At 43.6% G+C, this 124,525-nt stretch overlaps 1 protein-coding gene across 1 annotated transcript; it reads right to left on the bottom strand.

The window, feature by feature from the left end:
• Nucleotides 1-6,936: 6,936 nt before the first annotated feature.
• On the bottom strand, nt 6,937-82,550 carry MICAL2 (microtubule associated monooxygenase, calponin and LIM domain containing 2). The gene is made up of 35 exons (XM_088525847.1): nt 82,197-82,550; nt 72,339-72,546; nt 71,627-71,743; nt 70,331-70,432; nt 68,386-68,541; nt 67,373-67,473; nt 65,721-65,978; nt 64,846-64,961; nt 63,567-63,693; nt 63,253-63,343; nt 63,011-63,158; nt 61,595-61,794; nt 61,359-61,471; nt 58,292-58,363; nt 57,558-57,707; nt 56,912-57,019; nt 55,259-55,477; nt 54,936-55,037; nt 54,163-54,297; nt 50,334-50,435; nt 49,828-49,902; nt 48,498-48,684; nt 47,608-47,696; nt 46,815-46,914; nt 31,796-31,988; nt 28,048-28,202; nt 25,697-25,771; nt 23,229-23,326; nt 20,340-21,684; nt 15,919-16,013; nt 13,997-14,089; nt 12,702-12,795; nt 9,869-9,968; nt 7,981-8,054; nt 6,937-7,294 (listed from the first exon to the last, which is right to left on the bottom strand). Exons 1-35 carry the CDS (start codon nt 82,458-82,460, stop codon nt 7,110-7,112), a joined length of 5,847 nt encoding a protein of 1,948 aa, XP_088381973.1. The 5' UTR covers nt 82,461-82,550; the 3' UTR covers nt 6,937-7,109.
• Between the last annotated feature and the right edge of the window lie 41,975 nt (nt 82,551-124,525).

Raw genomic sequence — 124,525 nt, 5'->3', positions numbered from 1 at the left:
ACCCATACTTCATGCAAATATCTAGCTATCCATTAGCCATAACAAGAGAAATGAAATTACCATGAGGGTATTTCTAAATCAGCTAATAATTGTTGTTTTTACAAGCCAGTAACAATGGTTATCTGATGAGGGATAGACACCAATGAGTATTTGTTGTGTGCAGCTAGCATATGCCCTAGAGAACAATTTTATTCACCCATACCTCCATCATTCAAAAGCAGGAATGAACCCAAGGCAGTGAGAGAATCCCATGTTGCCTTTGCTTTGCTCTCTGCCTTCCTAGCACTGATGGTGCTTGAGTTTGTCTGCAGAATCTTCACAATTTTACACATTACTCCATTAGGAAGTGCTGTTCATGCACTGTATGGATTAGGATACAAATAGTTTTGAACATTTTTTTAAAATAATGAAAGATCATTTCAAAATAAAGCAAAATAATCATGTCAAATCCTTTCTATACAAACATGCGAATCAGCAACATTTATAACTAGAGTAATGACACAACTTTGGACCCAAATGACTATGCACAGATGTCAATGTAGGATTTTGTGGGCATAGCAGAGGAGAAAGTATTTTAGCAAACACAAGACTGCTTGCTTTTCTGCCATTAACGCTTGTATAAAAGGCAAAAAGAAAAAGGCAGGTATTTCAGACAGTAATGCGCACCGGGCTATACAGTATGGGAAAAACACAACTCAGTATGCATTTGCCAGGTCACACATCAAATAACTTAAAAGTCCTAATATCTTTTCTCAATACTGTTTCGTACTTTTTTTTATATATACTCAGCATATGTAAATTGGACATCAAATTTACTATTACTTATTTAATAGCCTCATGAGCCATGGGTAAGGATTTAACATCACAATAAATGTACAAGTGTTGATAAATTTAGTGGAGTTTTTTTGTTTGGTTAGGTTTTTGCTGTTTTACAATTAATAACTGAATTCTTTCATGATCATGCTCTGTGATCGTGTGCACCAGACAGCAGGTTGCCATTCAGGCATTCACTGCATCTGGCATCTAGAAATCTGGAGCAGACGATCAGAGCTCCCACCATGCTCCTTGTCAGCACTTTGTTCCTACAGATGATCCACCAGTAGCTCAAATTAATTGTATCCTGATCACATACATACTTTTGCCAGGCAATAAAAGAAGGCTAAATCTGTATACTTCAAATGCATTCTTACTCACCTTCATATCTGTTCGTACATGCCTGTTTTTTATTTGTTTTACTACAGAACTCAGAGTGATCATGAATAGAATATTACTTCCTGAATGAGGTGGAAGAGAGAATACACAATATATCGGTCATGGTCTAGGCTAATAAAAATGAGCATTGCAGCAGCTGAAAGACTTCCATATACTTAGAATCTGAGATAGCTGACTCACGGGAGAGAGGTCAGCACTGATGTTGTATTTGGTTTTCATAGTGTTTCTTCTGTTATTACAAAAGTTTAAGCCAAACTGATTAAGGGCATACAATAAATTATCCATTCTTCTTGATCTGGATCTCAGCATTTTTCTCCTAAATACATCTCTGCTCCAGCATTTTGATCCTTTGGCCATTTAAACAGTAACAGCAGAATTTTCAAAAATACTGCTATTGCTGTAATTGCATAGAGAAGACTCTTCACTGACTTCGGAAAGAACAGAATTAGACCAAAGACTGTCTATGCTTTATATTTTCCCAAATGCTTGCAATCAACCATCTTCTGACCTGCCAATTCTGTGTAGTTATCTGCTGAACATCCCTATCCCTGAGACTAATAATTACCAGCACATTGAAAGAGGATACATACAGAAGAAGGAATTTCCTCACAGACTACTTTGTGGCTGTTGGATATTTTCTGTTTGTTTGTTAGTGATTCAAAAAGAGACTTAAGATTTAGGACACTGGCAAAAAAGAGCTTTAATACTCTTTTTCCCTTTTCCACATCCCACAGCCAGAAGTTCAGCAATAAGCAATGAAGGCAAGCACAAAGCTCCTTCCCTCCCCAAAACTTGCTTTTAAGGCACTGGCCACTCATGCTCCCTCAAGCCTTCCTCTGCTTTCTCTTGTCAGATGCAGAAGCACCAGCCCCAGTTCTTTTCCCGAGAGCACCCAAAAATCTTACTGGGTACCACCTCTCACAGGACCTTGTTGCGAGTATCCATGAAAGTTTCAATGGAAAAAAAGTAGTTTTGAAATTTTTCATTGAGGTAAGAACATCAACATAGCTTTTACTGCTTATGGTAATACGTCTGCCAATCATTTATAAATATTAGGCAGGTTTACATTAATTTACATCCGCATTTGTTGAAATGGTTTTAGAAAAACCAGGATCATGAATTTTTCTTAAGCTTTTGCATTTGCAAGAAACACCCTCTCTTGTCTGTAGCTTTGTGCATTTGCACTTACGTGACTGTTCAGGCAAGCGCCTTGCAGACTCACAGCACCATGAAAGCTCTTGAATTAGAATGAGCAGACAAAAACATGAGAAAAAGAGACGCTGATCATAAGTGTTAGGCAAACAGATTTAGATGAAATCCCGTGAATACGTTGCTCATCACAAGGTTCCAGTTTCAGGTGATACCATGATTATCATGGAGACTGCAGTGACATGCGAACATAGGAAACCCACCATGCCACACTATGCAATCACCATGATCCTTCAGAAATTCAGCAGATGGCTTGAGATTTTAACAGTAGTAAGGTCTTAAAAGATAGACAGAATCTCCAGTCTGCTAAGCCTCATCCTGCTACATGCTTAAACAGGAAAATAAAAATAAATAGATATATCTTTTGGGAAGGAAACTGCTACACTAAAATCAAATTCAGTTGAAATCACATATGCTGCCTGCATTAGGTTTGAAAACTGTTTTCAGGACATAATCCCGTTAAATTTGTTGTCTTTGCCCGGAAAAAAAAAATAGGCAAACAGTCTTAAAATCAGTGAGGCATTTTGTTACCTTGGGGGCAAATGGATTGATCATAAGATGCATGAAGGGTTACAAAATCCTTTTCTTCAATTTCCTGTCCAATTGACTTTCTTTATAGCCATAATCTTTTGGAGGGAGTCAGAGAGGGGAGGGGAGACTCAGTAAACTCATAAAGACCCATTTCTACCTATACCATGCTGCTGGACCAGCCTAGGCAGCCAGCTGCTGACCAGCTGGCTCTGAAGTCAGGGCTGCAAAGCTTTACACACAGGTACTTGTAAAAGTTTGACATATTGCTTCCAATAACCAGGTGGTGGGCGATTCCTCTGCAGTCTTGGGAACTTACATTATCAGCAGAACTGCTATGCACTTGTCCTGCAGAAGGACAAGGACATGACAGTAGAAGACAAACCTCAGCTCAAAAGTCACAAATTCCTCGGACCTTAGAAGAGCAGTTGCCATCCATCTCTCATCCAAAGAGGAAGCGAGCATCCATCCTTTCACAATCACGGCACAGGGGGCAACGTAAGCCCAAATCTCACTTGTCTCTCTTCTTTCAGTACATTGTCTCACTCTGCAAGTCTGTCCCCACTGGTAGAAAACAACAGAGTAAGAGATAGCCTAATAGAAGTAAAGTTGGTGGAACGTGAAAATTAGCAATTAAAGTTTTGCTCACCAATTCTTTATCTCTGCAGTGGCCCTTTTCCTTCAACTCAAAGAGTTGTTAGTTTGCATGTCATGTTTAAGGAATTTAGATGGTGAATTCCTATGTCAGAAATCAAAGGAAGCTGTTGATCTCACGGGACTTGCATTTCCTTGTTAAAGGTCAAGTTGAATACTGTCTAGTGAGAGAGCACCAGTATTTCCAAGACATTAAGTGCAAAGTAAGGGTGTAATTTAATTACCAGTAAATGAATTAAGAAAACGGAATATTCATCACTTACAGTTTTCCTAGACATGCATTACTGGAGGTAAGAAATTATTAAGGACATGACTGAGGGATTTCAGAGAGTGGGATACACTTTTATTTCTTCATATACAAAACTGCTCACATCTAGTCAGTTTAGACACAGCCAATACGTTGTAGCACATCATATTTTAACCATCAATAACAGTGCCAAGGATTTTAAAATAGTATCAAGGATTTTAAAATCAACAAATCCCCTATAAGTTAGTGAGTCAATTTACAAAAAAAAAAAAAAAAGAAAGAAAGAAAAAGAAAAAGAAAAAGAAAAAAAAAAGAACAGCAAGAATACTCATAATCATATGTATTTGCTTTAATGTATTTCTAATACCAGCCAGTCATATTAAATTGAGCTGTGAGCAGCACCCACAGCTTTGCTTTCTTTTTCCCTCCTCCTCTACTCTGACAATGTGCAAAAATCCTCTTTTAATTGCCTAGAGTTTATTCTTCTGCTAAATCACCTGCACAGTTCATCTGGGAGTACATTAGTATCAGTCAAGGCAACAGTAGGCAGGTAGAATTTTCCATGCAAGTGTCCAGACACACACACAAGACCTGCAACTTTGGGTGAAGCGTGTGTTATTACCACATATCATACAAAAAAAAGTAACTTTTTAAACAGATAATGTTCTGGGAGCGCATCAAACAGTGATGACCCTCAGTTGCTGTTGCCTCCCAGAGACTGAAACCTTCAGAGCTAAAAGGAAAGTATCTGCTCACACCTCTTTACCATTTAGTTTTACAGTAGAGCAGGGATCTGCAGGAAATTGAAATCTCAGGCCAGTAGCTCTCAGTCATGTCACATCCCTGCATCACCCTTCCTTCTCCTCCTTCTCTTTAAAGGCCATGAAAATTCACTAAGATGAAGGGACTTTTTTTTTCTTTTTTTTTTTTAATTGAAAAGCTCAACTGAAAAAAAAAAGAAAAAAAAAACTTTTCTGATATAGCTGGAGGTGACTGTGCTGAATTCCCCTTCTGTGCAAAGCACTGAGAGAAAAAGGTTTGCTTACAAATTGAAAAATGACCTTGAAAGCATTATGATTCTCTGCTTCCTATGGCAGAATGACAAATATTCTAGTATGATTTTACTGGATTACATGAGTCTTCTGGCACAGTGATAAAATCCAGAAAATTTCTTCATAACACTAGAAATGCCAACAGATTTCAGAGAAAATTAGAATGTGTATTGCTGTCTTGTCTGCTCCTACTTTTTGTCAGTTTTAATAGAGCCAATTTAAAAATCAATCACTGCAATCCATCTCAATAAAAATGTAGTCTAACGATCAAGTATGCATAAGAATGACAGAAAAAGATGGCAGAGGGTAACTCCGGAAACCATTCAGGAATTCTGCTGTGTCTTTCCACTATGAAAAGAGACAAGTCTACATGCTATGCCATAAGGGTATTCCTTCAGGTTTATAGTAAATTGAGACTACTGCTTAAACTTTAACTTATACTTTGCTCCCAATTACTTACTGGATTGATAAAACTACTCTATGAGGCACAGCTTTACCTCTACATACCTGTTAGAAGTACATTTTTGCTTATCAAAATCAGAAACAACACCCAAAATATAAAATACTACCAGGCACTTATTCCCTTTAAACAGTCTAATAAATAAATATAAATACATAAATATTGCAGAACAACATCTTGCAGAACAGTATCTGCCTTTCACCGATAGAGGTATCTTATTTATCTGTGCACAATTGCAAATTTTTGTCTATAGCTTTAAAATAATCAGTTTCTTACAATACATGAGAAACTTAAGTTCATTCATAGACTTCTATGACAGGATCCAGTGTGTCTGTTACCCTACAAGTAGTCACCAAGAGGTTTTAGCTTTAAGCTTTTGTAAGACCTCTTCTAGCGTTGGCTGTACCATAGGCACCTGCAGCAAATAAGCACCATTCATGAAGCAATGAGAACATCAAATCTTCTCAGTTCAAAGCATGAGGTAAAATAACAGTCAAAAAGAAACAGTCTTCCAGTCTCCTTCCCCTCTTAAAAAAAAAAAAAAAGTGTACATTCAGTTGGCATCACTACCAACCTTAAATTACAAAATTATCTCAGAGTTAAGAAAGCACTTAAATGTGCCGACTAATAAGGAGAATTGGAGAACTGTTGCACATCTGCTATGCCAATGGCTATAAGCGCATGTAGGACTCATGTAGGTAGGAGATGCTTCCTTTAAGTAAAAAAAAAAAAAAAAAAAAAAAAAAAAAAAAAGACGTACATGTCTCAAGCAGAGATATAAATACAGTTTAAATATAGTCACACCATTTTCTATCAAACGTTGGCATTAGGAAACTCAGTGTTTTAGCCATGCTTTTGTGAAATTAGTGTCCAGGCAATCTGTAACTGCTACACCACTCATGGTACTACCAAGCATGCTAATTATAAGGCATAGCCTATAAATACTAATCACTTCTGGACTGCTATTTTTAAAACATTATTCAGTATATTTTAGGAATTACCTTAACTTCTTTTTTTTTTTAATAGCTTTTAACAGCTTTTTAAGACTAGTCGCCTCTTTGATATTCCCTTATTTTACAAAATTCAGGAATTTAATATTGCATTATCTTCTTGTTCAAAAATATACAGTGCACTGAAACTTAAAAATACCTAGAAAAATAGTTTCTGACATTGCATCTGCAATAGTTTTAATCATTACTTATAACATATTTATTAGTCAAAAGATCCTTCCTCCACCAGAAATAGAAACTAACCTTATTTTTATGCAAGATGTTTGCTTTCTGACCTTTAAATAGTTCACTGTGGCTCAGCTGTGCCAAAATATTACCAAAACCACATACGGATTCAGATAAACAGATGGAAAACAAAACCATTGCAAAAATGTTAAATCATGTCACCGTTTTTCTAGGGAACTCCATTCTCAGGATTAAATCAAAATTCCAAGAAAACAGAACTCCTATTTCACTTTCCCAGAACATGATGCCCACCAGACGAGTGAATTCAATCCCATTCTTTAGGCTTGCAATCCTTTAAGTTGATAGTGAGGTATGGATATTCACGGCTGGAACTTCTCTGCGAGACTAGACTCACTCCAGTAGGAGCAAAGAAACTACTTAGAAGCTTTCAATAACAAAATAGCCTGTTTTCCAAATAAACTGATTTTAAATTTGAATTCCTTCATTTTTCAGAATACTTTATCTCCATGATTATGAATATTGCAAAACTCAATTTATTTGCATGTGGCTGTTTAAATCCTGCTCAGCTGATATCCCCTAGATAACATAAAGCTTTCAAAGTGCTGGTCTTCGGCTTTTTCTTTCACTCTCTGTTCCTCCAAGGTAGACACAAGTTTGTCCCGTTGTTCAACTACTTTCATCATCTCAGTAAAAATTTCATCCTCCTCATTCAGATCCATCTCATCTTTAAGGTCGTCTAAGAGATCACAAAACAAGAGGTTAAAATCCAGATCACTATGTTGTTATGCTTTGCATTTTAACTGCTGGGACATGGCTTGAAATAATGCTATATTTAACAACAAATATAGTCAATAGCAGTCAAGCATTTTTTTTTTAATGATGCAGTTCGGAGATAACTTCTCCTGCACTAGGGACATTTAATATTGACCATTAAATACCCCTAAGGTTTGTAGTAGATCATTTAGCAGAACTTATACTGTGGAAGAGATGGGAAGAACACTACTTATTTATAAAAATATGTATAAATGCTCCTTAAAGATTACAGTATAATTGCAAAGCTATATTGCAGATAGCAATTACTACATTAGGATGTAACATGCAACTTGACAGCATTTAAGCTGTATTTAAATGATTTAGTTTGGAAAAGGTGACATGCCCAACAATGAAGCATAGAATTTGTAAGAAGATTAACGCGTTTGTCAGGAAAAGCATTGAAAATTACAATCATTTACAATCTGCAAGCTTGGAAGCCAACTATGTTGGTGTATTCAAGCAGCCTTTCCTCCTCACACGTCCCTGGCTGTGCTGGGCACACAGGAGAGCAGGGCAGGAGCCACCTCCACCAGGCAGGTCCTCTGCTCGTCACCAGCTGTGGGGCCAGGGGCTGCTGGTGACAAGAGCATCCTGGCCTGTCCTGCTTACCATTAACAGCCATTTTCTCCCTCAGCTTCTGCTCCAGCCTGCTCTGGTGGTCCTCCAGTTCGAGTTCTTGGGCTCTAAGTACAACCAAAAGCACATTGATGGGTAAGCTGGCGTCAGGACCGAAAGGGATGTAGCCACAACTCACGACTCTGCCTTGTGTTTAACAGCCACTGCTGCCCTTGCTATAGTAATTTTAAACACACACTTTAATTTATTTAAAATTGATGATGATAACATACCAAAGGTAGCCAAAACTTTCAAAATTTGATTGTAAAAAAGTCTAACCTGTTAGACATCCAAAAATTTTTAGAAATGCAAGGTAGTAATCCTCTGTGATTGATAAACTGAATCTTGGATCTGCCGTCCTTTTCCTTAAAACTGGTGTTTTATACCTTCTGCTGATTAATACTGCTGCTTTATTACCATGAAGCTCTGTCTTTCTTAGCATTTTCTCTGCTCTACAAAGAGTTCTTCTCTCACAAGATTAGCATTTGAGAATTGGCTGCTATTAACCTAAAATAATATGGAAAATAGGTGACAATATCCTCCCTCATTTATTGCTACCATCCCCACTACTACTATTACTATTTTCACTACTGTCATTTCTACTAGAGATATTTATACATAGATATAAATATTATTATGGCCAGAGTATGCGTATTTCGTATATCCAGCATCTTCTCCTTGCAATCGGTCGCAGCTAAAAGCTTAATCTGGGCCAGCATTCCCACCGCCACACCAGAAGTACCAGTGCCACCTTCTGCCAAACCTGTCAGCCAAACCTCCCTCTGACACCACAACACACAAGGCTTTCGTGCAGCTGTGCTTTGTTAGTTGCACCAAAAATGTGACTCCGAACCATGCACTACCACAAACAAAGTGTCCTGCTAGGCCCTCTGCACAGGAGCGGTTCTTCCGGCAAGGGAATTATCACCTGTGAGCACATACAGAAAATAACATTTTTCCAAAACAGTCCTGTATTGCTAACAGCAGCTTGGTTTTGCTCTTTTACCTTCTTTTCAGGCAGCATTAGCAGGCAGCACTGCTGCCCCAAAGCCCAAGACAATCTGAGGAGAAAGGAAAGATTTGTCCCCCAGCAGCAGCCGCAGCAGCTGGGAGGAATCAGCAGATTTCCTAACAGTTGGTGGCTCCTCTGCACACCGCATGGGGCCATTTGCTGTGCAGCACAGGAACGACAAATGTGGCCTAGGATAGAGTGAAATCCTGGACCCCTGTAGCTCCCACCACCATCCCACACAGCCACAGAAATAGTCTGTGTGGAGAAAACAGCTGGAAGTCACCTACACTTATCTTTTGAGTAGGAGGTGAACTGAGGGAGGTACAGCCAACGCCATCAGCTGCAAAAAGTGGCATCCGAGACAGATTTTATTTGCTTGGTGTGTCACCTCTATCATCTCTGTAGTGAATCCCTCCTTCCTCCCATAAGGATCCCCTAGATCTTTCCTCCCATAAAAATAGAAATAAAACTGTCAGGCTAATTTTCTTCTACAGAAGATGATGCTCAACTGTTCATTAGACCACGCTAGGGCAAGGCAGAATGCCCATAAGCAATAGTGATTCACAGCATCTTAAAGAACTGAAATAGTTGAACCACCATGAAAGGGAAGGACGTGCAAGGGTCAACTGAAAACCCCTGTTCAGAAGAGTTTGTAGATATTTTACCACAGGACCCAGCAAGGAGAAAAGCAAAAGCATGAGTTCTCCATGTGCTAGTTTGTTCTGCAGCATAAAGTGGCAACATAGCTCAGTAACAGGAAGGACATGTATCAGGAGGAAAACCTCATTGCTTCAGATCAGTGCAAGCACATTTTCCCCTCTTCCCTTCACATCTTTACTGCTACTGCTACTAATCCTCATCCTTACTTACATAATCAAGAGTTCAGATTCATAACGCATCAGCTTGTTCTTCTCCAGAACCAGCTCAAACCATTCATGCAGCATCTGAGTTTCATCCTGGGAGCCTGAATCTGTAAAATGTAAGAGGTAAATGTGCATTACTGCATCTCCTCCCCTTTACTTAGCAGCAAAGTAACTGCTGTAGTTACTTTAAATGATGCTAATTTGTAAGGCTAGGTGAGCCCTAGGTAGATTTCCTTGCTCTGGGTTATTTATATCAATATTGGCCTGCATAACATTCCCACCACAGTTTGGCTGAGTGCTATAGTTCATTGTAGTTGAAGAGATATTAGATTTTAAGCTGCGGACAAGTATTCTCCTCCCCACACCTGTAAAACACTTTTGTTTTGGTCTCTTTTCTTCCCCCCTTCAGGTAGTCTTCTAGTCTTCTGTCTGTTTTTAAAGGACACTCTTACTTTCTCCTTGGTAAGGCACATTTTTTTTGTTGCTCCTGGGCTCCAGCAGTTGAATTATGAACATAAAAGGCTATCCCATTTACACAGCCAGACTTCAAGATGTACAGGCTGGCAAGTGTCAACTTAGTCCCTTCTCCCAGCGGGCACCACATGCACAATCAAATCCCCCACAAATTCCCATTCATTTGCCAACCGGCCTTTAAATCTGTGTCGGCCTCGACTGGCTGCAAAGGCTGCAGCCCAGGAAGATCTATCGTTATTGGGAGTTTTTCGGAGCCCTGGGAGGTGAGGGCGTCGCTGTGCTAGGTGCCACCGTGCAGACAGGCAACAAAAGGTGGCCTCTCTCCCAGAGAGCTTGCAGCCCCGCTCTGCTTTGCTGCCGAGGAGGGAGATTCTCAGCATCAAAGAAACAAAGCAGCAAAGCCTTCACAGCTCCTACTCCCTCGTAATTTTAGTCAACTGAGCAGTTAAGCTAATTTCAGTAGAAAATGTATTTTTAAAAATCTTCATTTTTGCTTTTTGTTGCAGGCAGAAGAGCTCTATAAACCTCCACAAATGTCAATGGAAAACAAAACTGCAGAACATTGATGATTATTTGGTATTTAGAACTAGAATAAAGGAAATAAGAGGCATGAAAAATTATTCATAGGACTGATATCATTTCCTTTTTTCTTTTTTTCTTTTTTTTTTTTTTAAATACATGAATTGTCACTACAATTAGAAGACCATCAAAGCCTCATTTTGCTCATCAGTCTTCATGGCAGTTGTTTCACACCCACGCATGTTCTCTCCTAATTCAGTTCAGGAGCTAATGAATAACTCCCACTAACAAAGGAGCCATTCATTCCCTGCTTACATAATTATTAGAGGAGAGTTGCGTAAATGTCACTGAAGACTAGTGTTTGCAGGCCTGTCTCTAAATTTGGTTATTCACAACCTTTGCAGCTCAATATTATTGCTGAACTGTGATCGCTTTCTAATTACCTTAATAATACCTATTAAATCACTTGAATTACATAAGCACAGACCTCCTTAAATACAACTTAACCTAATAAGTACTGGTCATTCATTAAACAATAATGGCCATTTTTTCAAAAAAGGCTGAATGGAATATTAAGCTCTCCGATTCCTGCATCATTACACATATGTTGTCACAAGCAACAAAGCACTTGCATTTTGATGCCTGCTTTGGGAGACCTGGGGCTTCATGCTTTCGCACCATATGTTATTGAGCCACAGTAACAGCCCACACTGCAGGATCTGTCCTATTTGTAACTGGCCACCTACGCACAAACAATCAACAGGAGAAAAAAATAGTAATTTCACCTTAATGAGGGCAATTCAATTACTAATGATGGGAAGAGAATGAGAAGCATCAATCTCTTGGCAGACAGCCTTCTTTAGGAAATGATTGTCAAAACAGCAGAAACAAGAGGTGGCTCTAGGCCATTTATCCCGGTATTCGGCATCTATCCCAAGAGTTAGCAGCCTCTTGACCCTCCATATTTTTGGCATTTAAAAAAGCCCTACATCCTTTTGCAGATCACCAGTAATGGAGAAAAAGCTAACACTCCAAATCCTGAATGCCTTCTAAGGAGGCTTTTTAAAGAGAGTAAAGTAGGTGTCATTTCATAACTTGCTGTTTTTCATTAAGAAAAAAAAAACAGTCTTTTAAAAAACATTTGAAATAAGTTAGCACTGTGTAAAAAACGGTTAATATTAGGAGAAACACACAAGTTCCTATTGCTTTTAATTTGGCCCAATACTATTGCCAAAGTACTTAGCTCAGTGTTAGAACTGTGGTGATAAATGGTCAAAAAGATATGGTATTTAAAAAAACAGCATTGCAGTGCCTTTGCCAGGTTACCTAGCTAAGAGGACGCCATCCAAAACACTCCGAGGTTTTCAGCACCGTGTAGCTGCCCCCAGGCGAGGGGAAATGGATCCTCTGCCTGAGGCCAGAGGGCTCCCTGCTCGTCTCCTACCCCAAGGGCCTACCCCGGGTCCGTGGGGCTACGCGGCTGCGATCGTGTTAGTGACATCTCTCACTCTGGACAAGTCATTAAGGACTCTGTTACCAGGCCCGGGTGGCTGGCTGCATAACAAGGCACAGCGCCTAGAAACTTCACTGATGCCCTGCAGAAGATGAAAATAAACTTGGGATGGGATTAAGAAGCAAAAACTGGAGGGGAAAATAGATTCAGGTTTAGAATCAAGTTGAATAATTCCAAATCTGTGATAATCAACGCAAAACTATAGCACACAGCTTAAAGGTGCTTGAGCTGTAGTTTTGCATTGAAGTTTATTTCTACCTCAATCGCTAAAACCCCTTTATATTTAGAAGTTATTTTGTTTTTTAAGCAAAAACAAGCGCTCTGCATCATTTACCTGATTCTCCTCTTAGTTTTCTCTCCAGTTTAACGCCAAAAATCTCTAGAGCTCTTTGTCTTTCTTCCAGTTCTTCCAGCTGGCGTTGGATTGCCTGCAAAATTATGACATGAAAGCTACAGACACAGCTTAAAAATTCAGAGACAAAGGATGGTGGCAGTGGTTAAAGAAACAGCTTGAACAGGTCTCTGAGGATGCATGGGATTTTCAAATTCATTAAGTGTATTAGGCACCTAAAGCAATTTAATAATTCCGCTAGGTATCCATCTGTAATTTTATACAGATAAATATCTTGGGTACTACAGACCTTAGTTTTCCCTTGTATCATGGAAATCATAATGTTTCCACAGCTCCCAGAGTGAGGAAGGTAAATACCCATTCAGAGTCTACCTTCCAAGATGCTACGTGGATAAAGCTCACCTAGATACTGAAGATTTACACTAAAAAGCTTTGCTAGCCACTTTGTTGTCCTTGGGGCTTTTGCTGTTTTTGCTTTTACACCTCACATAAGCTTTTGATACAAGAAGGAAAGGGACTAATAACTAAAAAGTGACAATTTAGTGGTACTACATAAAGGACTTTTGCATCAACTGACCCATTCCCTTCAAAACAGACAAAGATTTTTCTGAGGTCCATATGGATAACGGGTATAGACACCTTTAAGGATCGAATTGCCAAAGGCAAGAACCCAGCAGCTTCAGTTTCAGGCCACATTAGGTAGCAAACCAAAGACTCAGGAGCAGCATCACAGACAAAAAATGGGGAAGTTTGGACTTAAATATTATTTCTATACAGCAGTAAGCTCAGGGGGACATGTACATAGCTAATTTTACCTTGAGATCATTTACACGTCTTGGATCAAAACTGTAACATAGTTGTTCTTAATTTGAATTAAATTAGCTATTTTTTCCAAGAGTTTTTCCCTTCTGTCATTGATTAAACAGCAAAGGTTAGATATTTGTGTTTCCTAAGATCCACTATGGTTCAAACACAAAATTCGTCTCCTTTCACATTTTGCAAAGATGGAGAGATGTCTACAAAATTAGGGATTTTGGTTTTAAATCAGAAAAACACCTTGTTAATCTTCCTGCAACACACTTACGTGTGCAAAATATGCAAAAGTGCGTGGCCCCATCCCACACACCATACTGATGGTGACGTTTCGGGTGGATTTCAGCACAAAAATCAGGTTGCCCAGGTGCAGAGCAGGGGTTGGTGTTAGTCCCCATATGGGGGGGACCCCTCTCTGCTAGTCCCTCTGGGAGGGAAATGGGACATTGCAAACCACACATCACCTGTGCTTTATGAAGCCTCTTCAGCTCCTCTTGTTTAATCAACTGCTTTGTCTCCTTCTCCAGCTTCCTTCTCCTTCTACGACTCCTCCCTGCCTAGAAGAGTGAAGGCAATCACAGCACAATGAGGCCATTATACATTTCTGTCAGCCTTTCACCGCGTGCCTGAGAGGCACCTCTGCAGAGCACCTGGGCACCCCTGCTCAGAGCAAGAGCGGCTGCTGCAGTGCTGAGGGCCGCCCTCCACAGAGGGACATTCCCATGCGTTTGCCTGCGGCCACTCGGAAGCATTGCAAGGCAAGAGCCTAAGTGAGCAGGAATTCTCCATAAGACAACTGACTTGGAGGGCAGGCTACATACAGGAGGCCCATACGTACTGTTTGTGCAGGCATCACATGGAAACAGACAGTAAAACATTCAGTTTGTAGCAAGAATAATTTCCTCGATGCTTAAAACAGGTACTGCATGTAAAAATGGACTTTCCAAAGCTTTAGTTGGTTTGATCCTGAGCTAATGTTCCTTGTCTGCCCAAGAGCTGCTCTGTGGCACTCGCTGAAGGGGCCAGGCAGCTGGGCAAAGGCAGTGCTCGCTCGGGCTCGCGGCTGGCCCTGCTCGCTGGCACTGCGTCCAGGCTCCGGCTTTCCCCCTTACGAGGGGGCACAACACACAAGCAGAGTGGAAGATCAAAAAACAAGTAAACCAGCCAGGAAGCTCCTCGCTACCCGGGAGCTGGCCAGCCCTTCTGCCAGCACCCCCTCAGTACCTGCCCCTTGCTGGCCCTGGTGCTCACTCAGTTGTCACAAGTTGCTCCTATTCTTGCTTTCTGCTTTCCATATTATAATTAATTCACCAATTATTATTTTGTTATATATTGTCTTCCCTGTAACACTGTTCCAATTAACAAAAACACCTTGTAATTTGTTCTTTTGAAACGTTTGTTTCTGCGCTTAACATCTCAACATTGACCACCAATTTCTTCCCTCTACTTGCAAACCAATAGCATCACAAGCAGTTACTTTCTTCAAGCCTTTATTTGCAGGGAATCGCAAGGAAGGAAACTTCAAACAAACAAACAAGGTGCAGCACTAATGCTCCCTGCTCTGAACCCCTTTCCTTCAAAGCAAAAACTAAAGCCCACCCACAACACCCTACAAGTATGAAAAAGCTCAATGACTGTTGCTCTCATTTCTGCCAACAAGTTTTCCACAGCGCAGCAGTGTCCCCAGCTCTGCCCTGGAGGGCCTTTGCAATGACCGTCTGTCCATTCGTCCGTCCATCCGTCCCTCCCTGAGGCCACACTCCGCATGCAGAGTGGCCGGGCGCTTTGGCTCCTTGGGGCAGCACAGCTTGGTTTGCACCCCAAGTCCCATCTCACTCTGTGAAGCCCCCAAAGCAGAGAGGAGCATCACGACTGCAGCAGTGCCTGAAGCTGCTGGCGGTCGCAGCGAGGGAGCCCAGCCTGGCCGCAACTCCACAGCTCGTGCACTGGCGCCGATGAGGGGAAACACAGGGTGTGCCAGGCAATCTGCCTGCAATGCCTCTCAAATGGAGCTGTATTTCCCCAAGGGAAATCTGCATCTGTTTGGTTTAATTTTTTCAATGGTTTGTTTGTTGGGCTACATATTAAAACCACTTAAGAATGCAGCTTCAAAGTGGTTTCAGTAAAACATATCTATTTTTCAAATTAAGACCTTCTCTGTCAACGTTGGCGTTACCTGGGAGAATTAAAGATCCTAAGAGGAAAAAGAAATTTTGATGTATAGCTGTCATAGAGTTCTAACATCATTTTCTGTCCACAAGTTATCTCTGCTGAGCAAACGTTCCAATCCTCACTTTGAGAAATTGCTGTGCGTTAAATTCAGATCAAATTCACACGATGAATCTTAAATACAGTCCAGTCAAGGAAGTATCAAAGTAAAGGTTACCTTGTGTGTTAATGAAACCTTGGATTCAAATTCATCATCAGAGGAAGAGGAAGAACACTCAGCAGCTTGTCTTCTGACAGGCAGGTGTTCAGAGCCTAAAATGCAAGAATAAATAGTTGGTGAAGAAGAAAATATTTCTCTTCAGCTTGTATAGACACTTTGCACATGCCTCAAGCGCTAATCAGCAGCACCTAGAGCAATTTGGAAATTTGGATGATTGTATTAATTAAATTTTTGGTCACTATCAAGCACTCTGCCTGTTTGTATTTGATTTTTTTAGGCATTATGCACAAATCAATTAAGTCCCTAAGCTACATGTATGCAACATGCATTCAGTATTCATTAAAATGCATATCTCAAGTTAGCCATATTACCTAAATGATTGTATAAGGCTCACTATACAGTGTAATTGAATGCAAAAAGTCTGAGCCAGCTCTTAAACAAATTACCCTTATGTGGCTTGTAGCATCTGGCACCCATTTTTACTACATGACATCTGCTCAGTGTAAAATAGTTGGCGTCAGAATGTCTGGTCATATAAAAAAATCACAAATGTAATCAGAAGCAAATGGACTAAGAGAACAAGGTTTTATCACACAGCCTCATGCAACATAAATATTTCATTAATTATGTCTAAACAAACGTCACTTATTTTTCTGCTTTAGGAATATTATCACATCATTGAACTGTTGATTAAAATGCCATAATAAGTCAGGAAAATCCATATATCACAACAATGCACTCCATAAGGAAAGCCCAAAAGCTGTCTTTGGAAGAAGCATGTTTTCAGAATTACAAATTAAATTACATTTAATTGCAGCAATTTTATCATGCCTGTTTTTCCAACATCTTGTTTCAACTGGGTGTAAATATTTGAATTTCTTCTTAATTTGTCTAATTCATAGCCACATTCTCTTTATTTAAGAAAATAAAACTGCTCTTGGAACATCTGTCTCTACACTTCAACCTGCTACAGTGTTAATGATTAACATCTGGGCAACATCTTGGAAATGTACATTTTTAAGGCTATCAGTGCCACTTCTCTTACTATCTGCTAGGTAGCAGCTGGCTTTCTACACGCAAGCTGTGTGCAGATTAAAATCCCTTCCTACTGTCTCACTGTAAATGTTCATTCTTTCAGGTTCTCAATCCTGAAATAGGGCTTCTGTCTGAAAGCATAATTTAAAAACTAGGATCCATGGAATAATCAGTGAGAGCAAATCCAGGCATTTTGAGGTGGAACTCCTGATCTTCCTTACCAACATGGATTTTAGGAACAGCAAGTCCTCTCCCTCCCCAAAGCTGCAAGCTCGCGGGGCTGGCAGCCGCAGACGCCTCCAGGGTCCCCACAGGTGCCGGAGGTGGCAGATTCCTGGGGGACTCGGGGCCACATTCCTGCCTTTGAGGGCTTAACTCACCCAGCTCACCCAACCTGTGCCGCTGTCGCGCTGCCAGGGAAACCCAGCGCCCCGGCACATGCCGGCAAGCCCAACAGGATGCCCTGGAGCACTGGCGGCACAATCATTACACGCTCCCTTTCTTCCCCAGCCATGGGAATAAACGACTGCTTCCCTCCATCCTCCTCGTGCGGCGGCATCAATAATTTAAGATGTGTTACAAGACGCAGGGGAAAGGAGTCTGCTACAACACAGGAGCACCTGCCTCCTTCCCGGGGCCTGTGACGGGGCTGCTCACCTTCCTGCAACGGAGGGAAGGCCACTGACCTCCCAGAAGACCTCAGGCAAGGGACACCTGAAAAGCAAGTCAATGTCTTTGCATGAACTGGATTCACGACATCAACACGCGCCTGCCAGGGAGCACCAGGTACTGGCATCCTGCTCCATGGAGAAAAGACAGCTGGATGGCTCAGAGCAGCTCAGCCACGGCTGCAGGATGGCCGGTCCCTGCCTGCCCACAGCAAGGCCCTTCAGAGGGTCCATTCCCACCTGCAATGTTCCCGGGAAGCAGCAGCACCGGGAGCCACTCGGGGATGCTGTGTGTGGTGGCTCTGGCTGCGTGTGCCGACAAGTACACGGGATTTCTAGCGCCCTTAACCACATGGAAATTTCACAGCACTGACACCACTGAAATCTTCACCAATCCCTTCTGACTCTTCTACTTTATACTGCAGCTACCAGAAGCTTGGGTGAGGGCCCTTCCCAGCACACCCAATTTACCACTGTCATATCACAGGGAAGTGAGCAGCAATCCATGGAATCGAGTAGGACAGTACCACGCACTGTGTTTCTATGCACAGAGGTGTAGGAAACACCCAGTTCTTTACACTGGGACCTGGTGTCCTCATGCACATATGTTAAAAGATGCAAGATAAATTACATCTATATAATTAAAACTTGTACCTTTGGCCAGTTCCTTCCACCTTGGTTAGCTAAGGTAGGTCTCAAAGACTCTCTCCTTCAGCAGAAGGGTTGGGGGAAAGCCCCCGTGGAATTTGGGTAGTAATGGAAGGCACGCATGAATCTAAAATGTCAGCAAGTAATCCCTTTTTTAATCTGAAACTGCAAAATCCATCAAACAGAGTTCATAACATGACTTTGGTTCTTATCAGCTGAACTGGCAGTTGTTCTTAATTAAATAAGCCAAGTAAACAAAATACAGCCACAACTCCCACTTGCCTCAAAAGGTCCTGAACCTGCTGCTGGACAGTTAAGAGCCTGAGAAACAGTATAAGCTGCAATATGCTCTGCTGTTGTGCAAAGAGCAGGTTTAAGTATTTTTACAATTCTCATCCAATCCAAGAGACTTTGAGGGTGTTTTCATGCTTTACATGCTCTGTCAGTGAAACAAATATTTCTTCCAGCTCTTCATGACTACCGAGAAGCAAAGTCTGAGTCACCAGAATCTGCCAATAAACAATTACCTTATTGGGCTCCCCTGTCTGCAAGTTAAAGTAAACTATATCCTGGATGTACATTTGCATCTCATTAAAAACCCACCCTGAAACTGGTTACCACATATACACATAAGTAGAACAGAAGAAACACTCAGCTGACCAGAACTTCTCAGACAGACTTCCTTAGTTCTCTTTTTGTTGTTTTCCTTCTCCCCCTTCTTGCCCTCCATGGTATTAATAAATTTTTGTACCTAAAAGTGACCTTAAACATTTTCCATTTTACTAGGAATGCAGCATATCATTTGTTGTAATATATTTATTTAAAAGCAAGTCATCTTTGCTTAGTTGATGTGTAATGAGTTGTTATAGACTCAAAAAAGCATCCCATCCGAGTCCACACTATGAGAAGGGTAGCACCTCTCTTTCACTTCAGTGCAGTCATTAGCATCCTCGAAATCAACAGGGACTCCTATTTTTGTCAGTTGTTAGAAAGAGGATGCTCCAAAATGCTGATTCAAAATTTCAGAATAGAGTGGGAGCTATTCTGTTGATTTCAATGAGCTTCAGATCAAGTCCCATACAGAGTGAGGTGACTTTCCCCACTGTGTGGGGTACTCCTTAAGGAAAAAGGATATTAAAAAAAAAAAAAAAAGGAGCTGGCAGTTTAACATAAACTTTTCCATGGCTTCACATTTTCTCTGCTCCTTGTACATACATTATTTTACACACAGATTGTTATTTTAATGCTGCAGGTTGGGTTACAATTTAATAAGGTAACTCACAAATGGGTGCACCCCAAAATTCAATAGCTTATTGAGTGAATTACTGTGACTTTGTACAGTGGGGTGATGGAAAGATGGATGAGGTAGAAACACAGGTGGGTATAGCTCTCATACTCATATTTTATACCTGGATCTTTGCTGCACTTTATTCTTTCCAAGTCCACGCTCAGATTACACAGATCATTCTGTCTGATACTAAATATTTTTTAATATTTTAGTATCTTGTCTGATACTAATATTTTTTTAATATTAATCTTGCTTTTGCAAATAAACATGAAAATGGATGCCTTTTAACCACTGCTCAAAGCAACAGACTCACAAATCGGTCAGAATAGGTTAACAAGGTAATATCTCCTCTCAGAATAGAAGTACAAGGGGACATTAACGACACTTCCAAGCCCCTGCGCGCGTGCTGGCAGTGCGATCCCTAGGGCAGCACACAGAGATGAAGACACACCTGCTAAGAAAGCAGGTGCACAGAACAAAGCCTGCTGTTACTGCAGCTGTATTGCTGCAGTATCTGAGCTGGCTAACGTAAGGGCTACCTAACACACTTAACACTATGCTGAATTTTCCAGGGCTAGTCCTCATACTTGCCTGCTTTGCTCTCCCTTTCACAATACACTCCATGTCACAGCAGCAATCATTCCTGTTGTTAAGTTTTTCTATGTAAAGGGTAACTATAAATTAAAGATAAACCAGAAATGGATTTGAATGATAACACATGTACTATTTAAATATTAAGTACTATTACCTGAAAAAAATAGTTCTACTCAGGTCCTCACCTGTGGAAGAATAGCTTAGCCTGTCTCCTGGAGAGCGGTCCTTAGTGAAAGCCAGAGATGACATGAAGGAACTCCTTTCCCTTTCATTAATTTTACTTCTCAACCTGTCAAAAAACATCGCAAGAGTATTCTTCTGGGCAGAATCATCCAGGCTGTCTTTGGAGGGGTTCTTTTTGTGTTCTGGGGGTGAAACAGGGAGGCATGTTTCATCACAAACAAATAGGTTATCCATAGGAGCCCGTGGAGGAATCTCTTTAAAAGTAAACTTTTCTAGAAGTCCTGGGACATCCTCCATCCTAGGAGTGCAAGGTGACTTCTGAGGTTTACCAGCCATCATGGAAGGCATGCTATGAGGACTGTAGACTGGAAAAGCTGCCTTCTGGGTGCCATCCTGTGGAGATATCTCTTCAGAGACAACAGAAGAATTAGATGGATTTAGGCTCTTGTTTCCTAAGTATTCTGCTGCCTGCTTGCCTAGTTTAAGCTCCTGTGGCTGCGTGTTACTAGCTCTATTATTGTTCAGCTGGCTCAGGGAATGGCCACGGGTATTAGGGAAGCTGAAGAAAGTCTGTTCTACTGAGGCTTTGGCTTTGCTGTCCGAGTTCTGCTTCAGCCCTTCGGCAGGGGAGCTCAGGGGATCTAAAAGGGACCTCTTTATGGCGCTGGCAATCAGCCGCAGCGGCGATCTTGGCTGGCCAGCCATGCGCTCTTTGGCACCCTTGGGGTCACCTGGCAAAGCCGGTGGCAGGGCACTGTTCTCCGGTAAGAGAGGCACGGGACAACCAGGTGGTTTGAAGACATCTTTTCTCCCAGCAACATCCTTCTCCTCTGAGTTCTCCATCGCTCTTCTGGGTTGATTCTCTGGAGTGGCCCCACTTAAGTCTGCCCTGTTTGAATCACATAATGTGGGCTGCAGTTCTGTGCAGAGTGTCAGTCTCCTACTTATCCTCCTTTTTGCCTCCTTTAATTCCTGCTCATGTTTTTCTTTTAGGCGTCTTGTGTTTTTCTCTTTCTCTTCCAAATCTGCAGATGACAGCACTTTTGTCTTCCTATTGAGATCTTCTCGTTCAGAGGTATCTTCCCATTTTTTCTCATTCCAGCCCTGAGCAGTGTGTTTCCCAGTGTCACCATCTCTACCTTCAGGCTCAGAAGAATTAGCAGCCAGTACCCCATTCCCAGGTGGTACTAGCAAAGAATCACTCTTGTTGCCCTGAAACCGGCAATGAGGCACATAGAAGTGGACATCCCCAGGCAGCTCTCTGGCTTCTTCTCTTCTTGGAAACACCGGGCTGCAGGGATTGAAATGTCGTCTTGTAACTTCTGGAGGTTTCTTGTAAGAAGTCAACTGTCAAGTGCATGGAAAAAATGACGCTTTTAGCGATAGAAAACAATAGCTCACTACCATTTCATAGAATATTTCAATCTTATTTTCAATTTTAACACTGATATAATGCAATATTTTATATATAATAGGTAGACACATACATAGGTAAATGATAATACAATAAGAAGGAAAGCCTTTCTCCCTAACGCGCTGCCATTTCTGCAGGAGGGGAGACTTAATGCTACTGGAAATTTAGCAGTCTAAAAATGTAGTTCATACTAAGAGCACATCAGATCTTTATGAATGGTCTCTAGCATTTTCCTTGGAAAGAAATGGTCCTCTCTACAGCAAAACAAACAAAAGCAGATCTACTCCCTTCTTCTGTGTGCACTTCAGCTACATCATGTTAGTGTTTACAGCAAGCTCAAGAGGCCATAGATCCATATCCATATTCAATAAGTCTCCAGATTGCTTTTATAGTATTGCATGCCTACATAGTGCAGGTAGGAATGACTGAAGTGACCTAGAAGTGGGTAAAATGCAAGGTAGTAATTTCAAACAATCAATTCAATTATTTTTTGGCAAAGATTTAAATTTATCCTTCTAGGTATCGAAATCTTCAGTGAAGACAGCACTAAGAATAAATAAAGTAAAAACAATTACTCCTTATTTCGCAGTTTTATTTGACAACTAAAATTAACATTGGCCAGGCCCTCGAATAAATCTTGAGAAGCACCAACAAGCAAATAAACACTCTCTTAATCCTCTCTCTTCAGACTTAGGAAAAGACCATTAGACACTGCTGGGACAGGAGCTGCAAGGTGGAGAGTGATCTTTCTTCGGCACGGCACGAGCACGCAGCTTTGTCACGTGCTGCTCTCACGGGACGGTGGCTTCCTGGACCCATTGTCCTGCACCGGATTTTGAACCGGGACCACAGACATGGAAGACTTGATTTTCTTTTATGATGCGGACCCCGAGGTAAAGCAATTTTCATCATGTTTAACCTGAGGGTGAGGACAACAGCTGAGGATGTGGGCTGGTCCCTGCTCTGCTTGGCTCCGAGTCAGAGGGATGAACCTCGGCCCACTCAGGACTATCAGTGCACAACTCCTGCCTGCAGTGCGGTGCTTAGAGCGGGCCCAATCCTCCTCACATTAAAATAATTAATTAAACAATGAAATAGCAAATACAAAGGCAAGCCAAAATGCTGGAGTAAGTGGAGGGTGCTCCTGATATGTGGGAGATCTGGAGTCAAAGGCCTGCTCCGAATTACATAGGTAAATAAGTCCTCTGCCCTGTGAGTGCTCAACATGGGACACCAACGTCTATGGGTCATAACGGCCTAAACCCCGCCAGGGCCCTGCGTCCACATTTGCTCCAGCCAACTCTGCGCAGCTCTTGGCTTACCCCGGCTTGCCAATTGCTCCTGAAGGTCCGAGCAAGCTGCCTACTGTGAGACCAAAGCGATTGGAAAGAGCAGAGGGAGGATGCTTAGACGACCTGCTGAGAGTAGGTCCTATGCAACTGCTACATCTGTTTGGCTCTACAATTTTCCTTCATACCTGCGTTTGGGAGTGATCCTCTCCGAGAACACTTTGACAGCCAGCTGAGCTATCCTTCACATGCAGCCCATTTTTCTTGCTAGACAGTAGAGGGAAATCTGCCAAAGACAGACAAATTTTACCATTTCATTCATATTATTTTTGCCTTAAGGAAAGCTTGCAGCTTGCGAGTGAGAGCAAAAAGAAGTCATCTGGCTACAGCTTCGCCCTGAGGAGCTTAACTGAAGCAAGGGAGCTTATATGCTCACTTGCATGTGCATGCATACTGTACAAAATATATGTTATTTCCAGAGGCGAGCTGGTATTTTTTTATTTTTTAATTAATTTATTTGTGGATGAAAAAAGTAAAGCAGCTCTAGAGTTTCAGGAAGCTAGCTGAAAACTCAGTCCTCTTTTGATCTCTGAAAGTACCTTAAGAGCAGAGGCACTCAAAATAATGAGCTACTTTTGAAGCTTTGGTTACTTCTGAGAAATGAAGACAGACAGATGACTCATGGAAACATTGTCCACCAGAATGAGAAAGAAATGAGAAATAACCATCTATGGGCAGTAAGGCCAGAATTAATCTTACAGCCTCCGCTATAAGCCAGGCTAACAAATAGCAGGCTGAGGGCTCTTATACAATCAAGCAAGTTAGTTAATCGCTGAAGGCCTTGAACAAAACTAGTACAGACAAACTTAAACATGCAGCAAGAAAGAGTAGGTAGGTAACTTGCACCTGAATGGAGTCAGCAGAGCTGCTAACATCCATGTGCGTGTGAACCTAACAGAATACATCATCTTTGAACAAAGCAAAAATATTCCTGCACCAAGACATTAGCATGCCAACCTTTAATGTGGCAAGTACATTTATAGCTGAATTAACTCTAAGACACAATTATTATTTCTAAAATCCCACAAGGTTCACAATGTAAACTCCAGTTCTTCTATATGGAGATTAAAAGCCACGTAAGAGTAAAAAACATACGCCAGGGAGAAAGCATGTGAGGGTGCTGGGAACAGGAAAAGTGACCTACAGTTCTTGCATGTGAACTTCAGAAAAAGGAAGGAAAAGAGTCCAAGTTTCCTTTTACTTTACTATCTCACCTGTAAATTATCAACATAATAAATTTTGTCAAGATTAAGTCAAAAACTGGGGAATGTGATGAACTGGAATTCATCACATAGGATAAAACTGAGTCCCACCAAACACCACTGGGACATGCATTAGTAAGAAACCTGGCCTGCATGTGCAGCATCACTTAGTTCAAAGTCACACTTTGTTGTCTTGCAGAGAAGTACACTGATTTATTCTCACCAAAACTCTAAATCCATATTTACAGCTTCATGCATTCAAAAACACGTTTTTGTTTTTTTTTTTTCTTAATTCCTTAGGGTATTATTGAAATCTTCAGGGCACAAAAAAGTATGTGATGACCAACAATTAACAATTTAAACATATAAACTTCTCTACTCCTGACAGAGGTGACTGAAGGTTTTGAAGAGTAATATCTTCCTCTAAATCTTTCAGCCAATGACACCAATTTCCTGGCTTGATATCTAGTGCTATTTCTGAAACATATGTGTTTAGGAAAATAAGTCTGAAATGGAGACAAATTTTTCTTCAGTGACTGATAATCATATGAATTCTTGTAACCAAATATTAAGTGAGTTATATATAGAAACGAAGCATTACAGAGTTCTTAGAGTTCCTCTCAGAAAGCAAAAAATGCCTTTATCCTGCTCCCAACATCTGCTGTCAGTACTTTGCACCTCATTTTAACAGTGGGTTTGCGGTTCTGATGGATTCATGCAGTCTCTGACTTCCCTCTCAAAGATCTTTAGCTCCCTCTAGAGATCTTTGGGAGCACATGGGAGGTTTTAAGAAAACGAAGGGAAAGAAAAATTGGCAAACATTTACCCATGTAAAACACTTGCTGAGAATAAGCTGATAATGAGTGGAAAATAAGAGTTATCCCCATCTTCTCTTCTTTCCTCTCTTATCAAGGCAAGATAATAACTTTAAGGCTCTGCTGAAAACATGGCACGATGTTTAAACCCAGGCTGGAAAGCATCTGGCCACGCTCAGAGGGGGCCCCGAGCCTGACATGCAGCAACAGCGACTTTTTGGAGGCATCTCTGCAGCTGCCACCGCGCGCCCAGCAGCCCACGGAGGCATGAACAGTCACCCCAAACAACGAGCTGGGGGAATAGGTGACATGGTAAATATTAAACATGGGCATACGGATAACCCTATTCAGCATAATGACAGGAAACAACCAGGGTAGAATCACGCAAGATGAGAATTTGCTCTTTTCAGGAAAAGAGAATGGAAAAAAGTAATTGTTGCATTTTAGATCTCCATTTCCTCTTCTAATGACTCAACTATACAAAGCTTGGAAAGAAAGAGAGGAAATAGTCATCTGAGAGAAAGGAAAATAGGACATGGTGCAAACAGAAGATACAACTGCTTCTCAGGCTTTACTCACTCATTTGGATTTTTTTTCTCCAATTCTGATACTTGCTTAATGCAGAGGAGTGAAAACTGTTGGCTCTCTGAAGTGCTGAACAGAAACACAAAAGAAACACAAAAATATTTTGCTAAAATAGCAAAACTAACCAAGCAAACATTGTCGTCCCCATTTGCCCTCCCTCCCAAAAAAAAGAGCAAATTTGCCTTTGCATAACAGTGAGGAAACGCTGGACATCGGGTTGCAATAGCACCACGGGAAACATCTCTGTGCCCGATGGAGCTGCAGATGTGTCTGCTTGGGCAGTGCCAGCCCCTGCAAAGGAGACCACCCTGGCCAGATTCCCACCATATCTGCGATGTCCCCTGGAAAGAAAGTCCTATGGGGGCACAGACCTAAAGAAGTACTAAGACTACATAAAACTTCTGTCTTAATTCTCTGCCTCTCATTCACCTCAATAGTCATACACTGCCAGAGCCTCTACTATCAGATGAGAAAACCAGGATAACAGGATTTGTTCAATTAATTTATTTCTCTATGCAAAACTTTGATTTCCCCTTCAAGTGTCACTTGACATAATGACAGTACATTGACAATTGTGGTGATTTAACCACGAGATGGCAACACTCATCAGCAAGTGCCAGCCACAGCGTTCGGAAAGCCCTAGAGAATGAAAGCCTGAGGTCAGGGCAAGGAATCATCTTGCCTGACACTCTGCTTAAAAATAACTTCTATCGAAACACTTCTGTCACAGGAGCCCTTTTGCCCGTTTGCGTCATGGCTATTGTGGTCGGGTTTCCTCACGCCTCTGCACTGCCACCATGAAAAGGCCGGCAGCAGAATCCAGGAGGATACATTTTTTTTTGGTTTTGCTCATGTGCTTTTAAAAATAAAGCAATCCTTCCCGTGCTCCAGCCCCTGTTCAGGTAGGCACATTACAGTAGAGATACCCAAAAGAGTTAATGTAATTCTTCTCACTTATCCCCCGAAGGACATCGCCTCTTTTCTTAGGTAAACCAATAAGAGGTCAAAGGGCAGGAGATAGACGGACAGCAGAATGGGCAAGCAGAGGAGAAAAAAGTAGTTGGAGACACTATTATGTGGCTATGGGAGGATGCAGAGCTACGAGACCAGGCGTGGAGAAGAACAAGGTGACTTCAGCATCTGGGAGCAGGATTAACACACAGCTATAGAAGAAAAAGAATAAAATTATTCAGCCACCCCATGGGGTCACATGCTGCTGGGCAGACTTTGTGAGGTCTGTTGTCCTTTTTACACTAAACAAGGCCTCTTTATTCAAAGAGTAACTTAAACCAGTGCATGAAATTCCCTCTTTTCTGTCTGGATTAAAAATGCATATACAGATGTGGGGGCGATGGGTGGGAACTGGGAAGAGATGAACATTGGTGGCTTTTTTCTTTCAGCAAAATAATTTTTCAGAGCTCTCATGCGACTAAGACCCAGCCTGGCAGAAAGCACCTTGCACAGGGGAAAAAACAGGCCAGCTCTGTTGCCTTTCAGCAACTTCTCAGCATTGCTCAAAACTCAGGGCAAGGCAGTTGGTGTGAAAACAAATCAAAGGACGTGGCCATTTCACATAGCAAAAGACAACTGTGCCAGAGCCTGGCAAAGCTCTGAAGGAGCTTTATGAAACACTGGATTCACAGCTCCACAACACCACTGTGCAGTGGCAAAGCTTTGCAAGCGCTCCTCAGCTCTGTGTGTGGCACATCTTGCAGAGCTGGTCTGTCGAGCTCCAGCAAGGAGTCCCTATTGGGAGGCAGCTTATTCCGGAGCCCCTCGCTGCCTCTCCACTGGTTATAGCCTTTCCTGTGCATAGGAAAATTTCCAGCTGCTATTGATCTAAATATAAGTTGAACTGAGCAGAGCTCTCCAGGGCCTCCCAAAATTACTCTTGCTTAGGCAACACTGCGCATTCCACACAGGCTGCCAATGATGTCCAAAAGCTTTATCAGCAGGAAAATATCCCTCACACCACTGCAAGTTAAGCGTAGGGCAGGACTGCACCAGATAACCCGGTGTAACCAAACGCTGCCTGTTTCAGGGCAGTCACGCGGTGCAGATACTGGCCTGGGGGGCGGGTGGAGGGGACAACATGTTTCTTAGAAACAACCGCTCAGCAGGGCCTCGAAGCAAGCATCTTTTCAGAGCATTTTAATACAATCAGACCCACAGGAGTCCAGTGCTTAGGACACAAGTGGTTAGTAAAGACATGAGTAAGGAACCTGCCCAGGACATGTCCCAAGAGTGAAGGCCAATAACAGTGGCAGCAGCCTCCGTGCGGAAACATCCCTTGAAACACCAACTTGGGGGTACAGCAGAGCACCCCGTGCCGGGGGGTTGTTTACCATCAGCAACCACGGACATCTTGCGGCTCTCCTCTGCTGCGGCCGAGGCGCCGGCCAGTGCAGCCTCCCTCCACACAGGGCTCGCGGGGGCCGGCGACCCGTCGCCCACCTCCGAGCTCGACCAGTCGCCGCTGACATCAGGCTCCAGCTCAGAACTGCAAAAGACAAAGAAAGGGACAGACAGACATGAGGGTGCTGGCCGAGCAGCACGCAGCGCGTCAGCATCTGCTCATCTCTCACATGGAGAACGGCACCAGTGGCTGTGACACGCAGAAGAGGCTGTGCCACTAGACCCTGGGCCCTCATTTCAGTTCTCTATTTTGCTACCAGACTGCAATTTGTTGCAGATGCCACACACACCTGAGATCTGTATTCCCACAAGATTTTTGCTAACCTAATTTAGCTCCTGAAATGAAACTGCCAGTAAGAGAGACTTGGTTTGAGTTATAGCCTGGTACCCTGTCAGCATGGACAAGCTCACCTTCCTGCAGCACTATATCAATATGAAGAAAGGGAAATACAGGCACCTGCAGAGCAGTAGGCAGCCTAGAAGCAAGGCACAACTGTTGGCATTCTGTTCTTTCCACACTTTTTCTGCTTACATGCAATAAGGAATGAGCCGGAAGACCGGGCGATTGATAAATGCAGATTGATGCCAAGAAAAAACATCCTAAATTGAAAGACCAAGGTTCCCGTTTTCATTCCCCTGTAAAGCACACAAGGTAACTTTCCAGCTGTGCTTGGCCCTGTGCACTCCTCAGCCACAGCCCTCAGCCCATTTCTGGGCACTTCAGGTCAGGAAGGACATGGATAAGGAGAGAACCCAGAGGAAAATCCTGTGAATGGCCTAGGAAACAGCACTCAGGAAGAAGGAAAAAAAAAAAAAAAAAAAAAGGGCAGGAAAAAATTGTAGACCTTAGTCTAGAGGCGAGAAAACCAAAGGAAGATATATAAAGAGTCTTCAAACATGCAAATGGTACCTATTAAAAACAAAAACCACACACAGCTACACGCACAAGCTGTTCTAATTTCAGCAAGGCAATCTTTTTTAAACAGCAGGGATAGCAGAGTACCACAACTGACCAGAGAGAGTTTGGAACCTCCTTTTTTAAATATAATTAAAAATACACTGAACAAACACCCATCCAGAGTGACATACACACTGTGGTCTTGCCACTGGGCAAAAAAATAGCCTTTTGAGGCTGATTATAGTCTTTTCATCAATAATAATGGGTTTTCTTTCATCTCTGGAGAAGCATGTACTTCCAGGCCTCCCAATGCAACTACATGCCCTCTGTCATAAATAAGAACGCCACCATCTGACTCAGCTTATTTTTAATGCAAACAATAATGCTAACCTAATGCATAGATTTACTGGAGTGATTAATGGCTCTGCCTTCAAAAAGAGAAGCTTATGCAGGGAGCAGTCCTATTGGCGTGACAGAAGGAAACTCTTTCATGTTTAAATAATGCTGCCTTCCAGAGAGTAAAGATTTATTATAGCAGCCGTAAGATACAAACCTATGGAGACAGAGGAAGAAGTGCTCAAACAAAGGCCTTGGCTGGGAACCCTGGCCACAAGAGCCACTCATATAAGATCACTCCACTTGGTTCATACTGGCTAAGAGGTTTCTGACGCATTAATTTTGCGCCTAGACAAGGTGCCGCCTGCCTGCATCCCTGCAACCCTTGCCCAGGTCAGATACTGCCTGTAGACAGCTTAAAGCCAGCTCAGGGATGCCAGTGCTGTAGCCCAGCTTGACCCTGGCCAAGGTAGCACTGCTGGAGATCTGGGGATTAGCAAAGTCCCTAGTAACAAGGAGGGAAACGCAGCTTCTGTACCTCAGCAGACTGGTTCTGCAGGGCCTTAAATTTCACCACTTACACCTACTCTCGGATGTCTTTCAAACTATGCTCTTCAGGGTTTGGGGAAGTTGGAAAAACATCTGAACATTCCCCACTCTCCTCCCTCTCTCTGTAAGAGAGAGGAACAACCATTTCTGGAGCTTTGTGGCTCTGAGACGTCAGACCCAAAGTGCAACCCTCAGCTTCAACCCTGCCATTTCCAATACCCCTCAGCACCAGCACAGGAAGAGTGGGAGATTGGCAAGACTTGACCCTTCTTTTTTTTTTTAACCTGAGCACCTGGTCCGATTCCAGAGAGAGTTTGGATTCGTTAAATGAACAAAGGGCAAGAAACTATTTATGTATATATACGTCTTTATATATACATACATATACATATATATATATGTATATATAAAAGGCTTTGATAGCTGAGATCATTTGTGGCTTATGAGATACCACACTGAGGCTGGGCAGAGTGCCACCCAAAAGAACCAGAAATGCCATTGATTGATCTATTTCTATTTTAAAGAACAAAAAGTTTATTTCCCTTGGCTGACATGTCCTACAGCGCGAGGTTTGTCCTCTGATTTTGGCCTATGAGGTGCTCATTACTCATAACCACCTCAAGCTTGAGCTAACCCACTGCTTTACCTCGCTGGTCATTTTTCCTGTCTCCCGGAGCGTGCCCCAGGCAGGCAGGGAATGCCATTCATCACTTGCTACAGCATTTGCCCCCTTTTTTTAGGGGGTGGCTGGCTCGCAGGAGCCCACGCCGCAGCGGGAGGTGACCTCAGCGGAGCTGGCGCGAGCCGTCCCAATGACAGCTGCAACGTCCCCGCTGCTCGGCGGCTCCTGGATGCCAACCAGAGACCTCTCTCTAGCCTGGAGCTGAGCCGACAGATCAGAGGGATTTGCTGGCCTGCTGGGGAGGCACCAAGAGCCTCCGGGCACCAGTGCGGGCTGCAAACACAGGCAGGCGCTGCAGCAAGGGCAGCAAACGGGTACAAAACCTCTCACGGAGCTCTCCGTCCCCTCGCGGCAGAGAAACCCTGCAGCAGATTTGGCCAATCCCTTGCAGAACACCCAGGTCCATGGGAAGGAGCACAGAGGTGACTTAAAGGGACTGCAAGGTACAGCAAAAAATGACATTTCTGAAGGCATTACTCTCAACAAGCGACATGCAACACCATGAACAGATGCTTGAACTACTTCAAGAATTGCAATGAGCAATTAGCTCACAAATAGCTCCGTGTTTGCAACAGTTGGTTGCATTTTTATTTTGTTTTGGGGTTTGTCTATTTTCTTTTAGTTCTCGTTAAGAACTCCTCTGTTTGGAAGTTATCAGTCCAACCTTTTTCAAAAGATGAATGGACTCCTACAGAAACTTGCCCAGAAAGCCAATATATTCTAATTTGTACACAGAAATCAGACTTCTTCACTAGTCTAATGTCTTTGGAATGGGAATACCACTAAATGTCCAGAAACACAACCAGGGTACAGAGCAGTTCACCAATATCCCGGACAGAGATAGCCACGTCACAGGCTGTGTCTTTGGCCAACACATCCACCACCCTAACCTCAAAGCTGTCTTTTATTTCATTTATTTTTTAACAAATAGCTGAACTTGGGCTGCTCAGGGTAATGTTTTTCTGACTCAGGCCGCTGTGTGGGATGTGAATGTTTGAATATTTCCTGCAAAGTGAGTCATATGTCTGGTGGGATTTATGGCTACAGTACAGAATAATTGTTTTTCTGAGTTTTCCTTCTTTCCTTTTTTTTTCTTTTTTCCCCTCTTCCACTTGGAAGCATATTTTGTTTTATACTTTGGTATATTCTCAGTTAATATTCCAGCGAAAGCTGATTTTTTTTTTTAAGTAGACTTATCTGCACGTGAACGTACCTGCTGGCGTCGCTGGTCACCATGACTCGGATGGCGAGAAGGTTGTAGTCAGCCATCTCTTCCTCGGGGATGACCCTCACGGGGGCCCAGTCGGGGCAGGGGGCCGCAAGCCAGCCCCGCACGCCGCGGCGCCTGGCCGCGTTCTTGGCCTTCTTGGGGGAGGTGGGCTCCTCCGACGCCTGCCCGCACCAGCCTGGAAAATGCACAAAGGCGACAGATTACATGGCATTAACGCGAGCCCAAGCTATGGAGGCTGTGGAAAGAAAACAGACACAGCGTGTGGGAGTCCAGAGGCCCTATCAGGCCGCTCAGGAGGTCCTTGCTGCCTCGGGCATGAGGCCACTGCAACGTTATGGGCGGCCTGAGCTCGCCCAAGGCGGTGTCGCTGGCTTTGCTTAGCGGGACGGCCACCGCACGCGACTGCTCATGGCAGCGCAGGGCCCCGCGCAAGCGGCACATGGAACCGCTTGCGGTCTCTCCTCAGGCCCTTGCTGTGAGCAGATGGACCCAGCTTGTCTGGTGCCTCAAACATCAGCCTTTCGTTGAGCTCTTGCATTATTTTTGCATGTTTATGGCAAAATACAAGCACTCAGCTGGGAAAAGGAGGAACAGGGCTGCCGTTGTGCTCCAGGTCCCCGGGCTTTGCCCTCGGTGGGAGCAGCAACAAATGAAGCCCAGGAGCCCTAGCACATGCTGGGCTATGCAGATCAAAGCGGAGCGAGGCCATCGCCTCCCGAATTACACCCTTAACTTTCTATGGATTGGCAGCCTCCTCCATCCATAACCTGCCTGCACAAGCCAAATACCAACGTCCCCATGCAGCCTCTTCCATCACGCTGCAGCAACAGGGACACACACACGGATGAACCACCGTGGCCCTGCCTGGCTCACCTCCCACCAGCCAGGGCTTTGGCTGTATACAAATGAACACTGCTGCTTCTAAAAAAGTAAAAATAAGATACAGACTTGGGATATGCCTGCCAATGCAAACCATCTACGAAACATCTATTCAGCAAACTCCTCTTGAACCTGCAACTCCTCTGTGCGCTGCAGGAATTCACACATTGCCCCACTCCTGCGTTGCAAGCGTTTCTACCTTAAACCTTCAGTACTTGCATGGGTTGAGTACAGAAAATCAAACCCTCCAAGAACAAGCATGATCCAAGCAGACACACACACCAGTAGCGTGTGCCCTCCTATCTGCCCAGAAATCGAAAATTGCTATTCTTACTGCGCGTCCCCTTCTTCCAGTTACTTTTTGTGCTAAAGTCCTATCCATATTAAGGAGAAATGTTTTACAAATCTAACTCTTGTTTTGAGCAGATTAAGTTCCCTTGCTTGCCCTCACAGGCTGCATAAAATGGTTTAGCAGTGATTTTTACAGTAGTGTTATTGACTTCCCATTTCCAAAGCAACAAACATCTCACGCTTCTCAAAGGGCTGTGCTGAGCCCAGCTTTGTCAGGCTCCATAAAATCAATATATTTTCATGGCTTGAGAAGTCTGAGTGCTTTGCTGCTGGTGAGAGATTATTTTTAATTCTTCTGCTTCTACAGACAAGAAATCAAACAGGAAAAAGGAGAGGCTCATGGCTTTAAAAAAAAAAGATGCTCCCAGATAAAAATATGCCCTGAGAGCCCATCTCTCCCAGAGAGGCTCAGATCACAGGGAGGTTTTCCCCATCCCCTTCCACTGCAGACATCCCTCTTATGGGCAACAAAACTGGGGTGAAATCTGCACAGGAGCAACACCCTGGTCCTCAGGGTTGGCACAGATCTGCTCCCACCACTCTCCAGATACAGAGTAAAAGGTAGTGTATGGTAAACCAACTCGCTAACATACAAGCCTTTCACAGCACAAGGTAACTGGCTCTTTAAAAGACTATTTATGTGAAAATCAGAGCAAACAAAACCAAGCAAAAAAGTGTGTAAAATGTGTGTAAACTCCGTACACGTGACTGCAGCAGGCAAAACTCAAGATTACTACCAGGGGCCAAGGGGAGACTTGTGCTACAGCACCATCAGTGCTATTTGCTTTTACGCTCCATATGTATTTTCATCCCCTGACCCCTATATTAATGGATTTTTCCCACACTCAGTGACAGGAAAGGGGAGAAAACATTTTTATGACTAACAGAGATGCAGCTGTAAAGCATAAAAAGCCACAGAGGAACAGACAAAATACCTAACGTGATTGCCAGGGCCGATTCTGAATATGAACAGATTTCATGTTTTTGCAATAGCCTTGGCACATGCAGCTTTTAAATCATTGCAGACAGAGGAAGCACAGGGCTGGAGGAAGAGCTCAGGATGCCCTCTGGGCCACGCTATGTCTCAGGCACATCAGCTTTAGGAAAAGACTTGCCTTTTTTTTTTTTTTCTTTCCTTTTTTAACAAAAAAAGTAAGAGGTATCTTGGGTCTCTCTCTGTTCAGATCAAATCCTGCACACAGAAGTTGACTTTGAGGAATCTGTTCAACGGCTGAGCCCTTTCTGAACCACAGACACTTTCATTTGCAGCTAAACTAACCAAGTTGGAGAATAGCATCCTACGCCAGGAAGCAGAAACACTCCTGCCTAATTTATTTAGCCAATATTTGCACTGTGACACCCGATTTGACATGTGTCTCCCCCGCCGGCAGGGCGCAACGCGGCACAGCCGCGCACTTGGGCCTCTCAACAGCGAGACGCGCCAATGCCAAAGGGGCGCAGAGGGAGGGTGCTGCCGGGGCACCCACTTCGACGCTACCTGTAAGCAGGGCAGCAGCTCAAACAGAAGGCTGGATATTGCCCAGACGTGCAGTCCTGCTGTTAGGTATTACCTGCACTTCCATCACTAGGCAAACAAGTGTCATCAGCTGTCAGCCGGTGCCTGCCTGAGCTGCTGCTGCTCTTAAGAGAATAACTAAAAGCAGAGAGATGAAAGTGACGTGAAATATATAAAAAAAAGATACATAAAAATAAATTGAAAGCCCTGACTTTGCAAAATAAAGCAAGAAGGGCTGCCTGAACCAAATTCTCCTGAACGAGCCCAGAGACCGAGAACCTGCCCAGAGGTGAAGCACACACGCATGCTTCCAGAGAGCCATAAGGAGCCCCTTTCCACCTCGCCAGCTGGGAAGAGCTTTAAGACTCATGGCTGACAATATATTGCAGAGGATCAACAAGGACCCACACCACCACAGTGCCCAGGGGCAGATTCCTGGCGAGACACGAGCACAGCGATGCTGAGGAACATGACACCGGCTGCCCAGGCGTCTTGCTCCCGCGCAGAAACTCTGCTCTGACGTGAACCCTTGGACACCTCAGGTGTCAGAGCCATGCCTGGCTGCACCTCCTATCATCGTATTCACTTCTTTGCTAGAGGACAGGAGAACGGCCTTCTTGCTGCTCACCAAAGGGGAAGGGGCATGCGGACGGAGCCAGGCATCCGTCCGGGATGACGCGGGCAGGCTGTGACGTCGCAGGGACCTCCGCGCCCAGCTGGCGCTCTCACTCCTGGGTCAAGCTTCCTCTTCAGGACAGGGAGATTTGCTATGAGAAGCTGAGGGACTGACTCAGAGGAACTGAACCGAAGATAAACAGACACAATGCGAAAGCTAGAGAGGCATCCGGTTTCTGCAAGGGAGAAGGGCACAGCCCCCTGCTTCCTGCCAAAACTGGTGCGGTGCCACTGACCCACGCGAGGCAGCACCAGACACTATCGAGGAGAACAGAGTCGTCAGGAAGCAGGCACTCAAAATAGCACTCGCTCACAATCTTAACGACTTCCAACACACACTCACTCCCAGAGTCCCAGTGTCTTATGTTTCAGGGAGCCGAAGACCTCTGGCTGCAAGCACGCACTCTGCGCAGCCACAGCTTGGACTTGAGTCCTCACTAATCCTTTGCCAAGACGTTTAAATAATTCACCCACGAGGATACGGCCACGCTGAGCAGCGGAAAGGCGTTAATCTTATGGTAGCAGTCAGCAAACCAAATCTGCTATGAGAGCAGGACTCGGCAGACAGGCAGCACGCGCCAGCAGTATCCAGCAACACACTGCAGCCAGTTACAGTGAAAACACCCTAATGATTGACTTGTCTTAGTGTATTTTAGGTGGCCACTTCCTAAATCAGTCAACACAAGTGGGCCAAGGAGCTGACAGGCTAATTCCCAAATCCTCCCGCGTCCTTTGATCGTGGACTCAATCCTCTAGGCTGTACTTGGAAGCGAGCAGCAGGCGTGCTAGAGCCTGCATAACCGGGTATTTATTTTGCTTTATGGACTACATTTACACAACAGGAACTTACTGTCCAAAAACTCGGTGAGAAGATTAAGAGAATTTAGGCTTTCCATTCCTCAAATTACTGTTAATCTCACCGTCTTAGTAACTGGAAGGAACTGAGTGTGCCTGAAAATGGTACGTGATCTACTGATCCTGTGTGGGGACCGTCCTTTGAGGAACGCACCACCTGGGGAGAGCTTATTCCCCTGGGTACCAGTGCCTAGAGCTGCCAGGGGCAGAACCAAGGTTTCTTCCCACTTCAGATATGCTCAGGAGATTTGGGCTAATCTCTGCAGTACATTTCCCTGAACAAAAGCAAGTTACTTCAGTGGAATTTTCCAAAGGAGCTGGACACCCAAATCTTATCAAATTCAGGAAAACCCTCATTTTAACCCTGTGCTGTCTATGTTCACAACAGCACTGCTTACACTCCCTCCTTCCCTGGGTGGCCAGAAGAAATGGCCACTTGCAGCTTTAGGAAGCAGTCCGTGACACCGAGTCACAGTTGGAAAATACAACACAGCGAGCCCAATTCTCTACCATAGAAAAGATTTCACAGAGCATTTTATGATGCAGATCAATGCTCAAAATATTGTGATATTCACTTCAGCAGTCATAATTCTGAAATGCAGAACAGTTGTGCTGGGGCTCTGTGTCCTGGAAGGAGTGTCGCTTTTCAGGCACAAGCTCTATGGGCTGTTTCTTCAACACCAAGCGTCTCTAGTCTAAATCTTCCTCATCAGAGTCCTCAATTGACTCACATCGAGAGTAAATAACATGGCTTTATTTTCTTTTAAAGTGGTGGAGTTTAGCTGCTCTCAAGTTAATTAAACAAAAAGTAATATAGCCAGTGATTTAAACAGAACAATTCTGTATTCATCTGACTCTCCCACTCAAACATGATGAAAACTTTGTATAAACAATTTCTCCTTTGTCTGTATCTAAAACCACTAGAGTATCATTGCACAGGGAGAGAAACAACTGTTTTTCTTACAGTCAAGGGATTTAGCAGAAACATGCTGCAGCACAGAAGCATTCCTGAAGCCTGAACTGCAGCGCTCAGAGCTGGAGCGGAGCTCACCCATGGGTCAGGGGTGCTCCAAACCCCTCAGTGCACAACCCTGGCCACAGCAGCCCATGCAGACTCCTTCACAGAGCCAAATCTCTTTCTAGAAGAAAGCACTTTTATTCCCCAGTAAGTGCTATCCCGAGTTTTCTCTCCTCCAGCAGCTGAGTGGGCAGCAGGATGCAGGGGCACGCGCACAGAGAAGCCAGGAAGACCCCAAACTCCCCGAGCGTGCAGGTGGCGAGGCAAGGCAGCGCGCTGGACCCAGCGTCTGAGGCCAGCACCCCGGCTTTCCGAAGGCCACCGCCTGCGCTAGCAGGGGACGGACTGCGCAGCATTGCAGCGCTGCGGCGTAGCGGGAGCCGCGCGGGACGGGCACTTGGGTAGTTTCTAGCTGATGAGCAAGCTGGAGACACAAGCTGCAGTTTGCTCACTGCTCAGCAGAACAGCAGTCTCTGATCAGGAGGGCACTGGCTCCTTTCAGAGGCGCCTGCGCACACAAGCCCAGCAACTTTTCTGCAGGAGTTTCTCCACAGAGCTCTTCCTTTACGCCTCTGGAGACACCATCTCTGGCTAAGCCCTGCAGAATGTCCTCACTTGCAAGGTAGCTTTCCACGAGCAGAAAGCAGGCGAATGAGGCTCTGCTCAATGAGACTGCTGAAACTATGCTTCTGTCAATGACAGGCTTAGAAAGATTTAAAAGCTTACAGAACTATATCCAGTCATGCCTTAGCCATGGCCTAAAAACAGTTTTTGCCTTTTTATTATTTTTAACAGCATGCTTGGTCTGTAAGGCCTCGCAAGTTGCGGAGTGCCTGCAGCTCTCCCACTCCAGCTTAGCTGTCTGGAAGGTGACGTTTAAGAGCTGTTTACCACCTCCCGTGACTAATTAATTGCTAAGCAAAGCCTGACAAGCAAGCAAGCAAGCGCTCTGTACCAATGAAAAGCATATAAACACACCAGGACGTCCCTGCTCCTCAGCACGGAGGTTTTACAGGCACTGCAACCTTGCTCAGCAAGGGAAAGGTGCTGAGCTACATCAGGTGTCTCATGGCCATGCGCAGGCCAGCCCCAAGAGTCACACGCCGAAACCTCACGCAAGAGCGAGGCCTGTGCGTGTTTCGGCCGTGCCTGTGCTGCTGCGAGCCTCGCTGCTCAGGGGTCACCGAGGTGGGCGCAGCGAGGTTGCCACTGGGACCTGGTGCAGGGACGAGGAGGGCTGGGGCACCAGGGGGCATTTCTTGCTCCTCCAGACAGATGGGAGAGCTGGGTGCCTGCAGCTGCTCTGCGAATGCTGGGCAAAACCAGTCGGCGACACCCGTTGGGGTTTGGGCCCAGAAAGTCCCCAAGCGAGGCGGTGCCAGCTGCCACAGCCACCACCTCGGCCCAAGCCTGCCCTGCAACAAGCAACCCAAAGGTTGACGCGTGACCCCAGCCTCCCCGTCACCCGATTTTAAGCCATAAGAAGGGAACTCATTTTCAAGCAAAGTACCGACAGGCTTTACGTCTCCCCCACGCTTGGCAGACAGCTGGAGAGGGCGTAAGGAATTGCCCAGCCCCAAACCAGGGCTCCGGGATTTGCTGCAGCGGCTCCCCGGGCCGGGCGCTTCACCTTCCACGACTCGTTTAAGCGGGAGCTGCACTTACCCGGGCCCGCACGACACTAACATGGAAGGGCTTCCGAGCCCTGGGGTGAAGGGCACCATGGCAACTTCTGAAGCCAGGCACAAAAGACAACGAGGGAAGTTGAAGCTGGCAAAGCAATGCAGAGCTCAAAGCACACAACTTCGGATTGCATCCAGGATGATGCACATTGACACATGCTTGCAAATAAGCACAAATTAAGACAGTGATGAAGGCAAAAGCAACTCAGGGAAAAAGCATCAGGTACAAGGAGATTATCTATTTACCGAAGATGGCTTCTCAGAGGAAAACTCTATGACGGCATATAATTTCTATAATTTTAGAACAAACGTATTTTATCAGAGCAATCTGTGTTAGTCTGGTATATTAATGTGCATAATAATTGCAAATTCAGCGTGCAGCTGCCATGGCTTAAGTCCTTGGAGTGATCAGCAGTTTAGTGCCTGTCAAAATAATATTTTTTTTGCACACAGAGCCAAAGCAACAAAACCTTAAAACAAAAACATGAATTAATACCAGCAGAACAAACACTGAAGCAGCAAATTCAAGAGTACTTTGCTATAGTAACATGCAAATTTCTTTGTAATTTCACATAGCAAAAGAACATATCAGAAATTCCAGCCATTGGAAATGGGTTTGGAGCCCACCACCTGAGGAGATGAGATCAAAGCCTCTGTTCTATTTATGTTAGCACAGTTCATGAAGAAAAGGCCTGAGGGAATATTTACATGACTAATATGTATTCTTGGACCAAGCATTAATACATAACGTTTTCTGATCTTCAACAACATGGTCTTTCATACAAAAAAAAAATCAAATTATCTGCAATAAAATCATGTGCAATCTTCAAAATCATGCTTTTGAACACATAAATATTAATGCAGAAATTGGGTGAATTTCAGAACTCACTCTTTTGATTGGAATGTGAGGAATGAGCAAGCCAGAAGTGAATTAAAGCCAATTAGAGTAACTAATTGCCGAAATGTTGTGGGAAAACACAGACCATAGCCCAACCATAGAGGTTGGAAAACACAGAGAATCAACTTTCACTAGTATTTTCTTGCTGTAGCAATTTTGAAAAGAAACAGAGGAACAAAAATTATTCTTCTTGGTAGACTTAATGAAAGGCTGACATTTGATTTCAAGTGATTTCAAGAAGTCTAGTCTGCATTATTTTTTCAAATCAAAGATGCTTAGAAATCACAGAATGCTTAAGGTTGGAAGGGACCTCTAGAGGTCATCCATCTAGTCCAACCCCCCTGCACACGCAGGGTCACCTAGAGCACGTGGCACAGGACTGCGTCCAAGCGGGTTTTGAAGATCTCCAGAGAAGGAGACTCCGCAACCTCTCTGGGCAGCCTGTTCCAGGGCTCTGTCACCCTCACTGTTAAGAAATGGCAAATTCTTTTTCATTACAAAGCCTTAGCATATTATAATGAAGGAAGGTTACCTTTAAATATTCCTATCATGCATGATTTTCCTTAAGAGATACCAAGGCAGGTAATACTGTATTAAGAATTAAAATTTAGATTGGCTTTTCACCCCCCAACCCCGTAAAAAAAAAAAAAAAAAAAAAAAAAAAAAAAAAAAAAAACAGCACCACAGAACTGTGCACATACTTCCAGTGCCAATGGCTGTAGTGGGAATGGACAAAGTGGAACCAGCTGAGAAAGGAAGAGAACAACTCCAGTGCCTACTGGACAGAGCAAACAACAACTGTGCCATGCTCGAGCTATAAAGACACCTATAACAGCAAGCAGGTTCTGAACTTAAAAAAAGTATCAGCTTTTTTTTTTTTTTTTTTTTTTTTTCTTTTCTTGCAGTGAAAAGACAGTAGCATCACCTGCTTCAAAGTCACATGTTTTTTGGAGAGTCCTAGCCAAGGGCCAGCTCTAGCTTGGTTTCAAGCCAACCTTTCAAGCAAGCCCCACTGTCCCTCCTAACAGTACGGAGCGATAACGTGTTTTCACTTTGTCTAAGTGTTTCTATGTGAGTGCGATGCCGGAGACCATTCCTGAGGGATGCAGGACCCCAAGTCAAGTCTGTTAAATTCACAGAGATCTCAACCCACTGTCCTCTCCTAGCAGCACTGCTGGGAACAAGGCACTTGCACAGTATCCCAGCTTGTCTACTGGAGTTTCAGGGTAAAGGTTATTTACTACCAAGTACCTACCCTTCTTTCAACAGGATCCAATACAGATTTGATTTTTTGGACCTTATGCACCAGCAGAAGAAATCTAGATTCTAAAATTAGTCCCAGCTAAGCTATTCCGTTGATCCTGTAGCAGGAATAAATAGAAGTTTGGGAGATAAAATGAATATTTGATCCATCTCCAAACTTTACTGCCAAACAAATCATCACCTTGTGGGGACACAAAGACCTCTTCTGATGTTTGCACACCATGGCCAGTTTAAAACAGTCAAGCAGAGATGGCAAAAATCAGCATGCTCTGAAACTGTAAGTAGGGCAGAGAATAAATTTAGTTTTATCCACATGACTTTGTCCACCATAATTTAGAAACTGCCAAGTATGATTTTAAATGTTATTTGCTGCTCTGTTTTCATTATGCAAATCATCTCCTCCAGGGACATCAAGTTTTCTACTAGGGATAGTGGCTTATTTTTGGCAGGAAGAATGGAAAAGTTCATAGACAGAGACAAAGTTGCTAAATAACAACAAATTTTACTAACAACACTTAAAAAAATTCTATCATTCAAGCAACTCTAGAGAGGCTCAGTTTGAATTAACTAAAAGAACAACAAAAAACCCACTCCACAATCTTTCCTGTATTTAATGGGGACTATTCTGAAGAGGATTTGTTTTTTTCCTTGAAACACAAAGAAAGATATTATAGCTTAAGAACTACAGAATGAGAAGAGAGAATAAAGAGGAGGTAGCATTAGGAAAGCTGCTTTGAAGAACTTGCTGTTTAAAAGAACCACAACACCAGCTTTAAAAACATTAATGAAAACAAAACAAAAACATGACAAAGGAAAGCAAAATAAGCAAACAACCACCACCATTATTTGATAACAAGTCAACATTATCCATGGTGTCCAAGGATATCTGGAGCTTGCACAGACAGCACTCTGGAGGCAGCAGCAGTGATAAAGGTTTGCCCACAAAAATCACCTTTTTTTCCTGAACACAATGCAAGACCCCAAACACATTTAACATTGTACAACTATCACGACATTTGTTAGTATGTAAAATAAAAACAAAAGGTAACAGAAGTTAAAGAGAAGAGGTTAAGTACCCCTTGTGTATGCAATGTAAGCAACCACTGAGCTCATCAGCACCAACTTATTTCTCCCAGGAAGAATAAATCCCAGCACCAGACACCTCCTGATCCAAGTCGGATGAGATAACTCAGGCAGCATCCAAGGGTCAAGGACCCAAAAGCCTTTTCAAAACACACACGAGAGTAACACCACAGGGAAGCTCACTGGGCCTCCGGGTTAGCCCCAGCAAAGATACCACGGCAGCATCCACCAGAAGAGGAATTTGTGAAATGAGTGCAAAGTGACTGCTATCAAGCTTCTGTCTTCAGGATATATAATTTAAAAGGAAGAGATGAAACAAGGAGACTTATAAAGAACTACATTTATTTTCGTTTACAGCAAATACCATAAATAAAGCTAAAACAATTTTCACTGTGTGCAAAATACAGAATTTCCATGTGAAAATTTAAATACAGAATTAAAAACTATTTAAAAGTATTCGATTAAGATTATAAAATAGGATGAAAACAGAAGTTTTAGGAGGAGGACAGAATCCTCTCTGGCCAGGAAGAACAAAGAAGACTCTGCAACAGAGGGTAAAGAAAAAAAAAAAAAAAAAAAGAAGAAAACAAACATGGCAACGGAAAGTGATTGAAATGGCAGACCTGTATGTCACAGCCATCATCTCACAGCATGCTGAGCATCATGTCAAAACACCCAGCCCCAAAATGTAGAGAAAGTCGTGTCCTAGCCATCTGTGCGGGAAGCAATGCTTGCTTAAAATACAGATGGGTTCCTGCCCATGGGCAAAGCCATTTCACCCACACAAATAAATACTATTGCTTTGGTCACACAGACATCCAGGTCAGCGCAATGGCTGACTCAGGTGCGTGGAGCAGGCAGAGCAGCAGCAGATGCTGGTCACCTCCTGGGAATCGAGGCTCAGGGCCATTCCCAAAGGCCCTTCCCTCTGGAAGGGACCCTCCACAGGGACTGCCGTGACACGACCATCTCAGCCCAAACCGCCTGATGTTCACCAGCCGGACTGAGCCCTTCGTTCTTGTTTGGGTTCATTTCCCCTTTTAGATTGTCAGCATGTGATTACACATCACTGGAATTTATATATAAAAATATATATAAAATAATCTCTCAAATCTTTCATGGAGAGTATTGGCAAAGGCTCATGCAGAAAGACAAAATCATTAATCAAAGAGCCAAATGGGGTCTAGTAAGAGCCAATATTAGTTAACAAAACACTTCAAACCCAAACACACTCTGGTTATATAAACTTGGCATTTTAATATTAAGAAACTAAAAATAGCATGCACATCTATTTCTGTTAAGCCTGCCTAATACATTACTTGAGGTGGAAGACTGGTACGTGCATTGCATTGGCTGCTTTTTTGAAAGGTACAGCTTTGCTGCATGCTTTTTCATTATGAGAGCAAGGAGCACTCAGGAAGCCCCATGCTCCTCAAACACTGCGGAGCTCAGTGGCTATTTGAGCTCAGCAGAAGTAGGTGCTCATGCCAACCAGGAGAGCCAGCTGGTCTATTGCAAATCCTTGTTTCAAAGCTTCAAAGGAAGTAAGGCATTTCTGATGAGAATCAATACCCTAAGCTACCTTAAAGGCACAAGGAAGCACATGCACAGACACAGAAGAGAGGAAACACATTTCTACAGAGAGCTAAGACAACAGCTTTGCTACATCCTTAACTCAGCGCATCACAGGTTAAGCGATCATGCTCAAGTCTCATCCACTAATATACCAGACACACACAGTTTGCTCCAAAACAGTCTTAAAACCCTACAATTAAACACTGTCAAACAAGTGTTAGTCATAAGAGCAGGGCACTGGCAAGCAGAGGAATCACCTGGGCGGAGAGAGGTGTCAGCCAGTGAGCGGGCGCAGCGCCGGAACGAGCGTCCGGACTAAGGGCAGTGCGGCAGGTCGACACAGGAGAGGGCAGAAGAGAAGAACAGAACTTAGCTTGGATATAGAGGAAGCCATCAGAAAGGTTAACATAGGCAGAAAGAAGAACTGGCCAAAACGAAACCACCCTTGTCATTAAATCACGAACATGGGCAAATAGGTATTCTTCTTACTAGCAGAGCTTTATGATGAAGAGACTTAAAAACAATAAAAATCTACCAATTACATTGATACCAGTAAACAACCTTCCAAGCAAAACCATTTGCAAAACCCCAGGGGAATAGATACCACAATTAAGGTTTGGAAAACGTTTTAGCTGTGCAAGTGTTTTTCCTGAATTCTGTTGTGGAAGTATTTTTTTTTTTTAATATATAAATCTATATAAAGCCAATATCACATTTAGTTTTTACTTTCTACTAGTAGGATTCATTTGCTTTAAGTTCACAGACTAACACAGATTACCAAGTTTCTTGCTACTTTACCACTTTTTGCAAGTTCGCCTTTTTGCTCACTCTATTGAAAAGCAGATAATTCCTGACAGTGAACAGCAGGAGTAAATGTTCTGAAAGACTGTGCTGTTGACAAACTGTAAAGTTGGTACTGTAAACTGTAAAATTTTACCACTTCAGTTTGATGTGTTGCAAGACTAACATGGTAAATTACAATGCAGATTCTTTCCTTTTTACAGTGAAACAATTACTGTCATTAGCAAATAAAAAGTACACAGTGTTCCAAAGTACAATTTTAAAAATTGCTCTAAAAACAGATATATTCCTTTGCATATATACAGATGCTTACCATGTTACTGTAATGGCCATTGTGCCCTGTCAAAATACTTAGCAAGGTTTTGCTAAATTACACATTTGAGCATTAACAGCAATTTATTTCAAACAAATACTATATTATACCTAAACAATTTTCTTAAACCATTTGCTCAAGTTCTGTGTAAATACTTAGCAATGTACATAATATTTCCCCTCCCCTTCAGAAAAGGTGGCCCTCTAAAATGTGAAAAACTTTATCTTCATAACTTAAATAATTGAAGACAAATTATCTAGAGGAAAAATCCTATTTCTGTAATTTCTTTTAAACAGAAAACATATTTCTCATATTTCTTTTTAATACCTAACAAATAAGACCACTTCAAATGGCCTTTTCCCATGCTATGTTAAATTGAAACAACCACATGGCTTTCCGCAGCGTGGTCATTTAAGATCACTGGTACGTGACCCTCAGCTTTGGTATTACCTGAATGCAACATTATTTCTTGTTACTTCATGGTCTTCATGCTAGAAATAAGTGCTACAGAGGCTTACCTTTTTAGGGTATACATATCATCATATCTATGTATTCACCTTTTTTTGTGGTTAACTTGTGAATGTAAACACGTAGGTACTGAGGAGTCAGAGCGTGCTTACGTCACTGCTCCACTAGGCTGAGAGAAAACCATCCCACTTGGGATGGTGCTGGGGTCTCCTTGCTGTTTAATAGCCCTACACTCGCCCCTCACGCCTTCTGCCTAAGGTAGGCCCTGATGAGAGACACCCACAAGAAAACTACTTAGCAGCTGCTCAGGATAGTTCAAGTTAATCTTTCTGCTTTACACACTGAAATGAATGAAAGACCAAACTAAGAAGTAAACTCATTCGAATATATTTGTACATTTTTGCTGTTTGTTCTACATATATATATATTTTTAAGAATTCTGAATGCAGAAAGATCAGGGCGCATGCAGCGGCACACACAGCAGTGATTTTAGTCAGATACGAAACTGAATAGTGTCCCCTAAAACTTGATACTCATCAGCCACCTTAGTGAGGAAGCTTTGACTTGAGGAAAAGGTGATACCTAGTTACACTACCAGTTTCTCTGACTTAAAATTTCAATCAAGCCTTCACTCCACTTTGCTCTTTAAATTTATTTTGAAACTTCATATAAATTAGTAGTACAAATTATACCCACTGTTGACAAAGGGCATTACACGTAAGAAATTTTAAAGGCATGACTAGGAGCAATATCAATTATGTTTTTTTGTTCCTTCTTTCTTTCTTAAACATATTCATGCAAGATATATACCTCATAACCCAGAGCAAAGATGAAAGCAAGAGAATAAAGGAATGCGCCATATTCAGGTTTCAAAACCCAGTCATTAGTCATAAATATATTTCCTAGATGTCTGAAAGAACACACATTCTTTCTGGTCTTACATTAAAAAAAAAGAAAAGAAAAAAAAGGGAAGGGTTTAAAACGTAAACCCTTCAAAATGGCCTGATCATAATTGGGACAAAAAAAAAAAAAAAAAAAAAAAACACAACTATAAAACATCCTTCATTGATCTCCAAGTTCCGGAAATGTGTCTGGACACTGCCCTTCATGTGCTTTAACATACAGTACATTTTATATTGAAGACTTTGACAGCATCTAGTTTATACCAGAAGGAATCCTTCATTCTTTTAAGTTACACAATCAACCGCAAAAAAAAACCAAAAAAAACAAAACAAAAAAAAAGTTGAACAAAACAAAAATACACTCTCTCAAGAAAAAGCAAGGCTGTCAATTTTGAAAATCTGAAAGGCACAATGGAGCAAGGCACACAGAAGAACTCAAACCCTAAAGATTTTTTTCGCCCACTCAAGCACATTTTCAAGTGATAGCTCTGCTTCCCGGTACATGTGAGCAAGTACCTCTAGAAGAGCGCAGAGGAATGGCACACCGAGGCTCAAGAGTTCGTACAAATAAGTATAGTTATATGCATTGTCCCTGAAATGGAGGTTGGTAGCGTGCAGAAAACCATGCATCCAGTTAGACAGGCGTCTGGGAATGTCAAGCAGATCCCGTGTCACCCGAAGGGGCCAACCTAGCGCCCCCCTAAAGAAGGAAGGCAGGATACCTGGGGACCTGTCCTCGGGACTGCTAGCGGTAGCTAAAGTGCTTCCTGGCGCCGGCTCTGTGGCTTTGCGGTCCTCTTTCTTCCAGGCTTCTGTTGCCTCCTTATATAAAGCATAAAAATAAATAAACATACTTGGAGAGGAAAGGGGGGGTACAGGGAAATTGCACTTTCTGTTACCATTTTCAAGTTATACGTGACCCAACTCCAGCATAATGATACAATTCTCTATTGATACCATTCATGTGATAGAAAGAGCATGCATTACAAAATGCTGAAGTTGCTATTTACTCTTAAGTTGGACACCCAGATATTAGACTATAACACTTTTGTTTCGCTGCCTAAATATTTCCGTATACATGCTGGAGACAGATGAATAATATATACATATATTCATTTTACTACATTATAAAATAGGATTAAAGCAAGTTGGAGGAAAAAAAAAACAATGATGACAGCACCTAAGCAATTGGGACAGGATATGTTGAAAAGAGAGCTTAGAAATCTACTTTCTGCGACAGCTTTTAAAACAAAATAAAATAAAATAAAAAAACAACAATCAGGTTAATTTTCATTTCTGACTGATGTCAAGTTGCACTTGACTTTCCAGATAAAAAGCTCCTTTTCATTGAAAAACAGATTACAAATATGCCAAATTCCCAAAGTTAATAATTTTTTTTTAAATATTGCTTTTGCTACTTTTGCACATTTAGTAGAAAACCACAGAAGCACTGCACCATGACCCAGATGAAGCTTGCTCTGCATTTACTGCATCAGATATATAACCAATATTTACCTTTCCCAGGACCTGTAACGTAGCTCTTCTCTTTCTGTGTTTATTACTGATTTTGCAGTGTGTAAAATGAGGTTTACAGTAAAATTTGCCTATAAGGAAAAAGTAAATAAGACAATAATGTTTGAAACTTAATGAATAGCAAAAAAACAAGGCTCTAAAATACCAAGTCAAAAAGCAAGCCAGGATATTAACCTGAAATGAAAAATGTTATTAAATAATCAGTTAAAAAAAAATTCCAAAGAAGATTCTTCGGATTGCAGAAGAGCCATATTTGGCCTTGCATATTTGATTCTTTCATAGAAAGTCATGTTAACAAGTCAGTTCTATTGAAAATGGAAGAGAATTTTGGAACAATTTAACAGTGAACCCACTAAAATTTTAAGAAATCAATAACAAAAACCTCCCACAACACAGGTTCTAAATGGAATGAAGATACCACAATTTGAACCCCAATTTCTACAGAAATTGTACTGAAATAAATTGTATTGCTGCTTAGGAAACACCTATTGTATTGCTGCTTAGGAAACACTATGGCCTTCAACATCTGAGCCACAATATCTCAAATAGCCCATATTTTCCCTATTTCTCTGTATCTGCCACTGCCCCAGCTCATTCTTAAACTGACCGCTGAAAAAAGTGACTTACAGGTGAGAATAATTCAGTTAAGTTGGCAGTGAAAGAAAAATCACCTTCCTCCTCTACCCCCTCTGAACTGTGATCAGTCACACCATATTTTGGCTGTTCAACTCATTTTCCACCCCTGATTTCTTCCTTTAAAGTTCCGCTCAGTCATAACTAGGCTCTTTTGAAAGACCTGTCCTTTTTACCACTTTCATTAAAAGTATCTTTATTCAACGCTTTGAAACACCCTCAAAGAGTTCCCACATTACCTTCTTCAACATCAAAGGCGTAAATTCCTAGGCGGAGTGTTGTAGAGCATATTTCGCACTTAAAGCACTCCCTGTGAAAGAAGTGGCCTTCTGCACTCAGCCGCTCCATAACGTAGACCCGTTTTTTGCAGAAATAGCATATGTCACTCCCCCCTATAGACTGAGGGAATTCTTTTCGCAGAGACCCCTGTTAAAAGATAAAAATAGAGATGCGCATGAAACTATCACCCGATTCGCAGATATAAATTAAGCATTCGGCTGCCTTGGCTGCTTGCCAGGCCCCTCACCACTTCACACAAGTTAAGAGGCAGCCAGCTCTTCAGTGCTCAACTGCTGCACTGCTGTAGGTTTGCACAGAAATTCATAAATCAGGTGCTCTGAGGGTTTTAAGGTGCAGGTTTTCACCTGTGAGTTATGGACACTTGGTGTTTATGCAGGTAGGTGAGTAGCATCTGCCCAAAACACCCGTTTGTCACCTCAGACTCGGCTGCTCCAGGCACCCCCACCCAGTGGGTGCTGGTGCCACGTTTTCCCCCGCAGGGCACGGGCAGGCCTTGCCAGCCCCGGACAAGAGACACGTGTGGAGCTAAATACGCACACTCAAACCAGCTCAGGCCACCAGCACCCCCGAGGAGATCCACCCTCGTGCTTTCAGGGTCAGGAATCAAAACTGGCAGCGGGAGAGGAGGCTGGTGCCTGAGGCACTGCTTACGAGTGGCTGCCGATGCACTTCCCCTCTCAGCCACATTCCTGGGCGACTCAAGCCTTGCTTTGGGTGGGTTTAAAAATCAGTTTTGCTCCTATCCTGCTGGACTTCGCTTTTCCTGTTTGAGGCAGGCCCGAGGGCGCCGCTCTGCATCACTGCGCTCCACCTGGTCAGAGGTCAGTGCAGACGCGTGTCCTGTCGCTACCGCCGCTGCCCCTGTTGTTACCCACACGCGCACGGGCGCTCCTGATCCCGGCCTGCTCTGTGCCTGCTCTGAGCAGCACACAGACCCTCAACGTACCAGCAAGCAAAGGTGGAGGAACAATTTAATGTTAAACTAACATTAAATTACAGCTGCCGCTGTAACACTCTTGTGTTTGAAAGTGTGAATACTAGCGCAAGGCTGCCACGAGGGCACCTATCCTGCCGCGACGCATCGCCTCAGAGAACGAGCCATGGGAGCATTTCCAAACAAGCAACCATGCAAGTGCACAAACATCAAGAAAATCCCGTGTTAATGGAACAGGTCAGATAGACAGTGAAGCTGAAGCAACTGGAGGTTAGTGTTGGCTGTCCAGCAAGACTCCACAGCCCAGCACAGCCCCTCGCTCGCCTTGCTGGTACCTGACAGCTCTGAGCAGAAGACGAAGGAGAGTGGGAAACAGGGCAAGACCGCGGAGCTCTGTCCAACGACCGGCTCTGAATTCAACACAGAATATTGCCAGAGTTTAGAGACAGCTCCCTTCAAAGTCAAGCACAGTGATTCACTTGAATGTCAAAATAAATGCATAAATAGGTACTAAATAAAACTTTCTCTAGAAGTCCAATTAATAACTATCTTTCTTTTACCTAGTGCACCAGTAATTACATTTAATAAAAACATCCTAAAGCTAACTCATACAAACAAGTAATAAAAAAATATACAAATAGAAGACCTGGTGAGCAATGTTTCCAACATATCCACGCATCAGCATGTTTTGACAATTTGCACCTGATCTTTTAATAAGAGTTGGCCTAGCACCTTTCATCATGCCTACAGTGTTCCACAACCCAGGCCTTGAGCTGGGATGACAGTCAGGAACAGGGCTCTTTTAAGTCAAGTTATTGCTTCTTTGTGGGTTTAGCCTTACCCGTTCAAGGGGGGGAAGCTTGGGCCTGTGATCATTCATATACAGATCGACAAGAACTTCAGCCACAGCTCCAATTGCACGTGACACCTTTCCTACAGTCGTCTAACCAGAAATGAGAGAAGATGAAGAATTGAAGCAAGAGCTTTAGTTATTTTTGAAAAAAGAATTGAATGAGAAAGGAACAACAACAACAAAAAAGAAAACATGCAAATGAATGCAAAGGGCAGCAGAGCATAAGCAAGTTCATGCATAATCAGCATGGCCCAGCTGGTGGCCACACAAGGAAAGGCCTCCTCACACTTGGACACTTCTTCTGGAGGATGATGGGGAAATAGCAGTTGGGAGCAAACGCAGCTCAAACAGCAAAACGTCTCAAGACGTGTCCGCAGAAGGCACCGAACAGCTGAGCAGGGAGGTACTGACAGCACATGAAGCAGTCCGTATGAGATCCTTAAACAGGCAACTTGCTTGCAATGGCTATCAAGATGGGATCATTGTGATAGACTAAAAATACATATTTTTTTTTCCACTGGATTTTTGAAGCCTGGGTTATATTTCAGAAAATGGGCAGAAAAAGGCAAAATGTAACATCTACCCCCCAAACCATAGCATTTTATAGCACATTCTAGGAAAATGCCCTAAAAGTCCCATAAGGACTTGTTTTGTTAATGTTCTAGTAGGAGTCACTCTTCTCTTAACAGTGCCTCACCTCAAGAGTAGGGAACACCTGAGAAACTCTGCTCAAGACGGGAACACGCTTCCCTTACCTGCTTCACCAGTGTCAGTGTCAGACTATTTCTAACTAAACTAATGAGAGGGGCCTGCAAGGAGATTCCTTGGGCTGTGGCTCCAAACTCATGGGGGACAGCGCACAGGCTACCTCGGCCAGCCCTCCTGGGGTGGCCAGGTCACCAGAGCATCATCATCATCATTGTCACTTACACCAACACTCAGCCCAAACTGCAGCAGATATAAAACAATAGAGCATCTCTCAAAACGATCACCTGCTGCCACAGGATAGACCCTCACCATTTCCAATCAAGAGCGTTTGGTTTGCTCTGCCACAGTGCAGAAGTTACTAGCACTTTCAGTGCCTCAGTGCTGACGTGCACAGCAGCAGGGACACCTTTCCAGGACACATGAGCTAATGGTCTCTAGTTCTCTGTTCATTGAAAAAAGGTTGCAAAGGCTTCAGAGAAATATGGCAAGATTTGCTACCCTTAAAGTTTACTGTGGTGATTTTGATTTTATAGCCAAAATAAGATCTCACAACCTCTCTGGCAACCCAAAGGGCTGCAAAAGTAATGCTGGTACAGCCAGACACGAGGCCAGCACTTTCTCCTTCCAGCCTAGAGAAACCGTGATCTCACATCTTGCACCCCATCAGTCCCTAACAGTGGCCAAATTTTAAGCCCCAAGCTTCCTAATGCAAGGATTTTTCCACTGCCACTACCCAACTCCTGTCAATTGAAGAGTTTTTAAATATCAGAAAGTCATTCTGAAGAAAGACGAAAAATATAAAGGCAATGGCATTTATGACATTTTAAAGAAATTTAAAGCATAGTGATAATGTACAGTAGCTATTTTTCCTTAAAAATACTGACATATAAAAATATTTTTGCTAATAAAAAAGTTCAAGTTAAAGAACTTGGGAACATGTCCAGGACCTTACAGCTCCAAGCATGTTTTCAGTGTTATCCTATAATTAAATTAGCCTTTAATATTCAAAGATGTAAAATATGCATACTAAGATGAAAAAGGCCATTCAAAGGACAATTTTCTGTACTGCTTGGTTTTATTTAATATAAATTATTTAATATAAGACTATTAAAATGTCTTTCAACATCTGCACAACTTATTGGATAAAAAGAACAAAGTAAACTCACAACTGTATACTATAATGCCATCCTCAATTGTACATTTATATTAGAATCCAATAGCAGAGTGAGATTAGTTGCTCCTAAAAGAAAACCGAGTCCCCTCGTATTATTTAAGGTTACAGAAGCCCGATTTCTCCTCCCTAAATTCTGCACCTGGGAATATGCTGAGCAACGTTAGGCTGCATACTGCTTATTGCCCCATAAGCTCCTAAGTTCAGGAGAATGTTGCAAGTCAGCTGAAGCAGGAAGTTTACCTTGAACTAGTCACACGCTGAAGCAATCACTTAAGCAACTGGTGCTTAAAGTGCAAGTATCTGAAGCTCAGGAAAAGTATCACTGAGCTTGAACTACACCTTGCAATTCGCCCCAGCAATCAGGCTTGCTTGATTTCTGTTCTCCACCCATTAGAGCAATCTGTGTCAACATCAAGCAGTCAAAACAAGAAAACTGCATGCTTACATATACGCTTACAATATTATTAAAGGGAAGCGTTCTTGTAACAAATGTAAATGCACATTCCATGTGAAAGCAAAAGGAATTTCAACTTAACTTAGCTGCCAAAAGCTTTCTGGCTACTCTCATTTCCTAATGGACAACTACCAACACAACAACTGTTGCTCCTGACCAGCAGAGCAGGTAGAAAGCAGAAGACTTGAGGACTAACTGGATCTCCTTTTAGAGGATCTGAGTAATAAGGATGCATGGAGCTGCACATGTAGGATGTCCTTCTGCTGGCTCACCCATCCCAAAACTCTGCTTTTGTTACAAAGCCTAGACTTGCATAATGATACCTGCCAGAAGAAAGACCACAAATGCTAATTCTGAGTCCTATAAACCCACCCTTAAAATAACAGGAACGCAGGCAATAACCTGCACATAAGAACAAGTTGAACACAGAGAGGTTAAAAAAAAATACTGTTAAATTAGCATACACAGTATTTGAAAGGGTGTACCTGAGATATTATTAAACATTATTTACATAGTGCTGTATTGTTTTAGTAAGTGCCTTACAGAGTATGCAACTACTTCCACACACTGAAAAGTGTGAAGTGGTAAAAAGAAGAGACAAAACTCTCATGTGAGTGAACAACAGGCAGTAATATTTTCTAAACCATTTTGTAAACCTAAAGCCTGGCACAGGCAATACCTCCTGAGTGACAAAAAGTGATAGGTGAATTCAGATGAAATTGCAGGGGACTGGGAGTTATCGCAGCGCCTGCCAGGCTCACGGTGCCCTCCAAGGGCTTTGGAGCTGGTGTCTTCCCAGGGAACGAGAGGGGATGGGAGGCTTTCCCACCACCCATGCCAGACCCCAGGATGCCTTGAGTGCTCCAGGGCAGCTCTGCACCTACCCGCACGGCTACTGCTGAGGCTGCATGCCCAACTCCCTGCCACGGGGCTGAAAAGTCTAAAAAGATCTGATATTTTTCTTATATTTTTCAATGAAGAACATTTTTTCCCCCTACTCATACAACCATAACATGTCTCCTCTTTTTAAAATAATCACCATCATCCAGCTGCTTTCCTTCAGGCTAGGCTGATACTCCTAGGAAAACCAAGATAAATACTGCTCAAGCCCAACCAACCAACCCCATATGATCCAGTTTGCTACACAGTGTTAAGCACCTCATCCTCCAAGGCCTGTCCAGGGTATTATCTAAAAACAAAGCATTTAAAAAGTAGCAGTCATGCAAAATTAACAGGATTTTTGCTCAGCTTCTGAAAGATACTTGCTCTGCTCTTCAGCTGTCTACCTAAATTATTTTAACGATTATTTTCCTCTTACAAACATGCAGAAGTAACAGGGCAGGGAAAAGAGCAAGCTTTCACTCTTAGGCAAAAGACAGACTATGCAACAACCCCTCTGTGTGAAGGCAGCAGTAAGCCATCCCTCAAGAAGCATTAGCACAAATTTGGGTTTTACAGGAGTAACCCGTGACTAAGAATACCTGTTTGGAAGGAGCAGCGCGGGGAGCTGAACCGACAGGTGATGGAGAAGAGGCAGCAGATGAGTCGTGAGGAGGAGGAAGGCAAGGGGGAGCTGGGGGCTGAGTGTGGCATAGGCCTTTACTAGATAGCTTATTCTGTGTAGAGCAGAAACAGAGAAGAGTATCCAAGAGAGAAGGACATTAGCAGAGGTTAGGAAGATATTTTTAAACTTATGCATGGAAAAAAAAGTCAGGAAGATAGCATCTGCCCAATTCTGCTGTGTATTCCGGCAGAGTGAGAAGCCCGGCAAAACAGTGGCAGCAAGCAACCATCATACTTGGTTCTCTCATCAAAACTACTTCCTGGGAAGAACAGAGCAAAACTCTAACCACTGAATTGTACTTGATGGGGAGCTACTGCTCCCCAATTCATGGGAAATTCTGAGAGCTCCCAGCAGATGTGTAAGCACAAGACCTGATTTTCCATACCACATTTCTCTTATGTTGATTCTGACTATCTTGATGATTGTGCAAGACCTCAATCCAATTTTGCAATGGTATTTAAACAAAATGCTACCAGTTGCACTGGAATCTGAACCACTTATCAGATCCACTCAGGATGAAAAGAAATTTAAATACAGAAATGCCTCACCCCACCCCTTCAAAGTATTATATATACATATTTATTTATATATATGTTATATAAATAACCACACATGCATATATATATATACACACACATACACACATATAGTCTAACTAACATTTCTGGAGCTGCAAAACTTAATATTCACCTTTGGGAACTCCATGCATCCAAACATTGAAGCAAGATGTGCTGCCTTCTCTTTAATGTTCTTTTTATGGAATTCCCTATTTGCTATGGTCTGAGCCCTTTTCTGCAGTGACAGGCAGGAAAGGAAAAGCAAGAAAAGAAAAAGAGAGGAGAGTTTAGTTAAGTCACATATATTGTCAGAACACAACAAGAATGTAGAAAGACATACTTGTATCAATATAACCTAAAATCAGGAGAGAAAAAGCCAGCATGTCCAGGGAAAACACAGCATACCGACTAATAAATGCACTTAACAGACAGAAAGAAAAAGAAATTGCTTGTCACCTGTTTCATTTTTTCCTCCAGGTGCTGAAGACGCTCAAGCACTCCAGAAAGTACAAATGCAGCAGAACTGGCAGACGTGAGAGTTTCAGAGTTTTCTGAAAGACTGCGCTGGATTTCTGCTTTTCCTACAGTCTTTGCTCTCCTGGCCGTTTGCTCAGGACCACTGCAAGACTGTTTGGGTTCCCTGACCTCGCCTTCAGGCCTAGCTACCACCTGAAACTGGGAAACATGAAGTGAAGAAGCCTGCCTTTGGCGCTCTCATGCAGCACACAGCTTTTAAGGGTGCTTGTTAAGGCGTAGCACAGCCATGCACACAGTGAGCAACGAAACCTTGCGGCACTCTCTGCATTACGCTGCCTGCCCTGCATCCCATGCCCATGTCCATGCACTGAAATGTGTTAGTGCTGCACCACTACTGCGGGTCTTGCCATCCTTCTACACGTTACTCTCTGTTTTTATGAAAAAGATGCAAAATCTCGCCAGGGAAAAAGGACATGACATCATCTCCCTTTCTAGGACTTTTAGTAAATTACATTGTCACAGCCTGCCTTAAAGTAAGGAATCAAACTATATATATATAAAAAAAAACAGTAGCCTACTCTTCCCTAAGTCAAGCTATAATGTACTTCAGATGTAAAGCACTTACTGAGCAATTTGGAGTAAGGCTCTGAATTTGCACTAGCATATAAAGTGACATTTGAAGTACAAGAAACAACAGGCTCATTGCAGCTTTGTTAAATTCAGTTTTTAAAATAAAAAGACCAGCTGGAAAGTCCAAAGTCTTTTAATTCATTGCAATTGACCATCTTGAGTAAAGACCTTAATTTTCCAAATTTCTAAAATTTAAAAATATTCTGTCAATCAACATATGGTGTGCTGCTGATACAATGTAATACACATCTTCCTTCAATAGCTCATCACCAGATTATGAATTTTTTTCAGCCAGTCTGCAGATCTCCACATTTAATTCAGATCTCATTTTGCTACAGATTATACTTAATATATCACTATACGGTATTCACTTCCTTTTGAAATTAAAATATAAAGTGAATACCAATATCACTCTTAATTTCTCTCTTAATATTTCTAAGATATTAGAAAATTTTGCCCTGTGTATGTGACACTGGAAATAGCTTCCAGCAGGGATTTTCTCTACAAATTCCATTTAAAGATATAGAAAGTCTGGGCATCAATCCCAGCTTTTGATTGCTCAAGGCTTTATCTTACACATCTTTGTCAGTTTTCTTGGGTTGAAAACTCCCTTTCCTTTATCATTACAACAGCTCAAAGTGCTGAGTACATGCTTGGGCTCTTTTCATGTACTGCAGTGATTTTCTTGGATACAAGATGTAGATACACAACAATGTCCATACAGTCTGAAATCTGGGCACAATGACACCAAAATCCAAAGCCATGTGTTTTTAGTGCATGTTACATGCAGTTACTAATTCTTGCAGATGATCTTCTCATCTAGTCAGGGAAGCACAAATGACCTCAAGCTTCAGTGTAATTTTCACTAATGCTAAATAGAGCTGTTAGGTATGCAAATTACATATAATTTTATGTATTTTGTAGTTAAGCAACAACATGGAGTTTCCAGCAGTTAGAGAAACAGAAATCAGGTTATCAAGAACAACCCTGATGAATTCCTACCTGCCTTTTCGGTTGCGGTGGAAGAAGACTCGGATCCTTAGCTTTAGCAAAGCGAGGATTAGCAGCAAGGCCAGGAGAAGATAGTGGGGCTGGACTACCTACTAGCTCCTTGTAAAGCATTTTTCAAGTTTCAAAGACAGAGTGGAGGAGGGAGAAAAGAAAAAAGAACAAGACGACAGTAAACAGGACTTCCAAGATCCTTCTCAGAAGACAGAAACTAGAGTTGCTTACAAAGACAGGTTACTACAGACCTTACCACCTTAGTGCCTTTACAGTATGGGGGCAGGAGGGCAGGTGGAAGTACTTCTGCACTACCACAAGAAAACAATTTAGGTTTTGAAAACCAACAAAACAGGCAAGAAACCTACAGAGAGACCTACCAGAGTGTTCCAGAGACTACTATTTTGCTATGCTTTACTAATATACAGTATATAAATAAGCAATGGGCAATCTATATCCTGGCTGGTCACATTTGTTCCCTAGGCACTGAGAGGAATACATTTCATTTGTGTAAAGTACAGGAAGAAGAAAAAAAACCCCTATTTCAGACACATTACGAATCCATTTTTCCCCTCTGAAATCTTCATGATCACAGGGTGGGACTGCAGTTCTAGTTTCAAACATGATATGTTCTTTTATAACCCACCTGTCTCCGAAAAATTGTACTTGGAGCATTTTCTTCAAACTTTGCCAAGAGCTGTGTTGCCATTGATTTAACTTTATTCTGGTTGGCGCCTTCTCTACCATCACTTGGTTCTTTCCCAGAATTTGACCCTTGGCTTGAAATACCTGAAGCCTGTAAGGAACCAGAAGACTGTTTTTCTCATGCTTGTACATGACACTGATGAAGACACAGACAGAGAGATAATAACATCCTTACCAGCAAAAAAGGAAAGGAAGTCTACAATTTCCTGTTTAAAATAAGACAGTTCAGTGTACAAGAGTCACTAAATTCGCTTTGTTCCCAGAGCACAGTGAGAAAGGGAATACAAACTGGTACTTGGTGACTCCCCAGTTTATCACCAGTAACTCAGAGAGAAGGAGCAGGAAGCAAGCAGCAATGCAAATCTTCTCAAAACTCTTTAAGCAAAAACTTCTTTAAATGACTGAGTTGGGAAAAGGAACAAACAAACCAACTCACAATGCATCAGATGTTATTGGGTCAGAAAAAAGCCCCAAAACCAGAGCAACTTGGGTAACAGCCTCTTGCCCACCAACTGCCTGAAGGCAATTTAGTTATTTTTCAGTATACATCATGGTAAAAATCAGGATTTTAAGACGGTAGATATTTGTACCCCCACCTCCCCCCACCATCCCATGAGGCCAGGCCTGGATGCTCAGCTGGGAGCCAGGGCTGCGCCAGCACTGCCAGGTACCCACCTCCTCGAAGGCACCGAAAAGCCCTTTCCGACGTCTTTTGTTAGTCTCATTTTCTTCTGCTTTCCTTTCGACCTGAAAGCAAAGCACGTGGATTACTGCCATGGCTGCTCCCTGCACCCAGCTGCATCCCTCCACACCGGTGACTCTCACAAGCAGGTGAACATGGCCTGGCCGAGCACTGAGCAACGTGAGCAGAAGGTCCATGGGCCGAGGGGCTCCCTCCTGGCCCTACCTAACAACAACAGTCAACCTCAACAACAACAAAAATCCCAACACCGACAAAAATCAATCAATTAATAGTCACTCTCACGCTCTTGCCTCCCCATTTCTTTCTGCCTAGGTATCTGCACACCCATCCGTCATGGAGATGGATCCACTTTGGAGCAGTTATCTTCCTCACAGGTTTGTTTCCCTGATCATGTTCATCCCCCTGACTGTGGATTTACATAGTACTTAAGCACATAAATTCTGTGTTTCGTGTTCAAGCAATACATGTACTTAATTATTTTACTGAAGGAGATATCATACAGCGCTCAGTCTGCACAAAGTTTCAAAACAGTCAATACTTAAAATTTTGTATCATTTCTTACTACATTCAGTTTTAAAGAGCTGGCACAATTTAGGAAAAAATGACATATATACTACATGAAATATGTAGTTATGACTTGGAGAGCTTTTTGGCCTGATATGTGTCATGGTAGGTTATATTTCTGAACAGCAAACTACATCCCAGTCATTTGCACTTGCTCATGCTGCAACTCAGTGATTGCACAGCCAGTTTAACACAAAAAATAGGATAAAGAGAGATCAAAGAATACAGGCTTCCTTTTTACATGTTCACTGTTTATTATAAATCATTGCGCAGTGAATGGAAGCAATCCCAAACAACTTCTGGGCAAATCCCAAATGGATCAGATGCTGATATGCTGATCACTTGGTGTGCTTTGGTGCGTGGCCTTTCAAGCAGCAGCAGCTCTCCCTAACTCAGCTCAACATTACTTGTAATCGTGAAGCTCCTGAGCATGAACAAACAACATAACAGTACAACATATTCCGTATAATACCCTGTACCACATAAAAGCAGAGGTTGATGGAGTGAATAAAGCCCTCACACAGAGGGCTTTAATTACCTGGCTTACAGAGAAGGGAAAGGCAAAGCCGTGCAATTGCCCAGCGAAGCGCCAAGCAAGAGGGCAGGCCCTCGTGCCAGAGCACCACACGACTTGGCAATGCAAAGCTCTCCTCACTACTAACAGTCCAGCAGTCTCTTTACTTCTGTGAATAACTCAGGGAAAACAACAACACTGGAACCACAAAAAATATATATATCCTAAGAAAGTCACCACAAGAAAAAGCGATGTTTACTTTGCCTACCTGGTTTCTCACTGCTTGGTTAGCAGGGAAACCTGTCCCTTTGGTTTGCACAAATATAGGTGGCAAGGAGAAGTTATTTCCTAACAAAGACCTCTGAGGTTACTGAGCAACTGACTCCACAGGATTTGAAAGTGTGTTTATGAAAGGAAATTATTCAAGACATAAGTCAGTGAAAAAGACCTGGACATTCTAGAGTAGTTTTTCAGAGGACTAAAAAAAAAAAAAAGTTATATATATAAGTTGTATATGATCCACAAATAACTAAAGTACACATTTTATATATATATTTTATATACATATATATATATACACACAAACACACTCACTCAAAAACTTAGAAAATAAGAGAGAAATTTAAAAAGCAATGTATTAAAACAGTGAAAACTGTAGTACGTAGACATACTCCCAATTTTATATACTCCCAAGGACACTAAAGTTAAAAAGGAGTGGGAAATGTGTACTTTTGCAAGAGTTTGCATTGGCAAATACTGCATAAGGAAGTAATAAAGTTAAGTACAAAGGAGGTCTGTTTAAATAAAAAAAAAGTGGGGGGGAGACGACTGCAGAATCATCATGGTTGCTCTGCAGTTTCAGGCTAGCACAAGAAACTCAGACATTAAACAGCTTTGGATTAAGTTGTTTTTCAGAGAACACAGAAATGAACAATTTGGTGGCCAAGTACACGGTGCTGTAGAGCTGCAGCAGCTGGATTGGTGCTGCTGACCTTGAGCCAGTTCTTACACACACTCCCCACTTAGAATGAAGTCAAAATGAGGGGAGGCATCACTGTGAAAGCAAAGTCCTGAAGAGGACCAAGTTAGTGAATAGGCAGCCGCAGGGTTTCTACATCCACGGAGGGCTTGAAGGTTCCCCCTCAAAACTGACTATCAATAACCAGAGTGCTGAGAACATCCACTAACTGTCAAAATTTCAGCTTTAGTTAAATAAATAAACAATAAAAAGCCACCACATCTCCCGCCCTCCTCCCCCCCCCCCCCAATAATAACCCTTCCAGAGCTCAAGTAACTATTTGAACGGATATATAATATCTTGGCTAAAGGTGTATCTCAAGAAATATAAAACTACACTACTATTTTTCTTAAAGACATCAATAACCATGCTTAGAAGAATTCCTTTCCCACATCTTCCTGAAAATCTCTAAAACAATGTCTAGCATTGTGCAAAATCTCTTCAAAACACCTGCTGGAAAGTTTTCAAAAAGCAAAGATAAAAAGAAAATATGAGTATTGGAGCCAAGCTCTGGATTGTTTCAAGTTAAAAAATATAACTTATAAACAAACTAAATGAAACACTCACCCTTACATTTATTTACGTTAAGAAGGATTGACATGGAGAATGAATGCAAATGCTACCCAACTAAACCCAAATTCTCACTGGGATTATGGATTTTTCATTTATGAGGAATGCTTAATTGGGAGTATTATTAATGTTTCACTGATTAGAGAGCGACAATGTTTCAGATTTAGTTTTACAAAAGCGGGTGCCTATAACGCTTTGTTTAGGGGGGAGTCTTGATTTATTTGCTTTACTATTTTTTAATATGCTCAGAAATATCTTTCTATGGGACTTTTAAGATTTGAATATATAAAATATTTCCTTTTAAGCCTGAAGGCTTCTTTTTGCCTTTTAAAAAGAGGGAGGTTTATAGGACAACCCTTCCCTCACAACTTACCTTTGGTACTCGTTTTCTTGGTAAGGTTAAATTGATGTAATTATTGAAGATCAGGCTTGATGATTTTGCTGAACAAAGGTCATTACTCTCTCCATTTTGCTTGTCCCCAGCATCTGTTCCGAAGAGGAGACTGCTTAGCATATATGTACAGTTTTTTTTTTTTTCCTCCCTCCAAGAAAACCCTGGTCTCAAACCACGTTTCCCCACAGCCCCGGAGGTGCCCGGGCTCGGCTTACCCACGGCCCGCAGCGGTGCCCCTCTGAACAGCTCATAGAACTTGGAGAGGTAGAGGACCATGCTGAGCTTGTCGGGCTCGGCGGCGGAGCCCACCTCCTCCCCCGTGGTGACCGGGGGGATGCCAAACTCCCGCTCGGCCACGTCGAACGCCAGCTGGTTGTTTTGGACGACGTCCTCCTCCTTCAGGGCGTCGAAGTCGCTATGGGGACAAGGAGCTGGCATCAGTGGGGTTTGCTCTGAAAAGCCATCAGAGCTGCCAAGAGCACCTTTAGGAATCAAGAGTGCTATGCACATACACTATGGCCTCTCTACACTGTTACATATGTCCTCTAAACAAGGTGCTCCTGTCTGCCCATGGCTGGATTTAACTGCACACTAAAAACACACATCACACACATCAGCAACCACATTATCTCATCTATTTTCTATGGGACTTGCTCTACAATTTCACTGTTTTGAACAACTTCCAAAATGTGTCATTAAAATAAACACCTAAACAAATAACTAAGCTCTGGACAGGGCAGTTCCCTTCTCAAAAGAAGCATTAGCTCATGAACCCCAAAGAATTTACTCCCCTCACCACTACCCGCCATTGAAGTGCCAGGCTCCCTTCAGTAGTGATATTCCCAAATCCCGAGGGGACATTTGAGAAGGGGGAGCCCGGAGGTGGTGCTTCCCACGGCCCCAGCCTGTGCTCAGTCCTACTCAACACACTGGGACCAGCGAGGCTTCAACCGGCTGCGTCCTCCACCTGTCCCATCCAATACATGAAGCCAAAAATACAAGCACAATACTAGGAAAACTGCAGGAGGTCTGTTAACTCAGGAACATAAATCTCTCTCAGCTTTCTAAAAAGAGCTGTGCCTAAGAGAAATGCTTTCCACACACAGCAGGGATTGCTTTGCTTTCTCCTCGCGCTGTTCTTACAGTCACCAAACCATCCATAATTTCCATTTTTTAAAAACTAACTTGAAGCAAAAAGTATCTTATTCCTTCCTCAGGCAGTGCTGCACAAACAAGTGTCTTGGGTGTCAGCCTTGTGTTTTTCCAACCTATCATACCCCATAAAAAAACTCAAATACTCCTTTCCCTTATCCACAGCAAGGCAAGCGTGACAGCAATTCCTCCATTCCCAATCCTGGGGGTGGCTGGTCCATGCAGGAAGACAGGAACTGCATCCACGGCAGTGTGGAGACCGTCAGAGGGGCCTCCCCTCCACAGAGCTCACCCAACAGGCCCCCACAACCCATCGGCATAAGAGGGCACTGCACGGTCCCGCACACATCTCGTGCAAGGCTGCCCCTTCCCCTAGCACCCTCCTCCCGCCGCAGGGTCCACCTACGCTGGCAACAGGGTGCACCCCCTTGCAAAAGCAGAAGGCACCCTGCACCCCAGAGTCTGCCCCCGCCACCTACATGAGGTCAGGCCTGAAGCGATGGATGATAGCGCACAGCGCCAGGCCGCTCTTCCAGGAGGTAGTGAGGTCCGTGACGTTCACGTTGCGGTACCCTTCCGTCTGCTTCTGACACCACGTCAAAAGCTTGTTAGGTCGCGTATCTGACTCTGCAGTCACGTAGAGAGCAAACACTTCAGTCAGGTTTTGTGTGCTCAAAAAGCTCCCAATATTAAGTGGCAGCAGACATGAGACATCACATACCTCGTCTGGACAGATTCACCGATCTTCTAATGGAGCTTACTCTTTCAAGAGGGCATTGTTGTAACTCATTAGTAACATATAAGTGTCTCACCTACAAGAAAGAGCAATTTGCACCAAAACATTAAAATTAATTGCAGAAAAATAAAAGTCTTTCTAGACTGACTTTATCAACAATTGGATCTAAACCAATGAGGCTCCTGAAGACTTTGTTCATGTGCTATTTCTACCTGTGGTCGTGTTTCTCCTGGACAACAGCAAACAGAACAACAACAACAGGTACCATCCTTTCCTAAGCAAGCCTCTTAAGTACTGACCTGGTGAGGTCGAACACAGCTTGAGTTCAAGTTCGGGTATCTCGTTCCTGGGTCGATGGTATACTGCTCAAAGTTCTTGGTAATGTTCTCAGGGGTAGTTTGCGGCAAGAGTCGATAAATGCTCTCCCTAGCAGAGAAAAAAAGAGGCAAGAGATATCAATTACGAAATATTGTTTAGAAAATGATTATTTAATTTTTGCCTGTCACTTTTATCTTGATTCTACCAGGACAAGTATTATGCATTAACGCACATTGCATCCGCATATTGCATCTCACTCAGCAATAGGAAGATACCAGATAGAAAATGGATAACAAAGACATTTAACAGTGATGCCCACATTTTCCTGAGGCAGGAAGTGAGCAAGAAGAAAAAAAAAAAAAAAAGAGAGAGATTACATCATGCAAAATCATCTGGTTTTGCTTTAACCTCCACCCAAGGAGTACTCCTTTACCACATAACAGCACTAAACCCCGTCAATCTGCAATTCCCATAACCACTACGGCCTTTTTTATGATGCTGTTCAATTTTCCACTTGGGTCTGTGCTGCGTTTGAGTCATCCCACAAGCTCCTATCTTAAGGCTCCTCAGAGCACTGTATTTAGCAGCGCTCTTACTCACGTTACCGCAACCACGACTGCTCCCGCTGGCCCCTACAGCGGCCGGCCGGCCGGCACGGAGCAGGGCAAGTGTCAAGGCAAAGTCAGCGGGCCCGGCCACCCGACTGCTGCCTCGCCAGAGCTGCTGGCCGTGCTCTGACCAGAGACACACAGCACACGGAAACCTGCAATTCAGCAGGACAGCAAATCCTCTTTGCACACACTTACCATGCCGGGGCTTATAAGCTGAAATACAGTGCTAAAATCACAGATATCAGCTAGTCAGATATTAAAATATTTGTTTACACTTTTCAGTGAAAATCTCTATTTTTTAAAAATAAATGTAAGTGCTGAAAAGATCAGAGGGTCACTCTTTAGACACAAGGTATCTTGGTGTTTTTCTGAGGCTCACAGCTAGCACTAGCAGTAGTGATTTAAACCCAGGCTGTGCACGTGGCTGGATCTCTGTGTCACAGCACCAGGGCAGAGGGAGCAATGGGCTGCAGGTCGTCATTGTCAGAAGTTGCTCAGTATCCTACAGGAAAGGATACTTACTTAACTTCAACCCACCAGTATCGCAGAGGAGCAGAGTATTTTTGCTATTGACATCTTGCACCATCTCCTACCAGCAGTGCAATTCTGAAAACACTGAAAACAAAGGGGAAAACCAAGCAGCACTCACCGTTCAGCAAGGATTTCTAGCGGGGGTTTTCCCTGAGCCCAGCTCCTCACCATCCACGCGGTGTCGAAAGCAGCAAGGAAGCCTCTCGCGCAGCCAGTGCCCATTGGCCAGAATGGCTGTAAGTAGTATTTACATTGTAATTACTTGTTATTTCTTCAGAACTTATTACAAAAGTGATTTGCAATGCGCACTTGGAGTTGAAGATTCCACAGCAACTTGGAAAAGTTGTCCAGAAAAAGTTCAAATACAACATTGCTAACTCTTGCAATGTTTAGAGTGCTTTCTCCAAGTCTTATGTAATGAAGAAAAAAATGTAGTGACTTTTTTTTAGTTTCGTTTTTAAAATTTCTACATTAAAAATGTATCTAGCTTTCAAGTAAAGTACTGGGAAATCAGCTGAGAGCGTAAAAACCTCTGTGTGTAGGTGGGGGGAGAGATGACTATTTTCATCTGTTAATTTTGATTTGGACTGGTCCTTTCAAACACTTTAGGCTGTCAACACAAATAAAAAAGTATACTAGCTGTAACACACACTTTCCACAAAGAGAACATATTAAGGCAGAAGGACTGGAATGAAAGTCTGGACAAAGCTTTTGTTTCCGATTGAAGTCAAGAGAGCTATGCCAGGCACCCAGGCTGAGGACACACAGCTCAGTTTTCAGGCAGAAACACAACCTGCATAAAGCAAAACAGAACTCAGCCGCTGCCTGCCAGCTAAGCATTAATTTCTGACATCAACTAGGGCATAAAACAATCTATTTTAATGAAGGTGCCATTGTTTCAGGATATGTAACTGAAGACCAAGTTTGGTTTTGGCGGGTAGATAGAATGGCTGGATTAAAAAGGAGCTATTTGAAAGATTTTCCTAGATATACCTCAAGCAAACTATCTCCAACAAGTGCCACCAGGAGCTGGTGTCGGTGCCTCTCTCTCACCAGCGCCGCATTTTCAGATGCATACATGGAAGTAAAATCAAACATTGCTACATCTGGTTGCCCATAGTGATTAATTGCAAAATCCAAGGAAGGCAGCTGGTAATTCGTTGCAAAGTCAGCAGCTTCTCTGGCATAGGACAGCAAATTGCTCTGGTTCACGTTTTCCCCGCACAGGAGCAACTCAGTGTCGACACAGTCCTGCAAGGAGAGGAACGTGCAGGGTGAGTCCTGCACGGCAGCAGCGTAGCAGCAACACAGCAAACATCCCACGGCACCAAGACCCAAGGGAGATCTGCTGTCTCCCCAGGAAAGCTGCTGACACGTAAACACAGTTATTGTGCCACCCCAAACCGGAACGATCTGCATGGACATTAAACTAACAGCCTGGCTTGCAACAGAAGATGATAACAGCCTGGCTCCATGTTATTTTCATCACTTGACTTCCCTCCCATCAAGAGATATCATCGTTATCGCTGCAGCACACCGCACTCCTGGGAGCAGAACCACGGGCACGCGCCCACCGCAGCACACGCGAGGCTCAGCCCCACGATTGGACTCGGCGCCTCTGCAGCAAAACTTGGACCACGGAAGCTCTTCTGGTGCTCTGCTTTGGGTTGCCTTTTTTAGCCAGTGTGGTGAAGTACCTTTCCTGGATGGGTCACCCAACTTAAGACCCAAGATTATTAATACAGCAGTTTCTATTTAAGGCTTAATCACAGATGATCGCAGGGATGAGGCCACAAGAGCTGCTATTAGCACAGCTGCCTTTAGACGGGTCGCCCTGCGCACCGAGACACAAGCCCGTGAGGGGATGTCCCCGCAGTGGCAGAGGGTCTGTGCCCACTGCTGCCCATCTCCTCCCCAGGGCACCCCGAGAGGCCTCGGCATTGGGGCCGGCACACCAAGCCGAGGAGCTTTCCGAGAGCTCACCATGAGCACTTCCCTTGGGAAGTTGTACCCGGCTATTTTGGCACTTTCAAGTTAAAAGAAAAGATCTTTTCTAGGTCTCCAGGGAGAGAAATTTAAACAGTGCCAGAATACTTTCTAGAAATGAAAAGACACAAAGCCCACATATTAAAGATGAAAAAGAAATGAATGTCTTTTAAAGGGTCTCAAACATTCCTGAGTACTTTTAAAAATTTATGCCATCATGTTTACAACATTCTTCTATCATGTTTCAACCACTTTGGAGAATTCAGAATTTTACCCTGGGGGAGATTTTAATACTTCCTTATTTGCCTGATGAAACTGGACCTAGATGTGCTAGATCAACCTTTCAAAAAATGAGGCTTTTATTTTGTGGTGTGATGACAACAGCGTGCAATTCCCGAGTGAGACAAAATCACTTTTCAGCCAGTTTCAGAACTGACGAGTTTCGGAAGTATCATTTTCAGCTCCCCTCAGGAACTTTGTGCTGTCTGGAGGCGTTGCAGAGAAGTCAGAGTAAGATCCAAGTGATCCGAGCTTTAACAAAGCCATGCAGCAAGTCTGTAAACACCTTCTGTACCATGGAACTAGACTTTTATGCAGATGCGCACATTTACTTGGTGCCAAGCAAATAAAATAAGTTTTTGTCCAGCATTTTTACCTACATTAATAATTACTCCTTTGTCCAAAAGGCTCTGCTTTTTTGCTGTCATCACAAAATAGTGAGTGCTATCTTTGTAGTAAACAATGTTCTCCAGGTCAATTCCTAAAAAAGAGATAATACATTTCTTATGATGCACAGAACACTTTTGGTGTCATTTACTAACAGTACCAGATTGATTCCCACAAGTGTTTCCCTGTCTTGGGCTATATGAGATATATTCACTTTTCCTAGGTAAGATGAGGTCAATGGACAAAATGCTACAAGACAAAAACAAAACAGGAGAGTGGCCCTACCCCACAGAAGATGTCACTAGATAATTTAAAGCTATTTAGCGTCCCACTAAGGAACAGTCACTTAGACTGCAGCATTAGCAATCTTCCTACAAGCAGGAAAGAGGAGCCAGCGGAAAAAATATGTTTTTCAGGTTGATAAAGCTCCAACATTGGGTCTAACCAGGAATTCTGCTACTTCTGTAATAAAACATCTCCTGTAAATGAACAGAATTGCTTGTACTGACAATGGATGCAACTGAAATCCCTTTTCATAGATTTAATTCACCATTTATATTTTAATACATGTGGCAAATTCCTGTCCATTTCTTTTCAGTTTTATCAGACTCATGCATCAAAAAGCAAGAATAAACTCCTCCCAGGAGGACAAAGCCTTTTTTATATGGTTTAAGCCATCTAATATGTGAACAGACACAAACAAAACAAACCATGTCATAAGGGAAATATCTGGGCACTGAAAATGTCCTAAAGTTGTTGGATATATCAGGCATTTTTACATTTTAAAAAGATGTAAACATTAAAACAAGCTATGATGTGGCAATGTGCAGTCTAAAAGAAACTTCTACTGTACCACACACATCTCCCTCTGCAAGATTCTGAAATCAGTAGCATTTTAGTACTTGAAAAAAATGATTTAATTTGAGGTTAGTAGGAATGGCAGGGTGGCCTGGCAGATAAAGAGTTGGTCTCTGATTTGGTTGTGGAAAAAGTGAGATCCACCTACCTGTTTCCTCTTTTAGGTCCTGGAAGAACTTCTGATTGAAGATGAAAGCGACACCACTGATTTCTTCTACCTTGGCCTCTGCGGTCGTATTTCTGTTTATAAAATTGGCAGTAATAGCTATAGCCAGCTTTCCACGAAACTCCTTCCTTCTAAAACCTGGTAAGCAAAGTACAGCAAGAATTAAAAACACAGGAGACGTTTCATGGCCAGCTCTCAGCAGCAGTGTGCCGGAGGCAATGCAGCCTGTCTCCCAAGCCCAACTTCGCCAGCCCACGATCACAGATTCCTTCTTTTCTGCACAACTCGTCCCAGTGCAAAGAGGCTTTGTGGTCTCCCTGCCCATCTGCAAAGTGGAAATGTACCTCACTCAGAATAAATCTCACCAAAAAATATAGAAATAAATAAAAGGATCCCTGAAGGGGAACTATCTGAACTTAAGCAGCAACTAAGGGACAAGTGATGACTGGAGGAAAAAGACAGGAAATAGTGCAGATGAAAGCCAATGGAGGCACACTTTCTAAACCACACTGCTTAACAAATTAGAGAATTTTGGTACGTTGATGATAAAAGATTTCTGAAAAAAAAATATGCAAAAGGCAACAGTCAAAAGCAGCAGAAAAAAATGAAGAATACAAAGTTACACATTAATACTAGATGCACACACTCTCAGCTTATAATGGTTTTCAGAGACTTTGAGGCTCTGAAAAAATGTTCTGCAGGTTAACTCTTATACTTGCAACGTGAGACTGATGCAGCCTGGCATGCTAAACCACTTGCTTGCTTGGGTCCTCCTAGCTGCCTTGTTGCCCCCCCACAAAACAGCATGCTATGTCCCGTCCAGCGATCACACGTTAATGGTGTTCCCATCTCTGTATTCCCCTTACACCTCGGTGAAAAGGGAAGACACACACATGGTCCTTAGAGGTGGGTTTTTTTTTTTAAACCAAACTGCAGATGACTTTTCAGAGAATGCAAGGATTTCTGTAAATCAAATAAATTATGAATTTTTCTCTGTTTCTTGAAATGCTCTGGCTAGTCAGGTGAACCTCAGCTTCACTATTTCACTGGGATAAATTTGACATGACAACACCAGCTTCTGTGTGTAAACAGTCCTCAGTACACCAAAACTCCCTAGACCCTGATATGACAACAACCCTCCCAGTAGAGCTTGCAGCCAAGGAATGACTAATTTTGCTTTAATAGATGCCTAGACTTAAGTAGTCTGAGGAATATTTTCTAATGAGAGCATTATAAGAAATTAATACCAAGTATATAATAATACCAAGTGTTTTTCAGCAGACAGAAGAATAAGCAGACACAAACGACAAAGCTAATAAAAGGGGAAATTGGGTATTTAGTGAAAAGAAAATAACATGGATAGAAATAAAGCTTGAGGGAGAATATACAATTAAGTGGCAGCTTGTTCCTGTGACACAGGAGTGGTGCAGCCAGCGCTGTGCTCACCAAGAGGCTTGGGTTGCCAGACATCTCCGTGACAACTCCTATCAATGAAGCAGGATTTTTTTTTCCCTTAGCATCTTTTGGAATTGTTACTTAAGTAACTTCTTCTGAAAGTAACGATCACCGTTCAAGAGCAATACTTCATTAGGTACCTGGAAGTCCCCTTTTCAGACGTACATCCCACACTCATGGCACAGCAGCAACGAACATGTAGCTCCCCATCAAGTCAAGTCCTCGTGTTGTTATTTAACCTTGAAGCAAGCCTAATGGTACCACAATGCCTTTTGGAAGCAGTATAAGTAGATACAGTGCTGAGAATCAGCTTTTCAACAACAAAAGTGGGAGACACCACATAAGAAATAATTCTCACCTACATTTCTAGAGTAAAAGGCAGCTTTTTGCATTTTTATTCTCCCCTCACTTTCAGGTCTTCCAAATTGCCCTAAAAGACCATCATTAAGGCTAAGAGTACACATCCACCTACCTTCTAGTGTATTCCTGCGGCCATCTGCACCGATAATAACATCAAATTCAAACTCTGACAGAGGGTGATCCACTGGCAGAAATTCTGCCCTCCAGCCAATCTCTAAAAACACAAAGATGATTATTTGCTTATTTACTCTTCAGAAACACAATGAAGTAGTGCAACCAGACTTTGAAGAAAGGGTATTAGTGTAAATGGTCAATTTTTCATTCAAACTGAGCTGAATTCTACCTCATATGGGGAGAGGCTAGAGTCAAAGCGGCAGGCAGGCGGATGGCATTAGTGAGGCGCTAAGCTCATAGGCCAACAAAAAAAAAAAAAAAAAAAGAAAAAAAAAGCGAAGCCTTCCTTTGGATCACTGAAGGCACTACCTTTCCTCTAAGACCCATATCACAAGAATAAACTTAAGCACTTCATTCTTACAGAAATAGCCCCAGAATGACCTTAACAGGACAGTGCATGCATTTATAGCAAGGAAAGGGTGGGTTTTATGAAAGGAAAAAACAGCATTCCACTGTCAATACTTTTAAAGTCCATCTTCTAAATAAAAATTAAAAAGAAATGTGCCTATAAGGCTAAATTTACTTTTTGCATTAACAAAGGACAGATAATCTGAAAGTGCTTGTATTGCTCATATTTAGAAACTATATTTATCCTTTAGCTACTTATGATAATATATTATTCTACTGTTACTAAATGAACCCTTAACAAGAAATTACATACTATTTTAAAGTAAAATCTCAGACTATTTTATTACTACTATTCCCCAAATCTAATCCTGAAAAAAAAAAAACAGAAATGAAACCTTTATCTATTTTATAAGAATCTTGCAAAAGAGAGCTAGTAAGACTCCATGTGCCAGAGGGAGTTTTACAAAGCACAAAGGCAAAACAAGGAACAGAACACTTAAATCTATCCTCAATATTTATATTGCCAATAAAAAAAATGTTTTTGCAGGAAGATACCAAGAAGCCACACCAGACTCCCTAGAGCGCCTCACACACATGCCAGAAGGCATAGTGCAAAACCTCACTTCTCAGGCCAGCCTGAAAAGTACGTATTTTTTCTTAAGTATTATCAGAGCACTGTCACAATGATACTTATCATGCCTATCATACAGTAGGCTTGAATTGGGAAGGGCCAGTGGGTCTCTTTTTTTGAACATAATTCGACTACTAGAATGGTTTCATAGAAGACCTGCTATAAAAACAAGTTACTCTGTGTGCGTAGAGAGAGGCATCTAAGACTTTTTTTTTTCCCTGTTTAAGCTCTTTTTCACATTACGATAAACAGTACTTTGGTTTTCTTGATCTTCAGGAGGTTCCACAACTTTTACAAATTCTAGGTTCACATGGATTTCAACTCCTAGCATTAGTGCAACTTTGAAGAGGATAAGTTGAAGCTGTCGAATACCTGTGGATAGTAACAAAGACATATTTAACACACAAGCAAGCACAGTTGATACCAGCTGATATTGAACGTAAACAAAAACAGGTAGCGCTATTCCCTGTAGGGTGAGGAATGAAAACGAAGCAACCAACCCAGGATTTTGCTGCACATAATCTCCTAGGGGATAAAATTTACTTCAACAATATTCTTAGAACACACTTCTGGAGCTTTCCCTTTTAACAATATTTAAACAAACTGCATGCCCAACATGTTGGTCATTTAGGATAGAGAATTCTTCCAGGGTATGAAAATCATTTCCTTGCATATTACCACACTTTTGCATATTTCTGATTAAAAGGATAACTTTAAAAAAAAAAAAAAAAACAAGCCCAGATTAACAAAAAAGGTAAGAAAAAGCGTGTTCCTAAACACCACTTGCTGCTCTGTAAGACTGTGGTATTTGCCCAATCGTTATTTGGCTTAAATGAAGGAGTCCACTTTTTTTTTGTACTTTGAGCAAGGCAAAAAAACTTCCTGCCAGGGCAAGGCAGTCTCCATTAATCTCCCGACGACTCCGCTCCCATTGGCGGAGCGGTGCCCATGCCCCCTGCATACTTACTGATGTGATCAATAGATCCCGCACAGAACTTCCCATAAAACTTCTTTGCTCCCAGTCCCCGGAGGTCATGGATCGTAAAGGGCCAGAGATGCAACACGTTGTTCCGCGAGAAGGTGTCCCGCTTCTCCACCACCACCACTTTGGCTCCGAGCAGGGCAAGCTCTATGGCAGTCCGCAAACCACACGGGCCGCCTCCGATAATTAAACACTACCAAAGGAGAGAGAGACTTTTACGTGGAGCTCGGAAGCGATTCCCACATACTTCTAGCAGTATAACTTGATATGCTGCTGGACTTACGCTACTGACAGGTTAAACATTACAAATCCAATAAACAAATTCATAGATGTCTGAATTTTGTTTGCTGTGTGATGGTCAGGTATTTTGTAACAGAGGATAACCTATGTTTCACACAGACATAAATGTATCTCCTAAAAACAAGATGTGAAACGAGAAACAGCAAAAGTCTAAGCACTTTTTTTTAGCCTCCCTACCTGGATGGTTGCAATTTGACTACATTTGGCTTTTCAAAACTGCTTAGTAGGGTTACAACAAGCATAACAGGAAAGGGAAATGAAATAAGTGCTCTTGGTGGAATCTTTTTTTGTTTGTTTGTTTGAAAGAGGAAACTGGTGCACATTTGCTAGGCTTGTTAGACAAATCTACGATAAGCTATTACTCCTATATTACTAGTGACTCTCTTCTTTAAACTAGGGCATATCCTGAATATAATAGCCTAGATCACTGACTGGTATAAAGCTGTAAGTTTTCACAGGCTAAAAAGCAAGGAAAAACTGAGTTCTGTCCAACTCAGTCACAAAACTGCAAACTGTTTCCAACTTAGTAATGTGTTCAAATAAAGCAGTGACAATCACTGAAAGAAAAGTTCCTGTGAGGTGATGTTGTTTTAAATGTTTTGTTGACTAAAGATATTTAATAATTTAAAGCTAGCTTGTTACTTTAGCCTTATCCTCCACTTTTCCTCCTAAAAGGAGATGATTCATAGTTTCAGGAGAACACTCCTCACTGCATGCTAAATACTAGGAAAACACCGGTGGAAGTAGTTCCACACAGGAAGCAAGTGGAGCTCCGATGCTGTCCCAGCTGCAGAGCAGGATTACTGGCAGGGCCTGGGTCAGCTCTTTTCTGCACATACTTGTTATGATTAACATGGGAACTGCGTGTTCGGACAAGGAAGAGGCTGTCTCCGCAGCTACACAGCTTTCCACCCAGTAGTGTTTGGCAAGTGGTTAGAAACCTTCTACAAATAAAGGCCATACATGGCCTTTTTTTTTTTTTTTTTTTCTTTGCACGAGCAAACTCAAACTGTATTACACATAAATAAATGCAACATTTTTTAAAAAGAAGCCTTTTGAGATTTAGTCATAGGGGATCTTGCCAAGTAATGAAACCTACCCAGAAAACATTGCAAGTGCCTCCTGGTGCTCTGCAACACACTAGGCTAACATTTTAAGGAGGATTCAGTCCTCCCCCAGCTCCTATCACCATTGACAAAATATCTTCCCAATTGCCTAGAGACCCAGTGAAAAATGGCTGTATATTTGCTATCATCCATGGTTACCTTCCATAAACATATTTATCTATGTCTGGGAACCGTTTGTTCTTTGATTTATTAAAGACAATTCCCTTCGATGCAGAGCTTGCTCTTGGCACGTCCTCATCCCTTTTGAAACTCCTGGGGTCAAAATTGGCACGAAGCCGTTGCAAGAGTGATTCTGCCCGTGCCTCGGTCCCTACCTTTATTAAGGAAGGAAGGGGAGGGCACCCCCGGCACCCCACTGCCCTCCCTCCCCAGCTCTGCGCTCGCTGGAGTACAGAGAAACTCTCGCTGGTGTTCTAGGAAGAGCCTGAATAACTCTCACCTCTTGTTACCCCATACGTTTGGCTCGCCAGGGGCTGCCCTTGGGGTTCATTTCTTGCAGTGTAACACAGAGCAGGACAGGACATGAGCAGGCCTGGAAGGATCGGTGTCCCCAGGCTCGCAAGCGGCGCCAGGCAAATCCCAGCACTTCCTGCCACCCCCCTCGCCATTCACAGCTCAGCCACCGCAGCGCTGCCAAAGCTTTACCCAAAAAGGCAAAGGCTAACCTGACTTTGCAGGGTCCATGAGTTAATCAAAGCAACAGCTGCTGAGCTGGGCTGAGGAGGAGCTCCTGCACCGTCCCCATGGACTCCTGCTCGGACAGGAAGGGCCGCGCGCAGGCGGCAGGTTCCTTGGGCAAGGAAGCCTGGGGAAGCGTCACGACGGCATCGAGCGTTACGCACAGCAGAGGGGACGCGGCAGGCGGCCGGGGGCACTCGTCCTGCTAGTCCCACTGTGCCCTTGGCAGCCTGCAGGCCTCCGTGTCCCATTCTGGGAAACCCCGCACCGTACGTGTGTGCAGAGCGCACACGCTGGCACGACCTACGTGGTCACAAAAGTGTCACTCGTTTAATAACTAAATGGAGGAATCTCCTTGTTCCCCGTGACAAAGGCAGGGCTCTTGGCATTTCCATGCCCCACCAGTGGATGAGGGGGAATCCACCAGACAGCCAAGGACAGGCCAGCCCCGGGGTGCCTCAGCGTACGACACCGCGGCTGTCAGAGCTGAAACCCCTCGCTCTTCTCTTGCCCACAGTGCACAGTCACTAAGTGAATCCTGGAAAGTAAAACATTGTTCAATGTTGACTCGCTCCCAACAAGGTTCTGGAAAAGAATGTCACGCCAGAAGGTCAAAATTTCCTCATTTCCGTCTTTCAGTTGTTTCAGAGGTGGAAAGAGGAGATGAACCTTAGGGACTGGCATAGCAGCAGCTGACCAGACACAGACACCTGCTCCGGAGGACACTGCACCGTGCCTGCTCTGCCGGGAAATGCACACCAGCCAGTTCAAGCCATCTGCCAAACCTCCTTTACCTTGTGTGCAAATGCACCCAAACCACCATTCTGCAGTCAAAGCCTACAGGTTTTGCCCCTGGAAATGGGTGCAAAGGGTGTCCCCGCCTGCCTGTGCCGCTCAGCTCCTCTGCCATGGGCACTGCCGACACCAGGCCAGGCTGCCTTTCCATGGCAAAGGCGCCGCCTCCATTTGCTCGGGCACCCTCCTGCAGCCAAACACGGCATCAGGGATTTGGGACTTGCCATGGCTACGGCAGAGGCCACCAAGGGTGACACCGAAGGCTGCAGAAACCCACCGAGGATGAAGGTGGGTAGCCTCACGGGGTTATGTCCTCCACGGATACAGGCAAGCGCTTATTGATGACAGAACTACATGTGATGCAATGCGAGATAGCCACAAAATGTGATGAAACAACACATTTTGTGGATCAGTAGTGGCTGTTTCCCTGGAAAGGCTCCAAAGAGAAACAGCTGCATAAGCACCCACAGCAGACAGCTCACAGAAGCTGCTTTTCACTCCAATCCCTTCCCTTGCAATGAAAACGCTTCTGGCGGAAACGAGGCCGCTCAGCAGGACATTCATGACCTACCGACATGCAGCTTATCTGACATTTGCAATCTCAGGTTTTACCACAGAGATTCGGTCACATTCGCTGCTTACAAAAGTGCAGTCAAACGTACCCCGAATCCACTGACAGCCAATACAGTTCTCGGTGCTTAAAGCACTAAGATTCAAGCCTCTGAAAAGCAAAATCCTGCATGATGCTTCAGACAATGTTAATATTAAGAGACAAAGCTTTACCAAAAGCAGTCAGACCTAGCGCAACCACCACCTAATCACCAGTAGCACCAGTAACACGCAAAAAGGGGAACGCTGCTATTTTTCTTCCTAAAAGACTGTAATGGGACTGGGAGCTGCCAAATCTGGCCTCTACCCTCGCCGGAAACACAAAACACACAAATGCCAAAGGAAGGGCAGCAGGGAAGGGCCCTTGCCTCCTCAGCAAACCTGCCAACACGTAACCTGCCCTCGGCTCGGCGGGACGGGCCGCTGCTGCCCCTTGCCGTGTGCTCCGACCTCCCTGCCCCAAGGCGGGAGTCAGCGGCCGAGGGGGGAACCGCAACGCGGGTCGGGGTCCTGCCACAGCGACCGGCCGAGGCCCGGGCCCATCCGCGGGCTCGGAGGAAGGGATGTCTCGTGGCATCCAACGCACGCAGACAGGCTGGACCCCAACACGGCTTCGCCGCACGCGGAAGCTGGCGGCACGCGTTGAAGACATCGCGCTGCCGTCCCGGCCTCCGCTGGCTTCGGAGCAGAAAGATTACACTCAACGTAACATTTTTAAACAAAAAAAACAATTGCAAGAAGTCATAAACCAGCTAATCTTCAACTTAGAAGCTTCTTCAAAGTAAGCTTTAAGTGATGTTATTTATTTTGAGTGAAGTTATTCTGACATTTCACAGCATATTTGAAAAACTATTTTTATATCAGGCAAATCATTAACCAACAGCTAATTCAGATTTGGCTTTTACAAACCAGGAGTGGGTAAATGAGCTCATGCAGGACTAGTCATCACGTCTGAATCATAAGCCAGATTTTTCTTTTTCAAGGCCCGAGTCATTTAATCTTGTCATTTCTAAATCCCCTAAGCAGCATGACTATACAGCAGCATATGGCTACAATAGCTGAGCCAAAGGCAATTCTGGCAGTCCAGCAATCCAGCCTGGATGCAGCAGACCACACTACAAAAACCAGATTTTGGAGCCTCCAGGTCTCATTGCTAAAACCTTTTGGTATAGGACAGGGATGGTGCACAGTTGTCCTCCTTACCGAGGGGAGGAGGCTTTTTGAGATACAAAAGGGCAAGGAAAAATCCAGGCAGCCACATGCACTGAGGAGATGCTGCAGGAGCTGCAGAGGCAGCCGGAAGGGCTCGGGAGGCACAGGAGGCGCTTCCCAACACACCTGAGGGAGCGGAAAGGGCCGGCACGCGGAGGCGGCGGTGCCAGCGAGCACAGGGCTGCTCCACACACACGGGCTGCCAGCACGGCGCTGCCCAGCAGCCCAGCCCGACCTCCTGCCTCGCCGGAAACACAGATCACACAAATACCAAAGGAAGGACAGCAGGGAAGGGCCTTTGCCTCCTTGGCAAACGCGCCGACGCGTAACCTGCCCTCGGCTCGGCGGGACGCGCCGCTGCTGCCCCTTGCCGCGTGCTCTGACCTCCCTGCCCCAGGGCGGTAGTCAGCACTCCTCTGTACTGCAGCCCGGCCCTGATTTCCCCAGTTTGCTCATTCCAGCAAGGGTCCTGTGGCAGTCAAGTCAGAAGGGCAGCTCCTGCCCCGCTGCGAGGCGCGGGGCTGCCTCTGCGCATGGGGGAAGCCGCACAGGGATGTGAAGCTGCACGTGGGGGTGAAGCTCTGCTCCTCCAGCAGCTGAAATAACTTGGGGTTCATCCGTCCTTCCCTCTGCCACTGCCCAGACCCATCCAGGCGTCCCACGGGTCTCCCAGCTCGGGAAGATGGAGAGCAATGCACAGGCCAGAGGAACTGCGTGACATCGGGGAGGGTTAGCGAGCAGAAACACATGGGGCGCTCCGAGGTTTGTCCCAAAATGCAGCTTACACCCTGCTGAGCACTCCAGGCATGAGGCAAAGGTTTAAAGAACTAGAAACCTGCAATAGCGTCAGGCTGCAGCATCAATTCTCATCATCTCTCAGTAACACTTTGCAACAGAGACATGGGTTTAAAGGCCAGTATCCAAGGATATGGCAAGCACAGGTTAGGCTATTTTGGCCAGAAATTGCACGTAAATGTGCAAACCTGTAAGAATTTCTGACATTTTCTCCATAGCTGATGCACGAAGTAATGCCTTTAACGCATAATTAACCCAATTTCAAAGGTATTAAGAGGGAATATGTGCTTGGAGTCTTGATTGCAGATCCTAGCTAGCAAATGTTTGTTCACAACACAACTTCAGCAACGGTAGAAGGAAAACACAAACAGAAACTCTGCTGTTTGCTTAAGGCAGTCAGTTTCGATGGACACATTGTCCGTGTGCATTCCGTGCACAGCATCCTTCAAATGGGGCATTTCACGTCCCATCAGAAGTATATCAAAGCAAAAGCTACCCAAATTGATGTTTCTGACAAAAACGCCCGTTTCCCCAAATGGAAAAGCGCACGGAATAAGAGCAGTGAGGGCTGCCGCTGCGCCGGGAGAGGACAGGGCCGATCGCAGCATTTCCCTCCCCTCCAGGGCACCGCAGCCCCCGCGGGAACAAGAGCGGCACAGGGTGCTGAGCAGCGGCGAGGTGCCCTCGGGACACCCTCATAAGGCCCCCGCTGCCAGGCCCTGCGAAGCCGCCAAGCGCGGGACACGCGGGAACGGCGCAGCCCTGCCAAAGCACGGATGGGAAGCTCCTGTCATCCCGCAAGCCAAAAATCCTGAAATTCCCGAAGGCATGAAGGAAAAAAAAAAAAAAAAAAAGCTTATTTAGGCTGTTATGTTATTTTGGCTGGTGTTCTTTGCTTCTCCTCACTGATAAAGCTGAAAAATCATGTGTTTATGGAAATGTCTGCAGGATAATAAAAAAAGTGATTTCATTACCAAATCGCATGCCAAACATTTGCCGCTGCTGACGTAATTTGGCCCAATCTGACAGTTTAAAACACCACTCGGAGTCAAATACTTTGTCTCGTTCTCAAAGAGCCATGTCTGCTGTGTGTCCTGTCATCACCCCGCTCTGTCCTCCACCCTCTCGCAGGAAAAATGGGAAAAGGAACAACTCCCTCTCCCCTGGTTAGCTGCTGTTGCACTCCATGGGCATAGGTCATTTTTTGCTTTCCCCCCCACTCTTACCTCAAGTAAATCTTTCTTAAGTTTCAAAGCCATTAGTCCCATGCCTTCTGCTAGTTTTAAATAACTCTGTAAAAGTTGGAGTTCTTAAAGTCAATTTTACAATACAGATCCAATGGAAGTGCCCTGTCCTAAAAGGGAAAAGCCAAGAAACGTAGGAGAGGCTGATGTGGGGAAGCCAGAGGGCCCCAGGTGCCCCCAGCAACCTGCCCGCAGGCCCGCTGAGCCCGGGGACCACGCGGGCACCAAGCCGTGCGAATCCAGGGAGCGGAGCCCCAGCCTCCTGACACGGCTGACAGTTGTGCTACTGAGACTACGGTAATTGTGCATGGTGAACTTAGCTCTCCTCAAGCACCAGCACGTGCTTTGAAAGCAATGCAGCGTACACACTCATAAATAAATAAACAAACAAACACACACTTGCTTGCCTTAGCTCCATGAGAATCACTCCCTTCCTCCCCTGGGAGCCCGGGGTGCTCTCCCACGCGGCCCTGTGGCTCTTTCCCAGTCTAGACCCGCAGTCACAAGAGCTCCAGCTCCAGCCATGTGGACGGAGCCCGTCTCTGCCCACCTGACATGGGCACACATACAAACAGCAGCGGGGCCCGTGCCTGCATATGCACCTGCATAGATCTGCATCACTTACACAGTGAATGCTCACATATGTTTTAAAAGGCTGTTGAAGATGCTCTGCAATGCGATGGATGAATTCTTTATTTCCATATTTTAGCGTTTCCTGCGTTCAGAAATTTGGAGAAACACTCAAAGTCCTCATGTGCCAAATGACAGACGTCAAATCTTCAATCCTCCCTGCCTGCCAAGCTATGTGATTGTATGAATAAGTAAGTGATCATTAGAGGCTCTGAGCACATTAGTCACCACTGACTAGTAAAAGACGAAGATGAGAGAGAAGCTTTGCCAGGAGAATAAATCCGTGTTCTTGCCAGACATATTTGGAAAAAGCATAAAATGACTTCCAGAATTTTGGCTACTTAAAATAGGCTTCTGTTTTTCTGTAATATAGGTAAATTGAGCAAATAATAGCTCCAGAAATAGCAATATAAAATACTACTCTAATTTCACAAGTTGTGACAGAAGAGAAGCTGCATTTGATACAGTTTACATACAGATGGATTCTTCCCATTTCAATCTTTTCTGCCCCAAACTTCGTGCACATCTTTAGGCAGAGCTTTATTTTTACTTTAGTTTCTCCTATCAAAAAATAAGGGGGAAAACAATGTCCGTTTAGTCAGTAAAACCACTCAGAAACAGCTGTGGGTTTGAACTTCTTAGAAATTGTTGAAGTGCTTTTATTCATCCAGCTTAAAATCTTATCATTGCAGAAACTTTCAAAGCCGTATTTGGCAGTGCTTTGCAGGAGCAGCAAAGACACAGGATTGCTGTTACTTAGCTGGAGTGCAGCGTTATACATGTCTAAAACTTCCCTGTATATTACCGCTCCAATGAGAGTAACTTAAGTGCGGCTGAAGAGTTTATAAGCACAAAAATCAACAAGTACAGCATTTGGCTCTTAAATCTTGTGGGGGGATGGAGAAAAAAAAAAAAAAAAAAAGACCAGTTATTGGGTCAGGCAACAGATTCTGGGTTTGTGAAAAAAGACCAAGAGGAGTTTAGATACATTCCTCTCCAACCTTTGCAAGAGAGAAAATGCAATCAGCAAGGGGCTGGGCAAATTGCAGAACAGCATCTGATAAGACCTGCAAGCTACTGAATCGGTCACACTGCTCTCAGATGAAGCCTTAAGTCTTCCCCATCGGCTCCACGCGATGCCTATTAGCAAGCTCAGCTCTGTTTACAGGGCTGCAGTTGCAAAAAGCCGCTTATCTCACGCTGTGGGCCTGTTTTAAGGGTTCCCAGTTTTACTCTGGCCTGTTGACTGCAGCCCATCCTTTTCCCTCAGAGAAACTCTGGGGCACAGGAATTTGGACCTGGCGCTGTATGCAGGGGGAATAGCGTGGAATCTCTCACGATTTGTTAATCAGCAGACATTGGCACTTCTGAGAAGTCTCAGGCCACACTGAAATAGAGATGAAAAAGACTTTCAACACTGCACTGCCCTTCTGCTGAGTCCATAAAATAATGCTTTAATGATAGCTTTAATTAAAAGTCCTCCACGGTTTGACGCCTAAGTACTCCATTGGGTGCCTTTCCTCTCTGTCCTACTTGCATACATTCAGCCAGCTTCTTAAAACCGGACCTTCTTGAGGCAACTTTTAGCTGTAATTTGGCCACAAATAAGGGAGCTGCTCTGAGTAAAAGTCATTAAAACAAGCAAACACAGAAGAGACAGAGAAGCAGGGGAAGTATTTTGTGAAGTTTTAACAGCAAGATTTATACCGGCATTCAGTGGCTCCCAGTACAAAACTATGGCATTGCCTGAGCTGCTGAAGAGAGCAGCGGTGCCTGCCCCTCTCCCAGCCACGCAGGCCACCTCCTTCAACAGCAACCACGCCACAACTACAGAGGCTGTGCTCGTGAAAAAGCAATTACAGGGAAGCATTTAAATCCTTAAACAGCAAAGGAATTTCTTCTGCTGCTGTTTAGCAACTAGAGGCAATGCTAAGGGACAGAGACAGATGCCCAAGTCTCCGACCAGCGCTTCCCAGGGAGCAGCTTGGGAACCACTGCTGGAGCCCATTTGCCACCCCTGCTCTCAGAGAGAGCACCAAGCACCTGCTGAACGAGGCACGACCTGGGCACTCCAAAATTCTCTTCAATAAAGCAAACACTGCTTGGGAGCCTCGAATTAAAGGATTCACATCCAATGTCTCAAAAGGTAGAGCAAATTCTTTTAGCCATTATTGAAACATTTTGTAAAGCAGACTGGTTGATTTTGGTACCCATTTGATCTGTGTTTCCACAAAACCTGCAGCAACAAAAATATTATAATGTCTGTCAAGATGGGTTGATATCAGATATCAGACACAGGTTGATATTGATATCAGACATTTTCAAAAAAAAAATTAAGGGGAGGCTTCCATGGATGGGCATATTATATTCAATACTAGAAAACTTGCTTCTGCAGAAAAACAAGTTTAAAAAGTTCTAAGCTATCAAATCCAAAACTGAACTTTTCCACTTACCTTAGTGTTCATACAAGATTTTCCACGTTTATACTCTTTGTGACTTGCTCTTTTATCAAGTTTGTTCCACAAAGCTTTGGCCTTCCATGTCGTCACTCTTGATTTCAGTTTTGTGTAAAAGTTTCTATTGTCCAAAGGATCTAATTCAAGTTGGCGAGTGAGAATATTAAAGGCCTGAAGGGTACCTTTGCATGTTGATGCCTGTACAAAGTTTTCAAATGTCTGGCCAGCTTGGCTATATTTTTCATCATCGTTTTCCCCCATGTTTTGAGAGAAGTGTGCAAGAAGGACTAAGCTGGAGCTCTTGCGCTGCGGTACAGGTGACCAATGCTACCAAGCACTTCCAAGCATGTTACTCCTAGAAAACACAAAAATACAGGTCACGTTAAAGCAGGTTCTGCCTAATGAAATTAAACGCACAAACTGCAAGTATAGCCAATATGAACATGAAAACACAGCACAACGAGGTGCAAGATAAAGTTAATAGCAGCATTCACGATGCACGCGTCTAAAAATCAATAAATGAATCAATGTTGTTGCCACAACATGCACCTCACAAAGGCTGCTTTGAAAATCCTTTGAAAACTCAATTTGACTGCTTCAAGTACCACCAGCTTCCCACAGAACCTGTAAAATTCCTTAGCTCTTGTACAGTGACAGCTGCTAGGTAATAGATTTAAGACCAAATATATATATATATATATATATATATATATATATATATATACACACACACACACACAGACGCTTTTCCTAACCAGAACTGAAGTCACAGCAAGTACGTCTCCAGTAATGCTTTGGTCTCAAGGATCCTTAGAAACATGCAGCCAAAAGTCAACACTATTTTAGGGTAATTTCTCCTGTTACACAAGCTAGGAGCAGGGTTTAGCCAAAGCAATTTAGAATTGGCCAAGCAGTCAGGCCTCTTGCCATGAGCAAACGCAGAAAACAGGATAAGCAGGAACATTATCACAAGCTCCTCCAGAACTGAAATAACAGAAAACAAGTAACCGCAGAGAGCTCCCCCTTTCCTAAACCATTTGCCAAAACAAAAAAGGGTTAGGTGCTCTGGTTCACGGAAAGGAATTTTATCTCCACACGCTAAATGCTAAAGTTATGTGTTTGGAGTCTTACCTTGTCAGGCGCTACAGACACAAGGTAGTGGGGCTTGGCCCACAAAGCCCCACTGTCTTCTCTTAGTAACACAATCACCGTCAAATTGCATCTGATATTCCAGATAAATACCCAATGTTTGGCGGGAGCAAAGCTATTCCAAATTAACATCAGTTTGCAAGAACTGAAATAGTTTCATTGGGGCACTCCCTTATCCTGCTTAACCTTGTTCTTTAATGGGGAGTGTCTGAAAGAGTCAGCCAAGGTCCAAAGAAAATATCCAAGTGGATTTTGCATTTTTTCAAGAGAATTATTACAGGTTATGTAGAAACTTGCCCTCAGAAAAGGGTCTATCTGGACTCAAGTCCAGAGATTTAAATCATATATTCATCTTCTTGCTATTAAAGAATTAGCTACCAGTCCAAGCAATCAAGAACTGAATCAATGCTTGTCTAACCTCCCACATAATTAGTTATTTTACTTGGAATGTCATCTGTTGGCTGATAGTTTTAGAAAAAATTGTTTGAAGAGCCTTTGAAGTAATACTTTTTAACTTAATACTGTTCAAAAACTATTCCTTCGCTGCTTGCACTTCCTTCAAAGAAGAAAAGGGAAAACATAACCAGTATATTTAAGTGGAGAAGAGACCTACCATATCTATCTCACAATCCTCTAATACAGAAAAATATTATGCAATGTGTTAAAAAAGATCCCGAGGGGAGAAATAAGGAAGCATTTGGAAGAGTCACATTCCCTGTCTATGTTCAAAATAAATAACCTTTGTGTGCACATCATCATTCTGTTGTTGGTTTGTGGGCAAAATAAATTGGCAGCACTTAAGAGTCTGTACATTTTCTTAGACCAAATGTCATGATTAAATATGTTGTGCCAAGAATAAGTCAGGAAATTTTTGTTTTCCCCTCTGAATTCTTCATTTTTAGTACGCTCTGTGCCCTTCGCTGAAGGGCTTCATGAAGAAAAGGCACAAACATGCTGCATGCCCTGACTTACTAAAGGTCTGATTTTTCAAGAAACCAAGTGCCCTGAGCTCCCACCGACTCCACAGGCACTGCCCATCCCCGGCCCCTTGCCAGTTGGAAGTGCTCGAGGAAGATGTGCTGAGCCCCCAACACCGGCCAGGGGGCTCAGGGAGCGCGTCCATCCCAGCTGCCCCCTGAGCTCCCAAAAACACAGCCCTTCATGGCTATTTCTGGGTTAGCCCGAAATGGGCCGAGGAATTCAGAAGGTCCCAGGGGAGCAGGAAAGGGAGGGGACTGCCAGGCAGGCAGACAGCTTGCGATCAAGCTAAAATGTAAGTCTGGATTTCAGATTTACACACAAGCTCTGTTATAAGAGGGAGCCAACTAAAGATAGAGAGAGCACCATGTAAGACGCCACAACGCGGCTTGAACAGTGCAACCTATAGGCACTCTGGGATCTGAGGTCACTTAAAATAAAAAAGTGATAAACATTTATGTCATCATATGATTGAAATACTCGCCCAAGAGATTTTTAACAGATTTTTTTTTTTTCCCTTTGGCCTCAAACCAGTGCTGACCAGCTTCTTTCCGAGGGAGGAGGTGTCAATGAAATATTCCACTTCGGACCCTGCAGCGACAGAACGGCAGCGAGATTAGATTGTCCTCGGCCCCGTCGCCTCGTATCCATATTACCTCACCACAACAAAAGATTGTGAATGACTTAATGGCTCTAAAACAATCCTCACCACTGTTTTCATTAGCAGACCGCAAGGCTGTTATCATGTTCATATAACACAAATATCTCTAAAAGTCAACTCTGCCATAACTGATAATAGAGCCTGATCACAAGCCCCTAAATGCAATTTATTTTCTGTGCAGACAGGAGATAACTTTATAGCCTCAGCAGTTTCCAGGCAGCAAGGAAGGGAGGAGAAGAGGAGCTGGGAGAGCAGAGCCATACCTGAACCTTGAGCACTACCCTTTAGCCACTTCCTACTTCCATTAGTTACAAGACTCTGAGGAAAATCCTTCAGGGAAAAACTCTCTTACTAGAGACATTTTTGAAGACAGTGAACAAAATGTCTCTACCAATGGTTGCTACTTAAACTGATGCACCAAACTGGTTCACTTCAGCTAGCACAGAGCCTTTTAGTAGGCTAAAGCAAGTGACAAATTTGAAATATGGGAGTCACTAAATGAAAACAAGTAACTTTTGACAAGAGTAGCAAGTCAAGTGCTCATTGACAGTGTTTTAGAGTAGCGTGCTCAAAAGTTCAAAAAACTTCTTATTTTGGTTTAGTTTTCCCGCTGGGGAGAGAAAGAGCTATTAATTTCAACTCAAACTCACAGCACTTTTAAGTCCTCCCTTAGTGCTCCATTTCTAATATTTGAGAACATGACCCTCAAGGAGATTGGAAAAGAATCAAATTCCTCACATTTCAACACCACTAATCCCGATGCCATTTTCACTACCTCCCTCACTCTGCCATGTTTCCTGAGAGTAAGTTCTTTTATTAAGGCTTTAGTCAGGCACGCTAGATACAAAATACATACTGTTGGCTTCAGGTTAACAACAAAAAGAAACAAAAGGATGAATTCTACAGCACCTGCAGCAATTGTTTACTTCAAATTTCCCTCATCACTAAAAACTACAGTATTTCTGCTGCCTCCTTTCTATCAGATGGCTAAAAGCTGTAAGTGAAACTGGCTGCATTACAGGGCTTTCTGGGGTTTTCAACTTCATTTCTGCTCACATTGACCATTTTAAATATAAATATTTCTATCTAGAAGAAACATAGCTTTTGGGTGGTTTGGTTTCTTTGCATGTTTTCCTAGAACTGACATAATAAGAAAAAAAAAGGGAAGGGAAGATTCTGGTAATAACTAGAGCTCTCCCTTGCTTTGCTTATAAAGGTAGTTCATACACAACAGCAGATCTGCTTAAAATATTTGTTTTCAAATAGGTGAGAGAATGAAAACACATTTCTCAAGACGCACAGTCCTAAGATGAAGCATGAGTGAACAAAAACGGCTTCTGAACAAAGCCTCCCAAACAGTCTCTTTATGAACAGCTAGAAGAGTTTCATGGTTTTGTTTGTTTGTTTGTTCGTTTTTTCAAATAGAAAGCTGACTTCCACAGAGCTCCTGCAACATAACTTTTGAGGCCAAGCAAAGAATTCAAAATAGTTCCTGCCGAGGCATTCTCTGCCCCTGGCCTGCAAGGTGAACGGCCACGCTGCTCTCAGCTCATTCTGCCCCAGTTTGACAAAGCTCTTCCAGCACATGCTGCTGGGATGATGTGACCTGCCGCATCTGGGGCCGTCCCGCAATGAAGCGCGCGCTGCAAGGACGCTTGTTCAGACACCTGCACAGGAGGCACAAAATAAAGCCACCCACAATGGGAATTTACCCTACGCAGGCTAATCCAGGGTCCATGCTCTGCACCACCGAAGACGACACGAGGGATGGGCAGATCAAAGAGCACCCACCAGGGGAGACCATTCTTTCCAGAAACTGTTCATGAATTCAGGCATCAGGCAATAAATCTGAACGCTTAGTACAGGTCCTATATCAATATGTATAAACATCCGAGGGGAAAATGTAAAGAGGATGAGGCCAAACTCTTCTTGGTGGTGGCCAGTGACAGCACAAGGGATAGTGGGCATAAATTGAAATCTCTTCCAACCTCAACCATTCTGCGATTCTGTAACTCCATGTATGCTCATTTCCACACATGCAAGCCTTCTCTGGGAGGCACAGCAAGGGCGCAAGGATTTAAGAAGCACAGACAACATAATTAACCAAGATGAACGTAGTTTTTACAGAATTTAGAATTTAATCGACCAAATTGCAGGAAAGCCGGGAGCCGCACCCTGCCACAAGAGTCTTCCAGATAGGCAATTAAATGCAAAAAAAAAAAAAAAAAAAAAAAAAAAAAATGTCCAGCCTCAGAAAAGGAAAGCTTGCAGTGAGAGTATTTTAAAATTAGTTTTTATAATAGAGGTGCTAAAAGCTCTATAATAAAGCCTCAAATTTTCTCTACTGTCTTCATCTTCAAAGATAATTTTAGGTTATTAAGTCACATTCATTAAGGGTTAATGTCACACATAAATAACATATTAAAACATGTTCAGATTGGTTGCAAGAAATGGCATTTTTCAATTTCTGCTCTAGAAGAACTGAAACACAATATGAACAACAGTAGAAAGTTGATCTGATGTTCTGGGTTAGGACTATGACAGCAAAGGGAAAAAAGAAAAAACAAAAGGAATTTAACATGAGCCAGCAAGACAGCATGTCTGTAATTCAAGTTAAATTATATTAGTACATGATGAAAATTATCAAAGTACTCTATGAAAGTACTTCAAGCTCCGTGAAAATCCTGTCCATCTCTGCCTTCAGTGCCACAATATCAAGCTCATAGAGCAAAACAGTTACAACATAGTGAATACAAGAAGTCAGCGATTTGTTTTTCCATCAGCCCAGAAGAGCACCCACACGAAGCAGGAATACGGCTTAGTCAGCAATCACAGAAGCACCGTTTTGTTGTTCCTCCTTCCAGCAACGGGCAATGCACAGGGATGAGCTGCCTGGGGTGACAGTACCCCAGGAGAGACCCTGTCCCAGGCAAACTGGGACGTGTCCAAGGATGGCAGCAGGAGCCACCAGGGCAGCTCCGCAGTGACAGCCCCAAGAACCAGGGACACCCATGCAAACTTGAACTAAACGCCAAATTCTGTGCAAGGAAACCTTCATGCTCTTGATAGAATAAAAGCTATAGAGTTTGCTTTATCTTTTTTGTTTTCTTCTTTTTGTCCTTGCAAGTCGAACCCATAATTGCCAGAAGAGATTAGAAAAGACATTGCTTTTGAAAACAGAGACATTTTTGAAAGAAAATGTGCACGATGATTTCTACCCTCTTTCAGCTTTGCCTTCCCCAAGACTAAAGAAAAACAAAGTACAAATAGAAACTCCAAACAAAGATTCCAATAGAGTTACAAAAACATCCATTTCTGCTACAGCAAAACCCTCTCAGCAGACAATGAATTTATCTCAAAATATTATTTAGGGAAAATTCATCAGAAAAAAATCCAACAGTGGGAATAAATCATCAAGAAATAGCCCCTTCAAACAAACCTCTGGAAGCAGAGGAGAATTAGGCAATAACAGAAAAGACAGCAAACTGGTGTCGTTGTTTTCACAAGGCGAGCTAGGATATGGTCAGATAGAATTAAATTCTGATTCATCATCTCAAGCACAGAAAGAGCACACTACGAAGCATGCAGACTGAACAAGCCCTTATTAAGGGCAATGAGTCACCCACATAGGAAAGCCTCGTTCCAAAAGGCTCAGATTTATGTCCATCATGTCTGCACCATCAACAGGCCTGAAGGTCAGAAGAGGAGGATGCATCTTCTCTCGTTAAAGCCTTAATGCAACGTTGGCCACTTGCCTTCTATCACCTAACAAACGCGAGGAGACATGCTTACCTACACAAAAGATGTTATCATCTGACTTTGTTAGTCACTCCTTCAGCTGGAAAATTTAACTTTTCCACTTACCTATACTTCATTGCATGTTAGCGGGTTTGCATGCTAGGAATGCGAGTCCCTAAGGCAACAAAGGGGAACGTGAATAACTCACTCAAAAGATACTTTCCTCACAGTTACCTAGTGCCAATATTTGCTATAATGTATAGAAGACCCCAAATTTTTGAAAGGAAAAATGCAATCTGTAGGCAGCTTTGGCCAACATCAACACATGCCTGAAAGTCAAGATTAACAGCAGCTTCAGGAGTTGGGCATGCGCAAGTGCAGAACCATAACAGGCATGTTAGACACCTGAAATGCAGAATGTTTTAAGACAAAAGTTTCGTTCCCATGTATTCAAGGCCAATAAAACCATTTCACTCCCATGTATTAACACCAAGTTACACAGAAAGGCTACATCTGTCTGGGATCCCAAAACGATGGATGCAGCAATTATTCATTACTCCTTCAAGTCTAACGCTCATAGCTCCAGAGCTGATTAAAGACATCAGATTTCCTCGCCTCCCTACAGCTACCCAGGGACTGAGCAAAGGCTCCTGTAGTGCCCTGACTCTCAGCAAGGCTGAAATTTTCAGGGAGAAAGGATTAACCAGCTCTAGGTTTGCAGAGTGTTTGGTACAGAAAGGTTCTGTTTAGAGCCAGCTTTGTTGGAGAAAACAATGTTTTAAAAAGGAAAGAGATTTATGAAAACATCTTGGGTCAAAGCGTTCTTGCTTTAGGAGAGCCCAGGTGCTGCAATCTGGCCAGATACCTGGGGCAGGATTGCTCAGGCAATCTCATTGCTGGGGCAGGAGCTCGGGCCCTGTTCTCCCAGCCCTCTGGGGCCGCCGAGGAGGGTCTGAGCCTCAAAAGAAACATTTCTGAGGGGAAGAAACAGGAGTGCATTTGTAAAGCAAAACATTCACACATCGAGGCTCCCTTCTGCATGCTAGTCAGAGGGAAATAAAAAAAAAAAAAAAAACGCAGCAGGGACTCGTTGGATCCTAAAATCCATGGGATCAACTAACTACAAACCAACTTTTGCAGAAGATGTTTCACACACGCACGGAGCCTGGGGCAGCCCTGGTAACCTTATAGGCACAGACACTTTATGTGCTAAGAGGTACAATAAGCCCAACACACTTAACAGCTCCCTAACCAGAAAGTCGCACTGTGCGCAATGAGTACAAGCACAATTAATGCAAGAACTTCCAGGCAGATTTCACTATAGAACTTCCGGGCAGATTTCACTATATTCTTGTTTAATCCCTGTTTTCCCCTGGAGCCTGCCAGAGGATCCAGCACAAAGCTGCGAATTTCAAAGATGAAGTTTTAAATTTTAAGCAAAAGCAATAGGGATATAATCCAGCATAGGTTTAGAGGAGAGAAAAAAAGCAGGGGACAAAATGGTAAAGGCAGAAACCACAATAAGCAGCTTAAATTTGGCCCGCATCTCACTGCCACTTAAGTCACCTTCTTGCAGAGCCTGCTGCAGTTATAAAAATATAAGGGATACTGGCCAGCAACGCCAGGTCAAAACAGTTTGAGTGAAGTGTTAAACACGCCATGCAAGCAGAAAGCCCAGCTGTTTCCAGCCCTCCTTAGCACTGGTCGGGTTCTCATTACCCCACGCCACTGCTGTAAAACAAACCCAGCCATCTGAAATTGCAGCTCGGGGAAGACGGCGCCGCTGCAAGCAGGGCAGCATCTGACCCCTCACAGAGCACTAAGCAAAAAATTAAAAAATAAATAAAATATTTAAAAAGTGTAAATATTATTTATAAAAATACTATATTTTTATAAAAATATTTATAATATTTATAAAATATATATAGATAAAATATAAATAAGAATCCCCAAACATGAAACAACTATTTGCATGTGCATGTTGTCATTGTCAGTCTCTGCTGGCCAGGCCCAGAACTATCCATTAGTTTTCATTTTGAAATCCCTAACCCTGGTGAAGATCAGCAAAGCTCCTCTCTCTTCTGGAGATTGTCCTCCATAAAAACAGAAAAATCAGTAAAATTGATATGGAATCATTATGAATAGAAAGAAAACATCACTTGGCTTAACCACCTCCTCCAAAATTACAAATAATAATTTTTGCCCTACTTCTGGCATAATACCATAACAAAGTATTAGACACGGGCAAAACCCACATGGAAAAAAAGAAATTTGGATTGAAAACATGAGCCGCTTCTTAGCATGACAAGAGGTAATCTTCTCATTAGAGAAACAGAGTCATTAAAAATAAATACAGCTAAGACTGCCATGAACTCTTCAGAAGCGGCGATCATAACCTGACAGCGCCCTTTGCTCTCTAGGAGGAAAGACAGATAAAGCAGAGAAGAAAGTTCCTTTGTCCCCTGCAGTGCAGAAGTACCGGCCGTTCCCTTTCCCCCCATACATTTTCAATAAACTTTGCATGCAGGTCACTGTATCGGCTGCAGGGCAGCTGGTCAGCCAGGCAGAGGAAAGCTTTGCAATTCTTTGTTTGTCTGCATGCTCCTTCTGGAGAGACCCCGAAAACTGCATAGCAGTATTTTGCAGGCTCTCTGAGTACTAAATTACTTGAGTGAAAACTCTGTGATATCTTGCACCAATATTTACTTCTAAATGAAATCCTGGATGCAAATACAGGCCTGCTTCACATTATATGCCATTCCTTTATTTACCTTAGAGAACGGTGAACTAAAAGCAGCACTTAAGCACACAGCTATTTTCCAGAAGCAGATACTTGTGGTTATATCAGGCTGAGATTTCAAAGGAGCCCAAATCCTTTGGCGAAGATGCATCCTATTAAGTTCTATACAGTTACGGCCCTTTGAATGTTTTACTTGCCATGCAAAAACCAAACAAAACAAAATCTCACCTCAAAGGGCAAGAGTTTCATATTGACGTTGCATGATGAAACTACCTACTTTATTTGGCCATTTGAAGGGATCATATAAATGCTCCTTTAGAAGAAGCTGAGTCAAAAAACAAGTGTCAGGTCATTTGTATATTTTATTGAAGGTCAGGTTGCACTTTGGACCTACCTTTATAAGGCGAAAGTGTTGTGAACAACATGTTAGCATTGCACCTTGCCCTTAAATAGCCGTATAATCCCTTTTACTTTGTATTAATGCATCATAAATGCACTGTAAGTGGGAGACAGATATTCCAACTCCATAACTCAGTTTGAAGAGCACGTTACTAATAGCATCAGTCCACTCATTAAGTCCAACAGTAGCTAAAGAAGTGGCTATACACCCCTTCAGTATTTATGTATTTAAATGCAAGCATAAAGAAGGCCTTAAGATGTTACCAAGCTTCTGCATTTATTGTGAAAAGCCATCAGAAGTATTACTGAAGCCCCTCTACATGAATCTATACAAGAAAAAAACGTGACTCCTGGTGTAAAGAAAGAGAAAGAAAATAAAAAATAAGCCTGCTCTTAGTATTTTTGCAGGAGCAAGTTAAGTCCAGAAGGATACACCCTCGCCCTCTGATATCTTGATAATTGAGGGTTTTCCATCCCCCTTTAAGAAAGAGGGGTAGGAAACGTGCACAAAGCCGGTTGGCGTGGTGCAAATTAACATATTTTCCCGTCCCTTACTGAAGCTTCAAAGTCACAAGTAAGATGTGCCTGCCCCGCAGCGTCGCTCGCGCAGCCCTGCCGCACAGCCCGGCGCGTATCGCCTTACTCACTACCCCTCCGCTGCAGCCTCAGCTCCAGCACCTGCTCCCAAAGAGGTGCCAGGTAGCCAGGACAAGAGACAGCGCCTCATGAAATATTTGGCACCTTGTCTCAAATTACCCCTGACATGCACGGTTATTTATACTTGGTGGCACAACACGCACAGTTATTTATATTTGGTGGCACACCGCATGCCGCTGGGACAAGACAGCATCACATAATACTGCACGGCAGGAGTGCAGGAAACAGATTTAGACCAATCCTCACTTCAAGACACTTTTACTAGGAAGCAGGTCACAAACTGAGTAATATCCGCTTTATGCTCTTAAAAATATATGCTACTCATTTCCAGAAAACAAAACTAGCCACCCTTAATCCCTCTCCCCCTCACATACACATCCCATCAGAACAATAGAAATAGGGTGGCTTTTGTCCCAACAAACAGGTTTGCTACCAGGACGTATTTGGTTCAGCACGTGAAGTTCATTCTTTCTAAGGCATTTGCTAGAACACCTGATGTTGGCTCAGCACCACGGCACCATTTCAGAGGGCAATTACAGCATGAAATATTCAGTTACGTCCAGTTAATTCAGCTTCGAATCAGATCCTAACAGTTGGTGTTCACGGAGCGGGTTTTCAAGCCCCAAACACGTGCACATTTCTGATGCTCATCCAGCCACACTGATGAACATAAACGGTGCCCGGAGAAGAAGAGGCTGTTAACCAAGGCACAGAAAACACCCGTGCTCTGCGTCCGTTTTGTGAAGAAAAACGCGAACTGAAGCGCAGCTCCAGATTTCAATATTCTGCTGTCCTACAGCTGTGCATAACCTATATAAACTCCTAATTTTCTGAAGAGATAAAAAAAAAAAATGAAGCGTAAGTGACAACCATGGAAATTCTCAGCGCTCAGGAAAAGGGGAAATCCAAGTATTGAGCAGCAGGCTAGCAGTTTGGATACAAAAGAGAGCTCATCCACATAAATTACCCAAACACCAGCATCACATTTCGTTAGCAGTTTCTCCAGAGCAATTTGGATGGAAATTAGGCCTGGGGAAGGAAGCTCCATCGCTCAGAAAGCCATCCCCTCAACGAGGTAAGGACACACCGTGGAGGTGCTCTTCAAGCTTGGGAAATCTCTCTCACTGGAAGAAAAGGAAGGGAGGCTCAAGAGTACACACTGTGCCAGACCCACCGCTGAGGTGAAGAGAGGAGGACAAGAGGATAAAAATACCAATCAGCTTGACTATGCACTTAATACCATGAAGTCAATCCCCAGGACTCCCTGCAACACAAGCCCTGAATCTTCTCCTAGCAAGTTCAAATTGCTACTTAAACATTATTCCCCAGCTCAGCGCAAGGTGACATAGCGCAAAGAAAATTCATAATAAACAGCCTGATAACAAGCATGTTTGAGAGATGATCCTGTGCAAAAGGAAGCTGCTGCAATGAGTAAGAGGAAACCAAAACCACCCACCCACTATCTTGTGGAATAAAGTCTATTAAGGGTGGTGTTAACTAAAGAGGGTTTTTAAGCTGGAAAGAGTGTCAGCGGAAACACTGTGCAACATTATGCATTTCTGCCCTGCTGCCTTGGTTTCTCTGAGGCCACCTGTGTTGCCCCATGTATACAGATTGGGGGGCCAGCGCTGCCGCACATCCCAAGCACCACTCACAGAAGGGACTCACCTCGGCCAGTAACCAGGACTGCAGTTAATCACAATACACTCCCCTTATGCTGATAAGAATCCCACTATTGACAAACCCAAGTCTTCTCAAGGAAGGAGGGAAAAAAAGCATATCCTGCTTTTGTGTCAGTTTCTGCTCTACTCTTCTTTCTGGAATCGATAATATTTTTATGCTGGACTCCTTGGTATTTTATTCACACAAGACAGACCGGGAGCAAATATCTTGGAAGATTTAAAAGTCCTCCAACGTGCTACTCAGCACCTGAATACATTACACAAAGGGCCATTTTGATGTACTCAGCCTTGCAAATAATGCTGCATAAAACAAATCTTAGCACTTTTTCACTGAAGATTTTCTAGATGTTTAAATTGCCATAAAACAATTTAAAGATGATTACAAAAATCCCCACATATGCCCAACAGAAGTTCCTCATGGCACTGGAAATCCTGTTTGACACTTGGATATAGCAGTCACACACAAGGGTAAAACTAAACACCCTCTCGCACATTACTGCGGTCTACACAGGCAATAATCTGCAAGCTTAAAAAGTCTGAGAAGGGTTTATCATGGACTAACAGATCCAAAGAAATTGCTTTTTAAGAAGTCAGAACTCTGCAACTAACACATTTACAACACTGAGCACAGTCATTTTAAAATTCAGATTGGTAATATCCACTTGGCTGAATGTAGCATTTAGAGGAACTGTCAGCATCATTTGTGTAGATCAACGCAGACGAAATGCTGGTGACAAAAAGAAATGAATCTAATGCATATATTGACAGCACACAATAAGTCACATCCTAAATATGTAGCATTTTGAGACCAATTAGCAAAACACAGCAAAGTGTACAGCAACAGAGAGGAAGGTTAATCTCCGAGCTGCTGTTTTTCTTCTCAAATATTTTCTGCTCACGGGGTCTTATCATCACGACTTAGGGAAGTTAAAAAAAAAAAAAAAAAAAAAAAAAAAAAAAAAAGCAAAGAGAAATGAACTCATGTTCAGATTTTATGCTACTTACATTAGTGTTACTGGGGCACAGAAATAAAAACAAGCAAACTTGAACTAATGGCAGCTTTAAGTGTCTGTTTTAATCTGTGCAGTGGTAGTGTCTACCTGTCCTGACAGGGAATCAGGCTTCTCTCCTCTGCACTGTATGTTGCTCACAAAAACTGGGAAGAAAACAAAACCAAACACACGCTCGATGAACGGAAGTCTGGTGTAGGAAAAGAGTTAGATAGGCAGCTCACATTTGAGCACAAGTCCAAATTTTTTTCCTTTCATGGAACTAAGACAGACTTGGGAAACAACTAAAGATCAGTTTGGGGATGTTTTCACTTGCTTGTAAATGCAACTATGTGTAGATGAAAGAGTTGTAGTCTTAGTCATCTTCTCCACGTCAAAAATAAACGAAGTAATTTCCAGAATGTGTCATAATACATTATTAACTATGTATCTGCACAGTCACTGAATCAGTGGACACTTAATATCCTTAATATAGAATATCTGTATTTTCTGGAGCCAGTGCCATACAGGATGCTAGAAGGCCCTCAACTACTAACACCATTTCTGAAGGACTCTCTCTGCAGCAGAAACATCTCTAAATGTGGTCCCAAAGACAAGCAAAGCAGCGTGGCTCCTTCCTCCCATCCCTCCACGGAGCCCCCGGGAGGCAGAGCCTCAGCCAGCAGGGCACAGGACTTGGCCGCGACGCAGGGGAGCTGAGCTGAGATCAGGAGCTCCTGAGGAAGGTTAGACGTTACCAAGGACTCACAACAAACCTTGCAGCCATGTGGAAGAGTCCCAGTGGGAAATATATGGCATTTGAAAGTTTTCCCTCGAGTTTTCAAGATGCCAATTATAAAATACCAGAGCAGTGAGGCAGCTGGAGCAGATACAAGGTACGTGCTGGCAAAGGTGGACGTCTTGCAGCACGCTCACAGGAAAACAGGACAGATAGCAAGCACGTCCCCTGCTTTAGGCTCTCCTAAAGAACATTTCCACCCCAAAAATAAGCTCTCACACCTGTGCAAGGAATGGGACACAGGACAAGAAAGTGCTGCTTCAGAATATCTTAGAAGAACAAGAGACACTTATCTTTTCAGAGGCTGCTTACCTTAGATCCTCGATGCAACTGGGGCAGATCCGAGCTGCTCGCAAGCCTCAGTGCGACCACGGCTCCAGCACGGGGCATGTCAGCCTGCCCTGTGCTCCCAGGGCAACACCCAGAGCCACTAGCAACAAGAAAAAGAAATTCAGACTTTTAAACAGGAATGATTTCTCGTTTCTACACATCTGCACTTTACATATTATATATTACACTTGCATGACTTGCTAAGCATTCACCCATTTCTATGGGTGGGACAGGCCAAAGTCAAGCGGCTGCAGGGCAAGAGGAATCCAAATGCCACCTCCTTCTGGCTTTCCACTGGAGCTTCATATCCCTCTGCCCTGCATTATAAACTGCATCTCCAGCATCTTTTTCTAGTGCTACAGAGAAAATAGGGCTAACCAGTGTCAAGCAACGTTTTAAAGTTGTAGCTCCTCAGCTATTAGTGTCACATATCTTCCTAAAGTAGGGAATGGCATGTGTTTTCCAGTGACAAGCCTCAAGTGCAGAGTCGAATAAAACACACAAACCAAGCGCACAGGTATCTAGCTAGGCAGCCCAGCCATAAAACAGCCCATCTTGCAGTGTGGAGGAGGTCAAATATCAGGAGAGGGAATTAAAAAAAAAAAAAAAAAAAAAAAAAAAAAAGACTGAGAATTTCTAAACCCAGTTTTAAAATTGAAAAGTGACCACTACGGCTGCTCTGTAACTAGGTGTCGCTACTCACGGCGGCCGATCAGAGAACTAACCTCTGTCCCTCCGGAGCGTGTTGCTCACAGCCCTGCAACCCCAGCTCTGCAGCCCCAAAACGCCCGTTATCAGCCCGAAACGGAGAGGCTGGCGGGGGAGGAGGTGGGGCTGGGCCCACAGCGGGGGGAGCACTTGGACTAGCGAATGAAATGGGGACACAGGTGAGGGCAGCACTTGTAGTTTAAAAACAAAAATTTTTTTAGGCAGAGAATTGTTAAGATTCTTCTATGCTTTTCCCCATTACAAGAAGTAAAAGCTGACAAAACCCAATATCAAACGCAGATGCGGTCTGAGCAGGACAAGAACATGTTGCTTGATAGTGATTCAGGGCAACTTCAGTTCCTCAAACATTTGCCGTCTTCCTCACAACACGGGGGAATAGCAGCGCACGTGGCTGCTCCGTGAGCAGCGAGAGCCGCCTGAAGCCGCAGCCTGCGCTTCACACGACCTGTCCTGCAGAAACGGTGCGAGTCAGAGCATCTAGAGAACCAGACACCTCAGATACCCAGGTGCTTCAAACTAATTACAGATGGACACATACTTATTTAGAGCGCTTGCGCAAACGCTATCACACACGACTTCCAGTTTGTTTTCTGGCTAATCTCTTTTCCCACCCATGTCATATTTTTAGCAGCCACTGCAGGATGGTGAAATGAGGGAAGGCAGGTGCCCTCTTTTCGCCCTGACTGGCCAAGGTGCTTCACCAACATCAATTAGATGCTAATACCCCTGGGAGGCAAGTGCGACAAGTTTCATTAAACCATTTTGAAGATTAGGAAACTGAGTCACGGGCGGATTAAGAACTTCCTCAAAACCAGCAGCGTGGCCGGGGCCCAGAGGCCGCAGCCGTCGCAGGGCCGTGCCCAGCTGCATGGCACGAGATCTGGAGCCTCCTCGGCAAAATAATAATAATAATAATCCGGGCTCTAACACTAACATAAAAGTCGCAGGGACCTCCATGCCTGTGTTCAGCTCAGTCCCTTAGAGAACTTCGTGACACCGGCTCAACCTCGTCACCCTGGGCGCAAATAAACTTGCCCCCTCAGCCTGAGCCCGAGCTCAGCTCGCCTCCAGGGGCGAGGGAAAACACTCAAACCACGACAATAAACACCGCGAACGCGGCAGGGCAGCCGCCACCACGGACTGAGCCCCGCTTGAGAGCAGAAAAAAATAAAAAGGAAAAGAAGAAACACACGCAGCAGGTTGTTCCCGGCACCTGCTCCGCCGCCGCACCGGCCCCGCGCCGCGCACTCACCGGCGGCGCCGCCGCTCCGCATCGCTCCCGCCGCCGCTGCCGCCCGGCTCCGCGCCCGGCTCCGCGCGGCGCCCTCAGCGCCCCGAGCGCGGCGCGCGCGGACGGGCGGGGCCAGCGCCGGGGCGGGGCCTGCGGCGGGACCGCCCCCAGGCAGGGCGCGGAGCGGCGGGAGCGCTGAGGCAGGTGCCTCCCCGCGATGGCGCGTGTGGAGAAACGGGCGCCAATGGAGCCTTCCCGCCAGCTTCCACCTGTCAGACGTGAGGGGGGTTTCACTACAGGTCTCCCTACCGAAAAAATAGTCTTTCCGCATATTTCTGCCTCACGAAGATTTTTTTTTCCCCATATGGGTCTCCCTATCAAAAGATAAGCTTTTCCTCACATTCCTATCTCACAGAAATGAGCTTTTCCACACGTCTTCCTACCAAAAAACTTTAAACTTTTTTCCCCCCACAATTTTTTACCTCACAAAAATGAGTTTTTCAACACATCTGCCTACCAAAAGAGCAGTTTTTCCACATATCCCCACCTCACAATGATGAGGTATTTTTCCACACAGGCATCTCGGAGAAAAAAAAAAAAAAATCTTTCCCAGGCCTCCCTATCAAAAAACCCAAACAAAAACAGAAAACAGTTTTACCACAAGTTTCTACCTCACAAAAATGCATTTTCTCCATACATTCTTTCATCCAAAAATTAGTTGTTTTCCACATGTTTCTCCCCACTAAAGATGAGTTTTTCCACACGTCTCCCACTCCAGAGCAGGTTTCTACCACGCAATCATCTCCTTCAAAGGCAAAGTTTCCCACAACTTTCTATCTCACAAAGATGATTTTATCCACATGCTATTCCCTCCCAAAAATGAGTTTTTACCACACAGTTCTCCCCAAGACAAATTTTCCACAATTTTTTACCTCACAAAGACAAGTTTTTCAATACTTTTTACTCTAAAAAAGAGTTTTCCACACGTTTCTTTCCCTCAAAGGCAAGCTTTCCACACCTCTCTCAAAAAATCTCAATAATGATTTTTTTGTCGCACAAGTCCTCCTCTCAAAGAGAAGGTTTTCCACACATTCCATGTGAAAACAAGTTTTCCTCTCAAAACCAAAAATTCCTCTCAAAAAACAAGTGTTTACCACACACTTGTCCCTCTCGAAAAAGAGCTCTTTACACACAATTTTTCCTTAAAATTAGTTTTTTTCCCCATGCATTTCTCCCTCTTCAAGGATGGTCAAGGATAGTTTTCTCCACAGATCTCTTCCCCTCAAAAAAATTCTTTTTTTCCTCTCTCTACAATTCATACCCTCAAAAAGGAGCTTTTTTCCTCACATAACTATTCCTTTTAAAGAGGGGTGCTTTCCGCACACTTCTCCCTCTCAAAAATGAGCTTTTTTCCACCCAACTCTCCCTCTCAAAAAGGACTTACTTTCCACACAGCTCCACCACCACATTTTCCCCTCTCAAACCTATGTTTTCCCACCCCTTCCTCCCTCTCAACAAGCATCCCCACACACCTGCAGCCTGATCCGTAGTGGCTGGGGAAGTGGTGGATGTGCTGCTTGTGTTTCCCTGTAAAATGGGGAACTAAAACACAGTGTTTCTCCTTCTTTTTGTTCAGCCTCTGCACTTGAACGAGCTTAAAGGCTGTCGCTCATCAGATTGCAGGAGAAGATTAGGCCAGTGAGTACGCATAAAACCACAGGAGAGAAAGTTCAAGGTATGTAACGGGCAGCACCTACACAATGCACACTTGACATTGAGCAATTGCCACATCTCACTGCAAAAGTGAGGTTTTATGAAAAAAAAACAAAACATATGCCTGCCTCGGGTGTCCTTGGAGGCTGTGGCAAAGCACAGGACAGGGACACTGGTCTCCTCTGATAAGAGCTACTTGACCTTCCTGGCTTGCTCTGAGACAAATTTAAAGCTCCTGGGAATAACATGAAGAAAAAGCTAGCATCAGTGTGGCCTTCTTTATCCACGTGCAGCTGAGGGTTATGCAAGCTGCAGTGAGCCACACATTTACACAGCTCCCTGAAATAATTTGTTGACTTCCAAGTGAGCGTTTCTGGGGGGATGGGAGTAAATACTGGGTTGAAATTTATCTTTGAGTTTCTTGTGTCTTGCTTGACTGAACCAAAGATTTACTCAATCATTAACTTCTGAATTGCAATGTGTTTATCTGCTTGTTTAATTCCAGGAAACCCAGGAACTTCTTTCTCAAAGCAATAAACACTAGATTGTGAGAATAAGGGTGCATACCATTTTCCTCTTACCTAAAAGTTTATCCGTATTTGCCTTGAGAAAGGCATGAGCAAGCAAGGAGAAAACTCCTTCAGCAAACTCTCGGCAAAAGTCCTCTGTAGGGAGCAAAGGGGCATGTGTTTGAAGGGATTAACATCAATACAATATGAACGAAGTCTTCCTAGCTTCAGCCCAGCATTGAGAGCTATGCGAGAGCAAGATTTCTCCCCAGAAAGCTGGGACCACTGTGTTTATTGATTGTTCTTAGATATCTTAGTTCACACTGAAAATGGCAGGAGATGACCGTGTAGGTCACACTTACAGATCTGACAAAGGAAGAAGCAGGGATTTGTCACCCGCCTCGTGCAGACCCCCGGGGCTGTGGGCCTCCCCCATCAGCAGCACCGAGCTCCCAACATGGTATTTTTAACAGTGCAGCTGCTTTGCACATTTTTTTTTTGTTCTCCCCCTCTGCTAGGATAGGAAAAAGGTGTAAGAATAGCCCTTGTGAAAAACAATCCAGCCTTATCGGCCACGGCAAAGCCGTGCCGGCCAGCCCTGCCTCAGGATGTTCATCCCCTCACCAGGCCTGCTTAGATTCAGCGCTCCCTTCCCTGACATGTGCAAGAAGATCTATTCAAATGCTTGCAGATGGAAGGGTATTTACATATCCGACACAATAAAGGCCTTTCTTGTGGTATTTAAACAACCTATGTGATCTTTTCTGATTAACTGTAGATTTCTTCAAAGTTAGAAGAACTCCCATGTACAAAAAGCGGCTGGTTGTTTTCATCCCAGCTCGGGTCCCATGAGACCACCCCCTGTACGACTTAGAGCAAGCCTTACCTACCCCCTGTGATTTGGTCTCTGGTCTGTGCAGAAGGTAATGAGACTTAGTTAACTCACATGGGCTTACAAAGATAACACACAAAAACCCAATAGTCTATTATGTCACAGTAAAGGTCACACTGGTAGCATAGGTATTTTCCGGCTCTTAATTTGTAATTACATGTGTCTTTGGGGAAAATTGGTGGTTAAACACAATTTTTATCTCTTCTATATATGCATATATCTATTTTAATGGACAAATAAGCTAGTAGTCGCTCTTTTAAAGGATTTTGCTTTATAGGTAGAGGAAAAGAAAAAAGATCTAAGGAGGGGAAGCTCGTTTCTGTATGTGGGAGCATATAACTTTCCAAGAGCCTGGAATAGCTGGATTTTCTTACCACATGTGCAGGAAATAGCCCTTCCTACCCTATCCTGAATGTAACAGATAATACTCTTAACATATGATAGAATTATTTTGCTGTGAGACACCTTCTAAGCAACATTTCTATTCAAGTTTATAAATACATTAACACATTTGTACATGTTTATAGAGTTTGAAACACTTGGTTCACTGGCAAATAATGAATATTTAAGCCATTCCACAGGATCCTTGTTTCTTAATTAGAAAAGCAGACCAAAAAGATAAGAAACAACAAAACACACCTGGCTAACTTCCCAGCCCTTCTCCTCCAGAGTACACCTGACTGGTAACACTAGCCCTTCCTTCTTCAACCCAGATGTATTTTTCTGTTGTTTAGGTTTGAGGATTTAGTCTTTTTTTCTGCATATGATGAATATTTTCTCTGCTATTTTGTTTAAAAATGAATAGAATTTGACTGATAAAACATACAAGCACAAATCTAGAAAATTTCACTTTTGGGGTTATGTTTCTTTGCCTGTTAATTCTCTCTGAAGCTAACATGGATTTTACCAAGGTGAAGTTTCTAATTATACACCAAATCCAAGCACTGGAAGATCCCCATGTTCCTCAATTGAACCAATTTGTTTTCTAAGACACTTTGATAACCACAGCTCTGCCCAGAGAGTGCCCATTGTCCAGCACAGTCTCTTCAAAATATTCAGTTCCTGAATCGCAAACTTTCCTCACTGAAGGCAGATGAAATGTGCACCCTTCAAGATAACGCTCACTCTAGTGAGGCACAGGATTGTCACCCTCCATCCATCCCCAGAACAGAACTACATCGCAGCATCATTTATCTTGAAGTACTTTATAAGGGATAAGAGCAGTTTTCGTTGAGGCTGTAATTTCAAATCACGGAAACATTTCTCCTATAAGTTCTGAAAAGCAGCAACAAGAACCTTAAGATGTTTGAAATTTCTCTTGAGCCATATAACATTTTCTAAAATGGTATTTGAATATAGAGAGTATTTGACAGATATATAATAAGAGGGCACATTATGGAAGGCAGAATAAATCATTACTACAAAGAGCTGCATTTTCTTTTCCCTTTTTCTGTTCTTGCCAGTCTTTGACTCAATTCTTCAAAGACCTAGTCTTGTAAAGGGGTTTATTTGGATATGTTCCCTAAGAAATGTCATAATTATTAGAAATTTTATCAATCCAAATCCTCAGCACCCTCAGGGCTTTACTCTACAGATATCTCAAGTTTTCATTTCTGATGTTTGGGCTTGTATACTTAGAATTTTGATTCTGCTTTGACTTCCAGAAACCACTACTCAAACACATGCAGCAGAGCACTAAAGGCACAGGCCTAATTTCTGCTCCTTCTGAAATAAACAGCAACATCCCACTGACTTCAGAGGGAGAAGGGATCAAGTAATCAGGTGTTGTTTTGCATGGAGTCCAATAAGCTCCGGATCCAGCCTCATTTTCCCAGCCCGTCCCTGCAGCTGCACCGCTGTGGATTGTGCTGACAAACAACTCTGTGTTCAGCCAAGCTCCACACAGCTGATAAGATTTCCTTCCTGCATGGCTGTGCTTACACCTTCCCTCGAAACACTCTCTGCCTTTGCTCCTAGTTGATTCAGGTTGAGGCTTTGCAGCGCAAAATGACGACGCGCCTGCTAAGACCACAGGAAAACACAAGTCAGGGTGCTACCTTTTGCTCCAAGGGTGTCACTGCACAAAAGCCAGCATCATGGCTTCAGAGTGGGTCCGCTGAAAATGTTGCCATCTGATAGAAATTTGGGAGACATTTTGAGAACAAACAAGAAAACTACACAGAAACTCTGCTTATTTGGCTCACACCCCCATGGAAATGGTCACTGGAGCAAGAGTATTGGTGACTTGAGGGAATCTTTTGCTTGGCACATGCTAGTCATTCTGCACTTGCTGCTAGAAAGTACCCAAGACTACTCCTCATCTGTGGGAAACCTCCTCTCAGAGACAAAGATCATATTCAAGGTACTTTGATGTTGGCATATTAAATCTTAGAAGAGTCCTTATTTAATTAAGTACATTATTTGTGTTTTGTGGGTGTAACTGAAGAAAATCTTCCCAGAGTGTTGTCAATGCTACCTGGAAGAGCAGAGTTTGAAACAGTGAAGACCCCATGGAAAACCCTTGAAATCAGAGTTATTTCATCCAGCGTTATTTTAGGAAAGTTCCTGTTTCTCAGACAGATGAGCGCTCAGACATGTTTACTTAGGATTAAACTATGGCACTTTTAGCTGCCAGTTCAGAAAAATAATGCTGCCAGGAAACAAAGTTATTCCTCTTTAATGCCATTTACAGTCAGTATTTATCTAAAACCTTGAGTTTCAGCCATGAGGCACTTGCCTATTACATTGCAATCAAAAAGCAAATGCATCGTCTTGGTAAGTTAACAGAAGCAATGAGGATTTTACTGCCATGCTGTAATTAGGGCTCTGACCAGTGCATAATTGTGACTTCATGAAGTTCCTTTTGGTCCCATTTTCTGCATTCTGTAGGAAGTGGCAGGTAATATCACTCATTTAGCTTATATTTACTCTGTCTTCAAAGTAACATTGACATGGATTTCCAAAGGGTACTGCCAACATGAGTGAAATTACAGAGGACCCATCCGTTCCATAGGAATTGTGCATCTTATGGTCATTGCTAGTTCAGCAAGAAAGTGTTGATGCATATAAAAATTTGTTTTGCCTGTAGGTTTGCATTTCAGTGATTGATGTGTCACAAATATTTATATATCTAAACTTTGTTTAAAAATATGCAGTTGTTATTACTCAAGAGGGAAGTGGTTATGGCTCAATAAACTATGCACTTTTCAACTATTGTTTATTATCATGCACATTGGTACAAGGAAGCTTCACCAGCTTCCCACCCTTCACTGAGTCATCCTGAGGCTCGTTTAAACCAAGAACCAACCTTTCCTCTAACCACACTCAGCTTGAAAGGAAGAAACAGAGGCCACCAAACTTTTGTTTTAACCCAGTTAAAAAGAAGGATCCATCAGTCCTCACTGGAGTCCAAAGAGCGTTACAGCAACACAACTGCTGCTGCAGATATTAGTGGCATTTATGAGACACCCATGGTACAGATGCCAAAAAAAAAAAAAAAAGAAAGGCAAAAATCTCCTAAACTTCTCTTCATATAGTTGAGTTACATGTCTTTAATCACTACCTAAACCTTAGGAATATTATCCTCAAGAGATTGGACTTCTCTTGTTTCTGAATAAAAGATACAGTAAGTGCTGGCAAACTGCAGTTTGGGAACATATTCTTAGAAGTTTAATTGCTTTTTAACTACTCACTGCAACTTCATTTTTTCTACTCTGCATCCAGCCACAGCAGCACTGACAATTCCTCTTTCTTATCTGATCGCAGGCAAAAAGCAGCCTATTCCTGTTTCCACCCTTTCATCCCTGGTTTCTCAAACAAATCCTGGAGACATTTACCTCTTCAACCTCATGTGATAATTAGGGTGCTCAGGTTTAGCCAAATTCTCTTTTCCCAGTTAAAACTGGCCCCTTCCCAGTGTTGCCAGCTTTTCATAAAACCCTGGCAAGGACGACAGAGGTGCACAGGCCCTGGCATCACGTGCTGAAAAATGGCAACCATTAAATTCTTGCTTCCCAACCCACCCCCAGCTCCCACGGGAATGCAGAGACACCTCGGAGCGGCTCCTGGCACCCATTTGTTTTTCGCAGCTCCTGTGATCAGACTGGACCCTCGCACAAACATTGCTCTTGATAACCTGTATGTTTTATGAACTCCATAAATGAACAGGTCACGTTAGCAAGTTTCAGCAAACAAGAGCAGCTCAGAGAGACCTTTCCAGAGTCGTGCTGTCCGCCAACAGCTTTCCAGTCTCAGTGTCAGCATGAAAAAAAAGGCATCATTTAATCAAGGGGAAAAAAAAATCCTGTTCATCTGCAATTTTGTCAACAGGGCACCTGGCATATTTCCACCCTTCCTGCCCATGCCTACCCGGAGCCTGAACTATCCAATTGCAGCTGGGAAGGAGAAGAGCAAAAGCCACTTTGAACTCCTAGGAATGGCAACAGGAGCACTTGAGGGAGAAAACGAAGCCTGGGCACAAGTGTGTTTTCATGGCAGCTGAAATAGAGACATCCAGCAACTGCCGCATTCCCAGGAGAAATCCTGCTGAGCAGGAGCTCAGAACTGGAGCTGGCTGTGCCGTTGCTCCATGCGGGTCACGGGACAGCCGTTTCTTTCCAAAGCCCTTCCTCACTTGCTTAAAATTCATGTACAAGCCTGACCTGTGAAACTCGGCCCTGCTGAGGTGTCTTCCTTAGCCGCTCCGCCTTGCAGACAGGGAAGCACTTCCTGCAGTGCCAAGTGCTTCTTCCAGCTGTAGCGCATCCTTGCGATTCCCACACGAGCGGCAATTAACGCTGCTCTCCAAGATACGCATCTGGCATCACCCATTGATCAGCATGTTGTTTAACAGTGTCGAAGTTAAAGACTAAAAGGCACTTTCCCCTTTCACAAAAAAAAAAAAAAAAAAAAAAAAAAACACCACCCTTTGAAATAACTTCCCAGGGCTCAAATGTTTTCCGTTTACACTGGTGCTATACTTCCTGGCCATCTAGAGACCAGCGTCTGGCCTTTTCACTTTCGCCCACAGAGCCAAATATTTGTCAGCAGGCAATAAACAAAACTTTAGATATGCATGGATAGTTCGTATCAAACCTCAATAAAAGGCAGCTGCCACCTAACAGGCTGAAAACTGCTTGCTGTCAAACTTTAGAAATTTTTCTTACTCAAAGAAAAGCTCTGGGTTTCAAATCAGCTTTTGTATTTAATTATTTGAACTGACAAAATGGTTTCCTTCATGAGCCCAACCTCATGAGCTCTTATCTTTTACACCAGACAGCGATAGAACTGGAATTTTTTTCAGCGTACAGTAGTAGGACTGTCAGCCAACACGCACGTGCACTAATGGAGGGAAAGTCTATCTGCACTTTATTATTATTGCAAAGTGTGGCCAGATTTTGGAAGCTTGTCCGCTCCCGCCTTCTGCTTTGCCCAATGTCAGGCTACAAAGCATCAATAAGCATCTTAAATTAAACTAATGTCTGCATTTCATTATTATGAATGTGTGGGTCCTCGCTGGGAGGCAAGAACATCCATAACTTTGCTGCCTTTTGCTGGTGTTTATATTAACCTCTTCTATTTTTCAATGTGGACTTTCCTGGAGCGCTTTCCCCGCCGGGTTCTGCGCGGGCTGTGGCGGGTGCCGCGCGGAGCGGCTGCCCGGGAAGGTCAGCGCAGAGCAGGGCCTGGAGCCGCTCCCGGAGCCGGCGCTGTCCTATCCCCAGCGCTCCTCTGCACACAACTATGCAAAGTTTAATGAAGTCAGTGGAAAGACTCCCGCTGGCTTGGGTTAGCTTTGAATCCGGCTGTAAATTAGGAAAGTTTGATTTTCATTCCATTACTGGCTCGCAATATATTTTTTTCCTGTGTTGACAGGATAGCTCCTCTTTAAACAATGACAGAGCTGCTCTTTTCCGACAAATGATCAGTTTGTCAGTAAATTGCACCATATGATGGCTAGGAAAGGATTCCAGGATTGGTATTAACCCAAAAGGAGAAAAAAAATGCCCTTTCTGGTTTTGTGGACAGAGGCATTGACTTCAAGGGAATCGGGTATTATCCTATCATGCTTTGGATGCAGCATTGTGTTAAAATACTGTTCTGCAAAGGCGGATTAGCTATTACTCTGTCTTTGCAGAAGAGCAAAGTGAAGACAAGTTACAGTCCTAGAAAAACTACAGAAGCACTAGGAAAATTTGTCTATGGGCACCCATTAACACCAGCAGGAGCAGCATTAAGCCAGGAATTCCTTGTCTGTTTCGCTGTTCCTGGCTCCCTCTTCATGGGCAGCGTTGGGCGTATGGATACTGAGCCATAGGAGTGAGCAACAGGTAGAGAGCAGTAAATCAGCATCTACTCCACTTAGCAGGGCAAAGTTTAAATAAAGTATTTCTGGAGTCCAAAATATAAGCCTTGAAAGCAAGAGGACAGCTCTCAAGGCAGTTTGGTTTTCGAGTTTATCAGTGCTTACAGTCCTGCACATTCATCTGAGTAAGGTAAATATGCAAAGAAAGAATCAAGCAGTCGAACCAGCCTGCTCTTCAGTTTGAAAGAAACCCATTTCTCCACTAAAAACTACTGGCCTTGTACAGCAGACACCGTACATAGCCACGTATCAATGGAGTTTGCTTTCTGAGTAATGATTTTCTCTGAGGACATTTGCTATTTATAAACCCCCTTAAGCCTTTTGCAACATGTTTCCTGTTCAGACGTACCACTTAATCACCAGAAAATGACTCAGCCAATCGGCCCAGGCACTTCCCAACCTCCTTGGAAGCAGAGGGTTCAAAACGGGTAAGAAAGCTACAGACAAGCTCAAACTTTGTGGACCAATGTTTACGCTGATCCTATTTTACCTACGGGGAGCAGGTTAGTTGTGGTTCACCTGGTTGTTGGTCGCTTGCAGCCAGGAGAGGAGAGCTGTTCTTGGAGAGCTCTGCTGTCTGTTCATTCATTCACTCGCTGTGAAATGCTTCCCACTGCGGTAACTGCTGCACCACAGGATTGTATTTCAAAAGCAAACAAACAGGCTTATGGCAGAGATTTGTAACATGGATAACCCTCTTGCTGCTCTTCCTTGGGCCTGGGGTGGGCACGGCTGTGAAGAAACGCTTGATCTTGCTTAGCTTGCAAAAGAAACTGCCTGGGAAACACAGTCAAAGACAGGACTGGATATCATTGCCATTTTTGACTTTCTTTTCTTGCTAATGCACTATAAATTTGGCAACTCTTGAATACCAACAATATCCCATAGTATTTTCTGTGCACCCAAAAATAAGTGTTATTTAAATATCCATCCATGAATGTCAACCCGCATATTCATTTGCTGAAAAAAATAGATGGACGACTGGAATACAGCGCACAAGCAATCCCAGCGTTCCTATCAAGAGTGTCATCTACAAAAATTCTTAAAAGCATTACCTTCAAGGATAGAGATTTATCTGCACAATTCATTATGGAAACAACCACAGAATTTATTTCACACTCCACAGCAGCAGTATTCTTTTAGTCCAGTGGTAGAAGAACTGTATTTCTGCCGTTTTCAACCCGTGAGCGTGTGGGACTAAACTGTGTGTACCAACAGAGCAACAAAATATTTCTGCACCTTTATAATTTCCCCAGGAACACAATCTGAAATTAAATCTCAAACCTGTAACACTTTCCCTAGGAAAAAGAATAGTATTCTGCATTGCCAAGGGCAGCTTTTCCTTCTGAGGACTCCGGACACATTAGGCTCTTTTGCAGCTGGGGATGTTGAGGCTCAAGGAAATAGCTTGTCCACCGCCACAGAGCGAGCCAAGGGCCAGGCTGGGAACACAGGGAGAGCTTTGCACACCCAGCCTCAGCTTCACCTGCATTTCTGCCTAGCAGCCACCTGCCTCAAGTGCAAAGAGAAGGAAGTAATAGGGATTTTGCCCTGCATATTTAAAATAAGTATCTTTTAGATAACACCTTCTTTTCTGGTACTGCTTCAGGTACTTCCCATATCTAAAGCAGGAAGGAAAAATCATTCATAGATAATCATTTCAGATTTTAATTTGAATTTTATAGTCTGAAATAAGAAATAATCAGATTAATTTCATAAATAATCTTTTATGAGATCACAGTCCATTAACAGAAGGATACTCACAATCCATAAAATCATCCTCATTTGCTATTTAACTCTTTCCTGACAGGACATCCAAACTCTTACCTGGAAGAATTCGAAAGTCTTACGCAGAGAACGCACCAGCTACGGGCGCGCGCTGGGCACGGCAGCACGAGCGCCCTGCGCGACTCCGGGCCAGGGGCGCTCAGAAGCGGCGGCGCTGACAACGGGCCGAGCCGCATTCCCGCGCTGCCGCCCCGGCCCTCCGTCCGCTCGCGCAGCCAGCGGCGGAGCAGCAGCTGCAGAGGCGCCAGGAAAGCGAGCGGAGAAATCTCAGGGAGGGGAGGATAAAGAAGAAATAACCAAAATGCTACACTGGTGGCTGAAAACACGCCAGTTTCAAATGTGTTAATACCTGCTTCTACCCTGAATTTTGCTCCAAGTATCTATCTACCCTTGCTGCAGGCAGAATGTGGGTTCAGTATGGAAAGTTAATAGAAGAATAAGCTAGTGCTTAAAACAGCTTTGCACCTCTCTAGGCCACCTGGTGCTGTGATTTCTCCTGTATCTGTATGGCATCTCCGGCTCCACATTTCTCTGCCAGGTAGCACGTGGTGCTGTGGCGATAACCAAGTTATCTGTCAGCACTGCAAAAATTAGATACACTTTGCTAAGTCTTCACTGCCAATCAAGAAAAGGTCTTATGGACATGGGGGAGATTCATATGTGCACTATACCTTCGCCATCCCTCTTTTTGTGATCTGGTGCTCTTCTGGCTGGTCCCGTATGACATCCCTTGCAGAAGAGCCCCTGCTGCTGTGCAGTACACACACACTGACCAGGGAGGGAAAGACAGGCCTGCGGTGCCATGGCAGGCTCCCTTCCTGACCCAGGGGAAGGACATGTGACCCCTGCCCTATAGCTGGAAGAACCTTTGATTTAAAATAGCTTTGGATAACTGCCAAGGTCGGAACGCCTGGGGCTTTACTCTGCAACAGCAGGGAGCGGGAGGAACGCAGAAAGGGGGAAAAAAAAGAGAAAAAGGAAATTGGATTAAGAAGAAAAGTCTCTAGCTAAACATAGGTGAAATAATTAAACTGAGACCTTGGCAAACTCCATTGCCTTTCAAGTTATTAGGAAATAAGGATTTGAAAATATAGGCAAGTCAGCCAAAGTATAATTAATCAGTGTAACAATGCACCTTTTTTTGAACAGAAATGTACTATGCAAGCGCAGCCATTAGCCTGGCAAGGATGAAGTGAGATATATACGGCACAGCCGATTTACTCGGCAGGGAGAAGAGCCTTCCCAAAGCAGCAAGTCGGATTAAAGGTCCCTCCCCAACTTTCCCCCTGAGAGCGCTTTGGTTCCCCAGAAGGGACTCAGTCCTCCAAGCTGGAGAGATGCGGTGCTAGCACATTGCGAGGTGCCAGCCATGTGCTGTGACGCTCCCTCGGGAAGTGATCCAGCAGGGCGAGAGGGCACGGGCAGCAAGGACATGTGTGGAAGAGGATAAAGAGTCTATAAACCCAGTTACATGATTTGCCATAACTTTCTGTTCATATATAAATCAAAACAGTTAAACACGGGAGCAAGAAGTGTCTGAGGAGCTCAGGGTACAACCCGCAGCCACGAGGCCAGCTGCCCTGCTGACCGAACCCGAGGAGTTTGCGCGGTTACGTCCAGCCAGCCAGGCCCGCTGCCCCCTCGACGGAGACACCTCATCCAGCAGCAATGCCACACGGCACAGGGTAAACCACTCCGTTACCTCATGCCTTTAAAAAAGTCGCACAGAAATTGAGCATTAAGCCGCTCAGGAAGCATTGCTTCATTTTAAAGTCATTCACTACTTCTGCTGGTCCTGATAAACTTCTATGTGAGCTGTTGTACGTGTACGTGGAAGTAGGAAATACCAGAGGAATGGAGCCACGTCTTCTACTGTTTTGACACATGTTGAATATACCCTTGATAGCAGATGTTACTAATAATGAGTAGGAAATTATGATTCAAAAGATGCATAGATTAAGGCCTGCAGGAACTTTATCATCATGTAACCTGGCTTTCTGACACATACCAAGAATCTCACCCATTATTTTCAAATGTGGACTTTCTTGTTGCATTGCTGTACATTTTAGAAGTAACTCCATCTTTATTTAAATGCTTCAAACATCTGAGAAGTTTCTGCATACAAAAGATTGCACCAAGAATTAACCTCCCTCAGAAAAAAAAAAAAAAACCACCTGCTGCAAAGCTGCACACTGTGGTTTGAAGGTATCTCCCTTCCAACTCCAAGCTGTGTCCTCTCTGTAATCAAGGAGCAGCATCCAGTGACATTTACTGGGCACATACGTGAAGCCAGGGATCAGTGCTAGCTCTTGGATTAAAGAAATGGCTTCACCTTTGTGAGTCTCTTCTTCCATAAGCACCGATTGCCTGAACTCGAGCTCGCATTGTTCAAGCCGTGATGCCTCATCAAGTGATTCAGGTCAGATTTTGCAAGTGATTCGGAGGCATCAGCATTTCACAACGTCAGCTCCAATTAACACAAGGAATTTCACCAGAAAAAGAACAAATCCTCGTGGATAACTTAGAAATAATTCAAGCTCACTAATCTTTTATAACCACTCTTTCATTGAACTGTGATTGAACTATCTACTTAGTATTTTTTTCCTCTTTCTTTTAAGTCAGAATGTCAAATGTCCCTAGCTCCCCCCTTGACTCACATTATTTGAGCACAAGTATGTATATTTGTAAATGTGGCTAATAAACATGTCCTTTGTCAAGCTATATTGCCTATAGTTATACACAAAGTTATGTCAACTGGCCTTAATTACATCATTAAGAGTTATTTATTTTCCTATCGCAATCCACCTCGGCCTTTGTCTGATTTTGCCTCTAGCAGTCACAGGGCAACTGCGCTACGTATTACTCCTCATGATTCATACCTTTTCCCTTTTTGAACATTGGTGCATTACCTATTTTTAGGCCATGGCACCCTACCATCTGGGAGAAATCAATACTACTGGGTCAAAAAAGTATCTTTAACCAACCCAGCTGCATTCTTTGAGCCACCGGCGTACAATGAAAGTTTCAAACACATCTTTGTGCCTATTAAAAGTAGGAATTGAAAACGTAGAAGGAGGCACGTGCCACACAGTGCAAACAGTCAGTAGCAGAACAGAGCGACTCGGGTCACAGCGAGACCGCAGGGCTCTCCTGCCAAGGCTTTGGCTCCAGCAGCACCTTGCAGTAGCAGCGCCTGCCCAGGAGGCTTGGCAGCGACGGCAGAAATCCAGGCTGCAGTAAATAAAGGTGTGGGCACGTATCAAAATGCCGAAGGTGGCGACGGGATCAAAGTCTCGTGCGCTTCCGCAAATGGTAAAAAAAATAAAATGCCTGAAATACTGTTCTCAGATGAGAAGATTCAAAAATAACACAAGCATTCTTCATCTGAAAGGATACAGTAGCCAAAAAGTAATTCCATATAAAGAAAAAATAAAACCAGTAACTTCAGTATGCAGTTATATTTAGAAGGCTTTAGTGCCAGTTCTCTCCTCCCTCCCAAAAAACCCTCGTCTTTCTAAAGAAAAATAGTATCAAGCAGTCAGCTTTCTGGTCGTGAGAAACAAGCTCTAAGCTAAGGCCTAGCAGAGAAAGACTGTGAAGTCCTCACTGCAGCCATGCAATTGCAAGGGACCAAACATGATCCAGTGGGTTTCCACAGCCGAGTTAGATCAAAGTATCTAAATTACCATTTCATTCATGGAGTTATCACGTCCTTGATACTTGGACAGTCAGTCCCAGTCTGTACAGCAGCTAAGCCCATTGACCCCAAAACAAAGAAATGTGACCCTAAAAATATTGAATTTAGAATATGAAGCATGACAGATAATATGCTGGACTTGGAAAAGTCACAGCAATGTTATGTCTTGTATGAAAAACTTAATCTCACAGTAACTTGCAGTTCCTGTCCTGGAAGATTTTTCTGGGTTAATCATATTCTTGTGCTGTTGATAATAGTTTTCATGTTTTCTCCATACAGAGGGACTCAGTGAGTGGATTGGTCACCACAATTATTCATATGAGAGAAGCCTGTTCATTTGGGTAAGCATTTTTTTTTTCCTCATCTAAAATATTGCTGAGCAATATGCTAGAGGTGGTAATATACAGGGAACTAGATTTAGCTTGTGGAAAAAGCCTTTCATAAAGCATTTTTATTTAAAACAACTGTGGTCACACATGTAACATGACAGAAATTTCCTTGCTTCCTTGAGAAGCAACAGCAAAACCTGTGTCAGCAGGTCTGCTGGAGATAGTAAATTTAAACAAGAAGCATTAGGCTTATAGCATACATTAAAAACACCAATAACTCAGTATTTATTAGGACTTTTGACTCTTCAGCTTCATTTGAAAGGAAGAAAGGTGTTTATGATAAGGGCAAATCTACTCAGTTTTAATCCCAGTTCCTCACTGGGTATTCCTGCTTCTTCTCATCTGCAACAGGATGCAAAAGCATTTAGAAATCTTTCCCCTATGCAAGGAACGCCTTACTCATGTGATTACTGGGTTAAGAAGTACAGATTAATGATTGTAAAGTACTTTGAAATCCTGAGATGAAAGGTATTGTGTAATGATGATGATTTTATACTGTTTAATATCAATTTGTTCATGGTGATGTCAGATAATGAGAGAGGAAATAGTCTGAAGTGAGACATTTGGTTCTGGCAAGGGAGCCTGTATTTTGGCTGCAACAAGTTTTCCACATGGCGTAACTACTTTGCAGGCCCTCAGCTTCCTCTCCTCAAAACACGAGTGATAAGACTTCTCGCACAACAGCAAAAAGCAAAAGCACTGAGTGCTTGTGGTAGGTGCACAGCTCCTTGGATGGAGTAACCATGCACCACAGTGCAACAAGATTATCCTCATGGGAAGCAAGACAACACACTGCTGCAATCCTGGGATAAACTGCAGACCACACGGAGGAAGGAAGAAATACCTTCACTGAGTAGCTAAAGGCTCCCAGCCCAACCCCCTGCCCACTAACTGGGGTGCCAGCCTTGCTGCTCCTTAGCAGCATTCTTGCACTCGGGGGAAAAAAGGGCTTGCCGCAAAAATCATTTCACCCCATTCTCCAGTCACCTGGGTGAGGTTTCAGCAAGAGCTCAGAGGCACAAAGGGAAGCCCTCTCCCTTGGGAGGCCAGACCCTCCTGCTCAGGGAAAAGCCACAGGTCTCTCTCCACATCTTTTCCCCTGCCCCGCTCCCCGTGAGGCGAGAGGAAGCGAGCGTCTCCGCAGGGGGAGGCAGGGCAGGCACAGAGCTACGGACAAAAACAGGAAGGGGGAAGACGGGGAACATTTCTCTGTCACCCTGGGAAGAGGGTTGCAATATTTCTCACTTTGATTTTTGACAAAACCCTGATACCTATGAGCTCCTGAAGTGCTTTAAAGAGTAATGGTAGCTGGGAGAGGGCTCAGCCTCACAGCGAGCCCCAGCACGCACTGCTAAAGCATCACATTTCTCTGCAGCATAGCCTCACATATTATATAAGTAAATATATCTCTGTGTGTATAGCCACACAGAGGAAATATTTATGCTGCTGAGCATTTGGCTTATGTACACATAAATAAAAAGAAGGCTACTGGAGCCACTGCGAGCCAGCAGAGCTGGGGTAGGCACAGCGAGTAACCCCGAGCACGCACGAGAGCACCCTGCACTCCAGGGACACCGAGACACACTTTGTGGAGAGCCCCATCCTTGGTGAGCACCAGCAGCCCCTCAATCCCTGCAGCCCAGCTCCTACACGCTGATCACCAGATCTAGGGCAAGCCTCAGAAGTTGCTGCATCTAATGCTCCTTCAGGTCATAACCCTGCAAAGATTTAACATTTACAAATAACCTCATCATGTGAGCAGTTAACTGGGATGCCAGAGGATCAGGGTCAGACTCAGAGCATTCAACAAATTCCCTCTTTCATTGCACCTCTCGAGAGGATATCAGAAAGAAGAACAAAGAGAGAGCAGCCTCCGATACAACCTTGCCCTGAGGAGCATGAAGCACCGGGAGGCTTAGACCCCAGCTTAAGCTCACCCACTAGTTACTTCTATCAGCTTCAAAGGGGTTTAACCAGCCTGCAAAACAAATGCATCCAGCAGGGACCAAGGCAGCAGCATTTGCTTGAGACACAAACAACCCTGCTACCTCCTTGCATCCGTGCCACAATCTGCGACCTCACTTAGTGCTTTTCTGCCTCTGTTTCCAAACCATTGGGTTTTTGTTTATTTTTAATTTTATTCCCATAACCACCAGGCAAAGGATAACCACATCAATACTTTTTCTCTGCTTTCTCCTTTTCAATTCCACTGGATACTCAGCGTAAATGCCCCTAGACCTTACCTCTAACAACAGCTGGGGAGAAAGCAGAGAGAGAAAAGCAAAAGAAAGGATACTACTTTTTAACTTAAAAGCTAAGCAACAAGCATTTATAGCTTTCAGCTGAAGCACATTACCCTGCCTTTGACACCTCCAGAATTTTGGCTATGGGTCTGGCCTTTTATATTCTGTGTGGAGTGGTGGCAGTTTAGTTTGAGGAATAACAGCCCAAATACTGAACAATACAAGTGCTACATGTATAAAAGAACAATCAAAATCATATGTTAGCAAGAATCTAATTTGATGCAGAATCTGTCCTTTATTTATAAATTAAATTGCTTTTTTTCTGTAAGCCACATGTGAGGAATACCTTCTGTAGCAATAGAAATGCTTGGCATGAATGCTTCTTTAGAATTTATCATTTCCTACCATCCTTTATGGTTCATTTCTGACAGCTTTATGACGGGTCAGCTCTCTTTTATAGGCTGCAGTGATATGGTGCCTGTAAAACTAAGGTTATGAAATGCAAACTGTTCCACCACACCTTGTCCCTGCTAACAGAGAAGAGCCTCCACAGCAACTTCACAGTGAAAAATGTCATCTGAACTCAGGTAGTGATTTCACTCCTGACAAACAAGTAAAAGTCTCTCCATCATTACAGGACGTCTGCCTCAAAATGGAAGGTTTTGAAAAAACTTTCACTTGAAAGCAATTTTAAGTATTAGTATGCGATTAATTGCATTAATCTTTAGGTCTTGAAAAGCTTCAGAGTGCAGAAATACAGTAGCAGTGCCTAAGGAGGAAAATAAGTCATTATAGAATAATAGACATCACATTTCTAAATTCTTTTTTACATTTAACATGTTGGCCCGGTTCTTCAGGGTCGTGTATGTACTTAAATACTTGCAGAATCACAATATCAAATTGTCCTTTTCCAGTATTTTAAGTGGGTTTCCATGATTTAGTTTAGCCAAGAAAATCAAGGTTCTAATTGTTTATATTTCTTCCTATACTATGTGACTGAAGAGTCAAAATAGAAGATACTATTTAGTATCTAGCATTAGTGTTAAGTATGGAGAATACAGGGCTAGATTAGGACAGGAAATCTGAATGCTAGTATATTAGTTTAAAAGAGTGACAGAAAGGTTGTTACTTTCAAGCCAAACAAGAGTCTGTTAATATATATGTATGTGTATATATATAAAAGTCTGAATGTTTATTATTTCCTTTTTTTTTTTTTTTTACTATTTTATATGTAGTAACAAATTTTATCTCAGAATTCTTTTATAAATGCTGTATTTTCCAACACAGTGTTTGTTGCAGGGGGTTTCCATGAGCTAAATGCTGTCCTCCTAGGTAAGCTCAGATATCCCTGCTATGGAAAAACTCATAACCAAGAGATCATTTGACTAGCCCATAAAAATAGATTTTGTTTCAACAGTCTAAATTATTCGTTGCATTTGTGGATGCTTTGAAACTCCCATGTGCCCAAGCTGTCAGTCAGTGGGTGTGACTAAATACTCAATAAAATTCCTAATCCAGAGCTGCCCAGAAAGCCAGTCATGTTGCTTATCTGCTAATAACCAGAAAACAACCATGTATGAATATCACCAAACCCCAGTATGTTAAAATCATGGCTCAGGCTCCTAATCTGATTTTTTTTTCACAATAAGCCTGCATTTAATTTGCTTTTTACCTTCTGAACTGACATGCAGCTAAGCAGGTTAGGTGTTTTTCTGCAACCACAAGAGTTCACTGTATGAGCCATTTTCGTCTTTATTATGGAGAAAAGAGAAATTTGTTGTGCAATTGTGTGAACGCTGAAGGTAGAGAAAAGCACCAGAAATTGTGACACTCCCGATGCCGCGCAGTCTGGTGAGGAGGCACGAGGAAGGACGGAGCCCTCTGCCCGGCTGGTTTTGTCGGGAAGGAACGACCTGGAGGGGCTCACCAGCGCGCACGATCTGTGCTCAGCAGCAAACGTGGCCGAGCACGCGGACGGTGCCGGCCGGCAAGGAGCCTGTCCCGGGAAAACCGGCACTGCCCGCAGCCGCCGGGAGCCAGGGAAAAGCCAGGCGGCAGGTTTGTGCTCCCTCTCCCCTGCCTTAACTCCCTAATCGAATATCAAAAGCAGTGGAAACAAGCTGGAGCGGCCCTCATTAGTGCATGCATTTTCTGTGCTCACCAGCACATTTTGTAGGTCACTGTTAGGCCGATGAAACACAACACGGTGCTCCCTTCCCTTTCCCCCTCCCGGCCCCCCCTTTCTTAAATTTGAAAACAGGTATCTTCTTCCAAGCTAAATACTTGTAAGGACTGAATTTCACAGAAAAGAAGGTCACAAGCTGACTCGTCAGCAGCCACCATGAACGTATTAAGGACCCTAGAAGGGATGTCAGACCAAATAAATTATGTGCATGTCAGGTACAGAGATAGCCAGCACCCGAGGAAACAGGTGTGTGTGCTCTTAAGGTTGGCTGTGATTTATGAAGCAGCAAAAGTATCACCGCTGGGCAAAAAGTCCTGGGCCTGATCCTCCCCTGCTGGTCGTGCGCATGTGTCTGCTGTGTCTTTACGTCCTGCGCAGAGTGGGCCTGTGGGTGAATCAGAGAAGGGGGATACGGCCCCGTCAGGCAGCGGCTGGACGAGGTCCCACTGGCTCCCCTGAAAGAGAGGAGGGTGCTGGTAAGAGGAGGCTGCCCAACAAACAGATGTAAAGATGCCTTTAGTCCAACAATTTCTACTCCAAGCATTTGGAAAACAGAAAAAGTGTCCTTTGTAGTTACTATTTGGCACCACCAGCTGGATGCTCTGAGAAACTGATTTCTAGATTTCTTACTGCTTAGTGCTCGCCAGGAAATACTGGCGAGTAACCTCATGGTTCATGGTCCTGCCCACTGGCTGTCTCTTGCTGGTGAGGCAACCAACACCCCGCAACTCTGGCAAAAGATGACGACCCTGCTGAGCTATTCCTTGCATCTCGGGAATACGGAAGGGTGCCCGCCCGCACGCCGTGTGCCCTGCGCAGTGTTGTGCCAGTGCCGGGGCTGTGACACGTAGCCAGTGTCCTGGACAGCGATAGGGCACGGGATGGGAGGATGAGGAGGCGCCTGCAACGGCGGCCGCAGCCAGGGCTGCCGATGGGGAAGGCTGAGGCGGGTTGAGCTGGCCTGAGTCAGCAGTGATTACCTTGGGTCTCCTGGCGCTGGGTATTCAGATGGCGCCAAACCCCAGGATTACTCAGTCCCCTTTGCAAGAGTCAGTATGAATGAGATGGGTCACACTGGCAGGTCAAAAAGCAAAGGCTGAGAGGGAGCGAGATGTGTTCGCATCAGCTTCTGCCTCAGCAGAACCACTGCTGCACCCACAGGCAAATAAACTCTAGACTTTGGCACAAGAGGGGCCCGGGCCTGGAGCAGCAGGAATGTTGCAGATCAAGATTCATGTGCATTGGCAGGGCTGCATGGAGAAACAGGCATGGCACCTGTCTCCACCGTGCCTGTCTTGAGCTCGTGACACTCATCTCGTTTCATAACCACTGCCTTCAAACCTGTTTTAAAACAACACCTTGCAAATCATCATGTAAAATATTTTGAGGGAATCTTTGCTAAGAAGAAACACCACCCATGTGTGTGACGAGCCAGAAGCAGCAAGTAATGCATATCTATAAATGTCTTCATACAAACAGGATTTTATCTATTCTTAGGGATATATATATACACATACATATATATTTATGTGTGTGTGTATAAAATATGCGTGTTCCATGTGTGTTGATAATAGGATAAGCATTAAAATGAGTGACTGGGCAGAAGAGGGTGTTTCACAATCCTGGGCAGCCAAGGTGCCGCACAGCTCCTCTCTGAAATCCTTCTCACCACAGAGTTAAAACTTCAGCATGTGCTGCAGCAAGGATTTCAGATACCAGCTGGCTCAGGTAGGAAGTCCTAACCCTGGTGGAGAGCTGGAGAATCTGACCCTGGCTTGCCAATCCCAGCCAGAGGCATCTGGCTAGTTAAATGCCATCATATTATTCAATCGTCCTTAAATAACTATTACACTATTTCAACCGCTAATCCTTTCTGAGAAAGAGAAGTAAAAAAAAAAAAAAAAAAAAAAGGCATTAATTGGGTGACCATTACGTGAGAACTGTACTTGCTTTAGGACTGAATGTACTGTTGGGCTTTGCTATGCTGTCTTCTTTCCCAAAATATTCCTCGCCAAAGCCTGGCTAGTGTCAAAACTTCTACAAATTTTAGATCTAGGAGCAAAAAAACCCTTCTTTTTCTCATCAGCTAAGAGCAACCCGCAAAAAGACTGGAGAGAGAGTAGACACACAATGTTTTTTTACTGTTTCAAGAGAGGATAATATTGTTTTTTCACATTGTCCTTGAATGTTTTACCTTGAAGAAGATAATTAATACTTTACAAATATATCACCCTTCAAATCCCATTGAGCTCCTCTCCTTTATGCAAAATAAAGCTTGAGATAAGCAGGAACTTTAACTATGAGGAGGGCCTGCCAAGCCTGAAAGCTTTTCAATTTTCTTTTTAAAAACTCATTAGGACTCATTCCATAGAGAAACCATCAGAGGTCCTCTAGCTTGCTCAGGCAGAGTGGGTGCAATATGCACTTTGGTGAGAAAAGAACAGCTTGTCCTTGAAAGATCAAATTAAATATCATATTTATTTTTATAACACCTCTTGAAAGACCACACTAAACATTGCATGCAGTGTCCACTGCTGTAAAATCTGAAGTAATTTTACAGATAATAGAAGGCTGTTACTTCTGCTGTTTTCCTTCTGGAAAACAGGCAAATATGCTACTGCCATGGATTGGAGTGACAGGCAGTGTCCGCAGCCCAGGGACACCCACTAGATGGGGATATTTCCATAGGATGCTCCAGGCCACTGGCCTGGCTGGCAGGGGTACCGCTCACATCCCCATTTCAAATTCTCAGCCTTTGGATAAGGCTTAGGACAGGAAACCTGTCATAATTATTACTCAGAGTAGCACTGTGATGCTTCTGTCAGCTGGGGATTTTTTCTCTTTGAAAGAGCAATGGATCCAGTTCGTTTTTGCAGGTAGGATCGACAGATGCACACCTGCCTTTGCGCGTGCACGCACCCCTGCACGTGCGGAAGAGTTTCAGAGCCTAAATTCAGCACAGATCCTGCTGCTTCTTAGCTAAAGGAAAGGCTTCAACAGCCTTTAACAGCTTGGCACTCCCTAAATAGGCTTCAGGCACAGACTCATTTTTCAAATGTCCTTAAGCATTTGGGATCAATTACGCTCATTCAGATATTTTTTAAAGAATATTTAAAGTTTGTCTGGAAATCAGGCACTTTAATTTCTTAGGTGTATGTGATTATATACTTGAGGGATATGAAAGAGGGACATCTAGGGTATTAAGTAATCACCAGCTGCAGTTGCATTAATGCTGTTTTCTTTCTGAATTTGCCCTGCATGGTTTCTGGGGACTCCTTAATACAGACTACAGAGATCAGGTGACTCTGTGATTAATCTCAAAGGTGGCTTTTCCTGTCTGGTACTCTTAGTTCTTAGAAGAGCAACCCTTTCCTCCAGTTTAAATCATCCATGCCTTACTTTCTGCTACACGGGTTCAGCCAGGGCTGATGTATGCAGGATCCCTTCCTGCAGCCAGCTCTCCTTTCAGCATCTATGAGTCTGGTCAGTGCTTCCTATGCAACAGGGTTCACAGAGAATAAGGACCTGCAGAGATGCTGAGATTTGTGAGGCTCTAATTTATGTTTAGGTTTTAACTTCAGAACCGAAAATTTCTCCTGGTTCTGCCCTAGTGATTTGTTGCACAGGTTTGGGGAGCTTTGGGTCTCTGCTAGACTTACCTTCCATTTGCAAGAACATCCCAGGCTACTGCTTTTTAGTTAAGGAAAGCAAAAGCGGTTCTGAAACCCGGAGCTTCAGCTGTGCTCTCTCCTGCTCTGTCTCCTGCCTTCCTGATGTGCCATGCCCAAAATAACCGCAGACCTTGCGGCTTGGTGCTTCCCGCAGCCACGGGCAGCAAAGTGGTCGTGGTGCGAGCGTGGCTCCGACTCACCCTGCAAGCAGCACTAACTGCTCGTCCCCCTCTGCGCGCGGCCAGAGCGCGGGAACCCCTGCAGTGCTCTCAGCAGGGCCACGCTGCTCCCTGGGTCTCTCACCCCTTCTCCATTGCATGGATTACTGGGGGTTTTTGCCAGCTGCGTGTAGCCCTTGGCTGGCATTTGAGAAATAACTCAGCTGGCGCCTGGGAAAAGTACGCGGAGACGATCCCCCAGAACAAGTTACCTCCTTGCCCTCTGCTGCCATATTTCGCTGCCACACCTAGCTTTCCTTTGGTATTAGGCTCTGCTAGCTCAAATAATCTGAAATGCTTTGCTTTTTCTCCATCCTTATTCTGCATCGCTTATTCTGAAGCATTTCAAATGGCAAATAAGAGATGTGCATTAAGCTTGAGTATATAGCATATGGGAAAAACAACTTAAGACCCCATCCCAATCACTTAAGTACACTATGAGTAAAAAAAATTGCAAGAAAACCAGCAATTTATCCGTAGTTTGTAGTTTTCCTGATATAAACTTCCACTTCATGGTCCATTATGCAAGCATAAATCCAGAGAGCTTCCCGACATCAGAGATTCAGCCCAGTGGGAATGCCAGCTTTGCCATGTTTCATGCTGCAAGAGTGACCCTTTTTTTATCTTTATAAAAACAGTAGCAGTGTTATGGTTCGTGTTGCTCAGCAGCAATTCTCATGTTCACAGCTTCTTATCACACAAACACATCTTCATGCTGCCACATTTTTCCCATTGGCAGAGGCGATAAATTATTTTAATCAAATGAGAGCAGAGCCTGCAGGAAAACCCTGTTTTGACTGTCATTTAAAAGCCAGTCCCACCAGTTGAGTAACCCCAGAGACACCAACCCCATGGGCTCAGTCGCACTCAGCGCTGACCCAGCGCAGGGCCAGGAATGAGCCTCATGTGCTGAATTGATCTGTGCTCAGCCCAGGCCTTCCACTCGCCCCTTCTCTAATCCTCCCCTAGCTTCATATACATCTCTCCGTGCCAACCTGAGCCCTGAAACGCATTCAAGAGAAGCAGTGACTGAAACCAACATCAAGAGTGCACGTGTTTCTTACCTGTTACTTCCTCTCCAGAATAGCCTGGCCTAAGCAGAGGCCACCAGGCTCATGCAAACCGATGAGTGGAGCAGTGTAGGTGTGCTGTGCTAGGGCTTCAGGATTAATGGCATGGCTTTTCCTTCCAGGAACAGGCTGGAAATGGAGCAGCCAAGGGGGATGAAGGAGGCCTCTGCACAAACACGTGCAGGAGTGACAGACCAGTTACCGGAAACATCTCTATGCAAGAGCTGGCAAAAAGGTATAGCATCATAATTACATAAAAAAAAAAAAAAGAGTGAGAGAGAATTAATTAAATAGCCTAGCAGCAAAAGTAGGTAACTTACGGGACAATCCTGTTCCTTCAAAGGCTGACACGGAAGTCGTGTGCAGATGTTTGCAATTGCACTGTAAACACAGGGCTTTGGCAGGCTGGAGCCCATACAGCAGTAAATTAAAACCTAGAGACTACAGGCATATCCTTAACCAGTCTTGTGCCCTGAATAATGGCAATACTGGATCCTTCCTGTCTCGCCTGCCCCTCGGCACGTCCGTGACTCGGGAGCACGGGCGAGGGTGGGAGGCTGCAGCGCGCAGGGGCACGTCCAGGGCTCTGCCACGGCAAGGCAGGAGGTGCTCCAGCCCCTGGCAGGCTCGTTCAGACTGTCACTAACACTTAACACTCCCATTATTTACAGCCTTGTGCTTCCCCTGCTTGCCCAGTGCATAAAACCTCCAGCTTTCTCCCAGCAAAACTTTGTATTTTATATTAAAAAATACTAAAAATACAGTGTCTTTTTTCCCGAAAAGTAAACAGAGATTTATTAGTTGTTACCCTGTTTTATTACTAGATTTTTTTTTTAATACTTAAGAATATATCAGTCTTTAACAAGCCCTGCGATACTTCAGAAAGTAGGGTACCCTGACAGTTTGAAATCGCGTATATATCGTTTATGATGAGACATAAAGCATGCTCAGAGATTGGGTTTTGAATTGACAGCTGAATAACATTGTGAAAATCTTTGACTGACTGAAGACTTGGGAGCAGTGAATCAGAGAGATAAAAAAGGATGCAGTCACAGTCTTGCAAATAGCAGGAGCTGCAGTATAAAGCTTTTATTCCTGCTAAGTAATGGTGTAATCTTCAGGGTCACAGGGCTGCTTACCTTAGGCTGTGTGAGTCCAGAGAACAAGGGAAAACTTAGCTCACAAATCACAAGGCAGTTGCCATAAATTATGGGCAAAATATAAAAATTACTGTCATCAGCAGAGCAAGGTTCTTTGCATGGTTGCTGGACCTTTTGTCCTGATAGGGAGAAAATGGGGACTATTTCCTGGTGCCTCTGCTTTATTGACCTCTCAGCACATTCACACACACAGAGGGAGCTGACTGCTTTCCTTCACGAGGGAACTGCAGCTCTGAAGTGAGACTGGCAGAATTTCTCATTGTCCAGCAGCCCTTACAAGGTAGAAAGGTATGCCAGAATTTCAAAACAATTACATATGTTCTTTGCTTTTCACTCAAAAGCAGA

The sequence above is a fragment of the Tinamus guttatus genome, unplaced genomic scaffold (genome assembly GCF_059628265.1).
Source record: "Tinamus guttatus ecotype Peru unplaced genomic scaffold, ASM5962826v1 Tinamus_guttatus_pri_ptg000240l, whole genome shotgun sequence".
Classification (NCBI taxonomy): domain Eukaryota; kingdom Metazoa; phylum Chordata; class Aves; order Tinamiformes; family Tinamidae; genus Tinamus; species Tinamus guttatus.
Note: the sequence above shows the minus strand (reverse complement) of the source record. Positions and strands in the feature narration are given on the sequence as shown.

What these genes read in the sequence shown, in the direction of transcription:
- MICAL2 (XM_088525847.1), bottom strand. Translation starts at nt 82,460, where the DNA reads ATGGGGGAAAACGATGATGAAAAATATAGCCAAGCTGGCCAGACATTT. An exon ending in CCGCAGGAATACACTAGAAG is followed by an intron (nt 68,542 to 70,330) that starts GTAGGTGGATGT and finishes TTTGCTTACCAG; the next exon opens with GTTTTAGAAGGAAGGAGTTT. An exon ending in GGCACCGCTGCGGGCCGTGG is followed by an intron (nt 61,472 to 61,594) that starts GTAAGCCGAGCC and finishes TCTTCGGAACAG; the next exon opens with ATGCTGGGGACAAGCAAAAT.